This window comes from Neofelis nebulosa, chromosome 3 (genome assembly GCF_028018385.1).
Source record: "Neofelis nebulosa isolate mNeoNeb1 chromosome 3, mNeoNeb1.pri, whole genome shotgun sequence".
Classification (NCBI taxonomy): domain Eukaryota; kingdom Metazoa; phylum Chordata; class Mammalia; order Carnivora; family Felidae; genus Neofelis; species Neofelis nebulosa.
In genome coordinates, this window is record NC_080784.1 from 112,707,284 (window position 1) to 112,851,462 (window position 144,179).

The window sequence follows — 144,179 nt, forward strand, 5'->3', positions numbered from 1 at the left end:
CTCGCCTCAGGACCTCAGCCTAGTACAAGTGACCGCCTCCAGCCGCTGAAGGAAGCCAGTCCCCGCGAGTCGCGCACCCAGACCCCGCCCTCCCGAGCACCCAGGCCAGCGCCTCGCCGCCGACGCTGCCACACCCCCGCCCTCTCCCGGGCCCCAATAGGGTGCCCTCCCTCTGCGGCCCCGCCTCCTCCGGCCACCGGTTCTTACGTCACTTCCACAAGCTCCCGCGTCCGCAGCCTCTGCCTTGGAGCTAGTTCAATTCCTGGGTGTGGATGTTTGTTTTGTTGGACCTTGACCTAACTAGAAGTCTCCTTTTCTCCTTGCGTTTCCCGCGTCTGGGTCCCGAGCGTCTCCGCGCGTCGCAACGGTCAAGGCTCAGCCTTTGAATTTTGTACCAAAGCCTTGTGAGCGGCTTACCTAGAGCCCAAGGCCAGAAGTCATCGGGTATGAGAAGGGGCACTTCTCTGTGTGTTGTGTGCTTAGGTTTAGTTAATATTGCACCGTAAGTGGCAAATACAGTCAGGGGACTGAGTGAAATAGTTTTGAATGCACCAGGAATTTTTTCTTTTCTGGTCTCTAGTTTGCGTTTCTATCTCCGTACTGTCAATATTGTAGAGAAACTTTTTAATGGTGCCCTACCGGCCTCTTTTTGTTTTGTTCAAAATCAGAATTTCAGATCATTTCGGAGAGGTGGTAGTGGTCCAGAGGAAATCAGTTCGAGGGCTATGGTTTTTCAGGGACATCAATCCACGCCTTGCCAATCCAAGCGTGCTGCTGGGTTCTGTAGTAGATGCGAAGAGATAGCTACTCTGACGCGACTTGGTCTGCATTCTCCAGTGTTCCTGTACAACTTGGTTTTTGATTTGGGCCTTAAAATCGCATCTGAGGCGTGGATTAGTAAACTCCCAGTCCATTGCATAAAGTGCTTTTTTAAAACTATGTCTATTTTTAGCCTGTTGTAATTTAATCTAGGAAAATTGTTACGTTTTGGAAAATTGTTACTAATGAAAAAATCGTTTCTGAGCTATTCGTTTTCTTGTTTCCTGAAATCTAGACCGACCTAGGTTTCAGTTTTAGAACTGCCTCTTAAATAATTGTGACCTTATTTGGGTCTTGGTCGTTTTTTGTAACCAAGTGCATAAAGCATATGTTTGGCCTATTAGTTTGCAATCAGTGAATATTGGTGGAATGACTGAATGACTTATTGAATAGCAACCATACTTTCTATCCCTCTTTCAGTCCCCATAATCAAGCAAATTTATTAGTGAAATAATCTTTAAAATTCAACTATAAATGTTTAAAGAAAGCTATGGACTACTACTCAGCAACAAAAAGGAACATACTATTGACACACACATATTAAGTGAATCTGCAGAAGATTATTCTGAATTGAAATGCCAGTATCAAAAGCTTACATATTGTATAATTCTAGAAATGACAAAATTAAAGAAACAGAGAACAGATTGCATGGTTGCCAGGGATCAGGGAGTAGAGAATGGATTCTTGTGGTGATGGAAAACCTGTATCTTGGTTGTATCAATGTGAGTATCCTGTTTGTGACATTGTGTTATAGTTTTGCAGGATATTACCATTGAGGAAAACTGGGTAAAGGATACATGTAGTGATTTCTCTATACTATTTTTTTACAACTGCATGTGACACCACAATTAATGCAACTATAGACATTTTATAAACCTCTATTAAAAGTAGATCTGGACTCAGTTAAGGATATGAACGATCCTCAGAGTCAGTGCAAATGATTAAAACATTAAAAAATGGGCTTCACTAATCTAAAAAAATACAAATTAAAACACAAAGGAAAGTCACTGTTCACTTGTCAGGTTGACAAAAATTTCCTAATAAAAATGTTCAGTTTTTGAAAGGGTACAGTGAAGTAGTATTGTCCTGAATGGGGGACAGTGAAATTCGTTCTGAAAAATCATTTGGAAATATTTGCCAAGAGCCAGAAAGAAAGTAAATGCTCAACAATTGAAGGATGGTTAAATTTGCTGGTATGGTCTTATTCCATAACCATGTGAAATACTTTTTTTTTTTTAATTTTTTTTAACGTTTATTTATTTTTGAGACAGAGAGAGACAGAGCATGAATGGGGGAGGGGCAGAGAGAGAGGGAGACACAGAATCGGAAGCAGGCTTCAGGCTCTGAGCCATCAGCCCAAAGCCCGACGCGGGGCTCGAACTCACGGACCGCGAGATCATGGCCTGAGCTGAAGTCGGACACTTAACCGACTGCGCCACCCAGGCGCCCCGTGAAATACTTTTTGAAAAAGCTTTAATAGCATGGCAAAATGCATTATGAAAAAAATCAGGATAGAAAACTATATATATAGTGTGTTCCAAATCATATTTAAAACAAAGCACATATGTTTTCAAATACATATATACATTCTTTCTTACATATATTCCTAGGGGAAAATAAAAATTGGTAAATAACAATATTAGCAAGATTGTGGATTTGGGAGATTTTTTTCCTTGTATTTTTTTCAGTTTTTTTAAATGATAATTTGAAACATCTGTAATTGGAGAAAAAAAATTTTTTAATCTGGCCTATCAGCCGGAAGGATTAATTAATAGCCAATTTGGTTAAGTTTGATAACAAATGCAGACATTTAGAAAGTGATGAGGATTTTAATGTGGGTGGATTCCAATAAAATGAGTTGAGCACAAGTCTTGTGTTTCTGCCATGGCACAATATTGCATCTCCAAACCTGCATTTGAGAATGGTTATGGAATCAATAAAGACAATAGTCAAGTGTATTCTGGTAGGATTTTTATGCTTAATTATCACAGCTAGAGAAATCATTTAAACGGCAGTTTGCCCAGCAGACTAGTCAATGTACCAGTAAGAGACACACAAATTATCTACAGTGATGGCCACTTAATATCAGCTTGCTAGAGACGCCATCTACCCACCTTCCCGGTAGCAGGACTTTTCTCCTTTCTCATCCCTTGCAAAGTTCCTTTCTCTCTAGTGGTTTATTCTGAAGTCAGAGGAAGAAGTTTTTCTCATGGAAACTGCAGTCGATCAGGATACAATCTGTACCTCTAGTTGTCGTCTGGATTGTGAAGTTTCAAATATGAATCTCTTTGCTCAGAATTCCTCTATTGGCTATTAGTTGCTTTTTGCTTTTTTGAGATCAGCTGCTACAGTCATGTTTCTCTGGGGGTTAGGGGAGCATTCTGTGCTCTCTGTTACCATAGTGGTCCAAACATGGACATAAATCCATTCTTTCAATTCACTGGAACAGAGTTTAGATTACCAAAATTTACACAGGATACCAGATAAGATGGCTATAAAATGTAGATAATGAGACAATTAAGTTTACCTCATGGGTTTGTTGTCAGTATAAATTATTTAAGCATTTAAAAAAATATTTATTTTGAGAGAGAGAGCACAAGTGGTAGGGGGGCAGGCAGAGAGGGAGAGGGAAACAGAGAATCCCAGGCAGGCTCCATGCTGCCAGCGCATACCTAACACAGAGCTTGATCTCGAGAACTGTGAGATCATGACCTGAGCCGAAATCAAGAATCAGACACGTAAGTGACTGAGCCACCCAGGTGCCCCTAAGTGATTAAGCATTTAATCGAGTGCTTAGTAGAATATTAAAAGCAAGTGCTTAGTATAATGATAAGAGCTTAGTATAATATGATTACACTACACTTTTTGCAATGTACATTATATGCCATACTATAACTATAATACCCTAAATATAATATAAATATTAGCTGTTATTATTATACAGATTGAAGGAGATTTTCTTCAACAAGTTTTTCCTTTGTATCTATATCCTGGAATCTTGTGAAAAACACTAGGGTTTTCAAAATTCTGCCTCTTAGACCTGCACTTAAATGTACTCCACACCACTGCTTGAAGTAAGGCTCCAGGATATTGTGGCCTACATAGAGGAACGTGTTTTCCATCTCCTAGGCCTTTCTGTCCCATGATCTGCATCTTTTCAGGATGACTGAAAATAAGGCCATTCACTGGCTTATGGGGAGAACTTACTCCCTACCAATTAGGAATATTTGCCTTAGGAACATAAATAGAACGGTCTCATAATACAATAATCTGGTATCATTATGGGTCCTAAAGTCCTATATATTCAATTTTAAATAATAATATGTGAAAGAATAGTCCAGTCCAGGTTTAACTTGATCCAGCATTGCCTAGTTCTTTTGTACATTATTTCTGAACATTATGAAGTGAAAATGTAGGTGTATTAAATCTGGTTACAGCTCCTTAGTGCTCAATAATGGCTCAACAAAGAGCATATTTCCATAATGATAAGTAACACTTTGTAGGCACATCACAGCTTAATTTCATATTAAAAAACAAACATTCCTATAAACAAACAGTCCAAGTGAACCAACTCTGCCTATAATACAAACAACCTTTGCATTGTTATACAGAGTGAATTAGCTCCTTAAAAATCACTGCTCTCAAATGCTTTTATTTCTGTAATGGTCTTTTACTTTACATTTGTATAACTAAATTGAACATTTAAGTGATTTTCCAAGAATGAAGGCATGCAAGGGTACGCTTGAAGATAAAAGGGAAAGTCAAGGGGAAATTACTTAACTTATGGCTCAATCACCAATGTCCCATTCCTTCTGACTTTTGGATGTGTGATGAGCTTCATTAGTTGGTCAGTGTCACTGACTACAGTATACACCAAGTAATTTGCTTCCTTTTTTGCTCACCCTACATTTACATTTCACAAAGAGAGGAACTAATAAGAACAGTTATATAATTAATATGGAGTGTTTCCAATTGGCAGAATTTGTTTCGGGTCTCTCTTGCCTGGTCAGAAACTGAACTAGTAACTTGAACAGGGAACATGAGAAATTATTAAACAGATAAATGGTGGTTAATGCTAGAAGGAAACCAAGTTCTAACAGATGTAGGTACTGCTGGGAGCAACCATCACCCCTGGGACTGAGGAGAAAATGAACAGAAGAGGAATTTAGCCATTTAGAGGACAGCCCTACAAAGTGCACATTCAGACCTCGGAGAAGACTGTGGATGCCATAGAAACCTGCCCTGCTCCTCTGGTAATGGAGAAGCTAGATGGAAGGTGTCTGCCTGTGAGTGAACCCACCTCTGTGGACTGGGGGGCACTTACCACTGGAGTAGGAGGGCTGTGCCACTGCGGTAACCACTGCCAGGACTCCTTCCTGCTGATCCACTTGCCATTACATGGAGAACAAAATAGCAAAAAAAGAATTAAGTTGCCTTTTCGAGTCTTGCACTGTCTCCTCAGCACCCTTATTGGAAGATCTCAACATAGAACCTGCCAGCAAAAGAGAAAGGTATTCTGCTGAGTCCAGTTCTACCATCAGAAAGTAGGGCTAGGAAGGGTAGGAGATAAAAAGCAAGTTTTTTAATATTGATGAAAGCTGGGTTAGGAAAAAAAATGGCTCTTTTTCTATTAAGAAATTGGGATTTACAGTAACCTCAGTCTTGGAACCCCAGGCTAAGAAATTAACATAAAAAGTGGTTTTGAGACATTGATACTCTTGATATTTCTTGCAAAGCAAAAACATTCTCTAGGGGAAGGAGAAAGACATACATACTTTCCATGTAAGTTTCACAGGATTTCCATAGATATAAAACCACATTGAAAATGAGCTTGCAATCACAAATTACAAATGAACTACTATGGTACAAAGCAGACACATGGAATAGCAGAGAAAAACAAAACCATGAATTTTATACACTAAATATAAAAAGCAATCATGCTATAAGCATGTTAAAAATTTTATTTTAATATTTATTCATTTTTGAGAGAAAGAAGTGCAAACAGGGGAGGGGCTGAGAGAGAGGGAGACACAGAATCTGAAGCAGGCTCCAGGCTCTGAGCTATCAGCACAGAGTCTGAAGCGGGGCTCAAACCCACAAACTGTCAGATCATGACCTGAGCCCAAGTCAACCCTTAACTGACTGAGTCACCTAGGCACCCCTAGCATGTTTAAAATAGTTAATGTCATAAAAAAGAAAACAAGGAAATATGAAAGGATAGTTGATTAAAACAACTAATTGAAATGAAAAATATAGACATTGAAATTAAACATGAATGAAGAGATTTCTGCTTCTAGTTAAAATATAGGACATGAAAGGCATGTGGTAATAAAGACTTCAACAAAATTAAACTCATTTTTTTATGAAGTCCGCAAGGAACAATAAATAGAAGAAAGCCTAGATGAACTAATTTTCAGAGAAATGAGATGTTCATACATGAACAAAAAGCTTCAGCAGCTTCCTACTTGGGAGTAGATACCTGGGCTAAATATGGACAGTTGAAGAATTGGTCCACCAAAGATGGTAATGAGGAGAAACCAACCAAGGTTTAGGCAGCCGTGTGGGTTTGTGAGAGATACCAGAATCTGGAAGAAATCTGACGCATCTGATGACATTCTCCCATCAAGTGGTAGTGTCCATGATCCCTCTTGAATTTCATCAGGTTTGCAACAATAGTGGAAATAATATGTGAGTTTTGAGACTAAGTCATAAAAGTGATACAGTTCTGTCCGGTCCTTTTAGGACCCATGATTTTGCAGCTGTGAGTGCAGTGTATGGAGTCCATATATGACATGGTGTGTGGAGATGGTCTGGGTCATCCCAAGTGATACCAACGGTTGATATCAACCAATAGGCCTGTGATTGGAAACACCTCAAGATAATTCTTGAGGTTACTTCCAGCCAGATCCACATAATATTTTTTATTTCAAATATTGTGGGGCACCTGGGTGGCTCAGTTTGTTAAGTGTCTGCCTCTTGACTTTGGCTCAGGTCATAATCTCACGGTTGTGGAATTAAGCCCCACGTTGGGCTCTGTGCTGAGCATGGTGCCTGCTTGGTCTCTTTCCCTCTGTCTGCCCCTCCCCACCCCAAACAAACATTCAAATATTATTGTTTTGTTTCAACTAAAATGTCTTCATTTCAAATGTTTAAACTGTTAAATTTGGGGTAATGTGTGATGAAGCAATAGAAAACCAGAATAAGCTCCAGATTTGAAAATAAATTACCTTTGCAGCCCTCTCTCCACATGCCACTTACACCCAAATATTGCCAAGAAAGCAGCAATGGAAGAAAGACTAGAAAACTGTGACAAACTGTGTATTTCTCTGCATCCTTGCAGTGCTTGGACTCTGGGTCCTCCTAAAATTGAATCTGAAGATGAGCCAAAATTTTCTGAAAGTAACCTAACTCCCTTCCAGCTCAAATACTTTTTAAAAAAATCGAAGGCTAATTACCGGTGAGTTAAAACTTTATATACAGTATATACATGGCTTGACTGTGTTCAACATGACTCTTGGAAGAATCTGAATAATCACTCTCACCCTAGCTGAGGAAAAGCCTTGTACTCTTGGAATAATCAAAATGGAACAAAAATTATACATTAGTTTTCACTGTTGTTTTGCACACATTTAATATAAATTAATTTTTTAAAACAGACATGAAAATAAGCAGAAAAATGGGAGCCATAATCAAGGAAAGGACAGTTAATAATAAAAGACCTGGAGAAGACCCATTTATTAGACCTTGTTGAGAACATGAGTACAACTACTATAAACATGTGAAAACATATACAAGAAAATATGGACATAATTGGTATAGATACATGGTATTTCAGGAGATAAATAGAAACATCAAGAAGAAGCAAATACATTTTGGAACTTAAAATTGTATTGAAAAATACAATATCAGAAATTTCAAAAATGTATCAGTTGGGCTTAACAGCAGGTTTGATGGAAGAAAGGATTAGCACATTTGAAAACAGTTCAGTTGAAATTAATCCAGAGAGAAAAAGGATTGAGAAAAAATACCAGTGTCATCTTCTTATGAAATAATATCAAGTGGTCCAACATATTTGTGCTTGAGTTCCAAAAGTGGTAGAAAGAATTGGGTAGAAAAAGTATTTGAAGAAAAAATAATGGCAAAAATTATTTACATTTGACAGGAAATTCAAACATGGATCCAAAAATTTCAACAAATCCTAAAAAGGATAAATAAGAATTTACACCTAGGCATACCATACCTATATTGTGGAAAATTAAAGATAAAGAGAAAAATCTCTAAAAAAAAAAATCCGAGGTAAAAAAAATATAGGGGAACAATAACTCCATCTGATCTCTCAGGACAAATGCAAGCCACAGTGGAATGATATTTTTAAAGAGAAAGAAAAAGGAAAAGAAAGAGGAAGGATGAAAAGAAAGGAAGAAAAGGGAAGGAAGAAAGAAGGGAGGGAGGAAGGAAACAACTGTCAACCTAGAATTCTACATTTAGGGTGAATAATTTTCAGAAATGAAAAATGAAATGAAAGCAAAATAGGAGACCCCTGGCTGGCTCAGTTGGTTAAGTGTCTGACTTCAGCTCCGGTCATGATCTCGAGGTCTGTGAGTTTGAGCCCCACATCGGGCTTTGTGCTGACAGCTCAAAGCCTGGAGCCTGCTTTGGATTCTGTGTATCCCTCTCTCTGCCCCTCCCTTCTCATGCCTCTGTGTCTCTCTGTATCTCAAAAGTAAATAAACATTAAAAAAAATTAAAAAAAAATAAAAAGAAATGAAAGCAAAATAAAGACATTTTCTGATAAACACAGAATTCATTACAACAGATTTTTACTACAAAAAAGGCCAATGGAAGCTCATCAGGTGCATGAAAATGAAACCAAATGGATACTCAGATTTACAAAGAATAAAGAGCACTAGAAATGTAGATAAATATACTTTTTTGTTGTTTTGTTTTTAAAAGGACAGCTAGGGCACCTGGGTGCCTTAATCTGTTAAAGCGTCCAACTCGTGGCTTTGGCTCAGCTCATGATCTCATGGTTCATGGGACTGATCTCCACATTGGGCTCTATGCTGGCAGCGTGGAGCCTGCTTGGGATCCTCTCTCTTCTCTCTCTCAAAATAAATAAACTTAAAAAATATAACAAGCATTAAAAAAAATAAAAGGACAGTTGACCTTATAAAGCAAAAATTAAAAATAACAATGTGTTGTAGGAGTTGTAGCTGAGAAGTGAAATAAAGGTAACACAAAGGAAAGGAGAAGTTAGTGGAAATACACAGTTGTAACATTCTTCTATTAATAGAGAAGTGTTTTAATATAATTTCAAGGTAGTCTGTGGTTAATGAAGAATGCATACAATAATACCTAAAGCAGGATTTCTTAACCTCAGCATATTGAGCCAGATCATCTTTTTCATGGAGGCCTGGCTTGTGCATTGTAAGATGTTTAACAGCATCCTTAGCCTCTACTCACTAGATGCCATTTGCACTCACCTTTCCCAATGTGACAACCAAAAATTTATTCTGACACTGTCAAATGTCCCCCTGGGAGTCAATATTTTCCCCTGTTGAGAACCACTGCCCTAGAGCAATCACTAGAAGACACAATAAATAGGGCACACACACACACACACACACACCTCAAATACATACAGCTATACAGTTAAAGAAGAGGTAAAAGGGAATATTAAAAGCAAGGAAATAGACAACTCAATCCAAGAGTGCAGTAAGAGAGAAAAGGAAGAAAGAACTGATAGGACAAATGAAAAACAAATTACAAGATGGTAGACTTAAACCAACCAGATAAATAATTACTTTAAATGGGCTAAACACAACAATTAAAAGTTAGGGATTGTTTTCTCAGACTATTAATTAAAAAAAGAAAAAAAAAAGGCTTCACCATATGTCATTCCCAAGTGATGCACTTTTAATATGAAAACAGATTAAAAGTAGGGATGAGGGGCACCTGGGTAACTCAGTAGGCTAAGCATCCAACTTTGGCTCAGGTCATGATCACATGGGTAGTGAGTTCAAGCCCGGCATCCAGCTCTGTGCTGACAGCTCAGAGCCCGGAGCCTGTTTCAGATTCTGTGCCTCCCTCTATCTCTCTGCCCCTTCCCCACTACACTCTTGTCTCTATCTTTCTCAAAAATAAGTAAACATCAAAAAACTATATTAAAACAAAAGTAAGGATGAAAAGGAGCACCTGGGTGACTCAGTCAGTTGAGCATCTGACTCTTGATTTCAGCTCAGGTCATGATCAAGCTCTATGTGAGTGTGGAGCCTGCTTAAGATATTCTCACTCTCTCTCTCTCTCCCCATCTCTCCCTCTGCCTCTCTCCCCCATTAACACTTTCTCAATAAAATAAAAATAAAAATAAAAATAAAATAAAACAATAAAATAAAATAAGGATGAGAAATGATATAACCATGCAAATACTAACCATAGAGCTTGTGTGATTATATTAATATCCGACAAATTAGACTTCAATATAAGGAGCATTACTAGGGATAAGAAGGTGTTGGGAGGAAAAAATTTTCTTCTACCCTGCTAGGTTCTGTGACTGGTCTAACAATTAAAATGACATAAAACAGGTTAACAAGAGAAAAACAAATTTAATAACATATGTATGGGAGCCCTTAAAAGATATTAAATTCAAAAGGCAGCCAGGAAATTGAGGTTTCTGTAACATCTTGAGTTAAGGAAAGGTGTCGAGGTCTCGGGCTACAAAGGGAAGGAAGACCATTCATAGGAAAGTGAGAGTAGGAGATGTTTGGGAAACAAATCTTGCCCTGTTATGCACAGAAATTTCTTATGTAAAAAATTATCTCTGGTAATAGATCTCTTTCTGGTACAGGCCCCCTTTCCAATATAAATTTCCTTTATAATTGCAGAATTTCCCCACAAATAGGGACATTTTTACTTCTTTTTTATAGATAAGGCAGTGGTAAAGAGCTTTTCGTGAGGCCACTGGGACTTGATTGCCTTTAGTTCAACATGATCTCCATGTCACAGTAGCATAATTTGGGGAGACTTTTTCTGAGCCTCTTCGGAGGGATGTTTCATAATGATAAGAAGGCAAATTAATTAAGAAGGCATAATATAACATATATATTATATATTATTTATATAAATAAAAATATATTTTATATATTATCTATATATAATATATTACTATATACATTATATTTATAATATATATAAATAATGATATATACATGTAATTGACTCTGAGAATCCAGCTGCCATAGAGACCATGTGGAAGAGAGCTAAAATGTTCTGGCTGACAACGTCAGCTAAACTTCCAGCTGGCAGTCAGGACAAACTTCCAGCTATGTGAGTGACATTATTTAAGGCCCTCTGGTTGTCCAGCATCTTAACTGATACAAAGCAGAAGAACCATCCTATTGCCTCACAGTATATTGAGAAATAACAAATTGTTTGAAGACACTAGGTTTTGGTGTGGTTTTAGATAGAAATAGATAACAGAAATACTACCCACATCTGAAAAATCAAGAACTAGCAGTAAAACCATATTATTTAGTGATGAAGTCATAACTAAAGGAATCAGTAAAAAACATTAAAGCGGTTGCCTCTTTGAGACTTTAAACTATTTGCATATATGAACTTGATACAAATGAGTATTTTTTAAGACAAAAAAGAGAACTTATGAACTAGTAAAAAATTTCTGAGAAAGTGACCCAAGATGTAGTATAAAGATGAAAATATGAGAGGTTAACAGACGAATATGGAATGAGCAAGTATAATAGGAGTTCCAGAAGGAAAAGCAAGAGAGAATAATTTTGTAAATATTCAAAGAAATAATACCTGAAGTAGTAGCAATACTTGATGAGATATGAATCTTCAGATCTGGAAAATGTAATTCCTCAAGAGAATAAAAAAAAATTTCTATCTAGACACATCATATCAAAACTGAAAAACATCAACCCAAGTCATAAAGACTTTAAAAAAGAACCCAAGAGGAGAAACATATTACATTTATGGTAATGATGACCCTCAGCAGACTACTCAACAGCAGTAATAAAATCCAGAGGACCATGGAATAATATATTCCAAGTGTTGAGAGAAAATAAACCAATACCCAGCTAAAATATTGTGAGAGCAAAGTAAAGGTATCTGCTGTATCTACTATCTAGAAAGTCACACAACTATGGCATTTACTATTGTTAAGATACTGGAATGTTTTCATACTGGTTGGTAAATAGCTGTTGTCCCTTAGGACTTTGACTCAGAAGCCATGGAGAAACAGAAATCAGTTAATAGCCGGTAATGAAGGCCACCTTTGGCCCTGGCCAGGTGCTACAAGTTTTTCCAGCATAGAAGACATTCTATAACAGACATGAGGCCATGCAGAATGAGCAGACTTAAATGGATGTTTTGGAGCCAGAGGGTGCCCTTTTTATTACCATATTGATTTTTGGTTTTATTTAATTGTATGGCTTTGATAAAACCTATTTTAGACCCTCCCTCACAGGTGACATTTGTTTTTATAATAAAACTTCTCATTCTCAATGAGTTATGTTAGATTACCAGATGAGAAAGCTGAAGTTAAAAGAATTAGGTGTCATCCAAGTTCACAAAGCCAACATGTGACAAGATTATGACTTGGGCCCACCCAAATAGGATTTCTTTTTTTTTCTCTTCAAATTTTTATTTAAATTCCAGTTAGTTAACATACAGTGGAATATTAGTTTCATGTGCAGAATTTAGTGATTCATCACTTACATACAACACCTAGTGCTCATCACAAGTGACCCCCTTAATACCTATCACCTATTTACCCACCCTCCCCTCCATCTCCCCTCCAGTAACCCTCAGTTTCTTCTCTATAATTAAGAGTCTGTTTCCTGGTTTGCCTCTCTTTTATTCCCCCCATATTCATTTGTTTTGTTTCTTAAATTCCACATATGAGTGAAATCATATGGTATTTGTCTTTCTTTGACTTACTTATTTCGCTTAGCATAGTATTCTCAGGCTCCATCCACATAGTTGCAAATGTTAAGATTTTACTCTTTTATGACTGAGTAATATTCCATTACACACACACACACACACACACACACACACACACACACACACCATACCACTTCTTCTTTATCCATTCATCAGTCAATGGATATTTGGGCTCTTTCTATTATCGGGGTGCATGTATCCCTTCAAATCAGTATTTTTGTATCCTTTCAGTAAATACCTAATAGTGCAGTTGCTGGATCATAAGGTAGTTTTAGTTTTAACTTTCTGAGGAACCTCCATGCTGTTTTCCAGAGTGGCTGCACTAGTTTACATTCCTACCAACAGTGTAAGAGAATTCCCCTTTCGTCATCCTCGTCAACACCTGTTTTTTCCTGTGTTGTTAATTTTAGTCATTCTGACTGGTGTGAGATGATTTATCACTGTAGTTTTGATTTGTATTTCCCTGATAATGAGTGATGTTGAGCATCTTTTCATGTGTCTGTTAGCCATCTGTATGCTTTCTTTGGGAAAATGTCTATTCATGCCTTCTCATTTTTTAACTGGATGATTTGTTTTGGGTGTTCAGTTTTATAAGTTCTTTATATATTTTAGATACTAGCCTTTATCAGATATGTCACTTTCAAATATCTTCTCCCAATCCATAGGATGCCTTTTAGTTTTCTTGATTGCTTCCTTCAGTGTGCAGAAGCTTTTTATTTTGATAAAGTCCCAACATTCCATGCTTATGGATTGGAAGAACAAATATTGTTGAAATGTCTATATTACCCAAAGCAATCTACACATTTAATGCAATCCCTATCAAAATACCACAAGCATTTTTTACAAAGATAGAACAAACAATCCTAAAATTTATATAGAACCACAAAAGACCCCAAACAGGCAAAACAATCTTGATAAAGCAAAGCAAAGCTGGAGGCATCATAATTTCCGACTTCAAGTTATATTATGAAGCAATAGTGATCAAGACAGTGTGTTACTGCACAAAAACAGACACAAAGATCAATGGAACGGAGAGAAAACCCAGAAATGAGCCCACAACTATATGGCCAATTAATCTTTGACAAAGTAGGAAAGAATATCCAGTGGGAAAAAGTCAGTCTCATCAACAAATGGTTTTGGGAAAACTGGACAGCAACATGTGAAAGAATGAAATTGGGAGAGGGTCTCTTATATTGCTTCCTCTTACACTATACGCAGAGATAAATTCAAAGTGGATGAAAAATCTAAATATGAGACAGAAAACCATCAACGTCCTCGAGGAGAACACAGGCAGTAATCTCTTTGACATCAGCCATAGCAACTTCTTATTAGATATGTCTCCTGAGACAAGGGAAATAAAAGCAAAAATAAACTATTGGGACCTCACCAAATAGGATTTCAAAGACATTTTTTTCTTTATGTAGAGTTCTATGAGGGTAACATCAAGTTGGACATAGGAACTAAAGAACAAGTCTAAAATAGCACTTTTTGTGACCTTAGGAGGTTGTTTGGTTTGTTTGGTTTTTCAATGATTCTTAGGCTTTGGATTTGTTATTTTTAGTTCAGAGTACTTAGTGAGTTCTAAAATTGTGTTGAGGCTTTAGGCCAAGGCTAGATTTCTATATACACGTACAGTGTCTGTCACATAGCCTGCACTTTCTATGAACAAGTGTTACTCCATAGTGGACTTCTTTCCAGTCTGTGAGCTCTTGATGGTTAGATCTATGCTGCTAGGGCTGGTTCCAACCTAATGGCTCAGTGATTACAGGGAGCATCAGCTCATGTTTGCCAGTTTATATAATGTATTTTCCTTAGCTGAATAAATTCTCACTGTTGTGGATATTTAGCTGTATATAATATAGAATATTTTATTTACTGTTTGTAATGACATAATAGACATGAAAAGTACTATTCTAAAACAAGTCATGACATGGAAATATACATTTATCCATGGATCTACAAAACAATTTTATTATTCTAAGGGGAGTAATAGATAAGGAAATAAATCGAGTTAATCTTCAATGATGTTGTATTTGAAATTTACACAATGTAAAATAGGAAAGTGGGGACTTGCTCGGATTTTCGTTAGTAGAGAGGAAAATATTTTCAAACGCAGATTTTAAACTATCACTGACTGTCTAAGGAAGACTGAATTTTTCCATGATTCTTCTTTCAGAGCTTGAGAACCATGTTGAGTACCTGTTAGCTATTGGAACAAAAGATAGTGTTTATTCCCAAGTCAAATTGTTTGGTTTACTTCTGCTTTCTTTTTCAGATTAAAAGACTTTTAGAACTATTTAGACTAGAAATTAACAGCCAATCACCTCATTTCATGGCAAGGAAACCATAACCCAAGAAGCTCGGAAGTAGAATTAAAACTAAATTCAGAAACCCAAATTAAGAGAGTTAACCTGGATTTCCCTAAATATTTCAGTTGCTAACTCCTATTGAAAATTATTTTGAAATTTTGGATTGTCTAATTCTTTCCAAGTCCACTGTTAATTTCTCAATCCAAGCTTTTTTTTTTTTAATATTTTTAAAAATATTTATGTATTTATTTTTGAGAGACAGAGAGAGACAGCGTGAGTAGGGGAGGGGCAGAGAGAGAGGGAGACACAGAACCGGAAGCAGGCTCCAGGCTGTCAGCACAGAGCCCGACTCGGGGCTTGAACCCACAAACCGTGAGATCATGACCTGAGCCGAAGTCGGACGCTTAACCGACTGAGCCACCCAGGTGCCCCTCTCAATCCAAGCTTTTAATACCCCTAGGTATCTACAGTGTTTTGTTTTATTTTATTTTATTTTATTATTTTATTTATTTATTTATTTATTTTTTGAGAGATAGAGCATGCATGAGCATGTGGGCAAGCAGAGGGTGGGAGAGGGAAAGAGGAAGAGAGAGAAAATCCCAAACAAGCTCCATGCTCAGCACAGAGCCCCACCCAGAGCTCCATCCCACAACCCTGGGATCATGGCCTGAGCCAAAATCAAGAGTTGGTTGCTCAACCGACTGAGCCACCTAGATGCCTCAATATCTACACTGTTTTTGTTTTTTTTTTTTTTATTTTTTTTTCAACGTTTTTTATTTTATTTTTGGGACAGAGAGAGACAGAGCATGAACGGGGGAGGGGCAGAGAGAGAGGGAGACACAGAATCGGAAACAGGCTCCAGGCTCCGAGCCATCAGCCCAGAGCCTGACGCGGGGCTCGAACTCACCGACCGCGAGATCGTGACCTGGCTGAAGTCGGACGCTGCGCCCCTATCTACACTGTTTTTAATTGGACTTTGTGCTTCTAGTTTCTTTTTACTCCAATTCATCTTGTTTTTGTTTTTGAATTTATTTATTCTCTACTAAGTACCCTAAGTAGTCTTTAACAATTTTTTAAATGATCATGAAATATTTTCTCTTTATAATATAATATTATCTTAGATCAGGAAACACACTCTGGGAGAGAGATTTATGCTAGGGAGTTTACTGGGACATGTTCTTGGAGTCAACACCTGTAAGGGAAGGGAAGAAAGTAAGTTTAGGGACAGGGTCTCTTATGTTGCTTCCATATCTTGGCTATTGTAAATAATGGTGCAGTAAACATATAGGTGCATATATCTTTTCAAATTAATGTGTTTTTTTTTCTATTGGTAAATACACAGTAGTGGAATTACTGAATCATCTGGTATTTTTATTTTTAATTTTTTTGAAGAAGACCCATGCTTTTCTCCACAATGCTTGCACCAATTTACATTCCCACCAATAGTGCACAAAAGTTCCCTTTTCTCCACATTCTTGCCAACACTTCGTATTTCTTGTCTTATTGATTTTAGCCATTCTGACAAGTGTAAGGTGATGTCTCATTGTGGTTTTAACTTACATTTTCCTGATGATGAGTGATGTTAAGCATCTTTTCATGTGTCTGTTGGCCATCTGGATATCTTCTTTGGAACAATGTCTAATCAGGTCCTCTAGCATTTTTAAAATCAAGTTGTTTGTTTTTTGTGTGTATGTTGAGTTGAATAAGTTCTTAACATATTTTAGATATTAACCCCTTATCAGATAGATCATTTGCAAATATTTTCTATTCAGTAGGTTGCCTTTTTTTGTTTTTAATTGATGGTTTCTTTTACTGTATGAAAACTTTTTATTTTTTTAAGGCTTTATTTTTAACTAATCTCTACACCCATTGTGGGGCTTGAACTCACAACCCTGAGATCAAGAGTCTCATGCGTTACTTACTGAGCCAGCCAGGTGTCCCAATCCCAATAGTTTATATTTGCTTTTGTTTCCCTTGCCTTAGGAGACATATCTAGAAAAATGTTGCTATGGCTGATATCAGAGAAATCACTGCCTGTGTTCTTTTCTAGGGTTTTTATGGTTTCAGGTCTCACATTTAGTTCTTTAATCCATTTTGAATTCATTTTTGTCTATGGTATTAAAAGTGGTCCACTTTCATTCTTTTACAACATGTAGCTGTCCTGTTTTCCCAGCACCATTTATTGAAAAGACTGTCTTTTCCCCATTACATATTCTTGCTTCCTTTGTCATAGATTACTTGACAGTATAATTTTGGGTTTATTTCTGGGTTTTCTATTCTGTTACATTGATTTATGTGTCTATTTTTATGCCAGTATTATACTGTTTTGAGTACTACTACAGCTTTGAATGGATAGGGAAGATATGGTGTATACAATGGAATATTAAGCAGTCATAAAAAGGATGAGATCATGCAGTTTGTGATAATGTGGATAGACCTAGAGGGTAGATGCTAAATGAAATAAGTCAGACTGAGAAAGACAAATACCATATGATTTCACTTATATGTGGAATCTAAAAAAAAAATTAATAAACAAACAAAAAGCAGAATCACACCTGTAAACATAGAGAACAAACTAATTGTTACCGTGGTGGGGGGATGATGGGTGAAGGGGAGTTAGGGGTACAGGTTTCCAGTTATGAAATGAATAAACCACAGGAATAAAAGGTACAGCATGAGGGGTGTAGTCAATGATATAATAGCATTGTATGGTGACATACGGTAGCTACTCTTACGGTGCACATAACATAATGTTTAAACTTGTTGAATCACTATGTTGTACACCTGCAACTAATGCAATATGTGTTAACTACACTGAAATTAAAAAAAAAAAAGTAAAAGAATCTTAGAAACTTACCAAAGGGAAAAAAGAAGACTGGGGAGATGGAAGAGTTGAGTAACTCTGGAGACCAGGCCTTATACTCCTATATACCAGTCATGGGATGCAGACTTAGTCTGGGAAGGAGCAAGGCCTTGTGTGAGGTGACTCTCTTTGGATAAGGGCAATTCCTGGAGTGAACTCAACAGGGAATTGTCAACTGCCTGTTTTCCCAAAAGCCAGGGAAATGAATGCTCGAGGTCTGAACAGAGATCTGGGTGGCATACCACAGCATCCACTGCAAATATGTATATATAACATATAAATGAGAAATACAGAATAAAGCAAACACACAGTATATTGGAAAGAATAATGTATCCACCAAAATGTCTATGTCCTAATCCCTGGAATATGTGAATATCTTACCTTACATGGCAAAAGGGACTTTGCAGGTAGGATTAAGTTAAAGATTTTGAGATGGGGATATTCTTCTGGACGATATGTGTGAGCCTAATGTAATTATGAGGGAAGGTCAGAATCAGAGGAGATGTGATGATAGAAGCAGGGGGTGGAGCAATGTAGCAGAAATCAAGGAACGCAGCAGACTCTGCTGCGTTGGAAAAGCCAAAAAACATGCTCTACCCTAGATCCTAGAAAGATCTCAGCTTTGGCAAAATTTTAATTTTTGTCCCATACGACCCATTTCAGATTTCTGAACTTGAAATTTGCAAGATAGTAAATTGGTGTTGTTTTAAACTACTAAATTTGTGGTAATCTGTTATAGCGACAATAAGAACTAATATACCCAGATATCAGAACCCCAGGTTAAGCAACAGAACATAAACCATGCCTCTGAGATGCTTTGTCCGGTCACAGCCCTCTCCCTTTCTACCAAAGGTCACAGCTATTCTGAATATTAATTTTATCATTTCTTCACTTTTCATCATAGTTTTACTGTATATAATATACCATTAATATTTACATATTAATACATTATTAACAAGTATGTATTATTATAAATATTAATATATAACCTATATTGTGTATTAATATATACTTCTAATGGTATATTATTAAGGGTTTATGTTTTACAGTATCCTGTAATTGCTTTATCAATCAACATCATATTTTTTGAGATTCATCAATATGAATGTGTGAAGTTATGGTTCACTTATTTACTGCTGTTAATACCTAGTTTTATGAGTATGTGGTAGTTTATTTTTTTTTAATTTTTTTTTTTTTTTCAACGTTTTTTATTTATTTTTTTGGGACAGAGAGAGACAGAGCATGAACGGGGGAGGGGCAGAGAGAGAGGGAGACACAGAATCGGAAACAGGCTCCAGGCTCCGAGCCATCGGCCCAGAGCCTGACGCGGGGCTCGAACTCACGGACCGCGAGATCGTGACCTGGCTGAAGCCGGACGCTTAACCGACTGCGCCACCCAGGCGCCCCTTAATTTTTTTTTTTAATGTTTATTTTTGAGACAGAGAGAGACAGCATGAGCAGGGAGGGGCAGAGAGAGAGGGAGACACAGAATCTGAAACAGGCTCCAGGCTCTGAGCTGTCAGCACAAAGCCCGACGCGGGGCTCGAACTCTCGGACCGTGAGATCATGACCTGAGCCGAAGTCGGCCGCTTAACCGACCAAGCCACCCAGGCGCCCCGAGTATGTGGTAGTTTAATTATCCTCCTATTGGACATTAATTTACCTTCTCACACTTGATTTAATCTAGCACAATTTCTGCAGATTGTCTTCCAAACTGGTAAGGGAAAAGTCAGAGGAAAAGCACTTCAGGGTGATCAGTGTAGTATCACAATCTTTCCTTTTCTATTGACCTTGGTTTCTTTCCTGGCCGAAGAATAAATATCTCTCTTATTTTCATGACCTAACTTGAATGGTAAGTTCCTAGGTGATAGAAATTGTGATGCTAAACATATGTTTTATATTGTACAATACTTTTTACAATGTTTTGCTGGTGCTGAATAATTGTTAAATAATAATAGCAATAAATGTTGTGTACTACCTGCATGTTAGGGTCAGGACCTTTTGGTTGCAAACAACAAACTCAACTTACACATGCGGAAGTAGAAAATGAGTTGTTTTGGCTCACTTCTGGAAATCTCACACATCTGTGGGAGGAGCTAGAGCTTTAAGTCACATCCGGGGGGTTGAAATAATGTCTTAGGACTCTGTGTCTGTCTGTTGCTCAGATTGCCCATCTCTGCCTTATGTCATTTTCAGAAAGAGAGTATCATAATGGAAAGATGCCTATTGTTAGCTTCAGAGCTGCTTCATTTTACAAGTCATTTTTTTTTTCAGAAAAAGAGAACATTGCACTTCATCCTAGTGATCAGATATGAAATCTCTGATGATTCAGAGATATTTTGATTGGTCTTGCTTTATAACCAATCAAACCTACCTGTTTTATAAGAACTGAACATATTAGTATGGATTGGATGAGCGTCTTCCAGAGGAAAGGATGCTGAGTAGAAAAGAGATGTCCTCTACCACATATATCAGGAAGCTTTCTAGGCTTAATGCATTTAACACTTTGCTTAATGTGCAGATGCTGAGATCCTAATCTAAACAAAAATAATCTTTGTAAGTATGGATTCTCATAATTAATCTAAAAGCTGCAAATGAAGTTTATATTTAGAGCTTATTAATATTATATAGGTTTTATTTCCTCTTTGATAGCTAGAATGTTATTAAAGTAAATGGAAAAACCTATGCGGCACATGTCATTTTTTTTAATTTGAACCACAAAAGTTTTAAGCTTCAAATACCGATTTTCATAGTATCCATGCTGTGAAAAATACATGTGACAGGATTTATTTCACTTTTATTTCAGTGCTTCTCTAATTTGGAATATAGATGTATCTTTTTTTAGTCTGATGCTGATTGTGTGTGTGTGTGTGTGTGTGTGTGTGTGTGTGTGTGTGTGTGAGTGTGTGTGTTGGGCCATATGAATAGACAAAATGATTGACTAGAAAGAGCAGAGGACTGTGAATAACAAGGCCTGAATTCCCACAAAATTTTATTAATAATGCTTTATAATACTTATGGTGTTGCATTTATCCCCCATGTTGCAATTTATTCTTTTACTTATTCTATTTAATCATCCAGTAGGATGTAAACACCTGAAGCTCAAAACAAGGATTGTGTTTTAGTCATTTTAATATCCCAAGCCAAGACCAACATCTGGCATATAAAACTCACTGAATAAAGATATACCTAATTACTATTGTTAACATAATAGCATTTACCAAAAGTAGCAATATTAGTCATACTTCTAATAAATACCACCTTTTGAGTGACTGATGGGTGCATGTTCTGCTAGGTACTTTTCAAGTTATTTTATTGTTCATTAAAGAATTTATTAACTTCACTGTTTGCATTAGGTTTTCTCATTTGTGAAAAAGAACATGGTTAGATAATATCTAATACCTCTTCCAAATTGAATGTTTATAGGACTTTATTTTCCTGTTTACTTTCACGCTAAGATTGGAGATGAGTTCTTATGGAAAAGATTTAGACCAAGTACATAATAAAATTTCAACTGGTACACATTGAAATAAATAAATTCCCTATTTATTCACTAGGGACTGTATTCCATATTCTTCTAGCATTTCTCTGTGGAAGAAAGCTGTCTGCTGTTCTGCAGTGGTAGACTATTTTTAAAATTCCAGTTGGGGTGAGAAGGACACCCTGGCACTGCTCTCCACACTTTCCTGCTACCTGCCATTTTTGGAGTTTTATACCCTGAGAACTTCAGAGCAGATCCATGCCTTGCCAGTCTGCTGCTAATTGTAACAGAGTTTAGAAAAACATTTCTGAGTTAGGCAGTAAGACATTCTAATTTGTCTTGCTTTTATCATTCCTGTATCCTATTTGGTATCGAGGTGATTGTTAAAAAATATATTTATTTATTTATTTTGAGAGAGAGAGAGAAAGTGCACACATGAGCGGGGGAGGTGCAGAGAGAAAGAGAGAGAGAATCCCAAGCAGGCTTCGTGCTGACAGCAGGGAGGTGGGGCTTGATCCAATGAACTGTGAGATCATAACCTGAGCTGAAATCAAGAATTGAATGCTTAACCAACTGAGCCACCCAGGTGCCCCAGTATGCAAGGTGACTTTTATCATAGCTGTAATGTAATAGACTTTGATGTTATTGTAACAGGTGTTCTTGTTGCAAATTTTCTTATCAATAATAATACAGTGGCTTCAAATAAAATTTCACAACATCATTGGATTATTTGCCTGAGAGTGCTTGTGTTACCTTATGCTCAGCAGTTTTTAAAATATTTGATGTCTCATGATGAACCATCTTCATTATGCAAGGTTTTGATGGTAAATATGTATGTATTCATATCCTTCTGCTCTTTCCCCTACTACACATAATATTCCTCAACAACTAACTGCTTTCTTAGACTTTACTTTCAGGTCCTAATGAAGGAATAGGTCTAACTTCTCTTATTTCAATTATAACAATTATGTTGTCAATTTTTTTATCCTTTATGTGTTCACTTTAAGTTATAATAAGTAATAGGACTATAATATCATATTTGTGAAATTTCTTCTTGAACATATTTTATTTCCATTTGTAAGTTCTCATTAGTTTTTCATACGTGTAAGTACTTTAAAGTTATAATTGGGCAGAGAGAGTGAAGGAAGGCCATTCTGGTCAAAGGAATGGCATGTCAGATACAGCAAAGCTCAGAGAACAGAACATATTATGGTAGCGTTTTTCATTTCTTTCAAGAGTTGTAGTGCTTGTTGCCTTTTATCCTTCTGGAATGACCTTGGTTTTTATCCATTTTTCAAGTCTGGTCTTATAATCTAATGTCCATTCTGTAATGTCCTTTTACTTTTACTTTGGTTGTTTTTCTTAAGCTAGTATAGATGCTGCCCCAGTGCCCTATATTGCATCTTCTCGATCCATCTCTGATTTCAGCTATAGCTGACATGAACATTTCTGTGCAAGGCCATACTCTCCTCACTCTGACAACATCCCTCAAGCAGGAGCCATTTGTCTTACAACTTTCTGCCCAAGGGCCTTCTCTGATGCTGCTGGAGTCCATTTACTCTCACGTAGCATAGCTCAGAAGTGCATGGTTAATGCTCCTGGAGGGTAATCCTCAGCCAAAGAGGAAAATAGCAGATGGATAAATCTGCTTCTTCTTGACCTTTAGGCAGATAATGTGGGGAGGTTTTCTATACACTTCTTAGGATGTCTTGGTGGTGAGCATTATTCCATGATAGAGACCTGATAACATGCCTTTAAATTGCCTTTTCACCTTTCCTATCACACTGTCTCCACTCCATCAATCCTGCTTTCTGGTATCAACTCCCAGATAAATGATATCCAAATCAACTCCCAAATAAATGGTACCCAAGTCCTTATCTCAAGTTCTGCTTTCAGGGAAAGCCAAACTAACACACATAGCTAAAATTGGTTTCAGTTGCTTATGCTGATACACACCATGCCTGGTTACCCTTCCAGTGTCCCCTTTCACAATTAATGGTACCACCATTAATTTAGTGCACAGAAACTTAGGAGCCATCCGTGGATCCCTTCTTCTTCATCCCCATATTCAATTATTTCACCAAGTCCTGTTGATTTTGTCTCTCGAATATTTCTTGAATACATCCATTTACCCCCATCTTCACTGCCACTACTTTAGTTCAATTATGAACATATCTCATGTGTATCACTGCAATTATTCACATCCACTCTATCCCTCAATCCAATCTCTTTTCCATATCAAAACCAGAATAATATTTCAAAAGTTCTTCAACATCTTCAAAATTTCTATTTTCCCGTACTTAAAATACTTAAATGGCATTCTATCACTCTACAATCTAGTTTAGAAGGTTCTGTTTGTTTAGCCACAGGGAGGGGCTGTGTCGCCTCTGGTTAAAGGCCCAGGTCTTAGCATCAAGGCAGAGGAATTCAATTTTTCAGTTATCTGGGACTTGGGGTTCAATTGTATTTCTCCCAATAATAAAAACCACTTGGTATACTAAAAAGCAAAAGTGTCTAGGTGAGCCTGTGGAAAGTCATCATCAAATTAGAATAGCTTCTTACCATAAAGACATAGTAAGTCTGACCCAGATATTTGAACTGATCAATCAGCATACCTTCTGCTGTGGATAAAGTGGATAAATATTGAGAAATCATGGCTCTTTCTCTCTCTTATTGTAGACTCTATAATGATCACCACTCTTCAGTTAGTTGCTTAGCATGACACCATCATAGACAACAATAAAAAATACCAAAAGCTTACCTCTATATTTATTCTCCTTGATTTTAAAATTAAGAGTTATGGTCTTTCTGATGGAATTTGGGGTACCACTCTAACACTGTAAAAGTTAACTCAGAGAATGGTTTTTATTAACTTCTTCTTCCAAATTCAGTGGAATTCATCCTTTTTATGAATTTAGTTTTTATATGTTCAACTTATCGTGAATGCTTAATATCTTTTGTGATTTTTTTAGCTGCATTTTATTTTCTTCTTAGCATGTCAATAACATAGGTAAGGAATATCAAATCATTAAAAATACAATTTTATAGGGCTTGAGGTATATAGAATTTTTTCAATATTTAGAATGACTTGAAATATTCTGTAAAATTTCCTGTGGTAATTTTTTACCACATATTTTCTGGTGCGATATAAAATGGCAGCTGGAATGGCATAAATAGTATGCTTCCTATGTCAGACATATTAAGCTTGAGGCACAAGCGAGGACAACATGAAAAATAACCCCAGAAATCTATTGGAAATGCAGCCTTCAACCCGTGGACAAAGGTCAGACCTAGAGACACTAGAATTTAGAATCAGAACAGAGCAGCAGATAACGTCAACAAGAAATAGAATGAGAGGCTATGTGGTGTGAAGGTAATATATATAAAAGTTTCTACCATGGTGCCTGACACATACTGTGCACCTTACAAATGGTTAACCCAATGAATGGGCATTTGAAGAACATTAGAGTTATGCAAAGAAAAAGAACCCATTTTAAGAAATAGGGGAGTCTTTTATTAACAACTGGATATTTCATGAAATTTCTTCATAATTGGGGTCCTTCCTTCCAAGACTGAAATCTATACAAGTATTTGCAATAGCTGGTAAAAAAGAAAGAAAGAAAGAAAGAAAGAAAGAAAGAAAGAAGAAAGAAAGAAAAAAAGAAAGCATTCAAAGTTTATTTGACAAGAAAATTAATTTCTCTACACTGAGTGAAGTTAACAACATCAGCAAACAAGATTACTAAATGCAGAGGTCATGAAGTAGTTATATACAAACTTAAGGGTAACCATATATCAAACACCACTAATAAATATGCAAAGAATAAAGAGAAAGAAATATACTACTAAAGAAAATCAGCAAAACATGAAAGGGAAAAAGACAAGAAAAAAAATCAGAGAAAATCTTCAGAAACAACCACATAGCAAGTAGTAAAGTGGCAGCAAATACAATCTATGTAAATGGACTAAATGCTCCACTCAAAAGACATAAGATGACAGAATGGATTTTAAAAAAACCCCACAAGACCCATCCATATGCTCCCAATGCTCCATTAGCCTATTTTAGACCTAAAGACACCTGTAGATTGAAAGTGAGGCGATGGAGAAACGTCTATCCTGCAAATGGATGTCAAAAGAAAGCCAGAGTAGCAATACTTATATTGGACAAAATAGATTTTAAAATAAAGACTGTAATAAGATACAAAGAAGGACACCATATGATAATAAAGAGGACAATCCAACAAGAAGATATAACAATTGTAAATATTTATGCACCCAACGTAGGAGACCCAAATACATAAAACAGTCAATAACAAACATAAAGGGACTAATTGATAATAATGCAACAATAGTAGGGGACTTTAACACCCTACTTACATCAATGGATGGATCATCTAAACAGAACATCACTAAGGAAACAATGGCTTTGAATGACACACTGGAACAGATGCATTTAACATATATAGTTAGAACATTCCATTATAAAACAGCAGAATATATATTCTTTTCAAGTACACACAGAACATTCTCCAGAATAGATCATATATTAGCCCACAAAACAAACCTCAACAGACTTAAGAAGATTGAAATATATCATGCATATTTTCTGATCAAAACGCTATGAACTAGAAATCAACCACAAGAAAAAAAAATCTGGAAAGACCAAAAATACATGGAGGTTAAATAACATGCTACTAAACAATGAATGGATTACCTAGGAAATGAAAGAAGAAATTTAAAAAGTACATGGTAACAAATGAAAATGAAAACACTAAGGTCCAAAACCTGTGGGATGCAGCAAAAGTGGTTCTAAGTGGGAAGTTTATAGCAATACAGGCCTTTCTCAAGAAGGAAGAAAAATCTCAAATAAACTACCTAACCTTGCACCTAAAGGAGCTAGAAAAAGAGCAACAAACAAAACCTAAAATTAGCAGAAGGGAAGAAATAATAAAAATTAGAGTAGAAATAAATAGTATAGAAACTAAAAAAAAAAAAAAGAACAGATCAAAGAAATGAGGAGCTCATCTTTGAAAAAAAATCAATAAAATTGATAAGCCTCTAACCAGACTTACCAAGAAAAAAAGAGAAACTGGATTCAAATAAATAAAATCACAAGAGAGGAGAAATAACAGACAAAACCAGAGAAATACAAACAACTATAAGAGAATATTATGAAAAGCTATATGCCAGAAAATTGGGCAACCTACAAGAAATTTATAAATTCTTAGAAATGTAAAAACTGCCAAAACTGTTACAGAAGGAAATAGAAAATTTGAACAGACCAATAATCAGCAAAGAAATTGAGCCAGTAATCAAAAAATTCCCAAAACAATAGTCCAGGACTAAATGCCTTCACAAATGAATTCTACCAAACATTTAAAGAAGAGTTAATATATATTCTTCTCAGACTATTTCAAAAAATAGAAAAGGAAGGAAAACTTTCAAATTCATTCTATGAGGCCAGCAATACCCTGATACCAAAACCAGATAAGAACACCACTAAAAAAGAGAACTACAGGCCAATTTCCTTGGTAAGCAGAGATGTGAAAGTTGTCAATAAAACACTAGCAAACCAAATTCAACAATACATTACGAAAAAATCATTCACCATAATCAAATTGGATTTAATCCCACATTGCAAGTGTGGTTCTATATTTGCAAATCAATGTGATGCATCATATCAATAAGAGAAAGGATAAGAACCATACGGTCATTTCAATAGATGCAGAAAAAGCGACAAAGTACAACATCCATTCATGATAAAAACCCTCAACAAAATAGGATTAGAGGGAACATACCTCAATATAATAAAGGCCATCTATGAAAAACCGGTAGCCAACATCATCCTTAATGGGAAAAAACTGAGAGCTCTTCTCCTAAGGTCAGGAACAAGACAAGGATGTCTACTCTCACCACTTTTATTCAACATAGTACAAGAAGTCCTAGCCACAGCAGACAATGAAAAGAAATAAAAAGACTCCAAATCAGTTAGAAAGAAATAAAACTTCCACTATTTGTAGATGACATGATACTATATACAGACTCTACAAAAAAACTGCTAGAACTGATAAACCAATTCAGTAAAGTAATAGGATATAAAATCAATGTACAGAAATTTGTTGCATTTCTATATACTAATAATGAAGCAGCAGAAAGAGAAATTAAGAAAACAATCCCATTTACAAATGAACCCAAAATAATAAGATACCTAGGAATAAACCTAACCAAATAGGTGGAAGACATGCACTGTAAAAACTATGAAACATTGATGAAAGAAATTCAAGAAGACCCAAAGAAATGGAAAGATATTCCATACTTATGGATTGGAAGAACAAATATTGTTAAAATATTGATACTGCCCAAAGAAATCTACACATTTGATTCAATCCCTATCAAAATGCCAACAGCATTTTTCACAGAACTGGAACAAATAATTCTAAAATCTGTATGGAACCACAAAAGACCCCAAATAGCCAAAACAATCTTGAAAAAGAAAAGCAAAGCTGGAGGCATCACAATTATAGACTTCAAGTTATATTACAAACCTGCAGTAATAAAAACAATATGGTACTGGCACCAAAACAGACACAAAGATCAGTGGTACAGAATAGAAAATCCAGAAATAAACTCAGAATTATATGGCCAATTAATCTTCAACAAAGCAGAAAAGAATATACAATGGGAAAAAGACAGTCTGTCCAGCAAACAGTGTTGGGAAAACTGAATGGCAACATGCAAAAGGATGAAACTTGGACCACTTTCCTACCCCCATACACAAAAACAAACTCAAAGTGGATGAAAGACCTAAATGGATGACATAAAACCATAAGAATCCTAGACGAGAACACAGGCAGTAACTTCCTTGACATTGGCCATAACAACTTCTTTCTAGATATGTCTCCTGAGGCAAGGGAAACAAAAGCAAAAATAAACTACTGGGGTTACATCAAAATAAAAAAAAAAACTTCTGCATAGTGAAGGAAATAACAAAACTTAAAGACAACCTATGGAATAAGAGAAGATATTTGCAAATGACATATCTGATAAAGTCTAGTATCCAAAATATTTAAAGAATTTATAAAACTCAATATCCCCCAAACAAATAATCCAATTAAAAAAATGGGCATAAGACATGAACAGACATTTTCCCAAAGAAGACATCCAGATGGCCAACAGACAAGCAAAGATGCTCATTGTAACTCATCATGAGGGAAATGCAAGTCAAAACTACAATGAGATATCACCTCACACCTGTCAGAATAGCTAAAATTAACAACACAAGAAACAGCAGGTGTTGGTGGGGATGTGGAGAAAAAGGAACACTTAGGCACAGGTGGTGGGAATGCAAAGTGGTGCAGCCATCGTGGAAAATAGTATGCAAGTTTCTCAACAAGTTAAAAATAGGACTACCTTACCATCCAGGAATTGTACTACTGGTATTTACCACCCCCCCCCGACCAAAGTACAAAAATACTAATTGAAAGGGATATGTGCACCCTTATGTTTACAGCAGCATTATTTACAATAGCCAAAATACAGAAGCAGCCTAAGTGTCCATCAATAGATTAATGGATAAAGAAGATGTGACGTTTATATACAATAGAATATTATTCGGCCATAAAAAAGAAAGAAATCTTGCCATTTGAACAACATGAATGAAGCTAGAAAGTATAATGCTAAGTGAAATAAGTCAGTCAGTAAAAGACAACACCACATGCTTTCACTTATATGTGGAATTTAAGAAACAAAACAAACAAGCAAAGGGAAAAATGAGGGGAGAGAGGCAAAGCAAGAAACAGGCTCTTAATTATAGAGAACAATCTGATCGTTACCAGAGGGGAGGTGGGTAGAGGGATGGGTTAAATAGGTGATGAGGATTAAGGAGTGCACTTGTTATGATGAGCACAGGGTGATGTATCAAACTGTGGAGTTATATTGTACACCTGAAATTAATATAACACTGTCTGTGAACTAACTGGAATTAAGATAAAAACTTAAAAATAAAATAAAAAAAACTTAAAAAGCCAAAAAAAATTCAGAGGTCATGTGATAGAAATGCAATAATCACAGTTTAGGAGTTAATTGTTGGGGCAAATTTCTCACTCTGTTTCTAAGCTTCTACTCTCGGAGGTGAAATCCTTTAGTTTATAAATACAGGTTATCAAAGACTATTCTGTTTTAGAATAAATATTAATTATAAAGCAATTTATAGAATATGAAACCTAATCTCTAAAATGTTCCAAGGGGTGCTGGGTGGCTCAGTTGGTTAAGCATCTGACTTTTGATTTCGACTCAGGTCATGATCTCACAGTTCCTGAGATACAGCCATGCATAGTGTTCTGCACTGATGCCATAGAGCCTCCTTGGGATTCTCTCTCTCCCTCTTCCTGTCCCTCCCATACACTCTCTCTCTCTTTCAAAATAAATTTAAAAAAATGTTTCAATATTCAGTTAATTGTTGCAAAACTTATTATGGACAACTTCAAACATATACAAGAGTAGAAACAAAAAAGAATATTAATCTCCATTTGCCATCACTCAGATTTAACAATTATCAACATTATGCCAGTCTCATTCATCTATCTCCCTGCGTATTGCCCACCACAAAAACAATGTTGCTCCCACCCTAACAATGAGAAAAAGCCAGGTAATCTATGGAATCATAAATCTTATTGAGTCCATCAGAGAGTTGAGGTTGCAAAGCAAGCAGAGACAATCTACAGGGTGACAAGTCCCTCCAAGGAGAAATGAGACATATAATTGTTTCACCTTGCACAGAGCACAAAAGGAAGAGGTTGCTGCTATTAATCAAGAAAAGAAAAAAAAAAACTAGGTTTTAACAAATCTTAAAGGCTGGGCTAGTATGACAAGTTAGGATCTTTGGGAGTGCTAGAGTCCTCATTCATTCGTCAGTGTTTTCCATTGCCTCTTCATCATGTTTACAAGAAAAGTTGAGTGTGTGCTTGCTTTGGCAGCACATATACTAAAGAAAGATTGAGTGCAAGTAGGGAGATCTGAGAGCATGTCCTTTGGTGGCACACAGACATGAAAATCTGTCTACTTTCCAGACTTTTCTCATATGCAAAACAGAAGCTGTAAACTTCTGGGGGGGGGCAGGAAACCATTCTACTCCTAGGACCCAGTGTGTGTATGTGTGTGTGGGGGGGGGGGGTGGGGGGGTGGTGTTAGATGCAAAAACCATCTGCTGTTCTAAGAGAAGAGGAAACTCCTTACCCTAGACCTGGGCAAAGATATGGTTCTACTGAGGGAGGGGTAGAAGCAAAAGCCATTTGCCACAGAGATAAGGACAGGAAATCCATCTGCCCCTACCATGAGCCTCGCATTGAGTAAATAGGAAAAGGGGGCTAGAGGAGGGGCAGAAAACTCTCCCCAGCCCAAGACTACCTAGAGTTTGATTCCTGGGCCAGGGAAGACCAGAAATAAAAAGCCCACACCCAAGGTCCTGGGCACTCACAGCCTGCATTGGGCTGAAAATGGACAAGGAGAAATGACAACCCTCTCCATTGCACTTTGAGCTGCCCATCAAGTAATAAGCAATGAAGTCTAGTGCTGGGAAAAAGGGAAACAAAGGGCAAGGTGATATATTTAAATTCAATTATATAAATAATTACATTAAAAATAAATGTTTCCACCACCCCAGTCAGATGGCAGACTTTGCTAGACTGAATATAAAAACAAGGCCCAACTATATTTTGCCTAAAATAAGGGTACTTTAAATTTGAAGACATAGACTAGATAAAAGAAAGAGGGTTGCACAAAAATAAACCATGTATTAGCTAATTAAAGGTAAACTTGAGTGTCTATATTCCTATCAGAGAAAGTAGACTTTAGAGCAAGAAAGTTTACCAGGGATAAAGAGATCAATGTATCAAAAAGGTATGACAATCGTAAATATCTATACACCTAATAACGCAATTTGAGAAAACTGAAACAAACTGATAGAACTGAAAGAAGTAGGCAAATTCACAATATTATTGGCATTTCAATATTTCTACCTCAGTAACTGATAGAAAAAGTAGATCAAAAATCACCAAGGATTTACAAAACCTAAATAATCAATTTGGTCTAATTGATATTTATAGAGTGTTCCACTCAATAACAGCAAAATATGCATTCTTTTTTTCTTTTTTTTAAAGGTTTATTTATTTTTGAGACAGAAAGCATGCAAGCAGAGGAGGGACAGATAGAGGGGGAGGGACAGAGAGAGAAGGGGACAGAGAATCCTAAGTGAGCTCTGCACTGACAGCATCGAGCCTGATGTGGGGCTCGAACTTACCAACCGTGAGTCATGATGTAAGCCGAAGTCGCAGGCTCAACTGACTGAGCCACCCAGGTGTCCCTTAAGTACCGATAGAATATTTATCGTAGACTGTATATAGAAATCTCTACAAATTTAAAATGATTGCAGTCATAAAAAATATACGTTCTTTGATCACAAAAGAATTAAACTAGAAACTACATATTGCCTGTGTGTGTGCTTTAGGCCTTACTGGAGGAGAAAAGTGTCCCAGATCTTTCAGGACTCTTGGTATTTTGGGCATGACACAAATTGAGTGTGGGAAGAGGTAGGAAAATCCCCTGGATCCCTGCAGGATTAATTTATTCAAAATAAATAACAGAAAAATACTTAACATGTAAAAGTCGTGAAGAAAAGGAAGGAAAACCACAGAACATGCCAAAGGCCAAGGCAGACTGCCCTTTGGAAGATGTACCATAGAAGGCAGAAGGAAATCCTCAACCTTCCAAAGAAGGTGTAAGCCGGGAAGCAGACTGAAATCTTAGAGGAGGGCTGCTGACCCAGCCTGGCCAGGGGTTTAAGGAAGAAACTCCTGTGAGGCATTAGGTCCTTGGAGAAATGATAAGAAGAGTAGACAAATTGGAAAGGCTTAGGGAAGAGATAAGAAGAGTAAGAAACAAGTTCGTGATGATGCATTGGAAGCAGACATTCACGCAGGCATCCTTACCTTGTGTGTGTGCTTTAGGCCTTGAATTCCTTTTTTGTCTGATATTAAAATCTGGCCCCTGTTTTCTTTCTGTTAGTGTTTTCTGATGTATCTTTGACCTTCGTTTTACCTTTAATCATCTGGTGGAATTTTGTTTTAGGTAGTTTCCTTGTTACCAGCATCTCACCGTATTTTGTATTTTCGACTCATTCTCCAGGTCTGTTTTCCAATTGGAAAGTCTGACATATCTGCACGAAAATATATTCATTCTATATTGTAAAGTAAAACATAAGTGATTACAAAGCTGTATATTTAGTATCAGCTCACATATGTAGGATTAAATATGTGTGTGTGTGTATACATACATACATATATCAAAAAGTTAACTGCTTATTTCTCTGTGGCATGAGCTTTTTTCTGTTTGCTTGTATGTATTTTTTCATGAACACATGTCATGCACACAAAAAGAGTGAATGTTTTATTTCAAAAAAAGAAACTGGAAATCAGTAGCAGAAAAGTGTCTAGAAAGATCCCACAATATTGGAAAATGAAACAACCCAATTCTAAATTTCTAAAGGAAATTATAAAGGAAATTGTGGAGTATTTTGAATTGAATAAAGATAAAAGCACAACATATAAGACTTGGGACACCTAAAGCAGTTGTTAAGAGAAAAATGTATAGCATTAAATGTCTGTATTGAAAAAGAAGAAAATTCACAAATAATGACCTCAGTTTTTACCGTAAGAAACTAGAAAATAAGAGCAAAGTAAGCCTAAGGAAGGAAATAATGAAAAGAACAGAAATTGGTGAAATAGGAAACAGAGAGATATAAAGAAAGTCAATAAAATTAAAAGCTGTTGCTCATTCAATGTGGTGTTAGCTCTCCAGGTAGCTGTTTCTTTGGCAAGTGGGGCCGGGCCCATACTGAAGCAACTATGTCTAAGAGACCTGCAGTTGGCATTGATCTTGGCACCACCTACTCCTATGTGGGTGTTTTCTAGCACAGGAAAGTGGAAATAATTGCCAACGATCAGGGAAACCGAACCACCCCAAGTTATGTCGCCTTTACTGACACCGAACGATTGATCGGTGATGCTGCAAAGAATCAAGTTGCAATGAACCCCACCAACACAGTGTTTGATGCCAAACACCTGATTGGACGTAGATTTGACGATGCTGTTGTCCAATCTGATATGAAGCATTGGCCCTTCATGGTGGTGAATGATGCTGGCAGGCCCAAGATCCAAGTAGAATACAAGGGAGAGACCAAAAGTTTCTATCCAGAGGAGGTATCTTCTATGGTTTTGACAAAGATGAAGGAAATCGCAGAGGCTTACCTTGGGAAGCCTGTTACCAATGCTGTAGTCACAGTACCTGCCTATTTTAATGATTCTCAGCGTCAGGCTACCAAAGATGCTGGAACTATTGCTGGTCTTAATGTACTTCGAATCATCAATGAGCCAAAAGCTGCTGCTATCGCTTAGGGCTTAGACAAAAAGGTTGGAGCCAAAAGGAATGTGCTGATCTTTGACTTGGGAGGTGGCACTTCTGATGTGTCAATCCTCACTATTGAATACGGTATCTTGGAGGTCAAATCTACTGCTGGAGACACCCACTTAGGTGGAGAAGACTTTGACAACCGAATGGTAAACCATTTTATTGCGGAGTTCAAGCGCAAACACAAGAAGGACATCAGCGAGAACAAGAGGGCGGTCCGTCGCCTCCGTACCGCTTGCGAGCGCGCCAAGCATACATTTTCTTCCAGCACCCAGGCCAGTATTGAGATTGATTCTCTATACGAAGGAATCGACTTCTATACCTCTATTACTCGTGCCTGGTTTGAAGAATTAAACGCTGACCTGTTCCGTGGCACCCTGGACCCTGGAGAGAAAGCCCTTCGGGATGCCAAGCTAGACAAGTCTCAGATCCACGATATTGTCTCGGTGGGTGGCTCTACACGTATCCCCAAGATTCAGAAACTTCTACAAGACTTTTTCAATAGGAAGGAACTGAATAAGAGCATCAACCCTGCTGAGGCTGTCGCTTATGGTGCAGCTGTGCAGGCAGCCATCCTTTCTGGAGACAAATCTGAAAATGTTCAAGATTTGCTGCTGTTGGATGTCACTCCCCTTTCTCTTGGCATTGAAACCGCAGGTGGAGTCATGACTGTTCTCATCAAGCTCAATACTACCATTCCTACCAAACAGACCCAAACCTTCACTACCTACTCTGACAACCAGCCTGGTGTGCTCATTCAGGTTTATGAAGGTGAGTGTGCCATGACCAAGGATGACAACCTACTGGGCAAGTTTGAACTCACAGGCATACCTCCTGCCCCCCATGGTGTTCCTCAGATAGAAGTCACCTTTGATATTGATGCTAATGGCATTCTCAATGTCCCTCCTGTGGATAAGAGCACAGGAAAAGAGAACAAGATCACCATCACAAACGACAAAGGTTGCTTGAGCAAGGAAGACATTGAGCGCATGGTCCAGGAAGCTGAGAAGTACAAAGCTGAAGATGAGAAGCAGCGAGACAAGGTGTCCTCCAAGAATTCCCTTGAATCTTACGCATTCAACATGAAAGCAACTGTCGAAGATGAAAAGCTTCAGGGTAAAATCAACGATGAGTACAAACAGAAGATTCTGGACAAGTGTAATGAGATCATCAACTGGCTGGATAAGAACCAGACTGCAGAAAAAGAAGAATTCGAACATCAGCAGAAAGAGCTGGAGAAGGTCTGCAATCCCATCATCACGAAGCTGTACCAGAGTGCAGAAGGCATGCCTGGAGGAATGCCTGGAGGCTTCCCTGGTGGTGGAGCTCCCCCCTCTGGTGGTGCCTCCTCTGGGCCCACCATTGAAGAGGTTGATTAAGCCAACCTGAGAATAGGTCTAGCATTGTTCCACACAAAACATTTGAAGGACCCAAATTTGTAGCAAATTCCATGGCAGTGAAGTTGAGCTGCTATAGTTAATAAATTGGGCATTCTTGATTCTTGAATATGGAATATGTGCACAAGGAAAGGAAATACAACATTGCACTTTATAAGCACTGTATTGTTAAGTGGAAAATGCAATGTCTTAAATAAAACTGTATTTAAAATTGGCACCATAAAAAAATTAAAAGCTGTTTCCTTGAAAAGATAAATAAAATTGTTAAGCTACTAGCTAGAATGATAAGAAAAATAGAGAAGACAAATTACAAACATTTGAAGTGAAATAAACACTATCACTACAGACCTCACAAACCTTAAAAGGAAAACAAGCTAATGTGTGAACAACTTTATGCCAATTAATTTGATAATTTGAGTGAATGGAAATATTCCTTGAAATACCCAAACTACCAAAGTTCACTCCAGGAGAGATAGGTCAAGTAATCCTGTATCTATTAAGGAAACTGAATTAGTATCTAAAAACTTTCTTCCCACAAGGAAAACTCCAGGCTTAGATGGCTTCACTTGTGAATTCAACCAAACATTTCAGGAAGAAATATACCAATTCTATTTGAATGCTTATGAAAAATAGAAAAGAACACTTCCCAACGCATTTTATGAGACCAGCATTATTGTGATTCCAATACTAGACAAAACATTTCAAGAAAAGACAACTTAAGACCAAAATATCATGTAAACATAGATGTAAATATCTTCAGCAAAACATTAGCTAATCAAATTTAGTAATATAAACAAAGGATAATACATTATAACCTAGTTGGATTATCCCAGGAATGTAGGCTTGGTTCAGGCTCAATAATTAATCAGTGTAACTCACCATATCAATAGACTAAAAAGGAAAATACATATGATCTTTTCACCAGATGCAGAAAAAATGACATTTAAACATCCATGAATGATAAAAATTTCCAGCAAACTAGGAATGCAAGGGAACTTTCTTAACCTGAAAAGTAGAGTCTATTAAATACTTAGAGCTATTATCATATCTAATGATGAAAGAGTAAGTAGTTTCTTGCTAAGATCAAGAACCAGGCAAGGATATCCGCTCTAATCCATTTCTATTAACTAGCAAGTTCTAGACAGTGAAATAAGTCAAGAAAAAGAAATAATAGTAATGCAGACTGTCAACAGACATTCTTTGTCTTTATTCATAAATAACATGATCACTTAACCTAGAAAATCCCAATGAATTTACACAAAAAAACACAAAAACAAAAACAAAAAACAAAAAAACGTAGTAATGCCAGTAAGTGAATTTAGCAAAATTGCAGGATATAAGATCAATATATAAAAATAAACTACCTTTCTTATATATTAAAAGCAAACAATTGGAAATTGAAATAAAAAACATGCCATTTATCAAAGCAACAAAACCATGAAATACTTAGGGATAAATCTAAATGTATTTAATTTTCCCCTTTCATTTTCTAGCCTCAGTCCTATTCCCTCTCCTCCAAAGACACAAGTATTAGAGCGTACAATAAATGCCCTTCCAATACAGTCTCCTGATACTTATTTAGAAATGTGTGTATCCTTGACAAAATAAACAGTGATCTTTGTGTATATATACCATTTTTTATTGTAATTAGTATACTGTTGTGTCCTAACCACCCAATCCTGGCATTTCATGATCTGAGCTAGAATAAAACAGTGAGTTCTGACAATTCAAAATTTATAAAAACCACAAAAGAGGACATAATCCCAGAAGGTTTAAGAAATAACTGAGAGGGGCGCCTGGGTGGCGCAGTCGGTTAAGCGTCCGACTTCAACCAGTTTGTGATCTCGCGGTCCGTGAGTTCGAGCCCCGCGTCAGGCTCTGGGCTGATGGCTCGGAGCCTGGAGCCTGTTTCCGATTCTGTGTCTCCCTCTCTCTCTGCCCCTCCCCCGTTCATGCTCTGTCTCTCTCTGTCCCAAAAATAAATAAAAAACGTTGAAAAAAAAATTAAAAAAAAAAAAGAAATAACTGAGAATTGTTACATTAGAAGAAATGTACATATGTTATTTTGTTTCTAATATACCCTGGAAGGTATTTGTTTTATATTGAGCTATTTTGAAAAATTATTACTTTTAGTATTGTATGAGAAGTGACTGATATACAATTTTTGCAACCTCCCCACCCCCTTTTAAAGTGAGAGCCTAACTTGGAGATAGTGTAGAAATAATTCAGAAACATTCCTATTATATATTTAGCAGAAGCTGCCACCTGGTGGCAAAAAATAAAATAACAAATCATCTGTCCTTTTTTTCTTTTAAAATGAAGAATTCATTATCAGTACTGGCCCCTTCTTTCTTCCTCTGATTTACTGGTCTTTCCTGCTTTTCCTTTGTTGCTGGTTTTCTTTAATTCCCAATTCTTTCACTTGTGCTTTTGAACAACATCATCCTCTTCACCTCCCTTAATCTATCTTCTAGTACTCCAATTTAAGATTTAACAATTTTATTTTATATTATTTAGAATGTAAATAGCCCTAAGTTTTGTGACATGTAAAACATTATTTATCTTAGATTTTAGTCTCTAAAGATTAGGAATATGCTTATTTAACTTGTTTTTTCTTTCATCTGTTAATTATTTTTTAAGTCTTAGTTTTAGCTTCAAAAAGTATTTGAGTGAATTCAACATAAAATCATGAACTTTTATCATTTCTCTTAATGGCTATGTTTTGCTGAGATTTAATTGCCATCATTAATTCTTCCTCAAAGTTTCTTTGTACTTGAGGCTTTTTTTTTTTTTTTTTAAATGTCTATAATTGGATCATAGTTAACTGGGAATCAGTGTGAGGCTCCCTTGACTGGATTAAATATTCTAGTTTCAGTTGCTTTTATTTATTCTTGAAAGGGAATTTCTTGGGGCGCCTGGGTGGCTCGGTCGGTTAAGCGTCGGACTTCGGCTCAGGTCATGATCTCATGGTCCGTGAGTTCGAGCCCCGCGTTGGGCTCTGTGCTGACTGCTCAGAGCCTGGAGCCTGTTTCGGATTCTGTGTCTCCCTCTCTCTCTGCCCCTCCCCTGTTCATGCTCTGTCTCTGTCTCAAAAATAAACGTTAAAAAAAAATTTTTTAAAAAAGAAAGGGAATATCTTAATTTTCAAAAAGGATAACAACATTTGTTTAGGACATAAGAGAATTGTATTTTTAAATATTTAAAGTGTTGGCAGTATGAATTAGTCACTTTATGCTACGCTGGATAAAAAATTAAGCCCCACATTTTAGTGGCTCAACACAATAAATGATTACTTTTCACTTACAACATGGTCCAATAGCAATTGAGACATCTTCCTTCTGGTAGATCCACCACCTGGAACCTCTACTATTCAAGGGTGCCACGGGAGGGAAAAAGAGGGTTAGAAAAAGGCAACTCAGCCTTATCTGTCTTAACATGGATGTGACATTCATCATTTCTACTTACATTTTATTGTTGAGAACTTGTTATATGATGCCACCCAAACTGTAAGCAAGGCTCTGAAATATGCAGAAGCATAGGCATAATTGGATAAGAATTAATAGTCTCTGTCTCATTGCTTTTATTGTTAATGTTTGATTTTTTCTTTCAGAAAATCGTGATATATGAAATAGAGGAAAAAATTTCCAAACAAAAGAATTAGAGTCCTATTATAGAACTTCCAAAATTAGTCAAGTGAAATTTGGAACCAAATTAATGTATACATGAGGTTTGTTTTTAATGCGTTAACTATACTCATGCTGATCAATTGATTTTAAAGGCCTTATGGAAATTTAAAATTATGTCCACAAATTCTCTGCCATTCCTCTTTTCTAAAGGTGAAGACTAATTCGTCTCTCTGAGTGTGGGCTGGACTCACTTCTTATTAACAAAATATGGTGGAAATGATGATATGTGACTTTCAAGACTAGATCATAAAAAGCATCATGGCTTCTTCCTTGCTCTCTCTCTTGGGTCACTGGCTCTGGGGGAAGCCAGTTGACAGGTTTTGAGGATGCATTAAACAGCTCTATGTGCGGTGAGGAATTGAGGATTCCTGCCAATAGCCGTATAGGTGAGCTATTGTGGAAGCGGATCTTCTAGTCTCAGTTAAGCCTTTGGATGACTGTAGCTCCAACAATTTATGGGAGCTTCTGAACCAAAGTCACCCAGGTAAGCTGCCCTGAAATTCCAAACCCACAAAACATGTGAGATAATAGGTGTTTTTGTTTTAAGTCACTATGATTTGGGGTAATTTGTTAGGCAGCAGTAAATAGCTAATTCAGCATGATGAGATAAAGTCTACTTTATTGGCTTATTAAAAATGTCCTAATGGAATGCTAAGTAAGAATGTTTTAATTAACATTTTAACACTTTCAGGTAAAACTTTGAGTACTCCATATGTATAGGTGAGGAAGAGGGAAATGGGAGTTGAGAACTGTTATTCAGCAATTTTATTGTCCTCTTACAATGTTATATTAACAAATAACCACATAACTCAGGAGAAAAACCGAGAGAATTTACATGTTTTCATTGAAATATGTCAATAATACATAGAAATTGAATAACTACAGTATATTCTCAACATTAGAAAAGGATTCTAATTTTAAAACCACTCATACTAATGTTTAGTTTATGTTAATGAAAACACAGATTGCATAATCTTTCTGTATAATATAGAAGGAAATGTTTCGATAGATATTAGAAGTCAGACTTTGGTCATATTCCTATATACTGTCAAACACTTGCTGTAATAAGTCCAGTCTGATATTTGAGACCATATTGTCAGTTTTCTCTGTGTGGTAGTTCAACCTTGGTGATAAGAATTGTAAAAATAACCAAAACCACTATGCTGTTACAGTGAAAGTTTGTGGGGAAAAAACAAATTTGCTTTTATTTTTTGTCATATTACCTTTCTTTTAGTGGTAAGTTCCAAGGCAAACTTTTATAATTAGCATATCCCTGAAGAGATTGTAAATATGGTCTGCACTGCATTAGTTTAAATATACTATTTATTTATTTATTTTTATAATGTTTATTTATTTTTGAGACAGAGAGAGACAGAGCATGAGTGGGGGAGGGGTAGCGAGAGAGAGGGAGACACAGAATCCGAAGCAGGCTCCAGGCTCTGAGCTGTCAGCACAGAGCCGGACATGGGGCTTGAACCCACGAGCCGTGAGATCGTGACCTGAGCCTGAGTCAGATGCTTAACCAAGTAAGCCACCCAGGTGCCCCATAAATATGCTATTTATTCAGTAATAATATCATCATGGTCTCCCAGAGAATTAACCCTCTTGATTCTTCTGCCATTGGGTCAATAAACTTAGGCTGATAACCAGGTTGATACCCTGACCTTCGGCATGCAGCTTATAATGAAATTTTATAAAATCATTGAAATATAATTCACATACCATAAAACTCACTCCTTAAAATGTACGATTCAGTAGTTAGCATATTCATAAGATTGTGTAACCATTACTGTCAGTTGTTTTAATTCTAGAACATTTTCATCACCTCTAAAAGAAACTCAGTATTCATTAGTGGTTACTCCCAATTCTCTCCTCCTCTCAGCCCCTGGCAAACACTAATTAATCCACTTTCTATCGCTGGACATTTCATATAAATGTTATTATACAATAATATGTGGTCCTCTGTGTTTGGCTTATTTTACTTAAAGCATAATGTTTTCAAGGTTCATTCACGTTGTAGCATTTATTAGTACTTCATTCCTTTTTTTGGCTAAATAATATTCCATTGTATGGATATATATTTTGTTAAGTGATTCACCACCTGATGGATATTTGGGTTGTTTCCAGTTTTTGATTGTTATAATACTGCTGTGAACATTCATGTACAAGATTTTTGTGAATATATTTTCATTTCTCTCGGGTATATATGTGGGTCATATGGAAATTCTACGTTTAACTTTTTGAGAAACTACTAAACTGTTTTCCAAAGCAGCTACACAATTTTACATTCCCATCAACAATGTATGAGGGTTCCAATTTCTCTGCATCCTTGCCAAAATGTGTTATTGTCTATTACTGATTATAGTCATCCTTGTGAGTGTGAACTAGTATCTTGTGGGTTTTCATTTTTATTTTCTAACAACTAATGGTGTTGAGTATCATTTCAGGTACTTATTGTCCATTTGTATATTTTCTTTGGAGAAATGTCATAATAAAAATTTTTTTAAACTTTCTCATGCCACCTGTTAATCCAAGGCATTACTAGGTATAGGTATAAACGTTTTACATATATTTTATGTATGAAATTGTAATTTGTAAATTACTCTATGTTAGCTGCATCTGCTTCTTTAGGACCAGTCTTGAGTAGGTGACATATAAAAATTAGCCATGTTAAAGTGTGTTTGGAGTGCTGTTTATCCAAATTTGTACTTCCCAGACTCCTAAATATGGAGGGGCAGGGACCACTTAATTCAAGAATCTGTAACAATACCTGAAAGGGTCCTTAAGGTGTGGAATTAATGGTGAAAACAAAAAAGGTTACTTGAAAATGAATACTGTTTAATGAGAACTATATTTAGTTTTCTATATTGTTGACTTAAGTGAGGTTATGTGCAACAACTGGTAATACCATACAGTGTGAATATTGATATAACTATTTAATTATATTGATTCATTGGTTATTCACCATGTTTTTAGAAAAAATTAAAAATAGATATTTTTCAATTATAAATTAAATAGACATTTACTGTAGAAAAATTTAAAACTATAAAATACAAAAGAGAAAAGAAAAACAACCAGTATTAACATATTGGTATGAATCCTTTTAGATGTGATATGCATGCATTTAAAAATTGTTTGCTTCGGGGCGCCTGGGTGGGGCAGTCGGTTAAGCGTCCGACTTCAGCCAGGTCACGATCTCGCGGTCTGTGAGTTCGAGCCCCGCGTCAGGCTCTGGGCTGATGGCTCGGAGCCTGGAGCCTGTTTCCGATTCTGTGTCTCCCTCTCTCTCTGCCCCTCCCCCGTTCATGCTCTGTCTCTCTCTGTCCCAAAAATAAATAAAAAACGTTGAAAAAAAAATTTTTTTAAAAATAAATAAAAATTGTTTGCTTTGTTTTTTTAAACTAGTTAATGCATATGCATAGAACAAAATAAAAAGCTTCAAAATGGTACACAGTGAAATGTTAAGACTCTTTTCTCTGTGTCCCAGTTTTTCTACCCAGAAGAAACTTCTATTATCAGTGTTTGGTATAATCTTCCAGAGATATTACGCAAACGTCCAAAACACACACACACACACACACACACACACACACACACACACACACACAAGTGTGTTCCTTTTCTGGTCCAATAAAGTTTCTTTTTCATTTTCCTTGTTCCACTTTTATCGACCTTATTCTTTGCTCATTGTTTTGCAGAGTTATCACTTTTTGTATTTTCCAAACTCACTTTAAGTATTGAATTTTTATAAATGGTGTTTCTAAGAAAGTTTACTTCTACAATATGCTCTGTAAAAGTACTAGAAATTCCTATGCCACCATTTTGCTGATGTCATTGTCTCATCTAATAGTATTCTAACTTTATCATATTCAACCACAGAATTAGATTTCCAACCTATTTTTATCTCTTGCTGTTATTAAAAATTTCATATTTATTTCTGATTTCTTCAGCTAGACTATAAACTTTGTAAGAGTAAATACTAGGCCTTATAATTTGTATTTCTTATAACATGCAATGTCTGTATTGCTTTGCAGATTGTAGATGTTTAGTAAGTGTTTATGGATTGAGTGATTCAACAGAAAAAGCACACATCCAAAATCTTGGTGAAAAAGCAAAACAAAACAAAACAAAGCAAAACAAAAATCTCAGTGCAGAAAGCAAATGTCAAGTAAAGTCACAGAATTCTTCCAAAGAATTCCCTTCTCTATGCAAATGTCTGGATAACATACAGGTAAGAACCATTGACCGTTGTTTTGAGAAAATGCTGAAAGAAGTAATAAAAACTTAAAAAAACCCTGTATTTAAACTTGATCTTTCCTTTGCAGTGTTTAAATAAGTTCTATACAAGTTTGCATGAAAGGAAATGAGGAAGGCAGTGGTAGGGCTTGGTGGATAGACACTTGTCCATAGATGAGCAAGTCATTAGTTAACTGAGCTAAATTAGTTGGTGTCAGCAGCTATACCTAATTCCCAGGCTATCCAGAGTGTGGGAAAGCCTGGTTGAGCAGGTCTGTAAGGTGCTTTGAATATCACTGAGGAAGGAAATAAGATTTAAGAAATAAGAATTTTGGGCCTGCTATTTATCTGATCAGTTATATTAAAATAGGCATGATTGCTGACTTGAGGGTAAAAACAGGACAGCTCCAGCAGATGCCCCAAGAGGGCTCCAGAAGGAACTTCTCTTGGCCTTGCTTTGGAATTATTCCCTTCTTTCCTGGAATTCTGTTATGGCAGGAGTGAGCAAGCAGCAGAAGTAGGGAACTTCATGAAACATATTTTCAGGGGTTCCAGAATTTAAACTTTCATTACCGATCCCAGGCATGCAAACAGTTGAAGAAAGAACTGTATAAAAATTAGGTTCAAAGTAATTGGCAGTAATAAGTTCTCAGCTCAAATAGTTTTCAATGTTACAACTGACCTTTCCATGACATTAAGCTCATTTTCTCAACAACCAATTATGCCATCACCTTTGGGGCACTTTGGGCCCCCATAGACCAGGTGCAGTGTAAAGAAAACAGCTCAGCATCTGGCCCTTATTATCCTTTTTGTCATCCAGGCATCACCAAGTTTCCCATCTGTGTTTAGGCCTGACCACTCATGCAATTTTTATAGTAGCAAGTGAAAATAGTTTGGAAATTTCCATCTTGAAGGCCAACACCTCATGGAAAACTTTGAGAAGCATTTATTTATTAATAGAAACTCAGTTTATTAACATTCTTAGTTTGTATTTTTGCAGCTTTTCTATTTCATTAAATAGATTATCCTTTTAAAAACCACTTTTCTGCCAGGCAGGGAACAGGTAGAAGGTAAAGAAATTTAATGCACTGAATACATAATTTAACATATATTAGACACAATAATCTTTTATTATTAGTGTACATGTAGTGTAGAAAATAAATTAAACAAAAATTATTAAATAAAAACATACCCACCATTCAGAGGTCACCACTATTAGCACCTTACTATATTCCTGGAAAATGTTTATAAAAAATAAAGTAAATATAATAAACATTCATAGTAAATACATATATAAATTTAACATATAAATATAACCAAGTTCATTTAAATTTAATATTTAACTGAACTCAATATTTTTTTAAACCTTATCTGATAATGTTTTGCCTCTTTGAGAGTTACATCAAATTGGCATTTACAAATAGGAAAGCTAAGACACAGCCTAATTCCTAGAAGGCAGGAATCAAGAATACCAAGTAAGGGCAATTTTTTACCTCTGTTATGTCACCTGTTCAATGCATAGATAGTCCTCATAGTCACCATTGGATATTTAGAGTAGCTGACCTTCAAAATAGAACAGAGAGTATACTGCATATATTTAGGCAGAAATGTTTTTAAATTCTCATAAGCCAGAGGTCTCTTAATGAGAGGAAAACAGGTGTTGCTGTCAGAAGCAGTTATCAAATCTTGTAAAGCCTTGCACTCCAGAGAGTACCCAGTACCTGCTATTTCTTCCTAAGAGGGCCTCTTAGTGATATGCAGATATATTGAGGATGCCCCATGGCTAAGCATGAGTGCAGATGGGATTGTGAGGTTGCAGGACCTCTCCCTACATGATTCCTCTTCAGGGTCCTCTAAGGCCAGAGGGCCACATTGATATCAATGCTGGGAAGCTGACCTAAAAGACTTTTTAAGATATTTTGGGGTCTGTGAGCTCTCTTATGGGTAGACTGCCTCTGGGACTAAGGCTGTTCTTTGAATGTTGGTGGGGGAAGGAGATGGTGTTCCAGCACAGTGTGGTCTTGAGCAGATAAGAATACTCAACAGTGGTGAGGCTCTTCAGGTCCTCTGAGCCAACAGACTCTGTCACTGTCACAGCCTGCCCACTTCCAGGGTGTTTTGGAGGTAGGAACCTAGTAGGAACCCTCTAGAAGTATGGGAGTATATGTCATGCCCAAACACTCACGTGGGTGTGAGCTATTGCTTGTGTATTACAACAGTTAGATTCTTATTATTTCTCACCCACCCCCAGGAAATGATTAAACATTGATCAAATGCTCACATGGAAAGTTACAGATCAATGATTTTACAAAGGAGAGTGAATTAATGTGAATTTTATATTGCTACTATAAAATAGTGTATAAAAAGAAGAGTGTGAAAAAGCAGAAGTCATTAGAAACTCATGTCTGATAACACAAATTATATTTATTGTAAAGGTGACAATATGTAATTACTGACATGATTAAGAGTTCAGGCAGAGTTTGTTAAATTAGTTATTTAAAAAAATAAACTTAAAAAAATTTCTAATGTTTATTTATTTTTGAGAGAGAGAGACAGAGCATGAGCAGGGGAGGGGCAGAGAGAGGGAGACACAGAATCTGAAGCAGGATCCAGGCTCTGAGCTGTCAGCCCAGAGACCGATGTGGGGCTAGGACTCACGGACCGCGAGATCGTGACCTGAGCCGAAGTCGGACGCTCAACTGACTCAACCACCCAGGTGTCCCCCAAAAATAAACTTTAATTTCAGAATAGTTTTAGATTTATAGAAAAGTTGCAAAGATTATACACAGGGATCTTGTATATCCAGCATCCAGTTTCTCCTATGATTAACATCCTACATTAATATTTATACTTACTGCTTATTACGTTTGGCACAAATTACAAGCCAATATTGACATACTATTATTAATTAAAGTCCATATTTTATTCAGAATTCCTTAGTCCTAATGTCTTTTTTTCTGTTCCAGAATCCTTTCCAGGATACCACATTACATTTAATCATCATGCATCCTTAGTCTCCACTTGTCTAGGACAGTGTTTCAGACTTTCCTTGTTTTTGATGACCTTGACAGTTTTGAGGAATACCAGTGAGACACTTTGTAGGATGATCCTCAATTTAGGTTTGTCATATGTTTTTCTCAGAATCAGCCTGGAGTTATGGTTTCTTGAGAGGAAGACCACACATGTACAATAACATTCTCATCAAATCCTACCAAGGCCATATGCTGTCAGCATGACTTATCACTGGTGATATTAAGCTTGATGACCTGGCTGAGGTAGTGTTTGTCAGGCTTCTTCTACATAAAGTTACTTCCCCTACTCCCTTCCATACTGTGCTCTTTGGGAAGTAAAAGCTTGCATTTGAGGGGTGGGGAATGATGCTCCATGTTCTTGAAGGAGCAGTGTCTACATAAATTATTTGGAATTTTTCCTGTACAGGAGATTTGTCTACTTTTTCCCATTAATTTACTTCTGTCCTGATATAAATAAATATAAATAAGTATATTTTATACTTTGGGTTATAATCCAATACTTTATGTATTTTCTTGGTCAAATTGTTCCAGCTTCGGTCATTGGGAATTCTTTCAATTAGTTCTTATACCGTGTGTGTGTGTGCGTGTGTGTGTGTGTGTGTGTATGTGATTTTAGCACTTCCTTACTTCCTGGCACTAACTCAGGCTCATCTTGTATATATCCTGTCCAGTCCTAGAATTGGCCATTTCTCCAGGAACCCTGGGTTCCATTTATTAGAGAATAGTATTAGACACAAAGGCCTCGTGTGCCGGTTACTACTGGGGTGTTGTTATTTCTAAGTTCTCTCAACTTAGAAATATGAGTCAATATTATAAGGAGAAAGACTATCTACCCTCCTAGGTTTGATTAGCTGGGTCTATGAAATAAACTGACAACAGGCAGACCAACATGAGAAAAGGTGTACAAATTTATTAATTGTTACTACCTACATGGAAGTATCACAGGGGGAAAAATGTGAATACCCCTCAAAATCAATGAGATTTGAGAACTTATGTATTATCTTTATTATCTTTATTATCTCTCTATGCGAGAGACAGAGTGCAAGCAGAGGAGGGGCAGACAGAGGGAGACAAAGAACCTGAAGTGGGCTCCAGGCTCTGAGCTGTTAGCACAGAGCCTGACACAGGGTTCAAACTCAGAACCCTGATACCATGACCTGAGCCGAAGTCAGACGCCTAACCGATTGAGGGACTCAGGCGCCCCTAGAACTTACGTATTATCTTAATAGAGGAAGGGGAGTGGGGATGTAGGCAATTTAGGGGACAGTTCATGATCTTTAGGGGAGATGAATGGGCTCTTGGAAGAATAGATTAGAGGTATGATGGTTTGTGACAAAGTTTGGGTGTGGTGTCGACTTCTAGTCTCCTGTTTTGTGATGAGTCAATGGTCCCTGGTGGGTGAAACTCCCAGGCAGGTTTTGACAATTGAGTTTCTTTTGGAGGATCTGTCTTTAGGCAGATAAGGGAAGCACAGAAAAAGCCCCTCCCTGCACTTGCTGATTTTCAAGTGCCTTCAGCTCAAAGTAATCAATGTACCAAAGCAGCATATTTTGGGGTGGCATGTCATGAACTCCTTCAATACAGATGCCATACATACATATCTCTACTTATTTCCATATTGTTTATCTGCATCTATATTAAACTGAGCATGAGTTCTTACCGATATCCCTTGTTCTGTATTTAAAGAAAAAAGTTGGCAACAGATGGTGTCTCACAGCAAGTTTTATTTCAGTCTTGCTATGATTATATGTGCCAAATCTACTCAAAAAATAATTGTTCATTCTCTAGGCCTCCTCTGAAGATTAGATTTACTGCATCGAACAACATGGCTCGTCTAGGAAGAAAGTGCTACATAGGCCTGGAAGTGCAGTAAATTAGGAAAAATAGAAGAGGCAGGCAGTTGGGGTACCATTCTTGCTCTTTAATTAGATGTCAACGGAGACACAAAACATCAAATATGGGTATACTTTCAGGATTCAGCATTACTATTTTTCCCGGCATGAACATTTCTGGCAGTCATTGATGAAGGGGAGGGACTCACCTGGCAGAGGTGGTTTTAGTAGCAGTTTGTCTTCTTTGATGTGGCAGAGATGAAACGGTAACACCTAGTGCTAGTAAATGGTACCATTGACGTGCTTGTCATTTAACACGAGTATTAAAGTTCAGGGCTTTTTGTCTCTAAATCTTTCTGCACTGCAAAAATAATGTCTTCTTTGTCAGTCTAGGGCCTTTGCAAACCAAGTTAGCAGAAAAAAGCCTATGCCATCCACTTGGGTGTCGGTGATATGGTAAGGGAAGGAAAAGCACAGATTTCCATCACAGAGGGAGGCAATTGTGACCATCAGGTAGCCAGGCATGGAGCTCCCAAGAAATGTTTCTTATAACTTGAAAAAGGGAGAAACGCCTGAGAAGAACTGTATTTGGCCAACATCAGCTCTATCTAAGCATCTTATAAAAATATCTGAAAGCATAAATTGACAGTTAAGGAAAATGTGGGAGAACCAGTTTTGAAATGCATTAGGAGATGGCACTAAAGATATGCCATAGCTTATTATAAAACATTCATATTTGTAAACATTTGATTGGAAGAACTTCCACTTTTCAGGTAGGGAGAATTACTTGAAAGAAAAGGATATGAAAGAGGAACCCAGGATGGAACAATGTAATCGAAGATTTGCTAAAATAAAGAGTAACTAAGATTATGATACGCTGTTAGCATATTTTCACAGACTAAAAGGCAGGACTTTATGAACATATTAACACTCTTTTTAATATTATTTTTTTTTAACGTTTATTTATTTTTGGGACAGAGAGAGACAGAGCATGAACAGGGGAGGGTCAGAGAGAGGGAGACACAGAATCTGAAACGGGCTCCGGGCTCTGAGCTGTCAGCACAGAGCCCGACGCGGGGCTTGAACTCACGGACCGCGAGATCATGACCTGAGCCAAAGTCGGCCGCTTAACCGACTGAGCCACCCAGGCGCCCCAAACATATTAACACTCTTGTAAACACAACATATTAATAGTCTTTATTGGCTTGTACTATCTAGCTGTGCACAATGTATCCATATTGCTAGGTACAGGATTTTGTATGTGAAAGTACTAATATACAATTATATTTACCTTGATGAAACGTTTTTAGTGCATACTAAAAACGTGACATACAGACCATAGATTAGTTTGAAATTTCACTTTGAAAGCAAAGGAAGATAATGTTTGTGATTCTATAAACACAGCATAATACTCTTGGCCTATGTAATGGAGTAAAACAGAAAAGTATTTTTGGAATTGTTTTCATTTTGTGAATTGTTCAAATCTATGGCAGAATTGTACATTCATTGGTGAGTGTAATTCTACACCTAATTTTACTAAGGCAAAGGAGCAACAGAAAATGCATGGTATTGTAGTAAGCAGATGTTTAAAGAAAACATAGTATCTCATTAAAGAAGGTGTGGGTGCACACAGCATATTTATTTCATTTCTGTTCATCAAATCTTTAGGTTCTTCATTCCTGAATTTTATGGTCATTTTGATTCATGAAGCACTAATATTTGACATTAATAAGAGAATTCAGAAAGATTTCAGTCCTGAGGAATTGGGATCACAGCATGGAATTTCTTTGTATTTATCAGTCTTTTGCTAACAATAAAATAGATCAGACCTTTTATGGCTTTCAATGTATGAGCTTTCCATGGATAGTGAACAATGTCCTCTCTTATATGTGAATGTTTATATTTAAAAATAATTACCATTATTCATTGAAAGCTTGCTTTGTATAAGGCACAACAAAAAGATATGCAATAATTTATTTAACCATAGCAGTTACCCCATTTTATAGATGAGGATCTTGGAGTTTAAAGAGATGTGGGTATGACTTATACAAATTGTGTAGTTAGTAAATATCAGAATAAGGTCTTAAATTTGGATCTTTATATCTGAGAGTTGGTTCGTGTATTGTTCTAATATTTTCATACGACCAAAGGGGGAACTCATGCCTAAACACTACTATAGTTTCAGTATGTAACTGGCTTGCAGCCACTGTCTTGCTTGATCTTGCCACCTCCTAAGATTCCAGGGATAAAAATAGCAGCTAAAATTATGTTTAGGGGCCCCCAAAATATTCTGGGCCAAGACTAGAGAAAGCTTTTTTCAAGTGCTTACTCAATTACCAATTCCTATTGCTGAGAACTTTTGTGCTAAAATTAAACCAGAAAGTCATGATTAGGGCCAAATCTCCAAGTCATAAATCAGTTGCAATAGTGTGTTGGGGGTGGGGGAAGATACAGTTTCTTTACAAGTGAGTTCTGCTCCGCCACTGAAAATCTTATTTTAAACATGTTCCCAAAATTTGAGAATTAAAACTGCTTTGGAGCTTGGGAAAAGGACCAGAAAGCACAGAGCAGACTGACCTACATCTAGGTTTGAACATACTCAGATCCCAAGACACAACCTAATGATGGTTTGTCCTGATGTCTGATGTCTTGTGAGGCCCTATCTGAGAGACTTATTAGCCAATAGTTGGTCTAAACAGTTTACATATACTAAATCTCATGGATTTCCGACTTCCAGTTTTAACTAATGGGCTTGTCTGTCAATCATTTGTTCATCTGTTCCTAGTAGCTTCAAGTCTTTGCTGAATCCTGGGCGTAATGTTTAGTCAACTAAAACTTGATCATAATTGAAGACCTGAATCTCAAAGTGGAAGCAGGCAACACAACAGACTAAAGGCTGTACCCTTTGAAAGTCCATCTTGACCAGTGATTTTCTGATTTAAATTAGTCATCTTCATACTGTACCCTGAAGAGTGGGGTTTTGGAAGTGACTCAGGTATCAAGTAAGGTGAGAAAATAAGAGTCTATAGTGGATGCTGTGTTGGGCAGCTCAGATCCTCTCTTCAGAGCCAAGGACCTACTCTGTTAACTGCTGGGAGAGCTGCCAGGTGACAAGCCCCAGCTGTCAGCTCTCTCTGGGAATTGCTTTTGGTTGAAGAGCTCCCAATACAAGTCAATGCTTTAGGGACTTCTCTGTTTGAGGGCATCCTATAGAGTGGCCGAGGCCTTGCTGTGACTGTATTGCATACCTCCCTTTGTCCAATCCTGCTTCCTTTCCTTCCTTCACAGTTGCTGATGCCAGAGCACTCCCTAATCAACTTCCTGCATGCTAATTTTTTCTGAGTCTGTTTCCCAGGGAACTGGACCTACAGCAAAATCAATTATAGCAGCCCTGCTTTTATCATTTATAGATATTGGCTATTCACGTGAGATTTCACTTAGGGCAAACCAGACTAAAAATCTTTGAAAGCCACTGATCTAATTAATATTTGAAGAAATGTTTCACCTTATATGAAAAATCACCTTCATAGTTTTGTGCAAGATCAATTTAAGTTAAGCCTTCCAAACCAACATCTAAGCAGTGTATTTTCTTTTTGTAATTATTTCTTCTCAGCCTTTGTATGTTGCATTTATATATACACCCATGTGCCTGTTAAAGCTGAAAATACATTAAATAATGAAATCATAAATATTGTTGATATTACATATGTAAAACTAAGAAACTCTGCAACAGAAGCAGTCATAGCAGAGAAGGGCATTCAGTAGATGGCATATGTACTCAAATATTGATAGAAGTTTTACATATCCCATCCCCTACCCTTGAAAAATAACTCAAGATTTTTGTCTTAAAAAACTATGGTATGAATAAGTATATTTTATATAGAATTTTCATTCTTCTGTTAAAAAACATGAAAAAATATACCTCAATTAGCCTCTTATAATAAAGCAGTAAACCAATAAGAAAAAAGGACCACGGTCTTATGATAAAATTCATTGTATTCTGTGGTGATTGGAAAGCTATCAAGGAAATTTCCAACTAATTAAGTTGCTGAAAGGCTAAACGATACAACTTTAACTGCTGAAAAGATAACTCAAATTTAATAAGCATGTGTATGACTAAGTTCTGGATCTTAGCAGGCCCTTGCAGAGCTCATTCAATAATTCTAACTTACACAATAGTCATGGCAACAAAGGAGAAGTACAGCTTGGATGCTGAAGTTGATCTTAATCTAGGTTTTCCTACTACTCTGTTGCCTGGGAAGCCATACATGTTTCAGGCCTTAGCTTTCTGCTGCAGCATTAGAGATGATTCACTCATAGGTATGTTGTTGCTTTGGCAATTTCCAAACTTGATGTGGCAGCAATTAACTGGTAAAGAGAACATGACAGAGGGAGTCAGAAGAGAGTCTCAGAATGTAAGGTTGTGAAAGAGTATTATTTATTGGAAAAAATAACAAACCACTTTATATACATGTTATTTAACATTTATGATCTGGGTGACTAGAACATTCTAGTAGTGAATTTATTCTGTAGCCTAAAATACCCAAGCTTAGATACTTGAGAATTCCTCCTCACAACTTCTGTGTTGTTTTTTTTTTAATTAAAATTTAGTAGATAAAAGTCTATTGAAAAATACTGGAACATATGAAATTTAGGTAGCATCAGTGACCATATGCATTCGAAAGTATCCTTTCTGGAGAAATAGTGATTTTACCAAGTACAACACTGAAAATTCACACAGTTTCCTAAAAATATGCAAGTGAATAGTAGTAATACTGTATATGCAAATAACAGCTATATTCTTCCATTAAAAGTGAACAAACTTTGTAAATGATAACATATACATCAATTCACTTTCTTTATGCACAATAAGCATACTTTTGGAGTTAAAGAACTCTAAAGTACAACCAATGCTAAATCTTTGTTAACGCATTATAGGGAGTACACGAATAAATGAAGGTGGTTTATTAATCTGCTAAATATTTTGAGTATGTATTATGTGCCAGGCATTGTGTTTGACAATGCAATTTATGAACCAGTTAGACATGTTCTCTACCCTTGTGAAGTCTGTTGTCTAAAGGAAGAAGCTGACAAATAAGCTATTATAATAGCTATATTATAGTTATATTATAATATAGCATGACAAGTGCTGATAAGGGAAGCACAGGGTTCTCAGAGAGCACATGAAATATCAAAACTGGATTTAAGAGTCAGAGAAATTTTCCTGGGGGACATTGTGTCTGAAGGTCTTAAAGCTGTGGATGTGTTGGTCAGTTTGGTGGGGAGGGATTAAATAAAGAAGCTAAAGCATGTACAGAGTTCTGGAAGTGAGTAAGTACTTCTCTCACAAGGAACAGAAAAACTAATTCCTAAAGCTAAGTCTTAGAAAGGGATGGTAGTAGTATAGAGAGATGAAGTATACAAGAACCAGTTCTTGAGGAGCCTTATAAAACAGATTGAGTAAGCACTTTATCATAATGGCGACAGGAAGCCATTGAAAAGATTTAGGCCAAAGATATCAGAGTTATGGTTTAGAAAGATTATTCTGACTGTGGCGTGGAAAACGAAGGCAGGGGAGACCACCTAGGATTCTGAGATAGCAATCTAGGGAGATGAAGGGGGTATGAACCAAGTTAGTGATACTGGGAATCAGGAGAAGCGTAAAGATTAAAGACGTTGTTTTAGGAAATAAAATAGACAGGGCTTGGTGACTGGTTATATGTGGGCAGTTTCTGAGACAACTATCACTCGCTGAGATTGGAAACACAGAAAGATAAAAAGGTTTGGGAAAAGGATCCTGAGTTCCTTTTTATTTTATTTATTTTTGTTTTTTTGGATACAGTGAATCAGAGGTACTAAGGGATAAATAAGTACAAATGTTGGGCAAGCAATTGAATGTATGGATTTTATATTCGTACAGTGTTCTGAACTGGAGATACAGAATGGAGAGCTGTTAGTATGAAATGGTAACTGATGCCATGGGAGTGGTGACATTGTTCAAGGCAATGTGTAAGGTGATGAGAAAACAGACTGTGTTCTTATATTCTCCTTGGCCAAGTCTAGTACTACAAGTATTAACAGGTATGAAAGTCTTCTATTGTTTGTCTTCTTTTACCTTGTGAAGACATGGGTTGACAATAAAAACATTTAACATGACCTAAAATCAGTAAACATTTGTAAAATAACTGTTAAATATAATCTACAAACCAAATAGCCTTGGACTGCTCAATATCTAGCTTTGACTATTTTGAACTTTCTACTTCGCAATGAATCTTTCCTCATGCTGTAATTTTCCTTCCATCAGTTCTATAACTGTTTATTTCTTGATCATTGGATAGCCTTTAACGTTACGTGCAGCTCAGTGACAGCCCGGAGAGATTTTCTCTGATCAAAACACATAGAGATGTGCTGGTCAGAAGACAACTGTAATTCATAATTCCCGAATGGAAAAGACGCAAATACAGTTTTACATTGGTTGATGGGGATTTGCCTCAACATGCTTCCTTTTATATCCATAGAAGTCAAAACGGGATGTGACCTCTAGAGTGGCTAATAGGTGGCATGCTGATATATGTTTAATAACTGGCTTGCCAGGAAAAAAAAAAGAGCCCTGATTTGTTGTGTTTGCCAGTTTTTATAGTGTAAATGTGAATACTCCCTTCACGGACAATTTCAAGCTACCAACCGATGTTACTGAAGGCAAACTAGGGGGATGTACATAACTGTCCCTTGCAAGTCAGTGCAAACTGGCTCCAGCACACTACTGGACCAAGTGTGATTGGCTGGTGGCCAGGAACGGGAAACTACCTTGCGGATCACAGCTTAAGATATGAGGGAACTGAATTCTACAAAATACTGAGTTTCTACTTGAGGGAAAATTGACCTATTCATGTGTAGTCAGTTTATTTGTAGATCTTGACCTTTCCCTTTGAATTGAGAACTGTGGTATGAATTACATACACATGAATAATCTAATAACCTTAGCATTGTAACTTCCGTGTCTTTATTCATAAGGAGTAACAGTTTCTAAAATTGGCTTGTATCTGAGATTGAAATGATTGAGAGTCATTTTTCATCTAATTCCTTATACCATGAACCAAAGAAGTGACCAGTTTCTTTTCATTTCAGGGTATAAGTATTAACTACATTCTACTACATTTCATAAAAGAAAATATATTATTTCCATCAAATAAGCAGTCTGTTTTTTCCCTAACAAAGCAAATATGATGGTATACTGCTCTAACCAATACAAAAATGCAAGAAGAGTAGCAAAATATCTCATTTGTTTATGTAATTTAACATGTACTCTATTAACAGCAGTGTATAGATACATAGTATTGGCAGTACACTAAATAATTACTATTTAAACTTACTTTTAAAATATTTTCAATATTAGCACTGGTGGAACCAGAGCTATTATTATGCATATTGTATCTTTTTTTATATTCCAAAGGAAAATTAAAATTCTTGGTAGCATTAGAAAAGAATGCACTTTTTAATATTTAATTCAGATAGACAAAATCTCATGATGTCTCTTAATAACCTCACAATTCTACTGTACACAAATGAAGACACCTTTTCAAATAACTTGCACTTAGGCTAAATTCATAAAGGTTACTATAAAAATATTTCAAACCCAATAAAAACACAATGATATAGTACAAAGTCTTCCTTTTTTGTCAAACTTTAAAAGGTCTGTATTTATACAAATACACAATATTTTTTTAGTGCCCTCTGATTGATATTTGTGTTCAGGATTATCTGATTTTAGAAATCTAACTTGAACATTTTTTTTTTATCAGTTTTCTGCTTCAGCGTGGAAGATGCTGAGAACTTATAGAATAAATTTTTATTTTATTTATTTATTTTTTTTAGCGTTTATTTATTTTTGAGATAGGGAGAGACAGAGCATGAACGGGGGAGGGTCAGAGAGAGAGGGAGACACAGAATCTGAAACAGGCTCCAGGCTCCGAGCTGTCAGCACAGAGCCTGACGCGGGGCTTGAACTCACAGACCTCGAGATCATGACCTGAGCCGAAGTCGGCCGCTTAACCGACTGAGCCACCCAGGTGCCCCTAGAATAAATTTTTAAAACAGGATTGGGTAAAAACTTTACAAAGTGGAATATTAAACACTTTATACTCTTTAGTTACTGCCTTGCCAAAGACAAAAATATTCCATTGTCCCATTTTCCCCTTACTTAATTTGAGTTTTTAGATAATTATCTTTAGTACCCCTCCTTCATGTATATAGAATGTCTTTGAGACAAAAGTGTACAGGTTTTAGGTTCTTTAACAAAATCCAAAATATCACTAAGCCACTTTCTATTTTTAAAGTGTATTTAAAGAAATGCTTATTTCAATATAAAATCCCAAAGCACTGAATTAAGACACACTAATAACATGACTGGCCAATTATTGACTTGGCTTTAGCCTTAGAGGAATATTATTACAATTGGCTATTAAATTCCAAATTTAAGCATTTGGTTTTATACTGTAATACTGAACCTTTCCAATACAAATATCAAAGAAAATGAACTGATTTTTTTTGTTTTCTTAAAGGCATAGTAAAAAATTTCAGCCATAATATAAATCAATTTTGGGGGAAAAATCCATGCCAAAATAGGAAATAGATCTTTTAAATCTTAGAATAATTGTTACAAAAGAACTACAAAATGTAAATTTCTGGAAAAAAATACATGGAAAATGTCTCTCTAGGAAAAAAATATGCAACTTGTTAGATACAAGAAAATACAGCATTGCCACGGGGTACAGCCAGCAATAGACATGTCTTATGAGAGTTAAAAAATTCACAAAAGGTAATTAGCACCAAAAGTGTCTAAAACTTCAAATGATATACTGAAGTGATTCCAGGCCCAAGTGTTACATTATAAAAAAGTTACATTGAACTTGGGAAGTTTCACCAGCCATAATAAATATATTCTTTTCAATCTTTAGAAAATGTGCTAGCTTTACTGATTTTTATCACAATTTTAAGGTAGTGTATAGTAATTACCATTTATATTGATTTGATCTGAGCAGGAACCATAGATATCCAAATTATTTCCCAAATAACATGGGGTTATTTGGTGGGTATGGGTGGGGAAAATCTACTGTTAAAACATTTTAAATATCCTTGTTTCATCCTTTTTATTCTAAAATGTTTTGTTGGAATTCTTTACAACACCTCTATTGCCCGATTTGAATCCCATATCCAGTTATTTTTCCTGCCCACTTTTTGGTGGTGTTAAGACTTGGCATGGGAATAGGGAGGGGTATTTAAAAGTGGGCACAGATCACAGTAGTAAAACAAGACTTTTGAATAAGCTACAAAATGTATGTTCAACCCTGTTATAATTAAGAGTTGAGTTTAATTTTAAACAACATCCACTTACAAATTTAATTACAAAACAGCACATAATTTGAAACAAGGCAAATTTTCCGGCTTTCATGTAGTGAAATATAGAACTTCACCAATTACATATCTGGCTACCAAATGTCAAACAATGGCTTATTTAGCCATATTTTATTGTTGCACATAAATAATGACAAGGCAAAGAACAGCAACTAGTCCAAGGGCCTGTAGACCAAGGAACCACAGCATAACCCAAAAGAAAATAACTATTACTGGTTCCACAATTCGTTCTCCAAAATACATCCTTGTGAAGCCCATGTTGATGAGGTTTTTGTTCAGTTCACCAAAAAGTGTTCCCATCTTTTTGTAGTCATCTCCAACAGGCTCGCCAGTGTGGTTTTGTGATTCTTCAATATCCTTTAAAACAAAAACAAAAAACCACAAAACATAAAATGAGAAATAGATGAGGTTCCTTTAAAAAAATTTTTTTTTTTAGAGATAGAGTGTAAGTGAGTGGGGGAGAGGGGCAGAGAAAGAGAGAATCTTAAGCAGGTTCCATGCTCAGCACAGATGCTGATGTGGGGCTTGATCCCATGACCCTGGGATCCACGACCTGAGCCAAAATCAAGAATCAGATGCTCGATTGACTGAGACATCCAGGCTCCCCCATGGGAATGTCCTTAAGAATAATGAAGGTCCTTGGGGCGCCTGGGTGGCTCAGTCGGTTGAGCGTCCGACTTCGGCTCAGGTCACGATCTCGCGGTCTGTGAGTTCGAGCCCCGCGTGGGGCTCTGGGCTGATGGCCCAGAGCCTGGAGCCTGCTTCCGATTCTGTGTCTCCCTCTCTCTCTGCCCCTCCCCCGTTCATGCTTTGTCTCTCTCTGTCTCAAAAATAAATAAACGTTAAAAAAAAAAATTAAAAAAAAAAAAAGAGTAATAAAGGTCCTTAAGAATAGTGACTCCCAATAATAATCATTCTCCCAAAGTACTGGGCATACTTCTGATAATCACTCATAAATATTTGGGAGTCTTCCTTTTCATTGATATATAAAACAACTGTGAGTGTGCCCACTCTCAAGAATATGGAAAGCACTAATTTATTGATTTCTGTAGAATTACCATTGGACCCTCAACTACCAGAACACTGATTTATAAGATTAAGGAGGGAGCTGATTCATTTCCCTTCATTTTCTAGTTTCCTGGGATTATAAAAGACAGGTCCCTAAATGAGGAATCATGTTTGTACTGCCTTTATCATTTACCATGATTTCAAAATAACCTTTCTACCAATCTTCTGTTTTGAGGCAGGGCCTCAGATTGCTCTGTCTTGTGTAAGTAAGCTGTTTAGTCCATTCCCTTGACACTAAGACTTTAAGGAACCTAGACTCAGCTGACTTGAGCAAGTCTTATTGCTACCATTGAGCAATCCTCAGCCGTTACTGCTGTGATCTTTCATTCTTAGTCCTAGCTAAGGAGACCTCAGTGTAGGGCCTTGCATACTCTCTTGTCCAAATTCCACTTCCTAAGTGCCTCTTATTAATCCCATCAGAAGAGACAAAGTTTTCAAATTGGAATACATTTGTACAAGAAGTCTGAAAGTCCACCTGGAAGCCAACTCCCAAGAAAATATCTATGTGTACTCCATATACATGCCAAAAAATGTTTAATATTTTCAAAAAATGTTTACTACTTCTATTACCTCTCAGTCTTACTATAATTAAGGCCTTCATGCCTGTTATTGAGTTACCGTCCTCAGTTTAAAACCAATCCTTGGAATTCTACAAACATTTTTGGCTCCTTGTTAGTCTCTGCCAAGAGAGGGACTAATGGGACATTGCACAGCTGAAGAAGGAAGAAGGGATTTGTTCTTTTTTCTTCTAATGGGTTTGTTGGTGCTGTTTTGCTCTAGCAACAGTTTTTCACTCTGGTAGTAGTAATTTCTTCTGTAGCAGCCACTGATTTCAAAATTTGGGGATTTCCCAACACTTGTAGAATTAATCTCCATGTGCCTTCTTGAGACACTATATCAAATCTGTGGGTGCCTACTCCTCAGATATCCCATTCTTAGGTTGATAGGGTCCCTCCTCTGAGTGTACAGACATCAGTACCAGGCAAGTAGTGATGGGTTTTTGAAAGCCTGAGTTTTAGCTCCACTGCGCCTTTCCCCAATCTTCTCAGTTTTAGTAATTCCACATCTTTTCTTTACTGCCCAGGCCTTTGGAGTGCTGGCTGTTGTTACCTCCATGGTTTTTAAATTTTAGCATATTTGATAATCCCCTGGAGGGCTTGTGAAAGCACAGATTGTTGGGCCTATCACCAGGGGCCAGGGTTTGGAGTCTGAGAACCTGCATTTCTGACAAGTTTCCAGTTGATGCTTATGATGCTGATCTGTTGACCATCGTCAGAGAAAATCACCGCCTTACTGTTCTCTTTTGCCTTTTCTCTTCTTCAATGCCTGATTAACAATTATTTAAATTAAATTATCTTTGTTAAAATCACTGATATAATTTCTCCTCACTAGACCCTAATACAGTCACAAAAGAAAAACTATGTCATGTAGGAGATATAGGTGTCATCATAATTTATTGAATCTAATTGCACTTAGGAGTCATGATTCAAATCAATAATTATTTACTGAATACCTACTAGCTCATAGTAGGTGCAAGATGGAGAATATTTATATAACAAAAAGTCTTTAGGTATAGGGTTTGACACAATAAAAAGTAAATATTAAATACCATTAAGTATGCTGTCTATGCCAGAGGAAAGTAAACTTAAAAGACAAAAGTCATCTGCCAAACAAAGCCAGTGAATTTGAGTACGTTTTGAGGCACTCCTCAAATATATGACTCAAACTTAGATTCCTTTAGTAGAAACCAAAGCTTGATCATTTCAGTCGTCAATATATAAATAAAAATATTTTTTCATTAAAAATGCCTTATTATCAAGTCTATATATACAATTTAAAGTATATACTTAAGGGAAACCTGGGTGGCTCAGTCAGTTGGGTGTCTGACTCTTGATTTTAGCTCAGGTCATGATCCCACGGTTGTGGGATTGAGCCTTATGTCATACTCCACACGGAGTGTGGAGCCTCCTGCTTGAGATTCTCTCTCTCTCTCTCTCTCTCTCTCTCTCTCTCTTGCCTGCACACTCTCTATCTCTAGAACATTAAATAAATAAATAAATAAATAAATAAATAAATAAATAAATATATTTAAGGAGAGAGGGAGTGAAAAAAAATCTAATTTTTATTTGCAATAGCAGATAAAATGATTCTTGATATGACTTTAAGTGATCTTTCCCTACATAACAGTAATTTATGTAGAACATGGAGTGTCCTTGATAAAGCAGTAGAAACATGAGACTTATTGGGGCATCATTGTTAAGTCTATATTTTAATTTTAAGCCAGAGTTATTTTTAAATTATATTTATATGTAACTTAAAAATCAGCTTTTTAAAAAAATGTTTATGAGAGAGAGCATGAGTGGGGGAGATGGGGAGAGAGAAGGAGAAAGAAGATCTTAAGCAGGCTTGGCACTGTCAGCTCAGAGCCCGATGGGAGGCTGGAACTCACAAACCGTGAGACCATGACCTGAGTTGAAATCAAGAGTTGGATGCTCAACCAACTGAGCCACCCAGGTTCCCCCCAAAGTCAGTTTTGGACTTTCATTTCTATCAAAAAAAAGAGTGGGAAAAACAAAATACTGTGGAGACATCCAGGGAGTTCAAATCCAGGCTCCAACACTTAAACTGAATGACCTTGACCAAATCACTTTCAGGAGCTTTAGTTTTCTAATCCATACAATGGATAATCCCCTTTGTTACTGGTAATTTTCTCTTGAATTATAATTTATTTGTTAAACTTTCTTTATTCTTTGTGTTTGATTTCGAAATTAGTTTTTTCTTCACTGATGTGCTGTGACTAGGTGAATTTTATGTTTCTCAGCTTCTCATATTGTTTTGTGTTCCATAAATAATATACTATATTATAAAAGAAAAAAAAAGTCTCGTTCTTGCCTGAGATCAAGCCCTTCTTTTCTTTAGGACAGAACTTGAAGACTACTTGATTTAGTTTATAATTTTTCTGGTCCCCCACTTCTCTCTACTCCTCCAGTGTCTTGCATTGTTGATAGCATTTCTGGCCTCTTTTTCACTTCCTATTAAAGTTTTTTGTTTTCTTTTTTACTTTTTCCAATTTCTTTTAATCTGTGCACTCGTTGTACTTTGGGGTTTTCTGTGGTTACTGAAGATTTTTAAGACTTTTTTTTTTCAGTATTTTTGTGGTTGTAGTACAAAGAAATTACCCTAATCTGGTATGGTTCTTTCTGAAGATTTACTTTAAATTTTTCTACAGACTGCTTGTGGGTTTTTCAGGGAAGAAGTAGGTGTTGCAAGATTTAAATCAAAATAAGGAATTAGTTAACTCCTAGAGGCCAGATGGGGAGGCAGCAATGGATCACATCAGCTCAGATCCTGAGAATACCTGTTGGGATTGGGACAGGAAGTGAAAGATCCAGTAAGGACTGGGTTGGGTGAGATGTGGCTGCTGCAGCCTGCTTCTGATTTTAATATGAAAAACGTCAAGCACACACAAAATTAGAGAAAAATAGTACTCTGATCTCCTATACATCTAGAGCCAGATTCAATAATTACTAAAATTTTGCCACTTTACTGCAGCACTTCTTAATCTGGGCAATCTAAAGGAGAGAAAAAAATAAAAATTAGAAGAATGCTTAAAGTGGCGTATCTTCACAAATGAAGTTCTGTGGAAACATCCAAGATATTCAGCAATGAATTAGATGGGTTTCAAACAATCCTAAAGGAAAAACATTTAAGAATGTGGAAAATAGGCAGCATATTTTATTTATTTGTTTTTTTGAGAGAGTACACATACAGTCTCACGGGAAAGACAGAGGGAGAGGGAGAGAGAGAATCTTAAGTGGGCCGACACCCAGTGGAGCCCAACCCAGGCCCGATCTTATGACCAACCGACCGACTGCAAGATCCTGAGCTGAAATCAAGAGTCAGAGGCTTAACTGACTTGGCCACCCAGACACCCAGCATTTTTATTTTTATTTTTTAAATGCTTATTTATTTATTTAAAAAAATTTTTTTTAACGTTTATTTATTTTTGAGACAGACAGAGACAGAGCATGAACGGGGGAGGGGCAGGGAGAGGGAGACACAGAATCTGAAACAGGCTCCAGGCTCTGAGCCTTCAGCCCAGAGCCCGATGCGGGGCTCGAACTCACGGACCGCGAGATCGTGACCTGAGCTGAAGTCGGACGCTTAACCGACTGAGCCACCCAGGCGCCCCAATGCTTATTTATTTTTGAAAGAGAGAGAGACAGAGAGAGAGACAGAGACAGAATGTGAGTGGGTCAGGGGCAGAGAGAGAGGAAGACACAGAATCAGAAGCAGGTTCCAGGCTAAGCTGTCAGCACAGAGCCCGACGCGGGGCTTGAACTCACCAGCTGTGAGTTCAAATAGGCTATGCTTTTTTTTTTTTTTTAAATGTTTATTTATTTTTTGAGAGAGAGAGTGTGAGCCGGGGAGGGGCAGAGAGAGAGGGAGACAAAGAATCTGAAGCAGGCTCCAGGCTCAATGACCTGAGCCAACGTCGGATGCTCAACCGACTAAGCCACCCAGGCGCCCCCCTCCTGCACCATTTTTAAATCAGTGAGATTATAGTCAATCTCATCACAGTATTTTCTATATCCAGAATACCCATCTCAAATACCACAATTCTAAGAGGTACAAACATTGGTGTGCTGGTAAATGTTTCATAAGGCCTTGTGGGGGGTGGGAGTTGGGGTAGGTGGATTTCTAATTTGAATTGTTTGCCAGTTGTGTAGTGTTTTCCAGTTTCTGTAGCTAGTGCTCCTGCTGCGCTCACTTTCAAGCTCCTTAACAGCTAGCTTACAATGTTCCTGAGAATTTAACAGTTGGTTCCTGAGGTCAAGTAGGAGTTGCCATCAGTACTCCACTGTAGATTCAGTAGTTGAGATAAAGACCTGCATGGTTATAATTGATTAGTTTGATCTCTCCCTTCTTTGCATCAATTAGCAGATTTAATGATTTTTTTTTTAAGCTTACAAAACTGGTAAGTTGGGTTAGTTACATAGAATTACTACGATACATTAAAATTAGGAAAATTGTATGAAGAAAGAAATATATTATGATTTGAGTAGTGGATATGGTAGATAAAATGAAATACATGTAAGGTTACAAAACCACCACAACAAGGAACAGAATTTTGCTTTTTCTGGTCTGTTTCATACAGATATCAAAAGTAAATTCAATTCAGTAATTTTTACAAATTCTTATTTACAATAGAACTTACACTGTCTGGATGATTTGTGAGAAACCTGAGGCATTCATGACTCCTCCCTCGTCCTCCCCCCTACAGCAAGCTCATCAACATATACCCTTTTTATTTTACCTTCTAAATACTTCCTTATTGTATATATTGCTATTCCATCTGCTGCTGTAATCCCAAAATAATCTACTAAAATCTCTTGCCTTGACTATTCCAAGTTTCATAACTGCTCTTGCACATATTCTTTAGCTCCCCTATAAGCTATTTACCACACCACAGCCAAAGTGATCCTTTTAAATGGCAAATACAATCACCCCCCCCCCCCTCCCCGCTTTTAGGATAAAGACCAGACTTTTAAACATGATCTATGAGGCCCTGCTTAGTCTGGCTTCTCTCTGGGTCTCTGGCCTCGTCCTGTCATCAGCCTCCTTTTGTCTTTCTCTGTTTCAGCCACATGGGTCTTTAACTTCTTGAACAGGCTATGCTTTTTTTTTTTTTTTTTTTTAATGTTTATTTTTTGAGAGAGAGATAGAGTGTGAGCAGGGGAGAGGCAGAGAGAGATGGAGTCACAGAATCTGAAGCAGGCTCCAGGCTCTGAGCTGTCAGTACAGAGCCCGATGTGGGGCTTGAACCCATGAACTATGAGATCATGACCTGAGCCGAAGTCAGACGCTTCATCAACTGAGCTACCTAGGCGCCCCTAAACAGGCTGTGCTTTTGCCTGCCACGTATTTGTACTTGCTGTTTTCTCTGCCTATCACACTCTTCCCTCCCTTCTTTGCTCAGTTAATGCCTGCTCTTCATTTAGTCTCAGCTTAAGCTTCAACTCAGTCTCATAGCACTGTATAATGTTCCTTCAATGTATTCTGAATCAGTGTAAATGTGTGTGTATGATTATTTGATGAATGTCTCTATCACTGTGCATGAAGATAGGGACAATATCTGTTTTTTGCTGGCCATTGATAGATATCCTCTAATCTTAGTATACAGCAGGGGCTGTCTTGGGAATAGCAGCACATAGAAGGAGCTCAATACATATTTGTTGAATAAATGGAGAAAATTGATCATGTGTCTGGCAAGCATTAGAGCAATATCTTGATAGATTTTCTACCTTTCTCACTTCTTTTTAAAAAAATTTTTTTTTAACGTTTTATTTATTTTTGAGACAGAGACAGAGCATGAACGGGGGAGGGGCAGAGAGAGAGGGAGACACAGAATCGGAAGCAGGCTCCAGGCTCTGAGCCATCAGCCCAGAGCCCGACGCGGGGCTCGAACTCACGGACCGCAAGATCGTGACCTGAGCTGAAGTCGGACGCTTAACCGACTGAGCCACCCAGGCGCCCCTACCTTTCTCACTTCTTGACAAATAAAAGATGATCTTTATTTTCCAAATTATTTTTATTATATTAATTTCAAAGCAATGTATAGATTTTAATGGGGTTAGTATTTCTGTTTTGAATATTATTAAGCATCCTCTTTCTTCTTTCTTCTTAGAACCTTATTCCAGCTCGTGTTCCTCAGGTGAGGCATACCCCACCTACAGCTCCAGTGATAATAAGTCTAAGAGTAATAAACTTCCCTTTACCATAAGCTGGCTTTGGAAAGCGCATGTGATCCACTTTGGAACAATGACTTTTGTAGGTATTCTTGGAAATATCTCCTTAGCTCTTCTGACACAAATTTGGAAAATGATTCTATTTTCTATTTGTTCACATATAATCCTTAAATAAAGACAATTTATTGTGTTTGTATTAGTTTTCTATTGCTGCTATAAGAAATTACTGTAGGGGCGCCTGGCTGGCTCAGTCGGCTAAGTGACAGCTCAGGTCATGATCTCCTGGTTCGTGGATTCTAGCCCCACATCGGGCTCTGTGCTGAACACTTGCTTGGAGCTTGGAGCCTGCCCTGCTTCAGATTCTGTGCCTCCTTCTCTATCTGCCCCTCCCCTGCTTGTGCTCTGTCTCACAGAAAATAAATAAAAAATAAAAAAATAAAAAAATAAATATAAAAGAAATATACATATGAAATAAATAAATAAATAATAAATAAATAAGTATATATAAAGAGATATATATATATCTCAGAAATTGCATATATATATATATATCTCAGAAATTGCATCTATCTATCTATCTATCTATCTATATATATATATCTCAGAAATTGCTATAAACTTAGTGGCTTAAAACAACAAAAACTTATCAACTTATAGTTCTGTAGTTTAATCTCGGCAGGACTGCATTTCTTTCTAGAGGTTCTAGGAGAGAATCTAGTTGCCTACCTTTACCAGCTCCTAAAGGCTATCCATATTCCTTGGCTTCGACCCCCTTCCTGCATCTTCAAAACTAGCAATGTTGCAGTTTTTCTGACCATTCTTCTGTAGTTAACTTTTCTCTCTGATCTCAGTAGGGAAAGGTTCTCTGCTTTTAAGGACCCATGTGATCAGGTCGAGCCCAATGGGACAATCCAGAATAATCTCCCCATCTCAAGGTCCTTAAATTTAATCACACCTGCAGAATCTCTTTTGCCATGTGAGTTATCATATTCACAAATTCTAAGGATTAAGATATGGACATCTTTGGGGAGGCATTATTCTGCCTACCACAATATTTTATTATAAAATTATTTCTTTGTATATCCATTTCCTGTCACTAGCTTTGATAGGAAGGGAAAGGCCATGTCTTATAAATTTTTACATTAGTATTTAGTATATTGTACTGTGACTGGCCTATTAATAATAAATATTTGTTGAATTAACCATAGAAATATTTTATAATAACAAAATATTAGGAAATACCCACACAAAATAAACAAAACTTACATGTAACATCAAATATTTTATTCCTCCATGAGTACAGTTGTGAATTTGTTCAAATATTTATAAATAAATTCTAGACTAGATTACAAGATATAGTAGCTGCTAGCCAAACCATTGTATTTTAATAGTAGAGAGTAATATAAACAGATGAGTTCTTGAGTCCTTGACTCCCTCTCACATGCTTATAATTTTCAGAGTAATAGTAGTAGTGGCAGTATTATTAATGGTATAGAAAAGCTCACACTAAGTGCCTACTGTGTGCCAGGCACTGTGCTTTACAAGCATTATCTTGTTTGATCTTTCTACAAACTGTGGAGGCGTTATTATTTTCCCTCATTTGCAGATAAGGAAACTAAATTTCACAGGTATTAAATGTCTGGTCATTGACTTATTCTTGGTGAATGAAGGAGCTGTGATATGAATCCAGACACTCTTACTCCATTAAGAGTAATTAATTATTAACTATACTATATTCCCTCACCATGAATCCCTATACTACACTCCTTCTAGTTATTATTATATTATTGATAGCTAGCATCTGTCTAATGCTGCTTATTTGGCAGAGAAATTTTACATATTGGAAGTCTGAAAAAAGAAAAACCATGTAACACGTTTTCATTTTTCACAGAATGAGTACATTTAACAAACTGAAAGGAACACCAGCATCTCTTTTTGCTTTACATCTTTTCTCAGTTTACAGTGAGTTTACCAAGCAAAAAAACTACTCAAATTTTTATTTTTATTTTACATAAAAATTTAAACAAGACAAAGCTATTTGCAACAGCTAAGTGGATTTTTCATGGCTTTTTCAGTATTGACTAGAATTCAGACTCAAATGTGGAAACAAATCTCTCGGCCTTAGCATGATCTTCTCGGAAACCTCCATGCTGTGAGAGCCAAGTGGAGGAAGAAGCGAATGCACAGGCTGAAGCGTAAAAGGAGAAAGATGAGGCAGAGGTCCAAGTAAACCACTATCCTGTGGTCCCACGGAGTCACAGGAGCAGAAATAAGGAAACCTAGGCCAGAGACCTTGGAACCAATTGTTGGACTACATGCCTACTTTCTAGAGCTTGATTCAATGGATCTAGACCATGCATGCCCTTGATTGTAATGGCCACCTTAGAGAGACCTGCCTCGCTCATATCAAAACAGTCCGTTTTTGTTCTTTGCCCTGGACCTGTCTGTGACTTTCGGGACTAATTCTGTTTTCATTTGTGGCTGAATGTAACACATGTACAATAAATCATCTCTTCTGCTGTCTTGGCTAAAGAAAACAAGCAAAAAAACAAATGTGGAAAAAGAGTCCAAGCAAGAATGCAGAGATATACTTGGCAGAACTGCAATAAGGCAACAACAGCAACAACAAAACCCAAAAATCAACCAAACAAAACACTCCATACATAAAATGGTACACCAGTGCAGAAATTCAGGCGGTGCTTTTCCCTCTCTTCTAACATTAGTCACTTTGTGTATTTGGCAAATTTTTTCTTTGTATGTGAGGTCCTGATGAAAGATTTGGCAAAAGCGCAGTTTCCTTCATGATTGTACAATAGTACTATGATACGCATGCACACTGAAGTGTTTTTTTTTTTTTTTTACCAAAATAGTCATTATTTTTTATGATTTAAGATTTACATTAAAATAAAAAGGTTGGGGCGCCCCAGTGGCGTACCTGGTTAAGTGTCCAACTCTTGATCTTGGCTCAGGTCATGATCTCACGGTTCGTGGCTTTGAGCCCCACAACAGGCTCTGCGCTGACGGTGTGCAGCCTGCTTGGGATTCTGTCTCTCCTTCTCTCTATCCCTCCCCGCTTTTTTGAGTGCGCGTGTGCTCTCTCTCTCAAAAATAAATAAACTTAAAAAAAATAATGAGGTGATAAAATTGTTTCAAGACCTTCTTAAAAGATACACAAAATTAATGATGGGAAATTAAAGGTGAACCTTTACATAATCATAGGATATTTTTAAGTTAATTTATTTATTTTGAGAGGGAGAGAGGAAGCATGAGCTGGGGAGGGGCAGAGAGAGAGGGAGAAAGAATTCCAAGCAGGCCCTGCCCTGGCAGTGCAGAGCCCCACACAGGGCTCGAACCCATGAACTGTAAGTTCATGAGCTGAGCTGAAAGCAAGAGTCAGTCACTCAACCAATTGAGCCACCTAGGTGCCCCAAATCATGGGAGTTTTAAGAGGTAAGTATCCTTAAAGATAAATAAATCGAAATCCCCTACTTTAGAAAGAAGGAATATGAGGTTAAGTCATCAGGCTACTAACAATAATACAGGCTTTGGAAGCAAATAGAACAGACTCATATGTTGCTTTGCACACATTCAAGGCAAATTATTTAATCACTGACCCTCAGTTTCCCCATGTATAAAAGGAACATAATACTTACCTTATAGAATCGGTAATAAAATAAAGAAATGGATAAAAAGCTTTTAGAATACACACACTAATCATTCAATATGCAGTAATTATTATTATTATTATTATTATCATATTTTTGGTAGATTTATATTTTGTGATGTTTACTTCTCTTTCTATTGTACCATGTTGCTGGAGATAATTAACAGCTTAGTGATCATCTTTCTCATGATAATTAAATTCAGTTGTATTTTTCTTCAAATGTTTTGACAATTTAATTATATAGAAGTTGAGGTGGGATGTTTTCTATGGACATCCTTACCTATGGAACAATCTGTGCATATTAGTATGGCAGGACCTCGGTTTATTCACTTTAAGAAGCACACAGGCTACATTCTATAAACAGGCTTTTGCTGAGTGGGTGACAATTTAAAATTCACTTTCAACTCTTTTCCTGTTTGAAGTATTACATTTGTATTACTGCACGGGATTACATGTGCAGGATTGGAAATCTGCTATTTTGCCTGTTTGGTATTTATTACATCTTTTTTTCTGGTAGCAGTACCTTGACTTAACTATGGAAAAACCATCCCCAATCCACTCTTAGTCCCTGTGTTTGGTTGAAGATGTCCCCATTCCCCAGGTCTAGGCAGGCCAATCAGAATATTCCATTTCCTTGGACATATGATTAGTTAAGGGATAAACATGTAATCAATGATAGGCCAATAGAACAACTCTAAGACTTTTGCTGCAACTATTTTTTTAATGTTTATTTATTTTTGACCCACACACAGAGAGCGCATGAGCAGAGGAGGGGAGAGAGAGAGAGAGAGAGAGAGAGCGGGAGACACAGAATCCGAAGCAGGCTCCAGGCTCTGAGCTGTCAGCACAGAGCCTGACGTGGGGCTCGAACTCACGAGCTGTGAGATCATGACCTGAGCTGAAGTGGGATAACCAACCAACTGAGCCACCCAGGCACCCCATTGCTGCAACTATTAAAAAAGAGACACTTTTTCTTTCACCGCTATTGGTTAGCTGATAAGATATAGGGCATCTTATTCTCATGAGGGGAAAACTTGCTATAAATGAAGCCAATATAAAGTAAAGCCAGGAAATGATATTGTCAATATAGTTTCAATACTTGAATACAGCTAGTGTGTCTACCTTTGGTCTTTTTAATTACATGAGCCAATAAATTCCTATTTTGCAAAATCCAGTAGAAGTTGAAATTTTTGCACTTGGAATCAAGAATTTTGAATATAGATGATGATGATAATGATGATGACCATGATAAAAATAATAGACACTAATAATTGAATGTGTACTATATGCTAAATATTGTGTTAAGCACTTTACATTCATTATGGCATTTAATATCCATTTTTTTTACAGTAAGTATTGATAGTTACTTCTAAAGCTTGTATTCTTTTTTATAGTACTCAGCCATTTCCTCATTAAACTTGGATTTACTGTTACTAGCAATAACTAACATGACAAATGTATTAATAATGTTAAAAACAGCAATTAATGGTGGTTATCCAAGTAGAAATTTTTAGATATAATTTTCCAAGTGTTGTTTTTAAAAACTACCATAAGAACAAGTGGATAAATGGTTATTTACTGCATTCAGAAAACATAGTATAAAAACTAAAATGCTGATTTCTCCTTGCTACTTTTGGTTGGCCTTCCCTAGCTGTCAAGAAGGATCAGTCTCAATAATGTAAACCCAAGGAAATCATACCTAGGCAGGTAAATTTACACATCTCAAGAGGCATACCAAGCAAGAGGAAAATAATTTTTAGATAGCACATACTGTTATGTGAATTGAGGCTTATTGAACGGATGAAAGAGCTAGTGAATGAATGAATACAACTCCTAAATCTTCTTGCCGCAACTTCTTCCCCTTTCAACTTGTTTATTCAACTACTCCCAGTGACTCTTTCCAACTACACTGGGCTTGTAGTCCACTGATGTACAAATTCTCTCAATCCACTAGCTAAGCCTGTTCCTTTCTTCTCTATCCTCATTCAGCTTGAGTGCTATGGCCCAGAATTTCAGTAACATTTTAAACTTCATTGTCTCATTGGGCAAAATCTTAATTTTAGAGGAGCTTAACAATTTTCTCTGCCTGTACCTGAGGATGCTAGAGAAAGTCATACTATTGGGTATACTGGTACCACTAGTTTATGACCATTAGCCCCTAATAAGATCTTAAAATACCCTGAACTCCTACTTCATTTCTCTGCTCAGCTCATTTTTTTCTGCTCTCCCCATAGACTATTTCAAACCTCCTCTTTCTTTCAAATCTCCTGCTCCTCTCTTTTTCTATTCCCCTCCTCTAGCATTTTATCTGACTACCTACTTCTCAGGGAAAAGAGAAGTAGTCAGAAAAGAGCTTCCTTAACTTTGTGATACTAAATGTAACAGCCACTTCAGTTTATGTCCCTCTTTCTCCATTCTCTTTTGTTACTCATAAAGAAATGAGGAAGTGTTCCTTTTTCTATGTCTAATTCCTCTTACCTATGTGTAGGATCTTTTCCTAGCCTAGATTATCCCTCTTCCATTATCCTTTGTCTCATATATATTCAATCTCTCCCTTTCAAGGGCTCCTCATTACTATTTGTATATGCTTAGATCTTAACCCCTTAATATAAGACTCCCTCCATGCCACACCCCCTATTAGTTCTGCCTTGTCTCTTTCATAGCCCAACTATTTGAAACAATTCACTTGGCTTATTCCCATTTTTTCATGGTTGTCAAGAACTATAAGAGACTGACATTTTATCCTGCCTACAGGTTAACACATTAGCCTATCACAGTTTCATGGATGCTGGTAGAAGACATAAGACTCTTAGGTTAGAGACAAGGACTTTATTTTTCAGGCCACAGGAAGCAGCATGAGTTTCATGTTGATGCTGGTTCCCCTTTCCTCCTAAGTCCCATAGGGTGATACAGAGGGGCACAGGTAGATGGTGCAGGCAATGGGTTTGTATCACAGCTGAGGAACTCTGAACTTTGAGAATTCTAATCTTTTATTTTGGGCTATAGGCAAACCTGTCTGACCTTTGTCCCAGAGGGAGATATTATCTTTATTATACTGGACAGCAGACAAATTTGCTTTCTGTTCCAGAAGGAGACAGTATCCCTATCTTCCAAGTCTATTTACTTAACAACAACTATCCTTGAAAAAAACAATCCTAAACAAAAGCTCTTAGTACAAGAGATCCCTGGAGAATTACTCCATCCATTCACATCTCAACCTATTCCAATCTGGCTTCTGTCCCCATTACACCACCAAAACAGCTCTTGAAAAGGTTGCCAATAAACTCTTACCAATAAATTAGACATTTTTCAGTTCTCATTTATTCCACTCCTAAGTAGACTTCACAATGACCCTTTTTTCTCTTCTTTTCCATTTTAGGACATCACATTCTCCTGGTTCTACTTTAATCTCTCTGGCTATACCTTCTCAGTCTCCTTTGTAAGTTCACCATCCTCAACCCAGCTATTGGTCCTCAACCTCTGGTCCTAAGCCCTCATCTTTCTTCATTGCATATTTTATTTCCCAAATAAGCTCACCCAAATCTTACAGTTACATTTACTACCAATAAGTCAATTATTTAGCACATTACAGCCATATATTCAACTACCTTCTTGACATTTACACTTGAATACCTTGAATATATTTCAACACTCAACACATACAAGGCCAAACCCATGATTTTCCTCCTCAAAAGTGGTCTTCATTCATTGAACGGATAGACTGTCAGGAATGATATCCATCCTTAATTTCTACAAGCCAGAAACCTAGGAATGATCTGCAAAAATTCTTTCCTCATTTCCTACATCCAATTCATCAGTATGTCCTGTTGATTTTTATGTCTAAATCCTAAATATCTCCTTAATCTACCTAATTCTTCCTACATGATTCTACTAGCTTTTCTCACTTAGCCTCATCTTATACTTTGTTCCCTCTTTCACTTTCTTTACTTTCCTCTCCCTGTCCTAATTTGAGTCTCTCATACTCCCTTGCTTTTCTTGACTGAAAGCTTTTAAAAGTTATTTCCTCTGCCCAGTATGTTCTATCTTCTTCTTTTCATCTATTAATTCCTATTTTATTCTTCAGCTCTCAAGAAAGTCTGTTCGGGCCTCTCTGCTAGAAAAATCTCCTTATTAAATGTTCTTATCATACCACATAGCTATCCTTACATCAGATGAATTTTGTGTTTTGTTTGTGTGATAATCTAATTCATGTTTATCTTCCTCAATGGTGTGTAAGTAGCAGAACAGCAAAAATCATGTTTTTCCCTCTTAACTTTTATATTTTCAGTGCCTGCCATATTTTAGGCACTTCCACCTAGATTACAAGATTTTACGAGGTATAATATGTAACCACTGTACTAATTCATCCTACTTTCTAACTGTCCTCTAAAATAAATTCTATTGTGGTCACAAACCTCTGTTCTCTGCATCCTCCCCACTCACATTTAAGCCTTAAGGTAATAAACATTGTATTAAACATCTGCTATGCTTGTTTCCTATGTATTTCCATTTAAAATGAAAAATAACCCTATGAAGTAGGTGTATTATGATGTGTTTGAGACCACTCACTCAACTAGAGATACATAATACATAGATAGTATATGGAAAAACCAAGATTAAATTTTGGACTGATTCCAGAACTATGGCACTATACCAGTTAGGTAACACTATCCCCATTTTAAAACTCAGTATGTAAAAGATTTTCTATAGCTTAGCCATAAGGTATGAGTTGAGATTTATAAAGCCAAAACCCAAATTTTTTTAATAAGACAGAAAATTTGGGGACTAGAACAAAGATAGCATCTTAAATGGAGGAGACTTCCTCTCCATGAGCATTGATGTATGAATATTGAAAGTAGGGAAGATGTAACCAAACAAATAATAGTAAATATCCCAATTACTGCATGCCAGGGAAATCAATATGCAAGGAACACTAATAAATAGTACCTTATTAATTAATTAAAACATTAAATCCCAGAATAATGTTTTCCTTATTGCATTAACCATAGCACCTGGCAAGATTATGTACTGTAATGGTTCAAGAGGCTTATTTTAGCTTGTATGCTCCCTCCCTACAACACACACACACACACACACACACAGACACACGAACATGCCTTAACTTTTATTATAAATCTTGCCTTTGTCTTTGTAAGTGAACTTTTGTAAGCATGGAAAAGGGACCAGTTGCTAGTCATAAGCCATTGTGAGGCCATGTCTAAAAAGAAGATAAAAGAACAAACATTTATATTTTTTCTAATATCTCTTGTTCTTTGGCTGGTATATAATCTGTCTTCTCAACCTCTTTCCCTTCTGGTTCTCGTCATTTCTTCCTGTGGATTTGAATTTCTATTTAGTGTTATTTCCTCACTCCAATACAAGACCTCACAACAATACAACTGCCTCTCGCACTGATATTGTCAAGTGTACTACATTTCAGTATGTTTTAGGCTCAACAATACAATTATGTACATAGTGTTCTTTGCAATTCTTTTTAAATCAGTTGAGAAGATATATGCAATTATACTATCTTTTGGGATTATCTACATAATTACCTTTACGAGTGCTCTTTGTTTTTATCTGTGTGTGGATTCATAGTATTCTCTGGTTTACATGCTTTCATCCTCATAACTTCCTCTGATAGTTCTTTTAAGACAGATCTTCTGGCAAAAAATTCTCAGTTTTTGTTTATTTGGGAATGTGTTTCACCTTCATTTCTGAAAGATAGTTTTGCTGGATATAAGATTGTTCATTGACAGGTTTTTACATTCTGCACTTTGAATGTGTTGCCCTATTGCCTTCTGTTCTCCAATATTTCTGATGAGAAGTCAACTATTAATCTTACTGGGGTTCCATTGTGATGAGTTATTTTCCCTTATTTCTTTCAAGATCTTCTTTTTCTTTTTGTCTTTCAACATTTCGATCATGATATGTCTGGATGTGGACTGCTTTGTGTTTATTCTACTTGGACTTTATTGAATTTCTTGGATGTGTAGCTTAATGTTTTTCATTAATTTGAGAAATTTGTGGCTATTGTATCTTAGAATATTTTTGCTATCTCTTTTGCTCTCCTCTCCTTGTTATTCCCATTACCTATATTATCTGGTGTGCTTAATCATGTCCTCCAATTCTCTTAAGCTGTGCTCATTTTTTAAATTGTTTTTTCTTTCTGTTCTTCAGCTTGTATAATATCTATTGATCTATCTTCAAATTCACTGATTTTTATCTTCTTCCAGTTCAAATAATTTTCATTTGGTTTATTATACTTTTCAACTCCAGAATTTCCATTTAATTAAAAAAATTCTCTTAATATTCTCTATATGATGAGACACTGTCATTATACTTTCATTCTTTAGGCATGGTTTCCTTTGGTTCTTTGAATGTATTTATAATATTGCTTTGGAGTCTTTGTCTGCTAAATACATCATCTGGGACCCATAAAAGGCATTTTCTATTTCCTATTTTTCCCCTGTTTATGGGTCATACCTTTCTATTTATTTCCATGTCTCAACTACAACTATTTGTTGTAGCATCAGTATCACTATCAGTATCACTGCTGTTGTTTGCTTGATTGTTTATTTGCTTAGTGACTTGGCTGAACTAATTTTGCAAAGTCTTTTCCCCTGCAATGTGCAGCCTCTGATTTTCCTACTTATATTTTCCCACCATATTTTCTCACTCATTATTTAGGGGTTGCTCTTGGGTTAGCATAAGCGAATTATTGGTTAAAGTTGCACTTAAGCCTCCTTTGCCAGTTGATTTTTACTCTCTACTACTGGCTGTATCTGTAGCTTGGACATTGCTATTCTAGTTCAGGGATTTTACTTGTTTGCCCCACATTCAGGCAGGGCTAGTAGTTTGGAAGTTCCCACTCTGCTCCTAAGATGACCCAGCCTTGGGCATCTGCACAGTTCTCCAGACTGCCAGGAATATCTGCGATATCATAGGAGGCTTGCTTCCTAGGAGTTACCCCTGAGTCAGAGTAGCTTATTATTGTTCAATAAGTGTTTGATCACAGGTTGTGTTGAAGCCCCTTGTTCTTCTGAGGCTTTTGCCCTGTGTTGATGGGTCTGTGTGCAACTTGGGGAATGCTTTCAAGTCTGCCCCACATCCTGCTCTGATTGCTCCTAAGTGGGTGTAGCCTTGCACATGCACACTACGTTCCTGATCACACAGTTGATTATGAGGCCAGGAGGGCTCTTCTTGGCTGACTCTTTCACTGGTTCTTTCTTTAAAACTTTTGGCTGCTCTGTTGTTTTGATGCATTATGGGGTTACCAGCCTCCTCTTAATTTCTCTTCATCAAGATCTGTATTGTACACCATCATGCATGAATTCTACACTTCTTCTTACAAATAGTCCTCTTACTCAGATCTATGGAGCTCTTTACTCTTATGATCTGCCTTTACCCCCGGGTAGAACACCTGCACCAATGCACTAGAACTGGGGACACAGACCCTCTTTTCCCAATTACAACCCTGCTCTATAAGTTGGCATGGAAGTGGGGAGCAGCTCTGGTCTTGGCTTGCCCTACTTTGTGTGGAACCTCTACCCCATGGTGAGTTAGGGCAGGGCAATTGGGCTGCAGTATTCTCAGCTTGCTCTGCTAGAGTAGGGGCTGGTTGGGGAAAATGGGAGTGGTCTTCTCAGCCATGCCCATGTGGAACAGAATTCCTAAAACATGGAGGTGGTGGGGGTGGGTGGATGGGGATGAGAAACACCAGAGGCCTACTCCTTCATGATCAAACTGCAGCTCTAGGCTAGGAGTTAGGGAGAGAGGAAACTTCATCTTCTTGTTGGCTTTTTGGCTACACATGCTTGGGTTGTAGCTTCTATAACACAGCACTGTGAGGGGGAGGCAACGAGAGAGAGGTAATGGATTGGGTTGTGGCTCAAATGCCACAAAAACTCACTGTTCTGATATTTAGTAGATTTTCCCTAATGAATGTTTCTTGGTTTGCTGTATACACTTAGAATAACTCCCAAAGACTGAATGATTGCAGTTTTTAAGTAATTTTCATCAGATAAATTGTTGTTTTGCTGGCAGAAAAGCCTCCTGAGTTCCTTACTTCATTGTTTTGGAAGTTCTGCCTTGGTTGTTTCTGGACATTAATTATTTTTGATGATGAAATGAGGTACAATTCCTGTAACAGTGAATTGGATGATCCTGAATGGTGGATAGCTATTTTTTTTTGAATCAGTCCTGGGACCTTAAGCCTTTGAAGAGTGTTTATTATTTTTCATATGTCCTGTCATGTCAAATTCTGAGTATAAAAGCTCAACTTTTGAGGATCTATTTCATCAAATAGTTCTTCTACTAACACTAAGAAAAGTTTTTTTTAGTTATACTTAAAGTTTAAATAAAAAAAACAATGAGTTTCTTTTCCCCCCCTTTCTCAGTTCCTTTCATACCCAACATTAAAGAGGCAACTTTCATTTCATTTTTTTTTTTTTTTTTTTTTTTTTGTTGTTCAGGAGAGTCTAGCAAGTACTTTAGTTGACTTAACTCATTTTTTAAATTAAGCCTTAGGAAAATTAACCAGATTTTCAAATCTCAGAATAGTTCTGTTTTTCCCTTAGTTGTTATCAATATATTAAATGTCATACCCAAATCTGTTTTTAAAAGTAATTTTAGCATAATTAAAATACTTTTTTTATTAGTATTTATAAGCTCCTGGAAAAGTTTGTAAAAGATGTAGAAATGTGAAAAGTAAATCAAGAATACTCTGAGCATTAAAATAATCACCTTCTTCCTACTCCCCATATTAAATTCCTGGCAGCCCAGAAAGAAAATCATAAGCAAAGAAGAAAACATACCAAATACATATAAGAGTAAAACTTAAGTTATCATATATATTCAATATAACATTTATAATTATTTTTTTTGTAAAAACACTTTTATTTATGGAATCAATCCAATTCAACAAACATGTTTCTGATGCCTGTAATGTATTAGATAAATAAGACTAAATCTTTAAGAAGCTAAAAGTTTAGTAAGGAGGTAGACATTTATATAAAAACAAGTATATTTAAGGCAAAATATGATATGTTTAAGAGTGGCAAAATGTTGAAATTGAAGAAGACACACACACAAAAAAAGGAAAAATATTCCATGCTCCTGAGTAGGAAGAACAAAGATTGTCAAAATGTCAGTACTACCCGAAGCAATCTACATATTCAATGCAATCCCTATCAAAATAACAACAGCGTTCTTCACAGAGCTAGAACAAACAATCCTAAAATTTGTATGGAACCAGAAAAGACCCCAAATAGCCAAAGCTATCTTGAAAATGAAAACCAAAGCAGGAGGCATCACAATCACGGACTTCAAGCTGTACAATAAAGCTGTGATCATCAATACAGTATGGTACTGGCACAAAAACAGACTCTCAGATCAGTGGAACAGAATAGAGAACCCACAAATGGCCCACAAACATATGGCCAACTAATCTTTGACAAAGCAGGAAAGAATATCCAATGGAATAAAGACAGTCTCTTCAGCAAGTGGTGCTGGGTAAACTGGACAGCGACATGCAGAAAAATGAACCTGGACCACTTTGTTACACCAGACACAAAAATAAAGTCAAAATGGATGAAAGACCTCAATGTAAGACAGGAAGCCTTCAAAATCCTCGAGGAGAAAGCAGGCAAAAACCTCTTTGATCTTGCCCACAGCAACTTCTTATTCAACATGTCTCCAGAGGCAAGGGAAACATCAAAATAAAAAAGCTTCTTTCTGCACAGTGAAGGAAACATTCAGCAAAACTAAAAGGCAACTGACGGAATGGGAGAAGATATTTGCAAAGGACAGATCAGAAAAAGGGTTAGTATCCAAACTCTATAAAGGACTTATCAAACTCGACACCCAAAACCACAAATAATCCAGTGAAGAAATGGGCAAAAGACATGAATAGACACTTCTCCAAAGAAGACATCCAGATGGCCAACCAACACATGAAAAAATGCTCAACATCACTCATCAGGGAAATACAAATCAAAACCACAATGAGATACCACCTCACACCTGTCAGAACGGCTAACATTAACAACTCAGGCAACAACAGATGTTGGCGAGGATGCAGAGAAAGAGGATCTTTTTTGCACTACTGGTGGGAATGCAAGCTGGTGCAGCCGCTCTGGAAAACAGTGTGGAGGTTCCTCAAAAAATTACAAATAGAACTACCCTATGACCTAGTAATTGCACTACTAGGTATTTATCCAAGGGATACAGGTATGCTGTTTTGAAGGGGCACATGCACCCTAATGTTTATAGCAGCACTATCAGCAATAGCCAAAGTATGGAAAGAGCCCAAATGTCCGTCGATGGATGAATGGATAAAGAAGATGTGGTATATATGTATACAATGGAGTATTGCTTGGCAATCAAAAAGAATGAAATCTTGCCATTTGCAACTACGTGGGTGGAACTGGAGGGTATTATGCTAAGCAAAATTAGTCAGAGAAAGACAAATATCATATGGCTTCACTCATATGAGGACTTTAAGACACAGAACAGAGGAACACAAGGGAAGGGAAGCAAAAATAATATAAAAATGGGGTGGGGGAAACAAAACATAAGAGACTCTTAAATATGGAGAACAAACAGAGGGTTGCTGGAGGGATTGTGGAAGGGGGGGATGATCTAAATGGGTAAGGGGCATTAAGAAATCTACTCCTGAAGTCATTGTTGCACTATATACTAAATAACGTGGATGTAAATTAAAAAAAAAAAAAAAAAGAGTGGCAAAATGTTTGGCATTTAGTTCAAAAAAGGTCAATTTGGTAAAAAAAAAAATTTAAATCAGAGTTGACATAAAACCAAAACCAACAACAAAAACAATTATAAAGACACTGCTTTCAAATATAGTTTGAAAAAAAATGACATGGTGTGTTTAATTGCTTTTGTCTTGTTATATAATACAATAGTTGTGTATAGCACTGACGTGGTATAAACTGATTCTGTGGTTATGAAAAACATCTTTACTTCAGCATTTAATCACCTGCAACGACTCATTGTTGCTTTTTATTCCTCTTCATCTCAAAGGGTGGCCCTATGTAGGGATGCCTTATGTAGACAAATAAAAGACCTATAAACAACAACTAAATAATGTTCAAGTGAAGTTTTTAATGAATTTTACAACATATTTATTAATTTAAAAAATCTTAACATTTACTGAATATTATGTGCTGTGCAGTATTTTAAAGTACTTTGATCTTCAAAACAGAGGAAACTGAGGAAGAAAGATTATGTGATTTCATCAATATTACCTAGTAACTGGTGGAGTGAAGACATACATTTGCGCATTCTGCTCTAAAGCCCGTGTTCTAAAGCTCTGCACTATATGCTTTTTTTAATAAATACAAAACCAATCTTGTAATTATTCGCATTCTATTTGTCTTAATATATCAATTTTTAACAGCGATTCAAACAGTTACACTTGTCTGGATTCATTTACATTCAGCAAAAATGTTAAATTATTTAAAAATGGTTTTGTGATGTTTACCTTTGGCTCACTCTACAGTATAACACCTGGTTTCTTTTTTTTTTTTTTTTTAATTTTTTTTTCAACGTTTTTTACTTATTTTTGGGACAGAGAGAGACAGAGCATGAACGGGGGAGGGGCAGAGAGAGAGGGAGACACAGAATCGGAAACAGGTTCCAGGCTCCGAGCCATCAGCCCAGAGCCTGACGCGGGGCTCGAACTCACGGACCGCGAGATCGTGACCTGGCTGAAGTCGGACGCTTAACCGACTGCGCCACCCAGGCGCCCCTAACACCTGGTTTCAAGTGTGATACTTACTATTTGACCAGGATTTAAAATTTGTGTTTTTTTAAAAAAAAAAATAAATGCCAAACCAATCTCTAATTCTTAATTCCATCAGTGCCCCTACCCCATATAAAAGAAAAGCAGCCTAAACTGGCATAAAGACTAAACACATAGAATACTTTAGAGGAAGATTTTTTGGGTTTCATTTTTCTAACTATATTCAGTTTGGGACAGAAAATAACCACGTTTTATTCCCCCCTGCAATCATCTTATCTTAGTAGAATGAACAACGAACTTCTAACGTAGTAGAATGTACTCTAATTATCACTTATAAATAACATAATTTTTGCATGAATATAATTATGAAGAGACAAAAATGAAGGAAGAACAATGACAGAAATAAGGTGGGAGTCAGTTTCAGAGGGATTTGAGACTGAAAAGCCTCCCTTTACCTCAAAATACTCGAATTCTGTTTCACTCAATCCACTCTGCTATCCCACTCAGCCTCTCAGAAGAAAGACTTTTTTTTTTTTTTTTTTAAAGATGTTGCTACTTTCTTTTAAGGGCAGGAGTCTCACAGTTGCAAAACACCAACAACGGTATCAAACGGTGATAAACAAATACGTGAAAACAAATATTAAGAAAGAAGCAATTATAAATTGTAAAAGCCTCTGGGTTACAGATTTAGTCCTTTTGGATTTTATTTTCTCCTTGCAGTTTAGAACCCACAGCCTACCATTTCAACTATGAATTCATAATCCCATGTTCTCTTCCACTGCCTGACTTTCAGTAACCTCCAATTTCCCTGTTCCTTCTTGGCTAAGTGTTATGGTAAAAACTGTGGTATGCCTTGTTATAAAACCACATCGTTTCAGTGTTCCCCCAGTGCTCCTTCCATACTCTCAAATCCTTTCAGCCTCCTCTTGCTGTTAATCTAATTCTTCATATTTATTGTTCCAGATCTTTCCCACTCATCTAACTTCTCCTTCCTTAGAGGTTAGAGGTATTGCTATTTCTTTTTAAGGTTAATCTGTTTTCATAATTCCAAATGCTCTCACCCATACATCTAAGTACAAAAGTGGGTTTATTCTATAATACACCTTTTTATTCCTAAAACAAAAGAAATAAAATAGAGATCCTGATTGGAATTGTAACCCTTATGTATTAAGCAAGTCACACTTTCTTTAAAAACAAAACCAAGAAAGGCAAAGATGTTACAAAATTAGAGGCACTAGTCGGAATCTAAAGCACCAAGTAGATGAAGACAGATTGTTAAAAGGACGAGTTCTATCACTGAAGGCTGATGTTCGGGTTGCTTGAAAGCAATCATCAATTCAATTCTTTTTTTTTTTTTTTTTTTAAATTTTTTTCAACGTTTTTTAATTTATTTTTGGGACAGAGAGAGACAGAGCATGAACGGGGGAGGGGCAGAGAGAGAGGGAGACACAGAATCGGAAACAGGCTCCAGGCTCCGAGCCATCGGCCCAGAGCCCGACGCGAGCCTCGAACTCACGGACCGCGAGATCGTGACCTGGCTGAAGTCGGACGCTTAACCGACTGCGCCACCCAGGCGCCCCAGCAATCATCAATTCTTAAAAGAATCATCAATATTTATGACTTCATGAATACCTCTTTTACATCAGATTTTAAAAGAATAAAATCTTGCCATTTGCAATGACATGGGTGGAATTAGAGTGTATTATGCTAAGTGAAATAAGTCAGAGAAGGACAAATACCATACGATTTCACTTATATGTGGAATTTAAGAAACAGCAGATGAACATAGGGGAAAGAAAAAAAAAAGAGAGGGAGGCAAACCATAAGAGACTTTAACTAGAGAGAAAAAACTGAGTGTTGATGGAGGGGTGGTGGGTGGGGAGATGGGCTAAATGGGTGATGGGCATTAAGGAGGGCACTTGTTGGGATGAGCACTGGGTGTCATATATAAGTGATAAATCACTAAATTCTACTCCTGAAACTAATATTACACTATATGCTAACTAACGAGTATTGAACATTAGAAGAACAAACAAATCAGATTTAGGATAGAAGTTTTAAGTTTGTACCTAGGCTATAAAAGTATAACTTTATGAAAATTTGGAAATTTTACTTTCTTATGCTATTATATTTCTTTTCCGTATTAAATTTGAAGAGATAAACATGGCAGTTATGTCTAATAGAACTATGCAAATATAAAAACCATCCTTGTTAGAATTAATTTGCCTTTAAAGTTAACTCTTTATGAGGCGCTTGGGTGGCTCAGTCGGTTGAGCGTCCAACTTCGGCTCAGGTCATGATCTCACAGCTTGTGAGTTCAAGGGCTGCGTTGGGCTCTATGCTGGCAGCTCAGAGCTTGGAGCCTGTTTCAGAGTCCGTGTCTCCCTCTCTCTCTGCCCCTAACCCACTTGCATTCTGTCTCTGTCTCTCATAAAAAAAAATAGTCTATGGCCATACCACCCTGAACACTCCCGATCTTGTGTCTCAAAATAAATAAATAAATATTAAAAAAATTAAAAAAATAAAGTTAACTCTTTATCATTAATTTCTTACTAAGGTCTATAATGAGATTTTGTCTCACAGCAAAGTTAACAGTATTTATGAATATGACAATTTTTAAAAAAGCTATGAAAATGCCACTCATATAACAATGCTTAGGAGTTGTTTATTGTTTTGTACAATAATAGCTTCTTGTTTTATACACTGTGCTTTTTGTCAAATCAGTGACTTGGATGATATTTCTCTTTGCAGTTCTGATTTAACCACTGTGGTGCAATTCTTTTGAAATGAAATGCCCATTAAGTTATCAATCAACCATTTAGATGAAGTGGAGGAAAAAGACTGCCCTTCATTATTTATGGCACTAAAGAATCTGTAGGAATCTGGTTTTGTAAATAAGGTCAAGTATGTGGGCTTATTACACTTCTCATGGAAGAAATACTTTGAAAAACAGTATATCTACGTAAAGCCACCTTATTTTATAATGAAGTATAATAGTTGTTTTAATTTTAGTTGAATGGTGATATAGTGAAAATGACTACAAGTTTTCTGCCCACTGACGTGAAGTCCATAGTTATGTTGTAAAGTTATGATCCTCTCCTCTCAGCACGTTTTGCACCTGCATTTTATGCAAGATGTGCTGTGCCCTACTTGTGGCAAACCTGCACAGACCTGACTGATTTGCCAGACTGACAGCTGCTTACTTTCAGGAAACCACACTCTGGTTCTTGGTGTGTGTCACATCCTCCCTGAGTACCACTAATCTTTGATTACTTAACTCCAACTCCAATAATTCACAATCCTTGACTCACACAGAACAGTCTGCTTTATAAAATAATCCCTTAAGTCAATTTAGTTTAATTCAATAAATAAGAATTGAATGCATACCATGAGCAAAGTAAGTACTGTGGGGTACACAAAATAAATCATCTGTACTCCCTGCCATTAAGCTATTTAATATTTAAGGAAGGATATGTACTCAAATCATATTAAAAAACTGCTGCCCTCTCCCTTACTAATTAAAATGACTTGCAATTTTATAACAGATTCATAGTTTCTTTTTGTTTTTCTGAGCACTACTTCTCAGCTCAGACAACTCTTCAGATTTCTAGACTTGTGTGCTCAACTGCATATTCAGCATTTCCATGTAGATATCTTATAGGAAACTCAAACTCAACATGTTCTGTACCAAACTCATAATCATCTGTCCTAAAATTGGCCCTCCTCCAGGGTCTCCTACCTCAGAGAATGGCACAACACAGAAGTGCAAGCAAGAAGCCTGCTGGTCATTCTAGATGTCTTCACCTCCTTTGTCCCGTTTGGTCTACTTTTGCTGGCTTATTTCCCTCTGAGTTTATGTTAGAACTCCTCAGGGACTTATGTGTAGGCCATCTTCTCATCTTATTCTACCATCTCTCCTGTTGAAGATTTCATGTACTCTAACGATTTTATTAATGCTTATATGGTTTTATATGATTCAGCTCTCACTTTTTAAATCACATCCTGGCCAAGAGAAAATTATTAGCAAAATACTTTTAATCTCTTCAGAAAAAAAAAATCCCTGTAGTTTTGATTTCTGCCCATTTTTAAATGGAGTCCCTGCCCCATCTTTATTTGCTTATTAGCCATTCGTTCAATAAGCTTATTAAACACACATATTCCAAGCCTTTGAGCCTCACAAAAACATCATTAGGTGGGTGTTGTTGGACTCTAGAGGTCAAGTGACTTTCCTAGAATCAGACAAGCAGCCAGGATTTGAAGGCAGGAGACTTCTGACTATAAATCTGAGCTCTTTCCAATAAATTGTGATGCAAACCTTAGTTCAAAAGAACTGAACCAGGCATTAAGAAGAAAGCAAATATGTTAAATAAATTCATTATAAGGTGTGATTATATGATACACCTTAGGAAATTTACTTTTTAAGAGATGAAATTTGTAAGTCCACAATTTACTTTTTCCTCTCTTCTTTCCACAAAGAATTTGAATTTACTTACAGTACAAACAAATGAAATAGTAATAAAAAATAGAGAACTGGAAGGTGGGATGGGTGAGAAAGAACTGAGAAACTAGACTGGGGAAATATATGTTACCACAATTACTAAACCCGAACCTCAAATTTGGCTCTACCTCCAAGGAAGTCAAAGCAAAAGAAGGGGCACAGTCAAGTAATTCTCACTTCCTTTAGGTCTCTGCTCAAATGTCAACTCAGTGAGCCTTTCCATGACCCCCTTATTTAAAACAATAACCCTCCTCCATGACCACACTCCCTACACCTTCCCTTTTATTTTTTCCATAGCACTTATAACCCAGTGATGTACTTGTTCATTTATTCATTCTCTCGCCTCCTACTACAATGCAAGATTAATGAAGAGAGCAATTTGAGGCTGTTTCGTTTGTTTGCGTCCTGGGTGCCTAGAGCATTGCCTAGAAAATAGTAGGAGCTCAATAAATTTTTTGAATGAATGAATAAAAAGCTATTGAGAAAGTATACGCTAGCCAGAAAAATCAGGAACAAATACTACAGAAAACTGTCTATAATACAATAACTATAATCAGTTGTTAAAGTAATTGCTTTTAATATGATACAAATGAATAAAGAAAATATCTTCGGTATATGGCCAGGTTGTTAAAGCAACTGAAGTCTTAAAACAGTATCTAAGTATAGGGTGTCCGAAGACAGATTTCCAAATAGTGAATCATTTAAACTCCAAAAGGAAAATATTATTATCCAGAAATGGCAGAATCATTTACCCTTTTAATTATATTACTATTAAATAGGGGCGCCTGGGTGGCGCAGTCGGTTGAGCGGCCGACTTCAGCCAGGTCACGATCTCGCGTCTGTGAGTTCGAGCCCCGCGTCGGGCTCTGTGCTGACAGCTCGGAGCCTGGAGCCTGTTTCCAATTCTGTGTCTCCCTCTCTCTCTGCCCCTCCCCTGTTCATGCTCTGTGTCTCTCTGTCCCAAAAATAAATAAAAAACATTGAAAAAAAAATTTATTACTATTAAATAGACTATGTATACATATTGAATAATGAAGAATAATGAAGAAGTTTGGTATTTAATTTTTTAATTTATTCTCCAGTGTTTTATACTGGGTAATTTTATTGATACAAGGATGGTCACACTACCTCTTAACTCTCTATGAAGAAATTACTTTGTTGTTTCTCTTCTTTAAATTTAAAACTTAAATTAATGTACTTCTACACTCCTGTGAAACTCTTAAGTTGACAAAGTTGTCTTTGAAACCAATAACCATTCAATAAGTGCTAGGATGATAGGAACAAGAGTTGGAATTTGTGTGCTAAATAAAAACTAGGCATAAATGTGAAAGCAGCAATCTTGTTCTCATCAAAATTTTTCAGTAGCTATCTTGGGGGACCTGAATGGCTCAGTTGGTTAAATGGCAGACTCTTGATTCAGCTCAGGTAATGATCTCTGGGTTTGAGAGATCAAGCCCTGTATTAGGCTCTACACTGACAGTGCACGGAGGCTGCTTGGGATTCTCTCTCTCCTTCTCTCTCTGCTCCTGCCCCATTCGTGCTCCCTCTCTCTCAGAATAAATAAATAAACTTAAAATTTTTTTTCAGTAGTTATCTTAGAATCTGGTAATTTTAGCTATATAACCCAACAGAAAGCACTTCAAATATAAATCAATCTTTGCTTTTCACATACATATAAATCAGGTATTTTCATATGTATATTGAATGTATATATACAGTATTACCATGGAAAAAGATTAGAATTAATATTTTCCAGCAGCACGAGACATTATAAAAGGAGAGACCAAATACTCTCACTATCCAAAAATTAATCTACTCTTTTAGAAATTACTTTCTTTATTACTATAGCGAAATTAAGAATAAACAAAAAAATTTATAGAAACTATGCATTGTTTAGACTATTGTTTAACCTTCATAGCTTTTGAGCTATTTTATATCTATAAATTACTGATAATCAAAAGCAATTAAAAATAATTTTTATCTATAGATACACAAATTAATTCTGTTCCTGTGGAGTTTTAATTGTCTTCCCTCCCCTGCCTACGGGAAAAAGGCAGTTTCATGTCCATTTGTAAGTTTATTTCAACATATCTTTTCCCCGTAAACATTTTCAATTCTTTGATTTCACCTGTGAATCAAACAGGGGAAACATTTGCTTGGGTCCCTCATTAATGATGAGTTAAGTAAAGTCCTTAACGTGATCACTTTATATTTAATGACCACTACATTTTACCTTTTTTTTTTTGAAAATTATCCTTTAACAATGCCATTATTGAAATGACTGATCTGAATTTTAATTTATGTTAGTTCTGGGTATTACCTTTTATCTTTTATATGTTGAGATCAAGAAAAATTAAAAATAAATTTGCAAATTTAGACTAATTACATTAAGTTAATACCAGTTAGTATTCTAATTTCCTGTGTTCATTAGCCTTTCACTTTCTTGATAGTGTGGTGGTCTTAAAATACAGCATATTAAGGAACATGATCTTTGCCTAAATTCTTACAAGTATTTTACCAGGATTCTTAGTTCAATGCATGATTAACACTACTAGTTTCTTTTCTGTTGATTCTGACAATAGAGTATGTTCTGTTATATATAAAGTCCTCTCTCTTTCGAAACGAAGTCTTGTCATAATTGCCCCTAGGAAGCCACATTACTTCAGCAAAGACATCAATTGAGTTTTTACCAGCAGCGTTGTTTTCGGTAGAAGTTTTTATAGACTCTATACTATACCTTAGGGATGTCAAAATAATTGAAGCATTTGCCATATAATGTGATCTCTGCTCTCATGTTTTTCTGTGAGCCAATGGGGTCGGGGAGTGGAAAGCAGCAGAGAATAAACACTTTAACAGACAAATTATTAACACAATTTCAAATAGTGAGAAGAGCTATAAGGAACATACAACAGAATAGTGGAATAGAGGAAGTTGGGTTGGGTCAGAGGTTCTTTGTACACGGCAAGCAGAGCTGGGATCTTGGAGAGGTAACAGGTTGATGACATAAGATCTGTCAAAGGAAGATTTGGGGCAAAGAGTCCAGGCAAAGGCCATGAGACAGAATTAAGGTGGCTATGATCTTGATCTTGACTTGTGATCCATGTTAGAAATGTATTTCATACCTTGACCCAGTACATATAAAGTTCTACAAAAGGACATGCATAGCATGTGTGATAAATTCTAACACTTTTAAAAATCTATCTTATCCTGTTCACAATCCACTGAATTGATTTCATGGCCCAACACTAGCTTGGTGGTTAAGAACTCAGGCTTTAAACATGGGTTTGAATCTCAAGTCTGCAACTTACTAGCTGTGATACTTTGAATATGTTACTTAACCTCCTTGTGCTAAGGTTTTTACATAAAGTGGGGGCAATAATAGTATGTACTAGTGAGGTTTGATACAAGATTTCCCTCCAGAAAGACTGAATCAATTTATACTTTTATTCTAAGGTCATATGTCATTTCTTTAAACCCACACCATTTACCTTTTTAATCTTTAGCAAGTTGGTTAGTGAAAAATAATTCCTAATAGTTTTAAATTGCATTTATTTTATTTCTAATGAGACAATACATTTTCCTGCTCCTTGGACATTACATATAATTGCAATTTTTATTTCCTACAAAATGTACACAAAATTACATTAAATACAAACATTTACTAACCATATAAAGCTTCACCTAACTGCAGCATTATATATTATAATTTATAACATGTTTTATGGTTAGATTTATAACTTATTTACCATTTCTAACTAACTGCAAAGTTATAGCATTTATTTACACTTATCTCCTACTAAATTACATAGAACCAATAAAGGAAAAAAAAACTTTTTGAGGAGATAAAAATCAATGAGAATATCAGCTAGATCTTCTTTGTTTTAAGTTGGTTTGATTTATTAAGGTATAATTTACATACAGTTCAATCCACCCTTTTTAATGTACAGTACTATAAATTGTTTTTTAAAATTATTATTGAAGTATAATTGACACACATATTAGTTTCAGGTTTACTATCGGGTAGTTCTTGAATTAGTCTATTAAATTATTATAAACTGAAAAGTACTAAAATTTGTATTCATTTTCATTTTAACAAACGGAATCCAATATTTTATTTTATTACTTACTTTATTAAGTTTTTAAATTTTAGTTCCAGTATAGTTAACACTCAGTGTTATATTAATTTCCAGAGTACAATATAGTGATTTAACACATCCGTACATTACTCAGTGCTTATCGTGATAAGTGTACTCTTTAATCCCGATCACCTATGTCACCCATCCGCCACCCACCTGTGGTAACCATCAGTTTGTTCTCTATAGTCAAGAGTTAGGGTCCAATATGTTAAATCATAGTTGCAAACATACCCAAATGAAACCATCAAGTATTCAAAAAGATAACACACAATTTCAGCCAAAGTTATCAAACATATTTAAAAAGTTACTTAAGGCTGGCTCAGTAAGTCAGTAGAGCATGTGACTCTTGATCTCAGGATGGTGAATTTGAGCCCCTCCTTGGGGTAAGAAATTACTTAAAAAAAAGTTGCCTATTGTGAGGAAGAGAATGGTTACATAAAGAAAAAAATTAAGAAGAATAGGGCTGTGCATGAACATGAGATAGTATTAGGCCATGAAGTAAAGAAAATGATTAATTCAAGCTGCAGGGTAAAAATTTCTATGTTTTGTGCTTTTCTTAAAATCTACGTATTTTTTAAGTTATGAACTACCTAGTGACAATGAATACCTTGTATGTACAGGGCGGTATGCTAGATGTTACCACAAGATAGAATAGCTTGTCTATTGAAAGTAGCCAAAATCAAACATCTTTCCTTAAAAATGATTTTCCTTTTTAATTCTCAACTGCAGAAGTGACAATAGGTTCTGTTACATGTTATTACTTCTGAGCACCATGGAATCAGGAATTCTGAACTCAATCAGACTGATGAAATCTGCTGGTCATGGGAAACAGATGTAAGTTCCCTGCCTCTTTGGATGGTCTGCATATGTTCAAGCAAAATTTTGAGCAAGAAGATAAAACAACAAAAATCATTTTTTTCAGATTAGTTGAAAAAGAGAATTAAAAAAAATCTCAGAGATGTTAGAAAATATTATATCAAAGAGAATATAGTAAAATCCACAAATAGAAATTTAATTTCCTTAACACTTTGTCTAGATACTAAGTATTAATAATAATTTTATTATTACTGTATATAATTTTATTATTTATTTTACATATATTATACAATATGATATAAATTTTATTAATCAATTTTAATATAATTTTATGTAATAATTTCACTTTCCATAAAGTTCAAAGCATTTGCACTGTGTTTTCTTGTTGTTCAGAACTCTGATAAGCTATAGTTGATGCTGTAAGAAAACAGCAAGAACAAAGAAAGCCAATCATTTCGTCCTCCTTTGCCAAGATAAAGTGTAGCTGCCCATGAAGTTAGATGGAGAAAAAACGCTGGATATGGGGAAAAAAAAATAGATCAGAAGATGGAAAATGTCTTTTGCATCACGTTAACTAGAAAGTCAGTTTCACTGCTGGAATGAAACTACTCTTTGCTTGTCTTATTTATCATTTCCCTTAAACACACAAACACACACACCCCATCACACACACAATATACTTACTGAACTAAAATATGACCAATAGGGACTCCTAAGGTTTTTGAAGGCTGCTACAGAAAGATAAGATTGCAATTCCAGAGAAGGCAGAAAAGGAAGATAGTGTCCTAAGGCTTAAAGAAGGTGGGAATAAAGATAAAGAGTTTCTACTTAGGCCTCTCAGGACAAGGTTAATGTCATAGAACTTCTAGTTTTTCCCTTTATTCTTGCTTTACCACTTCTATTGAATAGGAAATTGAGAATAACTTGAATAGAGGAAGGTGGATACTCTTTTTCCCAGGAAGGACCAATGAGTCACAATAGGAAAAAAAAAAAGTCAACTGAAGAGCTATACCAAAAGCAATGTAATTTAGGTTGGCGGGTTATTTATTTTTAGAGAAATTAAACAGTTAATTTATTTGATTTTTAGATTAGTAACTCTTAATACTTTATTCAATATCTAAGTAATATTTATTATGTAAACCTGAATATTATATATACTAAAAATATAGTTTTATGATGTGGTTTGGTGAGAGGAATAAGAAGGGAACCAGAGAAAAATGAGAGGAAAGGTGGGGATAAAATAGAGAGCTAATATTCACTGAGGGTCTATTACATGCTAGGTATTTTGTAAACAAAATGTTACCAAATCCTCATAAGAACTTCAAGAAGTGGGTGGCATTATATCTGTTACAATGAGGAAATTGTCTCTGAGGGACTAAGGGATGATAAGGCTAGTAAAATAGTAAAGTTAGAATTCACAGTTAGAACTGTCCTACTCCACAACCTTTTTCATTGTTCCATAACGCTGAGCTTCTACAGAGGAGAGGAGGTAGTAGAGAGATGTACAGAGAAAAAGAGAAAGTGGCTGAGATGGCTAGAGATGTATAAGAGACAATAGGAGAATGAGACACTCAATATGGACAGACAGAAAGGAGATGAGTGGTAGGAAAGGGTCAGAGAAAGGATGTGAAAAAGAGAGAGCAAAATGGAGAAAGTTGTTTAAGAGAAGTTGTTGGAAAAAGAGATAAGAAATAATCAGGGGCCACCTGTTTGGCATGCAGGCTTCAATATTTGGAATATCTCTTAGCAGAGTAATTATTCTTGACAACTGAAACTACTATAACCCTAAAACAGTTTAAGAGGGGTTTCTCACCTTTGGCACTGCTGACGTTTGGGTCACATAATGTTTTGTTGTAAGTGGCTGTTCTGTGCATTATAGGATGTTTAGCAGCATCCCTGGACTATTTCAATCAGAAATAGTAGTAGCCCTCTAGTCTTAACAATGAAAAATGTCTACAGACATTGCCAAATGTCCTCTACAAGCAAAACTGCTCCAGTTAAAAACTACTGATTTAGAGGTTTCACTCTGAATAATGATAAAAAATGAACAAAAGATGCCTACCATATGCAAAATTATTCCCTGAGTTACTCTAGTGACTGGATGTCCTTGGAAACAAGATTAGGTTAAGTTTATGGCTGAATTCACTAAACTCATAAACACTTACTATAGTTCTTGCTTGAAAACTGCTTTTAAAAGTGTGAAAGGGAACAGCTCTTGCTACTCAAAGCATGATCCCTTCACCAATGATGTCAGCATCATCTGGGGGCTTATTAGGAAGCACGTCAGGCCTCACCCCAGATTTACTCTATCAGAACCTGTATTTTCATGAGAGGCATAGCTATGTCCATGGCTTTTCTTGATGGTGATTCCTGACTCGTGGCCCTGTCAATCTTGGGAGAACATCATTCAGTTTCTTCAATCCTTCTCCCCAGCGTCACCCCCACCCAGTTGACAGAACCACTTTCTAGGACACACCATTCAGTGAGACATGGTGGTGAACTCTGGCTCTAAATATTCATGACTGAGGGATTCTTGCACAACACAAAGTTAGGGTGGGCCACGGGGGTGCAGCCACTCTGTAGCGGATCTGCTGCCTCACCGAGTGCCTCACCCCAGAGCTGCACTGGGGTCCATAATTGCTTTCCTTTTCCCCAGATGCCCCTCCAGCTTCTCCAACTCCTCGCCCAGATGTGTGAGTTTAGTCACTTGAGAAAAGGCCCTAGCTCTAGCAGGTCACCCACACTGGCAAGGTTGGACACAGTGAAAGCCAAGGTTCCAGTTTTCCTGGAGTTTCAGTGCACGCTTATGGGTCCAGACTGCTCCCGCTTCTCCCCATTATTTATATCCATCTTTTCTTCCTTACTGCCTGCCCAGTGGACTTCAAGCTCATATTCAGACATGATTCAAAAGACTTACAGACTGCTTAACCAGTTCCCACAATTGCTTAAGACCAAATTCCTCTGTTAAATAAATAAGACACATATAAAGAAATAATTTAAAGTGTGAAAAGAAGTAGGTATGAACAAATATCTAGTTTGAACTCCACAGTGTAAGGGAGAGGAGCAGATTTATCAGAGACTGTTCTCCCACTGTGTGGGAAGCCTCTTTGCATATAAGAAAAAACACTAGCTTGAGAATTGGAGACCTGGGTACTGGTCTTCTCCAGTACTAGTTAGTTGTGGGACCTATTACAAATGACTGGTTTGGGGGACAACTGTTGTCTTCTCACACCTCACCAAGAGTTCAAATATACCCTTCTAGGGAATAGTTAAATAACTTTCTTACATATATCTATTACTGTTACTCTGCTGAAGGGCAAATATGGTGAATACTATAGACTGACTTGCTTATCCTCTATTCCCTTGCCACTCAAACTGTGGCATGTGGACATAGCATCAGCATCACTTGGGTGCTTGTTAGACATGCATAATCTTAGGCCTCACCCAGAGCAAAGAAATCACAATCTGCATTCAACAAGAGATGATCTGAATACACATTAAAACTGAGGAGTAACTTCCTCCTAGGGTGACTTTCTAAATGCAGAGGCTAGAAAAATTGAAAACAACATTTCTTAGATTTCTTTTCAGTGTGGGTTCCAGTTGAAAATTAGGTCCCAAAGCTAACATTTACATGGTTATTATGTGCTAAGGACTGCTTTAAGCACTTTCCACACATTATTAACTCATGTAATCCTCCCAACAATCCTATAAGATTGATACAACTATTATTCCTTTTATACAGATGAAGAAACTGAAGCCTGGAGAGGATAATTAACTTGCCTAAAGCTATAGTTAGTAAGTGGCAAAGTTAGGATTCAAACCCAGGTATTCTGGGTCTAGAATCTGTCCTGTTGGCCATAGTTTTAATAGATCAAAGAGAAAGCATAAGGCTTCTTTCTGCTGAAGTTTTTTTTTTTTTTTTTAACAGATAGTCCTGTAGCACAAACTCTGGCAAGTACTTAAGTGCTTTTATAAAGATTTCTTCATTTATTCACCTACATATCTATGAACCAGTATTGATCTGAAAGTTCTAGGCATCACAAAGGCAAGAAATCGAAATGAAACATTACTATTTGAAAGGAAGCAAAATCAACCTTATCTATAGACTGGATGATTATATACCTAGAAGATGCAAAAGAATGAAGTCTAAGAGATACTAGTATTTATTAGCATTAGAATTAATAAAATAATTTAGGAAAGTAGCTAATTAAAAACTAAATATATATAACCAGTAGCTAGAAACCAGCAGCAAAAGAATGATTTGTGGGAAAAAAATCCCATTCACAATACCAACAAAAATATAAGTTTAATATAGATTTTAGTATTTATAACTACTATATAGGATTATAAAGCCCGGGAGAAATTGGAATATTCAATGACTGGGAGAAAAAACAGATTAGCTCCATACCTCACAGAACACATAAAGTTATTCTAAACAGAATAAGCACATAGAAATAGAAAAATAAAATCATTGATACACACATACACACATGAAAATATTGGTGGATATTTAACTGATTGTAGGATTAGAAAGAATGTTCTAAACAGATATAGACATGTATATATTATGTGTGTGTGTGTGTATGTGTGATTGGTGTGTATGAAATTACCAAAATAAATTCCTTTAGCTAATAAAAATTTAAAGCATTTCGAAATCAAAAAAATCATAAACAAAATTATAAAGTAAATTGTAAACAGAGAAAATATTTTTCATCAATGTGAAATAAGAGATTAATACCTTATAATAGGGTCAAAAAAGTTCAAAGAACATGATTAAAAAGAAATAAAACTGCTCAATAAATATATGAAAGGTTTAGTAAACCTCTCTAGCAAGATCTTACAACATAAGATAATTTTGGCCTACTGACTTGGCAAAGATTAATCCATAAATTATACCATTCATTACAGGCATGGATGGTTTCCAATCAGTGCTCTCACACATCAATACTGGAAGTGTACATTGGTGTGACCTTTCTTGAATGCAACCTTTTAGAATGTTACAAGAAGCTTCAAAGAGTTTGACTCATTGACCTACTTCTTCCATTTCTAGGAATCTATTGCACGTTAGAATGTTGAAGATTTACAAGCAAAGATTTTCATTGCAGCATTTTTATAGAAGAAAGTTTAAAACAACTTAAAAGCACAGTAGTAGAGAAGTGGACTCTTAGACAACCCTAAAAATAGTTTTTACAAATAATTTTTGATAACATGGGAAAATTACACAGCATGCTAAATTGTTGAAACAAGAAAGCAAATTCAATTACACTAAAACATGCTAAAAAATATATGTGTGTATATATACGAGTATGGTAATATGTGAGAGACAAAGAGAGAGATAAATGTACTAATACCAAATGTTTGAGATATATTTTTTTTAGTGTTTGATATTTTTTAACAAAATGTTACTCGGACTGGGATGTTAAATGTTTTTGTCTTCTTCCTTAGATTTTTTTTATATTCCTACATTTCCCAGAGTACATTACTTTCACAATCATAAAGAAAGATCTTAGAGCTAAAGATAATGTTTCTAAAGTCAGTTGGAGGATAATGGGATCTCTGTGCTCTAGGAGGTAAGCAGGGCCATCTTAGGTTATTCAGGTTGTGAACTGCCACATCTGAAAGCAGATGCTATTCACGCTGTAAGCATCTAATAAAAGGACTGGAGATGTTTAGCCTTTCAGCTATGCAGCAGATCAGAGACTCTCTTATAAAAAGCCACCTGACGTTCACAGTCATTAACATACTTGAATCATCTTTCATGCACAGAATGAACACACGTGGGATAGTTACACCATGTCCCTTTAACCCCTTGGGCATTTTGCCTCTCTCCCTTGCTTATCTCTTAGATGCCTGACTCCTACTTCAAGCTCAACACAGTTGCTTCATCTAAGGGACTCGTTTTATTCTTTCCAGTGGAGGCCTCCTTTGTTAATCATCCTACCTGGAGAGACTCAGGCCAGAAGGACAGAGGAAACTTAGTTTCCTCTCAGGTAAAGCGGCATTTAAGGACAAATAGTAAAAAAAAAAAAAAAATGCTGTGACAATATCTTAGTTATTAGGAAAATATCTATATTAATACCAGTATTTCAGTATTACATGTAATAATGCCAAGATATAGATAACATTCTGAGGTGGTATCACAGGATGAGCCAAAGATAGGATTTGTATGGTCAAAGCTGCTACAAGAGCCTTCCAACTGAGGGAAGGGCATGAGCCTTTCAGCCAGAAGTGGAAAGAAAAATCAGTGAAGGAAAGGATGCATGTGGAGGAACCTTTAGCCTGGGGAATAGCTAATGGAAGAAATCTGCTTCATCAAATTATCAAGTAAGGGCAAAACTCTGTGAGGAAAACAGAGACAGGAAGGAATTTCATACAAAAAAATTAGGGACTGAAAAAACTCACTGAAAGAGCTGAAAGAGCAAAAGTCAGGCGCCTTCTGGAGGTATTGTGTTCAAGAGCACACACACCACCACGGCCTTGATCCAGATAGAAAGGCGCCTCCATGGTGACTGCTGCCGCCACAGCCACTGATGCTGCCAATTGTCTGTCCCTCAACAGCCATAAGACTAGGACTGTGGAACACCAAGTGAGTGTGCTAAGCAGAAAAGACACCAGGAAGGTGGCCTCTGCCTCATTTCCAGCTAATTAGTTTTGGTTTTGTTTCTGTTCATATCATTGTTTCTGTGGAAAAATTCATTTTCAATTCCAAAATACTAGTTCACAAACCAAATTTTCAAAAAATTCTGTTTGTAATTTGGAGTCCATGTGCCCTGAAAATAGCAAACACATACCATCCCTTAAAGAAAAACTAAATGAAACAACTTCTTAGGATATGTTTTATAGTCACAGAAATCATTTATCTCTCCCTCAAGTTTTTTTTTTAAGGTTATTTATTTTTGAGAGAAAGAGAGACAAAACGTGAGCAGGGGAGGGGCAGAGAGAGAGGGAGACACAGAATCTGAATCAGGCTCCAGACTCTGAGCTGTCAGCACAGAGCCCGATGTGGGACTCGAACTCATGGACCACAAGATCATGACCTGAGCCGAAATCAAGAGTCAGATGCTTAACAGATTGAGCCACCAGGTGCCCCATCCCTCAGGTATTTTTATATTGGTGGTTACCATCACTGAAAGGGAATGCATAAAAATTTAAATTTCATTGGCAGGACTTGAGAAAAAAAAAGAAAAGAAAACAAGCTTGGCAATCATATTATCAATAAATGATTTATCACAAAAGCTTGCTTCTTACACCAATGGGTTGTGTTGCCCCAATTTTTCATTCATTTTTGGTGTCTTGATAAGAAATTGTTTTTTTGGGTGCTGATATAGGGGTAAGTGCATATCTCAAGTGTAATTTTCAATTACTAGGTATGTAGGCTTAGAGTACATAAATATATCATCTAATAAAATATAATATTTCCAGGGGCACCTGGGTGGCTCAGTCAGTTAAGCATTCAACTTCGGCTCAGGTCATGATCTCACGGTTTGTGGGTTCAAACCCCATGTAGGGCTCTTGTGCTGACAGCTCAGAGCTTCGAGTCTGCTTCGGATTCTTTGTCTCCTGCTCTGTCTCTTCCCTGCTCACACTCTGTCTCTCTCACTCTCTCAAAAATAAATAAACATTAAAAATGATAGTAATATTTTCAAACATTTCAAAGGAGTACAGGAAAGCAAATTTCCATGACAGGCAATAACAGAAGCAGGTATGCAAAGTGGTAAGATACATGTTTTCTAGGCTACATGTTTCATTTTTTTGTTTGTTTGTTTCATCCTTTTTCTTTGTACCATAAGCAATTTTGGTAAGACCAGAGATACTGATGACGTGAAATCCACAGAAGTGTAAATGAAGTAATGTTTGACACGCTGCCTTATAATCATTTGAAAATTTACTTCGAGAACCTCAGTCAAATGTACCTGCCTTAGCACCACCACCAATGGAGTTCCTGTTGCTGTTTTCTTCACTTTTCCAGATGAACTAAAGCAAGAGGAAACCAAACCCGTTAGCTACTGAGTCATGGTACAGTTAGAGGGGGGCATTAGGAAGGGAATCAGGAAGATCTCCTAGCGACCAATTATTTGCTTCAGTCACCATACCATCTCTTATATTGCCATTAGGATGAAAACTGCACTTCCACATGGTGAGCAAGACTAACGCCAAGGCATATTTTGTATGTGCCACACATTGGTACTTCTGTTTTCTTTATTTTTAAATATTTTCAGTGTTTATTTATTTTTGAGAGAGACAGAGCGTGAGTGGGGCAGGGGCAGAGAGAGAGGGAGACACAGAATCTGAAGCAGGCTCCAGGCTCTGAGCTGTCAGCACAGAGCCCACGCGGGGCTCAAACTCACAGACTGTGAGATTGTGACCTGAACCGAAGTCCCACGCTTAACTGACTGAGCCACCCAGGCGCCCCGGTATTTCTGTTTTCTAAATGCAATGCTGAAATACTAGAAGTTATACTTTATCTATTAATGCATTTGGTGTTGACACTGGAGTTTGTGAAATGTGACAAAAAGGACAGATGGAGAATAACAACAAGAGGGGACAGGTATCAACGGACTGTCCCAACAGTAAATAGGCTGTAGTAAAGGCAAATAATCATCTGAATTCCTGCTCCTTAACGTGATTCCGCAGGTTGGCTTATCTCAGTTATTTTTGAAGGTCTAATTACTGTCTTTGCTGGTGAAAAGCTATCCTCCATATAATTCAGCTTCTTTGATTAAATTTCTTGCCTAATCTTGAAGACATCTGATATGCTGTAATGCCTATTATCACACTTCATTTAATGAGAACAAATTCAGAGAGTTTCAAAAATTGCCCAACTTCTCCTTTCCCTTATGAAAGCTGGCCTCTTAGTACTTCTTTCCCTTTGGTACGAACTGAAAGCAGTTTTCTTGCTTTTTCACTTTTAGCATGAAGTTTAGATCTCATCTGTGTTCATGTGAAGAACCTGCTCTTGGAGAGTCCCCGTCAAGATAGCTATTGTAATACTCGCTCCTACACATGCCGTGAGACACTGATTGCACATCTAGAGGAATACACCCACACCTTTCAGAGGCGCTAGGTGTGTGTTCAGAAATGCCAAGATGGAGGGCAGGAAGGGACCAGCTGTCCCCTACAGCACAGCACGGGGGTATGGACTTGAAGTTGAAAAAAAAAGTGTTTACATGTAGGGCTTTGGGATTAGTGACCGTTATGGAGGGTACTTCCCCAGAGCCCTGGGCGCCAGCCTGAGCCTCCTCTGCCCGACAGCTGGGGAAGGGCCGCGCTGACCCCGGCAGGCACGCGATCCCAGGGCACCGGCCACACCGCTGGCGCACGACCCCGCTGTCCGGCCCCGAGCGCGCCGTCTAACCTCTCCTCGGGGAAGCTCTCCCGAACGCCGCGGCCACCAGCGCCCCGCGCCGAGCAGAGCACAGGCGCCGCCCGCCCGCCCACTTCCCTCCGCCGCCGGGTGGGGCTCGGGAAACCGGCCGGGCCGCGCCGCCCCTCCCCACTCACCTGCTCACGCTCCGCCAGCGGCCGCTGCCCGCGCCGCCGCGGGCTCGCCCCGGGCTCCCTCTCCGTCCCCGCCGCCTGCCGCTCCGCCAGTGCGTCCCCGTTCTCGTCGCGTTCCCCGCCGCTGCCGCTGCCAAGCAGCTCCCCGGCCGAGCACATCCCGTAGCCAACTCCCGCCGCCGGGACGGCCGCCGGAGGGGCCAAGCGTGAAACGCCAGGCAGCGGCCGTCAGACGAGGGCCGCCCTGAGATCCGCCGCGCGGCCACAGACAGGAGCCTCCCGAGCGCGCCCCGCCGGCCAGGGTGCCAGAAGTACCAGCCCAGCCGGGCCTCTCCTGTCACCGGCTCGCTCCGCCCCGGCCCCGGCCCCGGGGGCGGAGCGCACCCGGGGGAGGGGCCACGGCGGGGGGCGGAGCCAGCGGGGGCGCGCGCGCGCGCGTGTGTGCGACCTAAGACGGGATGTGTGCGTGTTGGCGCGCGTTTGTAAGACTGTGTGTGTGTGTGTGTGTGTGTGTGTGACTATGTACATTAGCAGACTATGTATGTGTGTGAGATTGTGTCAGATGAGAGTCTGTGTGTGTATGAGATTGTGTGTGTGAGACTGTTAGAGGGTGTGAGAGTGATTATGTACTACATAACAGAGAAATTGGAAGAGATTGTGTGTGACAGGGTGTGTATGTGTGTGTGAAAGTGTTAGGAAAGGAGCGTGTGAGAGAGAAACTGTGTGTATGTAAGAGACTGCGAAGGAGAGAGCACGTGTGCGTTGGGGTGTGTGTGTAACACACAGTCACGCTCCAGTGGGGTACCTCTGTTCTTGCCTGGCCCTGGGGCTGTGCCTGGCTGTGCTGCTGCATGCCTGTCCCGAGTAGCGGTGCATCCTGTGCAAGTAATACACACTTCTCTGTCTCTTTTGTTCCTTTTGGCTTGCGTCTTGTGTCTCTCTGAAGGTCGGCGTCTTTGTCTCTATTAAGCGTTTCTCTGGTGTGTGTTGGTTGTTGGGAGTCTTGGGAGCATTTGGTAGTGTATCTGCCTTTGTGTATATTTCTAGAAATGGGCAAGAATATGTCTGTCTCTTTTAGTGGATGGTAAGGGGGATACAACTAATTTATAAATCTTTTCCTTACTACCTGTGATATTGTGATTTATAATAAATATACAGTTGACCCTGGAAGGACGCAGGGGTTAGGGACACTGACCTGCACAAAAATTCATGTATAACTTTTGACTCCTCCAAAACTTAATTACTAATAGCCTCGTGTTGACTGGAAGCCAACACAAATAGTTGATTAGCATATTTTGTACATTATACATATTATATGCTGTATCCTTACAATAAAGTACACTAGAGAAAAGAATATGTTACTAAGAAAATCATAGGGAAGAGAAAATACCTGATAGTACCATAAAGAATCCACAGATAAGTAGACCTGCACAGTTCAAACCTGTGTCATTCAAGGGTCAACCATGTATTTGGTTTTCATCCCAATCTGGTCACAAAGCGCCTAAAACCTTGGAATTTCCTAAGTGGGGAAAGCAGTAACGTGTCTTTTGTTATGCTAATGAGAAAACTTTTGGAAAGCTCCTAGTTAAGTGTGGGTGGGGGGCTAGTTGCCAGGATAATAGACCTGGTAATTAGAGGCTTAGAACTTTTAGTCCCACCCCCTGAACTGGAGGAGGGTAGAGAGGTGTTGGAAGTTGAATCAATCAATGATGGTCAATGATTTAATCTATCATGTCTAGATAGAAGCCTCCATGGAAGCCCAAAAGGACAGAGGTTCCAAGAGGTTGTGAGCTTGTACAGATTTCGATTTGCAAGGTGAGTGGTTCGCACAGAGAACATGGAAGCTCAGTGCCCTTTCTGATACATCTTGCCCTATTTACCTCTACATCTGGCTGTCCATCTGTGTCCTTTATAGTACCCTTTACATTATCCTTTATAATAAGCTAGTAAAAGTTTGTCTGTGTTCTGTGAACTGTTCCAGCAAATTACCCGAAGCGAGGATGGGGTCATGGAAACCTCCAGTTTGGAGCCAGCTGGTCAGAAGCGCAGGTAACAACCTGGACTTGCAGTTGGCAACAAAAGGAGGGCAGTCTGTGGCACTGAGTTCTTAAGGTGTGAGCTCTGTGATCTTATCTTCAGGTAGATAGTGTCAGAACTGAGTTAATTGCTTGGTGGTGTTAGAAAACACATATTAAACTACCTTACCCATTTTGTTGAAGGGAAATTGATGAGCATTTAAAAACAAACTTTATATCTTTTATCTGTTCTTTGAGAAAATGATAGACTATTGTATAGATAAAATATCAGGCTATTTGTCAATGGAAAATGAATATGTCTATGTATGGAGAAGAATAAGAGTTATTTGGGATCTTCTATTAAAATGTCTTCAGGCCCAGAGAGGGAATTAAAATAGAAACTTAAAAGGCTTAAAAACTTACTTCCTGTTTTTGGGGATCAGGACTATAGAAACTAGAAAATATGCCTTTGGATATCACAAATTACAAAGAAAATGAATTTGGTTTATTTCTTTTCTTAAAAGCCTTCAAAAACCCAGAAGAAAGTATTTAATATTATATATATAATCAGAAACAAATGTCACCATGGGAAGCCAAAAACATTCCTGATGGGCCTCATTGCTTTTCTCTAATGACAACATTTTCATTCTTGAAATTTTGCTTTGGCTTTTAGTAGTGTTTCTTAAAGAAAGTGGCCTTATGTATTTTTTATGAAAAGCTTTATGATTATATACAGGGGCACAGAGAGCATCAACCTTTTATTGCCAACTCTTTGGAGCTTAAAGCACATGTTGAGGTTCTCCCTGTTTCTGTTTGTGTCTGATAATGTGATAAGTCAAGCAGCTATGCACTTTTCAGTCAGGCTACAGAATGAACAGAAATTCCTTAAATGCATGAGGACTCAGAAGGCACTGCATATGTATAGCAGAGCAGTAAAAAGAGTAATATAGAGCTTAGTTTTGTTCAACTTGAGGGTCAAGTCTTACACAAGTCCTTTAGTCTAGAATATACTATCTGGCCTTTCAGAGATTCAGGCTTCTTGGAGAATTATATTCAGTCATTTAACAAGTATTTATTGAAAACCACTAGGCATTCGGCCCTAGATTGAGATCCCTACTCTTAAGAAGCTTCCATTTTATTCTCTTTCAAATTCTAGTCTGCTTATCTGGCAAAAGCCAAGAACTTCCACCAGAGGCTGGTCAGAATCTTCTCATTCTTGCCCATAACTGATGTTACAACGTTTTCTTAGTGTTGTCTACCTTTCATTTAGTGAATGAGTTTCCCTTTGACCTGTGAATCTTCTGTTCATAGAGACTTCGGTCTTTCCTGGAGATTTAGGGAATCACCTCTTTAAAAAAAAGTCTTATAGTAGCATTTTGTGAAAAAGACATTATTTAGGTTATATCACATATAACACACTTTGATCTATACTTTGATCATATTGGGGAGGGCTACTTTCACTGGGCTGCAAAATAAGGATAATATACATATAAAGCTATTATTGCCAGTTTCCCATGGCAAATATATTTGCTATTACCTAGACAACTATGACATGTTGGTTTCAAATTGTGTGTACTTTAGTTGTGATTTTGTTATTGTATTTATCTTGTGTTTTCCTGGGAAATAATAAGTGGCAAGAAATTGATGCCTGTCTAAGGAGTAGCCTATGTAGTACAAATGTGTCTTGTGCAGTTGCTGTGGGAACAAGGACTTTTAATCTGTCACTTTCACACCTTTAATGTCTTATTTTTAATGTTCTTCCACTCTTTTTGGATGTCTTTCCAGAAAGGAAAATTAACAAATCGGAGTGATCTGCACTCATTCAGCAATATAATCTTAGAAAAACAAGTGCAGTTATTTGTGAAAACTTCATTTTTAATTTGTTTTTCACATTACTGTGATGTTAATTTATGTTTCCTGTGTTCTAATTTTTGCTTATTATATGATTTTTTATGTGCTTTTTTGTTTAGCAGAGCCTTCAGTAAGGGGAATTATTTTTGAGATGTTTGGAATCTTACCCAAAATCCCAGGCAAAAGTATGGTTTCTGGATTGATATATATGAATTCATTAAAAAAAATTTAATGTTTGTTTATTTTTGAGAGGGTGCGGAGGGAGAGAGAGAGAGGGAGACACAGAATAAGAAGCAGCCTCCAGGCTCCGAGCTGTCAGCACAGAGCCTGACACGGGGCTCGAACCCAGGAACCATGAGATCGTGACCTGAGCTGAAGTCAGATGCTTAACTGACTGAGCCACCCAGGTGCACTGATATATGTGAATTTAAAGGAAAAGGAACTTATTTGAGAATGCTCACTGTCTTTAGCATTCTTTCAATTTCAGGAAGCTACATCGGAGAGATGTTGAAGCAATACTTGCTCAATGCTCTCTAGCATTCCCAGAGTCCACTGTGAGTCAGAGGAGGAGAAATTTGTCCTTCTTCTTGGAATTAATTTTTAAGCTTTCTGTTGTTAAAGAACAAAATTCAACCAAGTAGATTTTAAGGATCTTATTGGCTTTTTTCAGCGATTTATGAATTGAGCAGCATCCAGCATAGTAGTTAGAAAAGAGTTCCAAAGAATTATTCAATTCAAGAGAGTTCTATAGACCAAAGTGAGCAGGAGCAAGAAAGTTATACTGGGCATTTGCTGACTGGAGCAAAGGGAAGTTTGGAGCTGGGCTAGGTAACTTGTGTTGTGCAGACAAGTGCTGACTGGTTGATCTAGGCCTTCGTTTCCTGGGAGAGGCAAGCATAGAAATTTAGTTAAGGTTTGGTTTGCTAATGTGGGCCTTAGTATGAGTGGACTCCAACTAGGGTCTAATTTGGTTACCTTAACACTGTTTTATTCTCTTCTGGTGTGACTTTGCATTTATATGCACTGCTGACTGAGTTCTTTCCCTACAGTAGGAATGGAGATTAAGAGTTGTGTTTTGTTTAAAAGAAAAAAAAATTGAGAAGGCTATCCTAATTCACTAGTGGGGGGGGGGGAAAGGAAATGTAAATAATTATACAGTACCACTTAATATATGTTAGCAATTTTTAAAACATTGAATTGAACCTAATATGGACAATGACTTAGGGGAGCAATTAAACTCAGCTATTGCCAGTAGCACTGCAGACTGATAACATTTTTTTGGCAGTACATATTCAGCACCATAAAAATATCCATACCCTTTGGCCCACTAACTCCAGATCTAGGAAATAGTTCAAAAGGGGAAAAGCCTGTGTATATAAACAGGTTCACAGTAGAACTATAGTGAGGAGTTCAAAGAAGCCTAAATGCCCTGCAGTAGGAAAATGGCCGAGTAAATATGATACACCAACGCAATTGTATGTATAAGGTGTTAAAATGGTAACAATGAAGATTATTTATCAGCGTAGTAAACATATTTAATATAATGCTAAGAGAAAAAGTACAGCTTAATAGTAGCGGAGCCACTCAGTAAGCACCCCCTTGCTCGTGCATGCACTCTTGCTCTCAAAAATAAATGAGTAAACTTAAAAAAAAATAATCATTTTCAAAGATTTGTATCTGTTTTCTTTGTAAAAGGGGATGGCTGGCACCCAAAGTCTGGTTGATTCAACTTCATAGCTGAAAGTTTTATTACCTTTTGTTGAATAATTTAGTTCTTGAATGAGTTTGGATCTTTTATTCATGCTGTTCTCAATAATTTAGAATCTTAGAGTTGGAAGGAATCTAACCGGCAGTTTAGAGCAACCTCCCACCCAGGATAGGGATCCCTTCTATAGCATTCCTGACAGATGGTCACCCTCCTTCTGCTTGAAGGCTTCTAACTATGGGAAACTCATTACTTCATGATGCCACCTGTTCTGTTACTGGATATCTTTAATTGTTAGAAAGTTCTTTACATCTACTGAATTGAAACTGTGTCCTTTTTTTCTCTGAGTATTGGTCCTTATTCTTTCATGAAGTATAAGAAAACAGATTAGTCTTTCTTTTCCCTTCAAGAAAGTTTTTTGGGTGTTTTGACATTTTTTCTTTGTTTATTTATTGATTTTGAGAGACAGAGAGAGAGGAAGGGAGGAGCAGAGTTAAAGGGAGAGAGAGAATCCCAAGAAAGTTCCATGCTGCCAGAGTGGAGCCCAACGCAGGGCTCGATTCCATGAACCATGAGATCATGACCTGAGCTGAAATCAAGAATTGGACACTTAATTGACTGGACTGAGTCACCCAGGCACCCTGGGTGTTTTTTAAAAGGCAGTTTTTATCTTCTCTCAGCCTTTATTTTTTTCAACTTACTTATGGACAGATGTAATAGAATTTTTGGATTTTGCCATTTGTTATCTGTACCTACTTCTTGTGTTAACAGTATCCCAGCTTTTTTTATTGATCCAACTCTCTCCCACTCTCAGTCTGTGATTTCAGGGAATATGATTTCATTCCTGAGTCCAGGACCAGAGAATATGGCCTTTACTAAGTGCATCAAATGCATTTCACCCTCGTTACCTGCCTTGGCCACAGTGATTGGTTCAAGGGTGGACACATGACCAAGTCAGGCTGGTCAGGGTCAACAAAATTCAATTCTGGGACTTTTGTTTGTGTTATAAGGAAAGCAAAATTGTGTCTACAGGATTGGTGTGTGATGATGATATGAACTTGGAACCACAGGAGAACCACCTTACAAAGCCAAGTAACGAAGTGGACCTAGTGGAATACACGACTGACAGAGGAATAATTTTAGCCAGTTCCTCTAAAACTTAAGTTACCCGTGTGTGCCTTTTTCAGTTATGTTGGCCAATGGATCTGTCACCATAATGTTCTCCCCCACCCCTAGCCGCCACCCCTGCCAACCCCTTTTCTCATAAGCCATCTTGGGATGGCTTCATCACTTACTAAAGGAATTGGGATGATACAGGCTGTAACTGAGATACAGAAGAAATGAGTAGTTTTGCTGCTGTTAGACTGAAGACATTTGGATAGTTCATTTAAAGTCTGGCATTGAATTCCATCATCAGTAAAATGAGCAGGTTGATGTAGAAAATTTTAAAAACCTCTTCCTGCTTTAAAATTGTATTATTTCCATATGACTTTGCCTGCCTCCAGATCTAGCCTGTATGTCTTGGCTGCTGTCCTTTGCATTTATTGCAGTTGGTTAAGTTGTTCTTATTAGAGAGGTTAATTCTCAAAAGCAAAAGGATAGAAGCTGTTTTCTTATCTGCAAATTCCTTTATCACTTCATTTAAATTACCAAAAGTTATTTTCTCCACCCTCCTCAAATTTTAAAAATGGTTTAATGGACATATAAATTGTTCTATTAGTATTCTAAGGCATCTATAATTTTAAGACCCATTACCCAGTGAAAATTAGGTCTATTACTCTTTTGTCTCCAATTTGTTATTTTGAAAGATTTCAAATCTTCAGAAACGTTGCAGGAATAGTACAATGAATACCAAGAGAGTTTTCTCCCATATTGGCCAGATGTTAATATTTTGTCCTACTTGCATTCCTGTGTGTATTTTCCTGAGTAAGTCTGTTACTCTCAATGTATGTTCAAAATAGCATGTAAAGAAAACTAAGGACTTAAAAAAAACAAAAGCAAACAAACAAACAAACAACTAAGGACTTCTCAGAGGAGTGCTGCCCTTGCCTGGAAACATTTAGAAGGATCTGGAAAAGTGGAGGTGGTAGAGGCTACAAGCTAACAATTGAGAGTCTTGACTGCCTGAATTCCAATCCTGACTCCCTCTAATCCTCAGTTTTCATATTTGCAATATGTGGGTACTATTGGCACTTAAGTACAAAATCAAAACATTAATTAGTATTAATGTTATGTGAGTAGAACTAATAACATGAGGTGTATGTGATTTTTCATTGCATATGGGAAACCCATGGTTATTTCTGCTTTGAATACAGATGAGCTTGGACCTTGAGTTGGTTAGCTCAAAAGGGAATACAAAAACCTGAAACAGAAATTAAAAAGTATGTGTTTTTGGCTGGGCAAGAAATCAGACCCTATGCTGAACCAGCATCTGCCAATATGGTCCTAGTGGAAGTAAATCCACATAAGGGAAGAAGATGGGTTTCATCTCATGTGCCAGTTATTCTTGGTGACACCCTGGTACACGGTATAAGATGGCATTTGAGTACTTTTTTGGGAAGGAATGACTGCCATGGCAAGGGAAATGTGAGCTATGGCACAAGTGCCATCTATTTGCCATCTTTGATTTAGGTATGAAAGACAAAGAAGGCAAGTTTCAGGAATAGGGAGTGACTTTGACAACTGGCAAATAAATGCTACTAAGACTGAGGGGAGAGGAAAAATTAGTAGATTTAAATGAAGTAGTCTATCAAGCCTGTTAGTAAACCAATAATACATGTATATGTCTATCCTAGCAATTACCACATTATAGTAACTCCTTTGTTTATGTGTTACTTTCTCTAATTGAGAAAAGTCTCTATATGCTTCTAGAGAGAAGATCCATTGTTATCCTTTGTGCTTTACCAAGTGCCACGTATGTAGTAGGTACATAATCAGTGTTTGAGTTTATTCATCTATATCTAAATTTTGATTAGGTTTGCATTAAAAGGCTTACTCTGTAAAACTCATCCCATATCTGTGCTCATTTTGAGACCTGCTGGTCTGCTTAGTTTCCTATTAAAAATTTTTGGAAAATTCCCATCTTGTATCAAGTAAGCTAAAACCAAAAAGATTGGAGACATGTCTTATGATTTTGACTTTGTAAAACTACAATTAATTTTATGAGGTCTATACGTACTTTTATATATGTTTCAACAGAACTCTTACTTTTCTAGCATACTGCCTCTTATCTCTATAAAAATGTTATGTCAAAATTCAGTTGAGTATAATAGCTATTATTCTATTTGATTGAATAGAAGGTGATAGGGCCACACTGATCTATTGGCCCTTTTCCTATAATGGCTCAAAAGAATCATTCTCCAGCTGCTGAGCACAATGGTACACATGATGACACTTATAAATACAATACACTATTTAGGTTTAACTTGTTCAACTCATCTGTGAAGTTCAATTATCAGGGAAGATAAGAGTAAAGAGTTGATACAGGTTGTTAGACATATATTTTCAAATTGCACCTATGAGATGTATGGGCCTAAAGGATTTTTGTAACTAAAATGTACACATTTAACTCTCACATAGATTTTCAGAAATTCATTATGTGCAAAATCAGGGGCCACCTCTATCTATCTATCTATCTATCTATCTGTTCATTTGATAGTTGCTTCTTTTCTCAAATTGTACTTGATTATCTTCAGGTTTTTCTGTGTTAATGATGCTTTGCTGTTTTGTGTCTCTGCTTCTTAATAACATTTTCTGTATAGAACACAATTAAGAACGAGGAACTAAGCAAAAGGTCTTCTGAGAAACGCTTAAATCTTTTGAACACTGTAGTACCCTACTCAGGAAAAAAAATGCTGCTTGCGTCTTCATTCTGCTTATTCATAATCTATTCACAATTTTAACAATCTTGGTGTAAAAAGACACCTATGAATCATTTAAGTTCTCTGTACAGTGTGATTGTGCATGAAATTATTTATGGGAGAAGGGCACAAAGAATATTATGAGACCTATTCTCACTTGCTTAAACCTTAAGAAAGCATAGAAAGCATTTATACAGGGGAAGAGCCAAGATGGTGGAACAGCATGGAAGTTTTTTGTGTGTCTCGTGTCCATGAAATACAGCCAGACCAACACTAAACCATCTGACACACCTAGAAAACTGACTGGAGGATTAACACAACAATCTGCACAACCTGAACCACAGAATTCAGCAAGAATTCACCCCAAAAGAAAGAGCACGAAGAAACGACAGCAAGGGATACAACACAGATACAAGCAAGATGTCTGAACCAGAATTTAGAATCATGATAATAAGAATACTAGATGGAGTTGAAAACAGATTAGAATCCCTTTCTGCAGAGATAAAAGAAGTAAAAAATAGAATGAAATTTAAAAATGCTATAATTAAGCTGCAATCACAGATGGATGCAGCGGCAGCAAGGATGGATGAGGCAGAACAGAGAATCAGCGATATAGAGGACAAACTTACAGAGAATAATGAAGCAGAAAAATATAGGGAGATGAAGGCAAAAGAGCATGATTTAAGAATCAGAGAAATCAGTGACTCATTAAAAAGGAACAACATCAGAATCATAGGGGTCCCAGAAGAGGAAGAGAGAGAAATGGGGATAGAAGGGTTATGTGAGCAAATCATAGCAGAAAACTTTCCTAACCTGGGGAAAGACACAGTCATTAAAATCCAGGAAGCACAGAGGACCTCCCCCCCCATTAGAGTCAACAAAAACTGACCATCAACACAGCATATCGTAGTCAAATTCACAAAATACTTAGGCAAAAAGAGAATCATGAAAGCAGGAAGGGAAAAAAAGTCCCTAACCTACAAGGGAAGACAGATCAGGTTTGCAGCAGACCTACCCACAGAAACTTGGCAGTCCAGACAGGAGTGTCGGGATATATTCAGTGTGCTGAATCAGAAAAATATGCAGCCAAGAATTCTTTATCCAGCAAGGCTGTCATTCAAAATAGAAGGAGAGATAAAAAATTTCCCAGACAAACAAAAATTAAAGGAGTTTGTGACCGCTAAACCAGCCCAGCAGGAAATTTTAAGAGGGACTTTCTGAGGGGAGAAAAGATGAAAAAAAATAGAAATAAATACCAAAAGCAACAAAGATTAGAAAGGACCAGAGAACACCACCAGAAACTCCAACTCTACAAGCATCATAATGGCAATAAATTCATATCTCACTCTAAACGTCAATGGACTCAATGCTCCAATCAAAAGACATAGGGTAACAGAATGGATAAGAAAACAAGATCCTCTATATGCTGGTTACAAGAGACCCACCTTAGACCTAAAGGCAACTTCAGATTGAAAATAAGGGGATGGAGAACCATCTATCATGCTAATGGTCAACAAAAGAAAGCCAGAGTAGCCATACTTATATCAGACAATCTAGACTTTATAATAAAGACTATATCAAGAGATGTAGAAGGGCATTATATCATAATCAAGGGGTCTATCCACCAAGAAGACCTAACAATTGTAAACATTTATGTGCCAAATGTGGCAGGACTCAAATATATAAATCAATTAATCACAAACATAAAGAAACTCATCGATACCATGATAGTAATACCATAATAGTAGGAGACTTCAACACCCCACTCACAGCAATGGATAGATCATCTAATCAAAAAATCAACAAGGAAACAATGGCTTTGAATGACACATTGGACCAGATGGACTTAACAGATATATGCAGAACATTTCATCCTAAAGCAGCAGAATATACATTCTTCTCCAGTGCACATGGAACGTTCTCCGGAATAGACCATACACTGGGACACAAATCAACCCTAAGTAAGTACAAAATATTGAGATCATACCGTGCATATTTTCAGACCACAACACTATGAAACTTGAAATCAACCACAAGAAAAAACTTGGAAAGATAACAAATACTTGGAGACTGAAGAACATCCTACTAAAGAATGAATGGGCTAACCAAGAAGTTAAAGAGGAAATTAAAAAGTATATGGAAGTCAATGAAAATGATAACACTACAACCCAAAACCTCTGGGACACAGCAAAGGCAGTCATAAGAGGAAGGTATATAGCAATCCAGGCCTTCCTAAAGAAGGAAGAAAGATCTCAGGTGCACAACCCAACCTAACTCCTTAAGGAGCTGGAAAAAGAACAGCAAATAAAACCCAAAACCATCAGAAGACAGGAAATATAAAGATTAGAGCAGAAATTAATGCTAGTGAAACCAAAAAGTAGTAGAACAGAACAATGAAACCAGAAGCTGGTTCTTTGAAAGAGTTAACAAAATTTATAAGCCACTAGCCAGTGTGATCAAAAAGAAAAAGGAAAGGACCCAAATAAATAAAATCAAGAATGGAAGAGGAGACATCACAACCAACACAACAGAAATAAAAACAATAATGAGAATATTATGAGCAATTATATGCCAATAAAATGGGCTATCTGGAAAAAATGGACAAATTCCTAGAAACATATACACTACCAAAACTGAAAAAGGAAGAAATAGAAAATTTGAACAGACCCATAACCAGTAAGGAAATCAAATTATTAATAAAAAAATCTGCCGAAAAACAAGAGTCCAGGGCCAGATGGCTTTCCAGGGGAATTCTACCAAACATTTAAGGAAGAGTTAACACCTATTCTCTTGAAGCTGTTCCAAAAAATAGAAATGGAAGGAAAACTTCCAAACTCTTTCTATAAAGCCAGCATTACCTTGATTCCGAAACCAGACAGAGACCCCACTAAAAAGGAGAACTATAGACCAATTTCCCTGATGAACATGGATGCAAAAATCCTCAACAAGATATTAGCCAACCGGATCCAACAATACATTAAAAAAATTATTCACCACGACCAAGCAGGATTTATACCTGGGATGCAGGGCTGGTTCAATATCTGCAAAACAATTAACATGACTCATCACATCAATAAAAGAAAGCACAAGAACCATATGATCCTCTCAACAGATGCAGAGAAAGCATTTGACAAAATACAGCATCCTTTCTTGATAAAAACCCTCATGAAAGTAGGGATAGAAGGAGCATACCTCGAGATCATAAAAGCCATATATGAAATACCCAATGCTAATATCATCTTCAATGGGGAAAAACTGAGAGCCTTCCCCCTATGGTCAGGAACAAGACAGGGATGTCCACTCTCGCCACTGTTATTCAACACAGCATTGGAAGTCTTAGCCTCCGCAATCAGACAAAACAAAGAAATAAAAGACATCCAAATCGGCCAGGAGGAGGTCAAACTTTCACTCTTTGCAGATGACATGATACTCTGTGTGGAAAACCCAAAAGATTCCACCAAAAATTGCTAGAATGGATTCATGAAAAGAGCACAGTCATAGGATATAAAATCAATGCATGGAAATCGGTTGCATTCCTATACACCAATAATGAAGCAACAGAAAGAGAAATCAAGGAATCGATCCCATTTACATTTGCACCAAAACCCATTAAATACCTAGGAATAAACATAACTAAAGAGGTAAAAATCTATACACTGAAAATTATAGAAAGTTTATGAAAGAAATTGAAGAAGAAACAAAAAAATGGAAAAATATTCCATGCTAATGGATTGGAAGAAAAAACACCGTTAAAATGTCAACACTACCCAAAACATTATGTATATTCAATGCAATACCTAGCAAACTAACACCAGCATTCTTCACAGAGCTAGAACAAATAATCCTAAAATTTGTATGGAACCAGAAAAGACCCCAAATAGCCAAAGCGATCTTGAAAAAGAAAACCAAAGCAGGAGGCATCACAATCACGGACTTCAAGCTGTACAATAAAGCTGTAATCATCAATACAGTATGGTACTGGCACAAAAACAGACTCTCAGATCAATGGAACAGAATAGAGAACCCAGAAATGGATTCACACACATATGACCAACTAATTTTTGACAAAGCAGGAAAGAATATCCGATGGAATAAAGACAGTCTCTTCAGCAAGTGGTGCTGGGAAAACTGGACAGCAACATGCAGAAAAATGAACCTGGACCACTTTGTTACACCAGACACAAAATAAAGTCAAAATGGATGAAAGACCTCAATGTAAGACAGGAAGCCTTCAAAATCCTTGAGGAGAAAGCAGGCAAAAACTGCTTTGATCTTGGCCACAGCAACTTCTTACTCAACGCATCTCCAGAGGCAAGGGAAACAAAGGCAAAAATGAACTATTGGGACCTCATCAAAATGAAAAGCTTCCGCATAGTGAAGGCAAAAATCAGCAAAACTAAAAGGCAACCGACAGAATGGGAGAAGATATTTGCAAATGTATCAGATAAAGGGTTAATATCCAAAATCTATATAGAACTTAATCAAACTCAACACCCAAAAAACAAATAATCCAGTGAAGAAATGGGCGAAAGACATGAATAGACACTTCTCCAAAGAAGACATCCAGATGGCCAACCAACACATGAAAAAATGCTCAACATCACTCATCAGGGAAATACAAATCAAAACCACAGTGAGATACCACCTCACACCTGTCAGAATGGCTAACATTAACAACTCAGGCAACAACAGATGTTGGCGAGAATGCAGAGAAAGTGGATCTCTTTTGCATTGGTGGGAATGCAACTGGTGCAGCCAATCTGGAAAACAGTACGGAGGTTCCTCAAAAAACTGAAAATAGAACTACCCTATGACCCAGCAATTGTATTACTAGGCATTTATCCAAGGCATATAGGTGTGCTGTTTCGAAGGGACATATGCACCCCCATGTTTATAGCAGCACTATCAGCAATAGCCAAAGTATGGAAAGAGCCCAAATGTCCATCGATGGATGAATGGATAAAGAAGATGTGGTATATATGTATACAATGGAGTATTACTCGGCAATCAAAAAGAATGAAATCTTGCCATTTGCAACTATGTGGATGGTACTGGAGGGTATTATGCTAACTGAAATTAGAGAAAGATAGAAATCATATGACTTCTCATATGAGGACTTAAAAGACAAAACAGATGAACATAAGGGAAGGGGAACAAAAATAATATAAAAACAGGGGGACAAAACAGAAGAGATTCAAATATGGAGAACAAACTGATGGTTACGGGAGGGGTTATAGGAGGGGGGAATGAGCCTAATGGGTAAGGGGCACTAAGGAATCTACTTCTGAAATCATTGTTGCACGATATGGTAACTAATTTGGATGTAAATTTAAAAAAATAAAAAAATAAAACAAGTTAATACAAAAAAGAAAGCATTTACACAACTAAGAGCAAAGCAGTATAGAAGGAAGAAATGTCGTAGGGAATTACAAATGAAGTGGTGTGAGTTCAGAAGAGCGGGACATTACTTAAGTTACCTAACTTTTGTACCTACAGTATACATATGAAATAGAAAACTTAGAAGAGGGAAGAAGTGCTATATACAGGCATGCTGTCAGCAGCTACTATTGCAATGGATAAATTAACACCAAGAGAGAACTTAGCAATATTTTAGAAAACAATAAAAAAATATTTTAAAATGTCCAGGAGTCACTTAGTGTAAGGTCAACTTTAAGATACTTTGAGGACATCATTGAATAATAAAATAATCTGTTTTGTAATGATTCATAGTCTTTTAGAGTTTGAAGTTCTCCTAAAGGCCATCTAGGCTCCACATTTTATTGATGATATTTAGAAAGGAAAAGTTACTTGTCTTATATAGTCTTGCTGGTGGGCAGTCATCCTTGCCTCCATTTTCCTCCAATGTTTATTCCGTTTTCCATATCAATTTTCACTGCCTTATATGAGACCTTTGATATCATGTGCCTGGAATTTTCCCACCAATTTCCTAAGTCCTCTTTCTCCTTTCATTTCTTATCTTTCTTAAATTTATATACTGCTTATCCAGCCGGAGACATCTGACTGAAGTTTAAGTCTGATGGTGACAGTGACTTTATACTGCAACAGCTTTCCACTGCCTGCAAGATGAACTTCAAACTCAACCATTCCTTCCCTACTTTCTACCATCAACTCCTGATATTTTATGTATAATTAGGGGGAGACTTGGCACATCACCCCCTTCTCCCTTCTTATTCTCATTCCAAATTCACTTGGCAAATATCTCAACATTTATGACTCACCTCAGATGCCATCTCCTCCAGGAAGCCCTGGCTAAAACAGGAGGTCTTTCACTGTCCAGTGAATAATTTTCATGGCATCCTGTTATTGGATTGACTCATTGTACCATATTTATGTATTTGGCTCCCCTATTTGAATATGAACTCTCTGACCATGTTTTATTCATCTTGATATATCAAAGCCCATTTTAGCTGCTCAATAATAGGATATATTAGATGCCCGATCATTGTGCATTGAATACAAGCACAACTATTAGAAATAAAGCTACCTAAATACTAATGGTCAGGCAAATGTTCTTCCTCTTATACTCTTGGTTCATGAGACTAGCTGTGAATCAGAATCACCTGGGAAAGTTTTTAAAAATCACAGATTTCCGGGCTTTACTTCTACCCCCCAAACCAGAATCTTTTCTCTATATTTCTATGAGGTGTCCCAAGTGATTCTTATGAGTCAAACCTGCACCTCATCTCAGATTGGAGTTTGTAAATCATTGCACAGTGTTTCTTATCATAAGCCTATAAGAATAAGCACATTTAGGAAGTCAAAGTAATGTACAATAAATTTTAGAAAGATTTGCATTCAAGATGGTTAAATATGTTTTAAATATGTATTAAAGGATGTATTTCCAGCTCTCCAAAAAACTCTGCATACCATAATTCATTCACTTATGATTCTGGAGAGACAAGGTTTTAATTTTTAATTACATTACTCAATTTTTTTCTTACTTTCCTAACACCTTTGAAAGGGATTTCATTTCTCATACTAGTTTCCTTCATGTGCCTACAGTGACCCTTGAACAACACAGGGATTATGGGTGCCAACCTCTTGTGGAGCCAAAAATCTATATATAACTTTTGACTCCCCAAAAATGTAACTACTAATAACCTACTATTGACTGGAGGACTTACTGATAATATAAACAGTATATATTCTAGTTATAGACAGTATATGTTTTAGATGTTATATGTTTTATATACTGTATTCTTACAATAAAGCAATGTAGAGAAAAAATGTTAAGAAAATTATAAGGAAGAGAAATTACACTTATAGTACTATACTGTAAACAATCTGCATATAAAAACTCCATTCCTTCCTGCCTCAAATCTCCTTTTCTAATAAAATACACCTCTTCAATTTTTGCTTCTTAAAACTCTTGATGTTTCATTCATGTGCTCTGTGGGTTTGTTGAGTCCCTGCAATGTTGCTAAAGATTTCCATTTGCAAGAGAAGTGGGTCCTGGCTTTCATCTCTCCATCACATCGAACTGATTGGTTTCTGTGTGTTGTCAGGGAGCTGCTGAGGAGAGGAACTGAGGTGGGTGGGAATTTGGCTGACTCCACAGTTTTCCATATGCACTGTGTGCTCCTCATGCTTGAGCAGGAAGCTGGTCTCCATGGGCAGACCTGGGAGGAGGAGGACAGCCACTGTTTTGAAGAAACCTCCCTCTATTTTTCCTGTACCCGGCTGGTTTTAAGTTTTTGGATAATGGTGCTAAAACATCCTTCAAGTTTTGCCTTTCATTTAATAGGATTTCTGACCTGTGTTTAAAGATGCCCTTGATTTTGGACCTATTTTTTGATAGTTTGATAGTTTATAAGTCAATTTATCTCCAGCTTTTGTTGTCTAGAAGATAGACACAAATGTTTATTATTTTTAGCTTTAATTATGTAATTTGGTATATATACAGTGACCTCCAAATGGAAGTTTATATTACTTTCAGCATGTCTGTAGGAAAAAATAAATTGGTTATAATTTATGTATTTATGTTAGTATTAAGATTTATGGGAACTTAAGTTATGTACTAGGTGAAAGGCATGAAAAACTTAAGTCCTTTCTATTTCCTAAAGTTTATAGCTTTTAGGTCACTAATATTATAGACTAATTTAATATTTACATCTTCTGATATTATTGTTATTTTTGTTATTTTGCTAGCATCACATATTTGCTTAAGAGATCTCCCATGTTGTTGAGTGCTTAAAATCTCATAGGGAATACAAAGCATTTATACAACTAATAATAAATGTTTTCGAGGTGATAAAACATCAGGATACATTAGTGGAACATCCCCAGGGTCTTGAAAGTTTTCTATTCTGAAATTTTTTTTTTTTTTGTTCTGCCTTGTCCTAGACCTAAATTGGCTGACTCATGTAAGGATAGGAGGGCAGTTATAGGCAGATACCCTACGATTGTTAATGTTTGTTAACTGTGTAGTTACTGTATAGTCCTGAGCATATAAAATGGCACAGTCCTGGGGCACCTGGGTGGCTCAGTCGGTTAAGTGTCTGACTTCGGCTTAGGTCATTATCTCACAGTTTGTGAGTTTGAGCCCTGCATCGGGCTCTGTGCTGACCACTCAGAGCCTGGAGCCTGCTTGGGATTCTGTGTCTCCTTCTCTCTCTGCCCCTCCCAAGCTTGTGCTCTATGTCTCTCAAAAAATAAATAAATGTAAAAAAAAAAAAATTAAAATGGCACAGCCTTCAGCAATTTTAAGTGTTGGTAAAGTGATTCACTTTGGTTATTTAATGAAATGTTTCCCAAATTTTGCTTGACTTTTCCATATATCTTCAGGAAAATCTGCATTATAATCTTGCATGTTAACTTACAATATTAGATTTCAAGGTTAAGATATTTAAATCTATCATTAGGTTTAAAAATCCAATAAGGACTAAGACTTTCTCCAAGGTAGTAAGTAATATAAGGTGGGGTCTTTAAAATGGCATTAGTAGGAACCATATATTGTGCTAATGTAGCTTCTCAATACTGAAAGCAATTGACAATTTCACGTTTAAATTATATTTTAAGATTTTTAGGGGCACAAGGTGGCTCAGTTGGCTAAACATCCGACTCTTGATTCCCATGTCAGGCTCTGTGCTGGCAGTACAGAGCCTGCTTGGGATTTTCTTTCTCTCTCTGCCCCACCCCCACCCATGCTCGCTCTCTCTCTCTCTCTCTCTCTCTCAAAAATAAATAAATAAACATCAAAAATATAATTTTTTAAGATTTTAAAAAATGCTTCAATAGAATTTGTTTCTAAGTACCACATGTAAAAATATAGAATGTAATTTTTAGGTTGTCATTTAAAAAATTCTTTCAGATGGAGTCATATCCCTCACACTTGTAGCTATTTCATATTCAAGGATGTAGTCCATTATGAATTATTCCTTAGATAATTGGTCTTAACAGACTTGACATTTTTAATATGGACTAACAATAATTGAATATACTATATTCTCCTGATCTAAACCAAGAGAGTGACTTTTATCATTTACTGTGATAATAAGCAATTAAGGGATGTGAAAGAGGTATCTTTTATGACACTTAGGAAATGCAGTATATATATATTTTTTAATGTCAGGGCCACTGGTTGATAGTTAAGTTCAAAACAGGGACATTACTTGGTAAACTCATTAGCTTTAATTTAGCAATGAAGATCTCAAGCTCTGTAGACAGACTGGGTTTTGACCTTGATTCTATCACTCACTAGCAGTGTAACCTCAATCAAGTGTCTAAGTTCTGTTTTCTTCATCTGTGAGTGGGACTAAGATACCTACCTCTTTGTGATAATTGCATGAGAAAATACATGAAGTGCTTAGCATAGTGCTTGGCATATAGTAAATACTCTATACATGTTAGTTGTGTGGTTATCAATAATAATACATTTTTACAATTTATGCTTGAAAATTAGATTTTGGTAGATTGTAAGCATTAGTGACTTTTCATCAATTCAGTTTATTTGGCCTTTACAAATATACTGTGATTTTAAGTCTTTTTCTTTCTTTCTTTCTTTTTTCTAAACAGGAAGCTTAGGAAACTTTACTTAGAAACATTTCTGATAAAAAGCATTTCCAAATACTCCTACTTCTGGTGAGAAGACTGAGTCCTATAGAATTTAACTGACTTACTCCAATTGAAATATAAAAGGAAGAGAGATCCATAAATCTGGTCATTTTTTTTTTTTTGTTTTTGTTTTTTAAGTTTATTTATTTATTTATTTTGAGAGACAGAGAGCATGCGTGTACAAGCTGGGGAGAGACAGAGAGAGGGAGAAAGGGAATCTCAAGCAGGCATCATGCTGTCAGTACAGAGCCCTGCTTAGGGCTGGAACTCATGAACCTTGAGATCATGACCTGAGGCACGATCAAGAGTCCAACACTTAGCCAACTGAACCACCCAGTTCTTTGTGGAACATGAAAAAATGGTGTGGTCATTTGGACAATAGAAGTCTGATATATTTAATATTTAATGATAATGTTTTCTTAATAGATCATGGTTCTGTTGTCTCAGTGTAATTATTAATGCTCCTTTTGCCCTCAAATACAATTTGGACAATACATTATATGATCTTCCACTTTAATTGTATTTGTACAGGCGAAGAGTAGCAACCATCTAGTAATTTGTGGACTGGGGGAGATCCCCAAACAGATTAATTTTTTACTCTGGTTCTAAAATTGGGAAATGACTGGAATTACTGGACAAAAACTCAACACTTTATCTTAATCTTCTGAGTGCAGTTCTCTGGAAGAGGAGTTATTAACTGATGGCTTTGTGAGGATGGAAAGATCTATTAACCTGCTGGAACTATTTGCAAAATGGCTTAAGTGTGTGTGTGTGTGTGTGTGTGTGTGTGTGTGTGTGTGTGTGTGTTTCTGGGAAGTATGTCCATATTTTCAAAGGGGGTATTCTCTAATACCCCAAAAGACTAAGAACCATTGCTCCCCACTTTTTTTTTCCCTTCACAGGTAACTGGCCCACTCACCCTGTTAACTTTTAAATAATCAAATCAGTAAGACACAGGAGGAAATTAATTTCAAATGGTGCTTTTATAATGAATATATGTCTATACATTTAAAACTCTTTGGTGAAAATTATTAAATTGAACCATATGAAATGTTGACAAAATTACTTAAATGTGAAGTCCCTGATAGGAGAGCCCACTGTAGGGGAAAAAAAAAAAGCTAACACTGAACAGTGGGTTTCTGAAATGCATTTGGGCCAGTGTAATGGAATTCTTACTAAATTTTGACCTGAGGAAATGGCCATTTCATATGGTTTAACTGATGATCTCACAGGTGAATTTAGTTCAACCACTTGTATTGAGAACCCCTTAATGAAATCATTGTACAAGGAGCTGTTCAAAGAACATAAATATCAAGTAGACATCTTTCCCCATTTTAGGAGAACTTGGATAGATTTAAACTGAGAAATGAGGTTTCTATTCAATGTGACTTAGTGATATTCTGACACATTATTCAAGGAAATACAATTCTAATGGGGGAGACAGACATTTAAGTAATATAATGCACAGCGGAATAAAATAAGCATTAAAAAGAGTCTCAAGTAACATGTTGTGGGTACGCAGAGGAAAGGCAGATAATTTTTTTTTTTTAGACACTGATCTATTACTTTATTTTTATTTATTTTTTTAAGTATAATTTATTGTCAAGTTAGCTATCATACAGTGTATATATAGGGTGCTCTTGGTTTTGGGGTTAGATTTCCATGATTCATCACTTATATACCACACCCAGTGCTCATCCCAACAAGTGCCTTCCTCAATGCCCATCACTCATTTTCCCCTTCTCCCCCCCCGCCCCCCAACATCAACCCTCAGTTTGTTCTCTGTATTTAAGAGTCTCTTATGGTTTGCCTCCCTCTCTGTTTGAAACTGTTTTTTCCTCTTCCCTTCCCCCATGGTCTTCTGTGAAGTTACTCAAGTTCCAGATATGAGTGAAAACATATGATATCTATCTTTCTCTGACTGACTTATTTCACTTAGCATAATACACTCCAGTTCCGTCCACACTGTTGCAAATGGCAGGATTTCATTCTTTCTCATAAGGTTGGGTTAGTTTTGATTGTAGTGGAGGAGGGCTTTGTGAGTAGGCAGTGATCTTTTGTGGGGAGCAGATTAACATAAGGACTCAAGGAACTTGATTTGCAGTGTTTTTTTTCTTATTGGTTATCCTCCCTTTCTGCTCTTGATCAAATTATTTATTTTTTCTTAGCCCTTATGCTTTTTGTTGAAGGGGAAGGGAAAAGTGGATTCTTAAGATGACTAATAGAAGAGCACGTGCTTTCAGAGTACAAAACACTCAGGTCCCTAGGATAAAGAGTCTAAATATATACTTAAATCCAAATATGGGTAGATAGAAGAGTATCTCTGCTGTGTTTCAAGGGAGCACACTGACCAGTTGAAGTAGGTTTGCTTTATTCTCTGTTTTTTTTTTTTTTAAGTGCCATGAGTTTTTGAAATGATAACCATTAGAAAAAAAGGCAGTACAATTGCTCAATTTTAAATAACTGCCTAACTTGGGAACAAAGTCCCAGGAGAGGGCTGGCGGAAATAGTTCATGCTTTTTTTAGCTGCTTGTATTTTAACTTTCCACAGAGAAAAATGAAATCTATGTAATCAAAGTATGCATAAGTATATATAGAATCAGAAGGCTCAAGTAGTCAAGTGGATAAAGATTCCTTCAAAGAAAACATAAAAATTCAAATATAATAATATAATACACATATACATACAGGGTTAGAATTACATTTTTTAGCCTAGTGATAAAGAGACACAGGCTTTGTCAAGAGAAAAAGAAAATCACAGTATATAATTCCACCTACATTTAATATGTATTTTTTTGTTAGAAAATAATTCTTATTACCATTTATTTAATTCATAAACAATAAAGGTCTTTGAAATTTTGACTCTAAAACTAATTTTCTAGGGCAAATAGTGGAAACATGTAGATGTTGAAGGTCATCTGTCCCAACTTCCTATTTCACAAGTGAGTAATTGGAAACCTGGAGAGAGCAAGAGGTGGCTTGCTCAAGTCTTCTCTTCCTTTAGTTACTGAGCCCCATAGTCTCTCCACTATCTCACTTGTTTTCAGAATTCATGACAACCAATAACTATTATTAGATATCTTGATATCTATATATGAAACTTGAAGTCACTGATTATTACATTCCAATTTTCTATATATCGTAATTGTTCCAAGAAAAGAAAGAAATTTTATGTTTTCAATACAGGTTCTTTGAATCTAACTGTACTTGGAAAGAAGAAAATGGAAGTATATATTGAAATCTTAGTTCTCAAAATAAATAATAGTTTTATTGATATATAATTTGCATATCATAAAGTTCACCCTAAAGCCTGAAATCCAATGGTTTCTAGTATGGGCATTATGTGGTACATACATCACTGCTATCTAATTCTAGAACATTTTCATCTCTCCCTACCATATTCATTTGCAGTCATCCCCCTTCTCCTTTCCCCTCCAGTCCCTGATAATGACTAATCTACTCTCTTTCTCTATACGTTTTTCTGTTCTGAACATTTAGAGACTGTTAGAAGGGTGTCTACTGCTGTTTCCAGCTGGTGGAATGTGTGAAGACACCTGGTGGAGATCTGCTTCAGCCACCTGCCTTTTTTTGTGGTCAGTAGGTGATCTTGCAGCTTCAGCCTAGTCTGTCAATAAGATTCCCATAGCACCCTTCTCCTTGACATAGAGACTGCTGTCCCGAAGGCTTCTTGCTCATATCAGTGCTCTAATTCCTTGTGCAGGCCTGAATGTGGATCGCCAGGAGTCTGGAGGGTTTTCACTCCAGGAGCCATCACTCCCTTTTCCAGTGCCTGTGGCCTGCCTGCACCCACGGTTCCCATGCCCTGTGCACACCCACACCTCTGGCTGCTGATCAGCTATCCTCAGCCCGTAATCTAGAGGGATGTCTCCTGCTCTTCCAGTGACCCCAATTAACTCTGGTTAGGGCACACTAGGGAACTCCTTTGTTATCCAGTGGGCTAAACTGTACCTTCTCCAATGAGGTCTGAACCCCAGTCTTAGGGAAAGGAATCCTTTTCAACTTTGTTCTTCCTTGGCTACTCTCCCTCAGCCCTAAGCTACCACGTAGTTTCCTTTACTTGTTCCTATATACCTATATATCAGAATTTAATAATTCTGTATGTTACGCATTCTCTGTTTAAACCATTGTGTTATTAGGCCTACACTAGTGCAACAAATAGCATTTGCAAGTCAGAATATAGTAAATAGATAAGGATTTGGAGCTCAGTCTGTTGATAGGATCAGCAGAGACTTAATGAGAGAGTGCAATTTGAGATGAACTTTGAAGGAGGAATAAGGATTTATCCATTTGAATTTTCCATTAAGGAACTTATAGTTTTAAAATGATTGCCTCAGATTTCCATTTCAAAGGTAAAGACAGTTAGAAATTGAATTATACTATTTGTCCCAAACAGCTCTCCTTAATTCCTGACAAGCTCATCCTCAGTTTTATCACTGGTCTGGATGGAGTTGCTAAAGAAAGTGTTAGAGATAAGCAGTAGAGATACCTAGTTCTGAGTAGATATCTGACCCCAAATAGGAAGTTTTTACATGACATCCTCTTGCCATGTATACATTACTTAACCAAATGTATAAAAGAAAGGCTTTGATGGAATGTTTAGTATGGTTAGAAACGAACACCCACAACCATATGTACCAATTAATTTCCTCTTCAAATGTTTTTATACTGTTGGGTAGATGTGGCCTATGTTTTGGAAGGATTTTTTCCTTTGAAGTAGTCATTACACTGTTTTATTTCCTATATGAATGCCAAGTGCACATTACTTTTTATTTCCCTTTTTGCTTGCCAAAGCCTTTTAATTTTCTTTCATCTCTTCACAAATATCTAATAAATAATTATGATTTGTAGAGCTATTCAAAGCCTGGTCCCTGAACCAGCAGAATTAGCATCATTTGGGAACTTAATAGAAAAGCAAATTCTTAGGCCCCACCTCAGACTTAATGAATCAGAATCTCTGGAGGGTGGAGCTTTGGCTATATGGTTTAACTAGCTTTCCAGGTGATTGTTATGCACACTGAAGTTTGAGAAGCACCAATTAAAATTTTGCTGATTGCATTTCATTTGAGACACATTCTAGAATTTAAAAAAAGGATCTGGAATCTTCCTTAAAAGCTATCTGATCAATTCAAATTAGGAGTGTGTGTCTCCAATATCCCTGACTTCTTGATGCCTAACTTCTGCTTGACACTTTTTACTGATGGGAGCTCACCACCTCACAAGGTAACAATATTTGGAAACAATTCTGATCATTAGAAGTTTCTCTTATTGTGCATTTAACCCAGATTGACTTAATTGTAACTTTTGCTCATTGTTCCTGATCTTCCTCATGAGAAAGCATGAATTAAATCTGGTTTTCTTTATATAGCCCAGATGTTTAAATATTTGAGACAGCTGTCTGCTCTCTCCTATGAGTTTTCTTCCCAAGAGACAACATTCTTAGTCTCTTTCCTCACATGAAAATGGCTTTTGGATCCTTCTTAGAAGGACTTATAATATCAATATTCTGCTTAAAATGTCACCCCCAGAATCAAATATAATGTGCTCCATGGAGTTTTCTCAACAAAGGCTGTTCAACCTGCTATGGAAATAAATAATACACTTCTCGGGGCTGTAGAAGGTTGAATTCCGAGCCTGATTTTGTCACTATTGACTCGGACAGATGACTCAATTATTGTGGATTTATTTTTGTTTGACTATAAAAATTGGGATTATTATGTGGCACTGGAACCTGGGGAAATGCTAATGTTTAGGAAGTAGACATGACCATTAGAGGTATTGAAAAGAACTGAAATAGAGTTGTCAAAAAGGCAGGAAGGGAACCAGTAGAAAGTGCTGACACAGATGTGTGATTCCCTTTCTTGGCGGTTTCCGGTGTCCTGTGTCCTGTGGGATCAGCCTGGTCAAGTCTCAGGAGCCTAGGCTGGACTCCAAGGCAGGATATTTCTTACCTGAGGGACAAGAGTTCTCCATAGGGAGTCAGTGGGTAATTAGCAGATGCACTGTTCCGATGGCGTGTAAGGTTAGAGTGAGCATGCAGTCCAAAATTGGTTCACATAAGCCTATGTGAAAAGAGGTTGATGGAGAAAAAGAAGAAATGATCCTGGATCAACAGTGATGTGCTGTGCTGTTTATGTCTTTCCATGGATATGCTGCATGCCTTTAAAGAGCAAATGAGGAGTGAAGGGTTGAAGCCCAGGAGGACAAAATTCCAAAAAGGGATTGGCAGTGTTAAGTGATACCAAAAAGCTGAAAAAACAAAATAACTTAGGGCAGAAAGATGTTGAACCAGATAGGATGGTTTTGTTGTAAGTAATAGAAAATTGATTTTACACCGACTAAAAAAAAAAAAAAAAAAAAAAAGACTTATTTGTTCACATATAATCTTCAAGAATGGCTTCATCAGGGCTTTGGATCTTTCTCTGAGAATTTGTAGGCTTTGCCATCCTCCTTGTGTTAGATTTTTCCTAAGGATGACTTTTCCCATGACTGGTAGAGGCCACTTGATCACTTTCTGGGAAAGAAAGCATTTTTAACTTCCCTAAGCTCTGATTGAAAGTCCTGAACTTGGCTTTAATTGGATTACTTCTAGATTAGCACTGTAGCCAGGGAGAATGCTTTGCACTGTAGAGAGATGGGATAGTTGATGTTTTTTAATCCCTTGCAAATCCCATGACTAAATAGTGGGAGAAGAGTGGGTCCACCATTTGAGAAAACTACAACTTCAAGCTTTGGCTGTCCTCATGCCCAATGACCCCAGCAAAAAGAGTATACCTCTTTCTTGCTCCTTCCAGTAAAAGTTCAAGGGAGGGCTCTGGATTTGGTTCATCTGCCTTTCTTGAACTAATCTTAGAGGATAAGGAGGTGAAGTGCTGTGACTGACCAGTGTTGTGTATTTGCAGCTTTAGGGAGATGGGATGGGTCAGTACCACTCAGATCACATGGAATGAATTCCACATAGCTATCACAGTTCACTCCAATTCCTTTGCCTCATTAATAGTGGTGATACCAGTGTTATAAAATATTCTCCATTTTCTGCTCCAGAGAGTACTTCTATTTTCATTTTCATCCTTTGTAGAAATTACCTATATATTTTTTATTTTTTTATTTTTTTATTTTTTCAATATATGAAGTTTATTGTCAAATTGGTTTCCATACAACACCAAGTGCTCATCCCAAAAGGTGCCCTCCTCAATACCCATCACCCACCCTCCCCTCCCTCCCACCCCCCATCAACCCTCAGTTTGTTCTCAGTTTTTAAGAGTCTCTTATGCATTGGCTCTCTCCCACTCTAACCTTTTTTTTTTCCTTCCCCTCCCCCATGGGTTTCTGTTAAGTTTCTCAGGACCCACATAAGAGTGAAAACATATGGTATCTGTCTTTCTCTGTATGACTTATTTCACTTAGCATAACACTCTCCAGTTCCATCCACATTGCTACAAAAGGCCAGATTTCATTCTTTCTCATTGCCATGTAGTATTCCATTGTGTATATAAACCACAATTTCTTTATCCATTCATCAGTTGATGGACATTTAGGCTCTTTCCACAATTTGGCTATTGTTGAAAGTGCTGCTATAAACATTGGGGTACAAGTGCCCCTATGCCTCAGCACTCCTGTATCCCTTGGGTAAATTCCTTGCAGTGCTATTGCTGGGTCATAGGGTAGATCTATTTTTCAATTTTTTGAGGACCCTCCACACTGTTTTCCAGAGTGGCCGCACCAGTTTGCATTCCCACCAACAGTGCAAGAGGGTTCTCGTTTCTCCACATCCTCTCCAGCATCTATAGTCTCCTGATTTGTTCATTTTAGCCACTCTGACTGGCGTGAGGTGGTATCTGAGTGTGGTTTTGATTTGTATTTCCCTGATGAGGAGCGACGTTGAGCATCTTTTCATGTGCCTGTTGGCCATCTGGATGTCTTCTTTAGAGAAGTGTCTATTCATGTCTTCTGCCCATTTCTTCACTGGATTATTTGTTTTTCAGGTGTGGAGTTTGGTGAGCTCTTTATAGATTTTGGATACTAGCCCTTTGTCCGATATGTGATTTGCAAATATCTTTTCCCATTCCGTTGGTTGCCTTTTATTTTGTTGGTTGTTTCCTTTGCTATGCAGAAGCTTTTTATCTTCATAAGGTCCCAGTAGTTCATTTTTGCTTTTAATTCCCTTGCCTTTGGGGATGTGTCAAGTAAGAAATTGCTATGGCTGAGGTCAGAGAGGTCTTTTCCTGCTTTCTCCTCTAGGGTTTTGATGGTTTCCTGTCTCACATTCAGGTCCTTTATCCATTTTGAGTTTATTTTTGTGAATGGTGTGAGAAAGTGGTCTAGTTTCAATCTTCTGCATGTTGCTGTCCTGTTCTCCCAGCACCATTTGTTAAAGAGACTATCTTTTTTCCATTGGATGTTCTTTCCTGCTTTGTCAAAGATGAGTTGGCCATACGTTTGTGGGTCTAGTTCTGGGGTTTCTATTCTATTCCATTGGTCTATGTGTCTGTTTTTGTGCCAATACCATGCTGTCTTGATGACTACAGCTTTGTAGTAGAGGCTAAAGTCTGGGATTGTGATGCCTCCCGCTTTGGTCTTCTTCTTCAAAATTACTTTGGCTATTTGGGGTCTTTTGTGGTTCCATACAAATTTTAGGATTGCTTGTTCTAGCTTTGAGAAGAATGCTGGTGCAATTTTGATTGGGATTGCATTGAATGTGTAGGTAGATTTGGGTAGTATTGACATTTTGACAATATTTATTCTTCCAATCCATGAGCATGGAATGTTTTTCCATTTCTTTATATCTTCTTCAATTTCCTTCATAAGCTTTCTATAGTTTTCAGCATACAGATCTTTTAAATCTTTGGTTAGATTTATTCCTAGGTATTTTATGCTTCTTGGTACAATTGTGAAGGGGATCAGTTTCTTTATTTGTCTTTCTGTTGCTTCATTATTAGTGTATAAGAATGCAACTGATTTCTGTACATTGATTTTGTATCCTGCAACTTTGCTGAATTCATGTATCAGTTCTAGCAGACTTTTGGTGTAGTCTGTCAGGTTTTCCATGTATAATATCATGTCATCTGCAAAAAGTGAAAGCTTGACTTCATCTTTGCCAATTTTGATGCCTTTGATTTCCTTTTGTTGTCTGATTGCTGATGCTAGAACTTCCAGCACTATGTTAAACAACAGCGGTGAGAGTGGGCATCCCTGTCATGTTCCTGATCTCAGGGAAAAAGCTCTCAGTTTTTCCCCATTGAGCATGATGTTAGCTGTGGGCTTTTCATAAATGGCTTTTATGATGTTTAAATATGTTCCTTCTATCCCAACTTTCTCGAGGGTTTTTATTAAGAAAGGGTGCTGGATTTTGTCAAATGCCTTTTCTGCATCGATTGACAGGATCATATGGTTCTTATCTTTTCTTTTATTAATGTGATGTATCACGTTGATGGATTTATGAATGTTGAACCAGCCCTGCATCCCAGGAATGAATCCCACTTGATCATGGTGAATAATTCTTTTTATATGCTGTTGAATTCGATTTGCTAGTATCTTATTGAGAATTTTTGCATCCATATTCATCAGGGATATTGGCCTGTAGTTCTCTTTTTTTACTGGGTTTCTGTCTGGTTTAGGAATCAAAGTTATGCTGGCTTCATAGAATGAGTCTGGAAGTTTTCCTTCCCTTTCTATTTTTTGGAACAGCTTGAGAAGGATAGGTATTATCTCTGCTTTAAATGTCTGGTAGAACTCCCCTGGGAAGCCATCTGGTCCTGGACTCTTATTTTTTGGGAGATTTTTGGTGACTGATTCAATTTCTTCGCTGGTTATGGGTCTGTTCAAGCTTTCTATTTCCTCCTGATTGAGTTTTGGAAGTGTGTGGGTGCTGAGGAATTTGTCCATTTCTTCCAGGTTGTCCAGTTTGTTGGCATATAATTTTTCATAGTATTCCGTGATAATTGCTTGTATCTCTGAGGGATTGGTTGTAATAACTCTATTTTCATTCGTGATTTTATCTGTTTGGGTCATCTCCCTTTTCTTTTTGAGAAGCCTGGCTAGAGGTTTATCAATTTTGTTTATTTTTTCAAAAAACCAACTCTTGGTTTCGTTGATCTGCTCTACAGTTTTTTAAGATTCTATATTTATTTTTGCTCTGATCTTTATTATTTCTCTTCTTCTGCTGGGTTTGGGGTGTCTTTGCTGTTCTGCTTCTATTTCCTTTAGGTGTGTTGTTAGATTTTGTATTTGGGATTTTTCTTGTTTCTTGAGATAGGCCAGGATTGCAATGTATGTTCCTCTCAGGACTGCCTTCGCTGCATCCCAAAGCGTTTGGATTGTAGTATTTTCATTTTCATTTGTTTCCATATATTTTTAAATTTCTTCTCTAATTGCCTGGTTGACCCATTCATTCTTTAGTAGGGTGTTCTTTAACCTCCATGCTTTTGGAGGTTTTCCAGACTTTCTCCTGTGGTTGATTTCAAGCTTCATAGCATTGTGGTCTGAAAGTATGCATGGTATGACTTCAATTCTTGTATACTTATGAAGGGCTGTTTTGTGACCCAGTATGTGATCTATCTTGGAGAATGTTCCATGTGCACTCAAGAAGAAAGTATATTCTGTTGCTTTGGGATGCAGAGTTCTAAATATATCTGTCAAGTCCATCTGATCCAATGTATCATTCACGGTCCTTGTTTCTTTATTGACCATGTGTCCTGATGATCTTTCCATTTCTGTAAGTGGAGTGTTAAAGTCCCCACCTATATATTTTTTTAAATCTGTAGACTTGAATTCTTAACTCATCTTCAAGGGCACCTGGGTGGCTCAGTCAGTTAAGCCTGTGAGTCTTGATTTGTGCTCAGGTCACAATCTCATGGTTCATGAATTTGAGTCCTGAGTAGGGCTCTACATTGACAATATTGAACCTGTTTGGGATTTTCTGTCTTCCTCTCTCTCTCTGCCCCTCTTCCTCTGGTGTGCACGCAAGAGGACTCTCTCTTAAAACAAACAAACATCTTGCTTTCATTCTTATGTAAAGTATCAGCCATTTCTTTCTTGGTAATGTGCAAATTCCTCCAAAGCAGTTGGACTTAATAAATGTTAAATTAAATATTAATATTTTGAGAGAGAGAGAATGTGCAAGCAGGGAAGGAGCAGAGAGAGAGAGGGAGACAGAATCCCAAGCAGGTTCCATGCCCAGCACAGAGCCTGATGCTGATGCTGGGCTTCATCTCACAACTGTGAGATCGTGACCTGACCCAAAATCAAGAGTCAGATGCTCAACTGACTAAACCACCAGGCATCCCCCTGTCCTTTTTTTTTTTTTTTATTGGAGTTTCTCTTCAAGACTTCTTGTTACCAGTCCAATTATAGATTTTCAGTAAAATGCTAGAGCTAGCTTCTTCTGGCTCTCTAGAGACAAGAGCTAAATATTCAGGTATTTTGTGAGCTGCTTGTTAAACCTTGAAATAGTCTGGGGGAAGTATTTACACCATGGAAATTGGAAATGCTTACAAATCAGATCTACACACACACCACCCCCGACTCCCACCTTCAGCTAACCCCTGCAAGTGAGTTAGCTGTAAACCACTAGTCTTATATCAACATATATTAGTATAAAAGTTTTTCCTTGTATTATAGTTTATCCTCTAGGAAGTAGGCTTTAATTACAGTCAAATTCAGTCTCCATTATTGTCCAGAAGCTCTAAAGTTTGTGTCTGAGGATTTAAAAAATTAAAATCATTAGATTAAGTATTTTTCTTACATAATATTGAGTTAATTAAATTCCCCCTCCCCCATTTCAAAACCTGAAAGTCTTAAGAAAATTAAGAAACAGCCACAGATTGGAAGAATATATTTGTAAATATTATATCTGGTAAAGTATTTCCATCCAGACTATGTAAAGAACATTTATAACCCAATAATTGTAGGACATACTTCTCAATTAAAATTGGGCAAAAGATGTGAATCAACATTTCACAAAGAAGATATAGAAATGGCTAATAAGCTCATGAAGAGATGCTCAACATTATTAATCATTAGGGAAATGCAACATAAAACCACAATGAGATACCAGTACATAACCCACTAAGATAGCTATAATAATAATAATAATAATAATAATAATAATAATAATAATAAGACTAGTACATTTTGTCAGGATGCGTAGGAATTGGAACTCTTCTGCATTGCAGGTGTGAACACAAATATGATGCAGCTGCTTTGGAAATAGCAAAAAGTTAAACATAGAATTACCATATGACCCGGCAATTAGAGAATTGGAAACTTGTATCCATACAGAAATTTGCACATGAATGTTTATAACAACTTTATTTATAATAGCCAAAAAGTGGAAGCAATCCCGAAGTCCATGAACTGATAAATGGATAAACAAAATAGGGTATATCTGTCCACACACTGGGTTATTATTCAGCAATGAAAAGGAATAACTATTGATACATGTTATAATGTGGATTAACCTTAAAATATTTTGTTAAGTGAAAGAAGTCAAACATGGAAGACTATATATTGCATCATTTCATTTATAAGAAATGTTAAGAAATAATAAATCTATAGAGACAAAAAGTAAATCATTTGTTGCCTGGGGCTGGGAGTAGAAATAGGAATGGCTGAAAATAGGTACCAAAAAACTTTTTGGCGTGATGGAAATATTTTAAAATTGGATTGTGGTGATTGTTACACAATTCTACAAATGTGCTAAAAATAATTGTATGCTTACAACAGGCAAGTTCTGTGACATGTAAATTATAACTCAATTAAGCTGTTTTAAAAAGCCTGAAAAATCACAAAATCACTTATATATTTCTTATTAATAAATGGAAGTAAGAAATAAATATTCTGGAGATTTGTCCTTTCAGTTTTCAGCTTCTTTCATCTGCTGGTTTCAATCTTTAATGAGGAAAGTGGTCCACAAACATTGAATAAGTATAGTTTTCTAAAAAAAGATACTCACCCCTCTGCAGTTTTAGAAACTAGTTTGCTGAATGAAAATGTTTTAAAGTTACACCTTAATCCAATTGCTGCTTATGTGGAAATCAAAATATCACACAAAAATTGAGAGATATTGCCAATGATGTTTGCCAAAGCAAAAAAAAAAAATTAATGCTTTAAAGACATGATTAAATAAAAACATCATCTTGCATACACACATGCACACGTGTGCACACCCACACATAGAGTAAGGCATTTATTTTCACGGATAATTTGGGATTCTTTACCTAATCTTATTCTATGTACTTCTGAGGGAGGCAGTGAATACAGATTTATCACACAATGGCAAAAAGATAATCAAAATGTATAAGCTCTTCAGGAGAGATTACTATTTATCTTTTCATAATGTTTTCAAATAAGACACATTGTCATTTCATTTTGACATTCCTCTCATAATTTTGCTTTTCTGATAATCAGAAAGTTATTGTTCGTGCAATCTGAATTAAAACCTGTCTTCCTATAAATCTACCCTGGGGAAAGTTTTGACTGTTCAGAAAATGTACTGTGGCTGACCTGACAGCTATAATTTTAAAGTTTCTTCTGGTTCCTACACTGTGTAATGGGATGAGATGAGTTTGAAGGAGAAAGTTGACTTGACTTTAATTTTTCCATATAAGAAGATATGAATTTTTTTCTTCCTAAGAGGGGTGGAGCCAGGAAGAAAAGACCTAGAAGCTTGAACAGCATGGCAGGAGGCAATGATAGAAATGATCATAGGGCTTTTTAGGAACAAGACTGTAAAATTATTTTGTAGATGCTTATATTTCTCCAAAGTAAATTTCCTCTGTTTTCCCCAAACTTTGACAGCCAGCTCATCTCAAAAGCATGTGTGAAAGTATGTGTATGAGTGTTTTTTAATTTTTTGAAAAAATTTTCTGGGTGGTTGAAGGGATGGGATGAAGAAAAGCAAGAAAAGGAACTAAGTTCCTTGTGTGAACCCATCCAGGCTGTAAAAGAATTAGCAGATTCAAAATGGTAATTCAGGAGAAACAGAACCAAAAAGGTCATTGAAACATAAGCTTCCTGAAAATTCTTAGAGATCTGGGGGAGACGGGAAGTAAGACTCCTTGTATATGTGTTCAAAAGAAAGCATCAAAACATTGTATTAACACACACTGATTCTTCTGTGTCAGAGGTCAATGAAAGGATGTGTGGTGAGACAGATTGTGGAATACTTGAATATGTTTCTTCCTTTGGCTGTATGAATACTATAAACCCAATATAAGAAAAATTTTTAGAGAAGACAATTGGCATATGTGTATGATTGAAACTGTTTAAAACTGCCCTACAGTAATATTATCTTTAATTTTAGAACAATGATATTAGATGAATGAGGCCAAATCCACTTTATGCTTTTAGAATAGCTGCAGTATAATTTATAAAATGTGTTCACTTCTGTGTCTGCCCAGGCCTCAAATGCTACTCACTCCCACTCTGGCAGTTGACTTCCCTCCTAGGGAAGTCTAGATTTGTAAGTAATGTGCTCATATTGCTGTTTCTCAATTTGTCATTTGGGATTTAGTTTTATCCCAGTACCACTGTTCAGTTCTGGAAACCAACTCTTCTAGGGATTCAGAGCAGGGAACTAATGATTACCAAATTGTTCCGGGGGTGGGGGATGGGGCAGGCAACAATTGAGTGGGAGGCAAAGGCCACCACAGAACTATTGGATTCAATGGCATAACAGGTAGAGTGCATGACGCACCCATAAAGTCCTAAATAGACATTGGAATGTGAAATCTGGCACTGTAAACACTCTTATCTGTTCAGCCTTGTTTACCAGTAGCCACAGCCACAAGGAAATGGCCTTTACCTCACCACGGCCTTCCAAATCCCAAGCAAGTGCATATTACGACAGAACTTAAATTCCATCCAGACCTGTAGCTTCAAGGCCATTGGGAAATATGGCCATTTTTAGCTTCCCAGCCTCTATAACTAAGGGGGTATGTTGAAAGGGTAAGTGTGTATATGGAAGACCAATCATACCCAGCACACTCCCATGTCCAGCCACTCTCCTTCCCTCACCCCCAACGTACAAGATGATTTTAGGCTCAATCAATACTCAGTGTTAGCATTATTCAAACTGTGCAAATGTTATGCACTATTAAGCCACGGTGCATACTACACCACCCCTCTTTCTCATATAATACTTTTTCCTGCAGTTAATAATTCTCTCATCTTTCCATCTGCTAAGTTTGCTAAGATATTTTTTGTTAATTTTTCCAAATAACTCTGTCACGTGCATCAACAACATTTTGAATATATTTACATGCAGCATGAGTTGGGAAGCGAGGGTAAGTGTGAGGGAGGTGGTGTGTATCTCTGGCTGCTATTCTGAAAACACAGTAGAAGAAAGTGACTAAAAGGCTCAGCTTTCAGCATTCAGATTTTCACTTAATCCTCTTCTCTGTTTCTGTCCCCCACATGGTTCTTTGATTTCATGAGTCCAGTACTTCTCTGAGTCAATTTTTAGTCTTCTGATGAGTGAGGTGGGATGGGGACCCAGACTTCTAACTGCTTCATATACAAATGTACAGATTTTTGACCTGACCCTGGTTTTAGCTTGAGCTCCCCTCTTCTCTCCCTAATTTTCCATGGGAACTCATATATCCTAGCCCTGAGCTTTCAGAGAACAAATTGGCTAGTTTACTGGTATACCTCTCTTCAGATAGTTAGGTTACAGGCTATATTGCTAAATTAGTTATCCCTGCTCTATCTTCTTTTCCAGTAAATTTGTTGAAATAGTTCTCATTTTCTGTTGTCCATTCTTTTTTTTTCTTATACTTTTTAAATATCCTTTCTTATATCACCTTTTAATTTTTCTTTTTTTAATTCGTTTACCTGTGGGATTTATGAAAGAGAATAGGAACATGACCAATTAACTATGCTTTACTAGAAACTTATGTCTTTCCCCTCTTAACTTAAATTTTCCCAATAAGGGTTATCCTTAGGTAACTATGAAACCTTAGAAATGTTTTAATACTGTTTACATACAAGAAATTGAGGCTTAGAAATATTAAATAATGCAGTTCAGATCAAATAGCTAGAATGTGGCAGAGCCAGAACTAAAAAGTTGGCTTCATGAATTTCCAGGGTAGACTCAAAATCTGGAAATAGGGCTGGTGTTATGGATGTACTATAAATATTGGTAGAATAAATAATTGATTTTAACAGATTCGCATCTAGACTCTGAATGAACTACCCCGTGGGGCATACTGGCAATGCTTTGTATATTGGCAATACTGTGGTCTCATTTTATGGGTATGTTTAGTTTGTGGAAATTCTATTTTTGGATTATTTCTTATGAGAGGACAGGAGCTGGAAGATCAGGAAGGGTCAGGTGTCGGAAATAGGGATGGAGAAGATATTGAATGGATGACCCTTCAGAAATGTATTGGGAAGGTCTGGCCTACATTCAGATCATGGTATACAGAAAGTTTCACTATAGAGAACAAACAGTCCAGCCCAGTAGTATAAATTGCATTAGGGAGGCTGAGGATATAACAAGTACTATCAAATAGGTGGGGTGTAGAAAAGTCATAAAAATAGGTATAAATAAAGCAGATAAGAAACAATTATAGATTTTTAGTAGATATTAGGGCATATACACTGAAAGGGAAGACAGGAACCAAGATCTAAAGTTTTGGCAGGTTTTCAAGAACAAATGTAGGATTCATTTCATAAGTCATTTCTAGTTTTCTCATGTCCTTATAAAGCCATGGTGATAAAACTACCTGGGGTGCTCTAAAGGTACTGCACAAATTTCTAAAAAAAATGAGACAAGACTACAAAAAACAAATGTGAAGCATTATGCAAAAAGACTGTTAAGAAAAAGTACTGTGCCTATTTTTGTATAATATCTTAATTTTAAGCCATTTTAATTTTAAAAATATAAATTACTCAATTCTGCCCTTTTCTTGAATATATAAAGACATTTTTAAAACATATAGAAACTCACTGACTACAAACATTAGCTTACAACTGAAAGCTACATCATTATTTAAATATTTTACAGATGCATGATAAGCGTACAGAAAAGTGATCACATTATAAATTGTAAAACTCAGTGAAGTCTCACAAGCTGAACACTGCTGTGTCATGAGCCCAGATCAAGACACAGAACATTACCAGTACTGCAGAAGCCTTTCTTGTGCTCTAAAGCCATCAGCCAACATCCCTACTATCTTCCCAATGGTAACTACTATCCTGACTTCTAAACACTGTACATTGTTTTTATATTTCATATTAATAGAATTGCATATTGTACACAGTTTTTGTGTTTGGGTTCTTGTTAATGAGATTCATCTGGATCATTAGGTATAGTAGTAGATCATTCATGCTCATTTTTGTGTAGAATTCCATTTTCAGAATATATTATACCACATCCATTCTACTGTTGATGGACTATCAACATATCAGTTATTTCAAAAGAGATAATTTAATATAAATAATTAGTTAAGTAGGTTTTGGAACACTGAAGGGTCAAAGGGAACATTAAGATAATGCAAAGATAATAATTGCAGGAAGCACCCTATAAGGCTCTTGGACAAAGGGGAGAAGCTGAGATTATCAGAACCTAGAAGTTTGAAGGAGTGGTCCTGCAGAGCTGGTATCAAGACATCCAAAAAGAACAATCTGATGGTTACCAGAGGGGAGGTGGGTAAGGGGATGGGTTAAATAGATGACCACATGCTGTGATGAGTACCAGGTATTGTATGGCAGTGTTGAACACTGTATTGTATACCTGAAACTAATATTACATTCTATGTTAACTAACTGCAATTTAAATAAAAACTGAAGAAAGTTGAAGAGGCATCACTGGTCAACTGGTGCAGGTGTGTCAGGATGTTGGAGGAAGGGGTCCCTCTAGGGACCTGGATGGTGCTGATGTCTCTGAAGAGGGTGGTGAGGCTGCTCTAGGAGAGTGGAAAAAACTGGAAACTGCAAAATTGCTAATTCCAAAATGAAGGATCATTATTGGGATGATACTGATGGAAGCAGGAAGCAAAACATGAAGAAATCCACTTTACTTTTCCCTCTTCCAGCCAGCCCTCTACTCTCTCTTTAGCACCTCCACTGGCAGAACTGACATACACAGATTTATCTCACAAAGTAGAAATGTGGTTTGCAGAATTCTAGTTTCATCATTACAAAGCAGGGTACAAAATGGTGGTTTTGAAGCTGAGAAACAGTAACTGGAGACTGTAATTTCCAGGTTTTGGAAATTGGCTTTATTACTGGTCATGCTGGTGTGAACATTCTAGTGCCTGTGTTTTGGTAAACATATGTTTACACTTCTATCGGGTTTATACCTAAGAGTGCAACTGCTGGGTCACAGACTATGGCTATGTTCAGTTTTAGTAGATACTGCTAAATAGTGTCCAAAGTTCTACCAATTTATTCTCTCACTAACAGTATATAAAAGTTACAGGTGCTCTACATTTATGCTATCATTTTAGCCATTCTGGTGGGTGTGCAGTTGCATCCTTGTGGTTTTATTTACATTTCCCTGAAAACTAATGAAGTCAGCACATTTTAATAAATTTATTGGCCATTTTGATATTCTCCTTTGTAAGGACTAGTATCCAAAATCTATAAAGAGCTCACCAAACTCCACACCTGAAAAACAAATAATCCAGTGAAGAAATGGGCAGAAGACATGGATAGACACTTCTCTAAAGAAGACATCCAGATGGCCAACAGGCACATGAAAAGATGCTCAACGTCGCTCCTCATCAGGGAAATACAAATCAAAACCACACGCAGATATCACCTCACGCCAGTCAGAGTGGCCAAAATGAACAAATCAGGAGACTATAGATGCTGGAGAGGATGTGGAGAAACGGGAACCCTCTTGCACTGTTGGTGGGAATGCAAACTGGTGCGGCCACTCTGGAAAACAGTGTGGAGGGTCCTCAAAAAATTGAAAAATAGATCTACCCTATGACCCAGCAATAGCACTGCTAGGAATTTACCCAAGGGATACAGGAGTGCTGAGGCATAGGGGCACTTGTACCCCAATGTTTATAGCAGCACTTTCAACAATAGCCAAATTGTGGAAAGAGCCTAAATGTCCATCAACTGATGAATGGATAAAGAAATTGTGGTTTATATATACAATGGAATGCTACGTGGCAATGAGAAAGAATGAAATCTGGCCTTTTGTAGCAACATGGATGGAACTGGAGAGTGTTATGCTAAGTGAAATAAGTCATACAGAGAAAGACAGGTACCATATGTTTTCACTCCTACGTGGATCCTGAGAAACTTAACAGAAGACCATGGGGGGAGGGGAAGGGGAAAAAAAAGTTACAGAGAGGGAAGGAGACAAACCATAAGAGACTCTTAAAAACTGAGAATAAACTGAGGGTTGATGGGGGGAGGAAGGGAGGGGAAAGTGGGTGATGGGCATTGAGGAGGGGACCTGTTAGGATGAGCACTGGGTGTTGTATGGAAACCAATTTGGCAATAAATTCATATTAAAAAAAATAAAAATAAAAAAAATAAAACATCAACTCAAACATATTGCTTGAAAAATGTAAAAAGCTCAAACTTAATTACATGAGTAAATTAATAACACTGGTGTATTGGGGGAAGATTATTTTGAAAACAATTGTATATACATTTTAAATAAACATAAATATAAAGTGAAAACAAAAGATATTCTGCTTTGTAAAATGTTTCTTCAGGTCTTTTGTTAATTTTTCTGATTGGGTTTTCTGACATTTTTCTTATTCATTTGCAGAAGTTTTTTTAAAAAATATATTTGAGATACTTGTCCTTTGTCAGATGCATGCGTTTTTAATATCTTTTCCTGCTAGATAGATTGTCTTATTACTTTTTTTTACTAATATCTTTTGATGGAGAAAAGTTATTAATTTACTTTTTATTTAAAAAAATCCTTTATAGTTTGTACTCTTTTAATCCTGTTTTAGGAAACGTTTGTTACTTCAAGATTATAAAGATCAGAAAACCCAAATAACCTGATTAAAAAATGGGCAAAGGACCAAATAGATATTTTTCCAAAGAAGATACACTAGTAGCCAATAGGTACATGAAAATATGTTCAACATCACTAATCATCAGGGAAATGAAAATCAAAACCACAGTGAGCTATCACCTCCTACCTTTTAGGATGATTATTTTGAAAAAAGATGTTTTAGCAAGGATGTGGAGAAAATAGAACGCTTGTGCCAATATTGGCACAGTCATTATGGAAAACATTATGGAAGTTCTTAAAAAACTAAAAATTGAACTTGCATATGATTTAGCAATCCCACTTCTGGGTATATACCTGAAGGAAACAAAATTAGTATTTTAAAGAGGTATGTGCACTCCTATGTTCACTGCAGCATTATTCACGATGGTTAAGATATGGAAACCACATAAGTGTCCATCTACAGATGAATGCATAAAGATGTGATACACACACACACACACACACACACACACACACACACTGAATAATAATGGAATATTATTCAGCCATAAAAGAAGGAATTCCTGCCATTTGCAACAACACAGATGAGCCTAGAGGGCATTTATGCTAAGTGAAATAAGTCAGACAGAGAAAGACCAATACTGTGTAATTGCACCTATATGTAAAATCTAAAAAATGTTGAAAACGTAGACTGGTGGTTGCCAGGAGCTGGGGTGAGGAGAATGGGGAGATGTTGGTCAAATTTTCAGGTATAAGAGGAATAGATTCTGGGGACCGAATGTACAGCGTGGTGATTCTGTATTGTATACTTGAATTTTGCTGAGAGTGCATCTTAAATGTCTCACCATACATGCACACAAATGGTAACTATGTGAAGTGGTGTATGTGTTAAGCGACTTGATTGTGGTAATCAGTTCTCAATGTATCTTAAATCATCACATTGTGCACCTTATAAAAAAGCCACATTCCATGAGGCGCCTGGGTGTCTCAGTTGGTTAAGCGTCCATCTCTTGATTTTGGCTCAGGTCATAATATGGTTCGTGAGCCCCACATTGGGTTCTGTGCTGACAGCATGGAGCCTGCTTGGTATTCTGTCTCCCTCTGTCTCTGCCCCTTCCCTGCTTGGTCTAATTCTCTCAAAATAAATAAAAATAAACTAAAAAAAGCACATTTAGCAACCTAAATGTATACAAGTTTTATTTGCCAATAATAAATACCTCAGTAAAGTTGGGGAAAAAAAGCTTACAAAGATATTCTCCTGTGTTTTCTCTAAAAACTTAGCACCCACCTCCCTACCTGCAAACCTGAAATCCATTTGGAATTTATATTGTCTATGGTATGAAATAGTGGTCTAGATACACTTTTTCAAAATATAGAAATCAAATGGATCCAGCATTATTTATTGAAAAGGACATCCTTCAGCACTTCAGGGTCACTTTTATAATATATCTAGGCCTATTTATGGACTTTTGATACTTGATAGATGTATTAGTTTTCTCTTGCTGCCATTGAAAGTCACATGAATTTAGTGGCTTAAAACAACATAACATACTCATTTTTTAATCTCACGGCTTTGTGTCAGAAGCCTGGGTACAGTGTGGCTCTACTGGGTCCTCTGCTTAGAGTCTAACAAGGTGTGGGTAGGATTGGGATCTTATCTGGAAGCTCTTTTTCCTTCAATTCATGACAACACTGGGTTTTGTTTTAAAAAGAAGGCTAATCTGATAGGCAGAATATACAATTTCCTCATTTTCATTTCCATTTTAAAATTATGAATGAAATTAAGCATTTTTCATGTTTGTCATTTATATTCATTTTTGTAAACTTTGTAAAAAACCTATTGCCAATCGTTTTGTTTTATGTATTTAATTACTGCCATTCCTGATTTTAAAATTTTATGAAGTTAAGCTTTCAGTTTTCTTTTATAGCCTTGATGTTTGGGACCATGCTTATAAAGTCCATTCCCCATTCAAGATTAGAAAAGAATTCCTCATTTTTTTCTAGGAATTTTATGTTTTCTGAGGCAATATAACAGAATCTTAGGTGTCTAATATGTTATAAAATGATGAAATTAAAAAATACCCTTGAAGACAGCCAGTCTAATATCTTCTCAGATTTATTTATCTTTCTACAATATCCCTGAGTGAATCTTCAAACCTCTTCTGTCAGTGATAGTAAACTCACTGCCATGTAAGGTAGTCTGTGGTATTACCAGACAGTTTTTATTATACAATTTTTTTTCTTGTTTTGGCATAAATTGACTTAAATTAAGAGGAGAATAATCATGGTGGTGAAAGGACATGATATCATATCACATAAGGAAATTTTGCAAGAGACTGAGGATATGTCTTTTGTTGAAGAGTATACTCCTGTGAGACAAGCATCTGTTTCAGAATATGTAAAAGACTATTCTATGTAAGGTGGATTAAATTCAGTCCGTGTGATCCCCAGATGATTTGGGCTTATGAAGTGAATTGTTAACAGAGTTGGTTAAGGATGAAATGGCTGCTTTGGGGAGCATAGTAATATCCTTACCATCACAGGAATAAATAGGTCAGCGGATCGTATGATGGGACTACTGTAGAAAATACTCATATATCAGGACATATCCAACAATAGTGGACTCTATGAAATGCGATTCTATGAAATCTTACATCTGTCCTGGATCCAGGGAATTCTCCCTGACTACTGGCTGTAGCTTAAATGCTGTATTTGTTTTCTAGGGATCTCATAATGAAGCACCACAAACTGGGTGGCTTACACAACAGAAATTTATTGTTTTACAGTTCTGGAGGCTAGAAATCAGAAATCAAGGCATTGACAGAGTTGTTCCTTCTGAGGGCTGTGAGAGAAGGATCAGTTCTAGGAGGCCCTCCTTGGCTGGAAATGGCCATCTTTATGTTCACATGGCTGTCTCCTTGTATGCATGCCTGTCTTTAAGTTTCACCCTTTTATAAGACTACCAATCATATTGGATTATTCATTCTAATAACCTTATTTTAACTTGATTATTTCTGTGTAAACTTTATCACCAAATAAGATTCTGGGGTACTATTCTGAGGTACTTGAGCTATGACTTCATATGAAGTTTTTGGGACACAACTCAACTCATAACAGATGTGTAAGGGAAAATGTGATTGATAAGCTAAAGAGACTGGTGGAGTTTGTAAATTCTAGAAACTAGCCGGATAAGTCAATATTTTGCAAAAAAATGTTTTATTGTACTTACTATTGTTGTATAACAAATCACTCACAAATTTGTAGCTTAAACTAAACATTTTATTATGCTCACAGATTCTGTGGATCAGGAATTTGGATAAGGTGTAATTCAAATAGCTTGTTTCTGCTCATAGTCTGGGGTCTTTGTTGGGAAACTTAATGGCTAGGGGTGACTCAAGGGTTGGGTTCTGGAATCATTTGGAGATATCTTCTTTCATTTGTCTGGTGGCTGATGTTATTTGTCAGCTGTGACTTCAACAAGGGTATCAACTGGGACACTTTCATGAGGCCTTTCCTTGTTGCCTGGGCTTCCTCAAAGTATGGCAACACCAGGGCAAACACCAACACCTCTCTGTGTGGCAGCTGGGGGTCCCAAAGCACATATCTTAGAAAACAAAGTGGGAGCTGGTTGTTTGACCAGCTAGGTCTTCTGACCTAGCCTTGGAAGTCATGCAATGTCACTTCCACCTCACTGTTTTGTTTAAAAGTGGGTCCCCTGCCTCCTTGAGGAGGAGCTATAGGCCCTATATATCTATTGACAGAAGAATTCCTGCCCAGAAAAAAACAGAACAAAACAAAAACATGTATCTATTTTAAGGAAATTTAAATTATAGGACATATTGCAAAAGACCATCTAAGAGAAACACAAACTTCTTGTCTTGCTTTTGGAAAGAAATAAAAAAAAGGCTGCATGCAGAAAAGAGAGATTCATGTACGGCTTTCTCTGGTTTATTAGTGCCACTTCATCTACTGGTCATGCATGTCTTCCCAGAACATAGAATACTTCATCGTTTTTAAATTAATCCCATATTGCTCAATACTCACTGGGCTTTCAGGAAATACCAAAAAAAAAACCCAAAAACCCAAAAAACAAAAAACAACCCACTAAACTTTTAACAGTGAAGTATTATATAAAGAAGAGCAAATATACCCCAATTTTTATTTGTCTGTGTGTGTGTATTTGTGTGTGTGTGTGTGTGTGTGTATGTGTGTTCCTAATAATTGTACTCCCTAATTTATTTATTTCATATAAAGCCCTAACCCTGAGCAGGCCAAGGATTTTAGCCTGCCTTGATACAGTCAGCAGATGGCTTTTACTTTCTATGTAATTCCTTCTTTCTGTTGACTCCATAGCTCTTGTTTTATACCTGATTCAAAAGACATCATAAATTGTGTAGTCATTTTATCGAATAAATTAGACTCTGTGGTGTGTGAATTATTGTCTAGTCTCTTTTTTTTTCAAACGTGCTTTTGGAATTACTCCTTCCTGACCTAGATGAAATGTTTGGCAGGTCTAACAGCTTTCTGGCTCTTTTAATCATATGAAAGTCTCATTTTAGTAAATAAAAATTCCTATCAAGTATAATATCAAAACTTAGGATTCTTATCTCATTTAGGTTTCTCCTGTCCCCTTAGCTTGGGCTTGACTAGGAACAGGGAAAGCATGTTCTGCCTCTTCATGATTTCCTAATTCTACTTCCTCTTCCTCTCCTAGGTATGACTTTCCCATCCTCCAGAAAAGACAGGTAAGAGGTAAGAAAGATTTTATTTGACTGATCCAATTGTATCCGGCAACAAAATGAGAGCGGCGTTGTCTTTTTTGACCTAGCTTTTAAAGTCCTGCAATGGCACTTCTGCCACATTGTATTTGTTAAAAGAGAGTCACATGTACACCCTGAGTCAAAGCCAGGGGACAAAGATAAGAAGCATGTCAAAGAGGACTCTTTTTCTCTTGAGATGCGTTTTTATCCCCTTGGGAGATCCCCCTGCTAGAGGACCTATGAATGCTGTTTCCTTTAAACAAGTAATGTTCCCATAT

At 36.9% G+C, this 144,179-nt stretch overlaps 1 protein-coding gene and 1 pseudogene across 2 annotated transcripts; one reads left to right on the plus strand and one right to left on the minus strand.

Moving 5' to 3' along the window:
- The first annotated feature begins 33,257 nt into the window (after positions 1-33,257).
- Positions 33,258-35,510, plus strand: LOC131507186 (heat shock cognate 71 kDa protein-like; annotated as a pseudogene).
- A 16,987-nt stretch (positions 35,511-52,497) lies between these two features.
- Positions 52,498-100,044, minus strand: FAM241A (family with sequence similarity 241 member A). Of its 2 annotated transcripts, XR_009259383.1 has the most exons (3): positions 99,692-100,044; positions 56,147-57,852; positions 52,498-55,907 (listed from the first exon to the last, which is right to left on the minus strand). XR_009259383.1 is itself a non-coding variant. In XM_058721644.1 (2 exons), the coding sequence occupies exons 1-2, from the start codon at positions 99,845-99,847 to the stop codon at positions 57,607-57,609; spliced, it is 402 nt and encodes a 133-aa protein (XP_058577627.1). In that variant the 5' UTR covers positions 99,848-100,044; the 3' UTR covers positions 52,498-57,606. The 2 variants fall into 2 exon arrangements, 1 of the variants encoding a protein (XP_058577627.1); XM_058721644.1 differs by having other exon boundaries at positions 52,498-57,852.
- Positions 100,045-144,179: the final 44,135 nt, after the last annotated feature.

Excerpts from the sequence above, each read along its gene's own strand:
- FAM241A (XM_058721644.1), bottom strand. The coding sequence starts at position 99,847 with ATGTGCTCGGCCGGGGAGCTGCTTGGCAGCGGCAGCGGCGGGGAACGC. Across the intron at positions 57,853-99,691 it reads CGCTGGCGGAGCGTGAGCAG|GATATTGAAGAATCACAAAA; the intron begins GTGAGTGGGGAG and ends TTTGTTTTAAAG.